Below are 107581 nucleotides of genomic sequence, written 5' to 3'. Positions count from 1 at the left end.
AAAACAAGCCAAATCACCTAGAGAGTACATGTTTGGGCCTGCAGTGCAGCTTATGTTGATCCTGCAGCTTCATTCAGAGGCGGATTCAGCGCAGGCGCCCACTGGCATATCCATAATTCCCCTCACTGACTGGAACTCCTCTTCCCACAGACAGAAAAGCCATTTAAGAATGGCGGCACCAGGCCAGCCATGTCCGGTAGAGGAGAGAGGCTTTCAATTTTGGGGTGGCCAAAAATAATTTCAGCTGGGTCTTTTAATTACAGAAGTTAATACTGTTGGCCTTACTTTGACGGTTTCCAAGTGGAAGTTTTGCTAAAACAGAAATGACCGATTTCATGCTGTGGAGTGTCTGATTGATTGTGACACTTTTAAATACAAGCAACACTTTGTATTGTATTATAAGTGGCACATGCGGATATAGGCCTATTGCTCAAATTGTGCAAAGTTGAAACGTGATATCCTGTGTATCATGTTTATTTATTGCTGTGGATTTTGCATTAATTTAGAACACCGACCTTTATTTATAATTCTATTTTAGGAAATACCATCTTGTTTGGAAGATTCGGTTGGATTATTATTTATTTCATTTCATTTCAGGGAGAGTGAGAGATCAACTGCTGTGTGCGCTGACGCAAAATATATTGTGAGAGAAGGCAAAACATATAGCAAGGCAACTCAAAAGGTATTCCTCAAAACAATGATCGCCATCCTGCCGTCATAGTTTAGGTTCTTCTAGTCTCAATAGCAAATGCATTTTTCACATCTGGAAACGGATGTGCAACAATCCAACAAAGAATGCTGTGTGAAAGCCTGAATACAAATGCACTTAAAGCCAAACCCTTTAGTTCTAGTGACATATTTATTAATAGTTCTCATAGACACATAAACATAATTCTTTGGCTTTTGGTATGTTGTTTTATGAGATATATTATCAAGAATAAAATCAGTACCAGGCTCTGTGTAGCCTAGCTAACCACACCCACATGCTCAAAAAACCCAACCCTGCATAATAAAAGTTGTCTTTTACTTTTTTAGACATAACTTTTTTAGTCTTTATTGTGCATCAAAATGTTATTTTTAATGATAACAAATGAAAATAAAAGTCATTTAGGATGTGCCAGTCGTACAAGTGGGCAGGCCAACTCGCAATGCAGCGCAATCGGGCAAAGTGACGCACATTTCCTCATACGGCGGTTCATGATATCTCATGAGAAGCTATTTTTTGTGCGTTCTCCTACGAATGTCTAGCAACACAACCGGTCAACGTGCCTGTGAAAGCCCCTGCAGTGCAAAACTTCTTGAGACAACAATACTGTTCTGGTTCAGGAAAAGATTGTGGTTTGGTTTAAAATAGGTATGCTTGCTACGTAACTTACCGCCGTTGTGTTAGTTAAACTTTGTTTGACAGTCCACCCCGACCTCATCTCTACGCAGACATTGTCGTCCTCTGTACTACATTACTTGACTTCCGTAGAGGCAGACCTGCACATGGCTCACGATTACGTGGGATAGATATACCTACGAAATGTAATGCACTAAGTACAAATGACGAATGAGGACAGCCTGAGTGACGCAAAGTAGAGCAGTAATGGCAGACATTTGTCAGCATTTCAGACTCCCAAAAGATCCTTCTTGTGATGCAGACATTTTGTAAATGCATCACCTAACAACATTACCTAGTTCAAGTGCCGAGCTTTAATGACATGTCTGTTCAGGGGATTGTGAAATGACCACATTTGTCTTCCCTGTTTCTCCCAAACAGAAAGGGAAAGCTTTTTCCTCCCTCTATCCCCTTCAGTCTGCAGCTCTCTCTGGCTCCATGCTTATAATCCTGGAGCCGCTCAATGGGCTCCCAGTATGGGCCATTATTCACTCCAATACTTTCTCTCTGTGCTGGTCAATAGCCAAGCATGTAGTCAGAAATGAAAAGGTTTATTTGTTCCATGGGGCAGATGGATCTAACCGCAGGGGCAGCACCACCTTATGGAATCTATAGCGTCCTTTTCAGAGGAATGACGATGGAAATATCCTTGTATTTTTTTCACATATTGCTTTGTTTATTTATTTGTTGTCATCCAGGCAATTTGGCGGTAGCTATTTGTTTTGAAATATGGTAAATCTTCAGAAGTAATAACTTCTGGTAGGTAGCCTGACATGGAATTGCAGTCTTTTTCTCCCTTTTTATCTGCGACAATTCAATCAGGCAGCTCGACTGCGAACCTGGGCTCATCTCTGTACTGCGTCGACCCTTTTCTCTTTGCTTATCTGAGGATGAGAGTTGGGCTAATGACGAAGCAATAGGGTGAGCTATTCACATACAAAATGACTCGCATGATTCTAGTTTCAGTTACCATTCAGGGACTATAAGCACTTGAATAAACAATAAGTTTTAGGCTTAAATTTGCAACTTTAAATCTTGGAAAGAGAAACTTATGAGCAGATGAAGGCAGCAAGACTTCTGCCAGACTGCTGTAGGGGGACGCATAGTGAATGAGAGAAATCTAGGACTTAATGAGAGAAAGATTGGACTCTTGAATCCGCAGTGCAATCATTTGGCTTCAGAACACTTGGATTAGATTATGCCGCTGAACTGTTTGGAGAAATATGCAGGTCTCAGAAAGAGCTTGTTCAGGTACTTCAGCTAATTGAGACTCGTACCTGCTGAGTTAACACTGGAATTAGCTTTTTAGATTTACTTGAGGGTGAGTAGAAAACGACAACATGTTTATTTCTGGATGATTTTTTGTATATATATATATATATATATATATATATACAGTATATATATAACCAGAACCTGAGAGACCTTAGCCTAGCAGGGGGCAATCATTCAACATTTTCAGTGACAAAAGATCCATGTGACGTATTGGAGTTTGAACACTGCAGCTCCCGGATTCTGAAAGTGGTCTGACCTTCAGAGTTTCATCCTGTTGAGAGGGCTTTAGGTAGCCTGTTTTTTTGCGGAAACAAAAGGTGCCACATGTCACCCGAGGATACAAAGTTGCTGGTGCCCTTTTGCGTCCAGCCAGCGGTTGTTGGACACTGCTGACTGTCACACTGACACCGTTGAGCATTAGGAAATGCCAGCCAACACAGTGGATGGTTTTATGTGTGGAGAATGTTGCAACTCAGTAAAGGTGTTTCAAGTTTAAGTTTCAAGTTTATTTCAAAGGTTATATAACCAATTTAGACATTGCAGCTTATAGCTAATCAGGTTCCTCCCCATGACAGAGGTTTACAAACCAATTTCCTGCAGTAGGCACCGACCTAAAGCTGCTTTCACACCCCCGCATGGCAACCGCCCTGACTACCGCCTACCTGCAAGAGCGTCCCCCCCCAAATTTATTTTTAAATATTTCCCCAAGAAAATATGCTTCTGGTTGTCCTTACAAGTCGCTAGCACCGTGTTGTACAACTCCGGTTGTTCAGACACAGGATTACCAGCTCCTCCACAAGGCGCTGTCTTCTTCCACCCTCTTCTATTTCCACAATAACCGCCCCCTTCTAATTCATTGGCAGAAGCCAGGGTGGCAAACGCTTCATATGCCTACTGCCGTCTTCAAAACCGCTTCTCCTCTTTGAAATTACTGGAGGCGGTTAGTTACTGCTCGGCAGTGTGAAAGATCCTTTTACCTGGATGCTTCTAAAACCTTTCTTATAGACAGCTTGGTTGTATTTTTGGGATGTCAACCTTGTTCAAGTGTGAAGAGAATGGAGAGATCCTCTTATCCCAAATGTAGCTACAGTTAAGGGAAAACAAACACAGGACTTTCACCCAGGTGTTGCACAATTTTAAGTTTCACTCAGAGTTTCACTTTACAGTTATTTTAACCCAAACCACATTCTTTTTCCAAAACTTAACTGAGTGGTTTTCTTGCCGAAACCTAAGGAAAAGGTTTTGTTTGAATTTGCAACGTTAATCACGTGTTTACTACCACCGTAGTGAAGCGTGAAAGTCTGACGTGCTACCCAGTGTGTGCCTCGGTTATGCTTTCCGCATGGACGGTTGCACTGACATGAGTTGAACCAGAATTGTGACGAGGAAACATTTCTCCTCGGGGCAAACCAGTATTTCTCACTTCTACCACCAGCAGCTCCTCAAAGTTCTTTATCTTCGCCACCTGTCTGCGTAGTAGACAGACAAAACCTGCAGCATGGACCCCCACACGCAGGGTCGTGTCTGATGGTGTGGTTCACCATAAATTGGGCAGAAAGTAACGTGAAGGGGTCTTGACCAAGCGTCAATATGTGGCCAGTTGGGAATGAGAACAAGTTGCATATTATCACCTAGTAAGTGAGCAAACTTGTTGGGAAAGTGGCTTATTTTCACAAGCAGCAGTAACAAAACAACAGTACCGTTCATTTGGAGTCGTGTTTGTGGCCACATACAAACATTCCCTCTAATGGCTGTTTTTGGTCTGTGACAACTCTTGAGGGAAATAACAGGCCTTTTGGCTGCACAATGTTCTATTGTGTTCACCAACTAGAACTTAACTGTGCCCGCTGTTTGGTTATGAGCAGGTAGTGTCCTATGGGTTTCTAGAGTGTTTTCACTGAAAACAGCTGCCAGCTGCGGCTGAAAACAAAGCTGTGAGAGCAGTCAGAGTGAACCAAAAACAAAAAAACTGCGAGTTGGACAGCTAAACATTGAGCTGTAAATGCCGGTGATAATAATAAATCCCTTTTACTGCTACGTTCCTCAAAAAACAGATCCATAGACCCGTCAAATAACATGTTATGGCAAGATACCGTCAAGACACTGTTGTTTTTCTCCATAAGAACACTGTAGAAATCATGAAAGATACTTAGTGGATTGCCCCAAAAGCAAAATCCCACCGCAGGTCCCCCAATAGCCATGGCTGGCCCTGAAACCGGAATGAAAGACAGAGAAAAAGAAAGATCTTTTTGAAACCAGCCTGACATCCAAAAGAGAGATTTCAGGGGGTTACGAAAAAGACAGCTATCAAAAATTCAAGTGGCTCCATTCAACGTCGGCCTATTACATCTCACCCCTAACTGGTCAGCCAACCATGTCACTTGCAATGTACAACAGTTCATTTCAAAAGGTCGCTCTGCACAGACAGTGGTGCAGCAAAGCACAACTGGAGATGATGTGTGACAGGAAGACAGATTTAATTTTTAACTCTGTTCTCCCTTTTATTCTTTTTTTCTCTTACAATATGAGACACCTCATTCTAGCCAACTAAATCAGCAGTAGATGCAGTTTTTCGTCACAGCAAAACTTAATTCGTCTGTAGCTTTATGGATTAAAGCAAGTGGCGTTCAATTGAGTTTTATTATAGCCTCCGCGCAGTAGGCGGAAATCAACCGTATACACCTACAACACATGATCATCAAACACACTTTATGCTTTCAGTCTAGCGTCGGTGACTCGAATGTGCACGAGGAGAGTATTTGAACAGAAAAAGAAAGAAAGAGAAACAGGAGGGGAGGTTTTGACTGAGGGGGTGTGCGTTTGTGCGTTATGCGGGAGGGTTTGCCTACACCCATATGTGCGGACGTATGCATGAGAGAGACAGAGTGACGGGAGAGAAAGAGGAGACTGTCTAAATATCACAGCTCCCTTTCACGAAAAGCACTCCTTCATTCCCGCAACTGAGGATGGAACAACTGGATCGCAACGCGCCCCCGTACCCATCAGCAATTAAGAGCGAGCGAGCAATTGTTGTCTTTTAAGGTAACGAACGCGCGCGTACCTGACATATCTTTAACGCTTAAGAGTGCACGTTTAGATACATTTGAGGCTTTTCCCCTCATCTATCTTTTCAAGCGTGGCGCACCGTTTCTGTGGATTATGTGAAGGTGGCTGCTCGAAGCTGAGAACGGAGTGCGTCAAGTGAGCGCACGTATCCAACAAGTGGATGCATGGAATTGCTCGCAGCAAACAAACGCCGGGACTAAAAACACAAACAACCAGTGCATTGATGAGCTACAAATCTGAGTACCGATTGATCGGTATCTAACCTGCAGATGTGGAGCTTGTCTTGGTTGGTGGTGATGTATATATGTGCGCATTGTCTCGGCCTGAGGTAGTTTTGTGTGACTTTGTGTATCAATCGGGACATTTTGTAAGACAAATAAAACTGCAATGAGGTAAGACATCCAACATTTTATTTCCTCAGTCATTGACCAAAAGCAAGATTTCAGCGGACACGCTGCGGTATCCACCGCCTCCCACCTCACCCCTCTCCCCCATCCATGGACTTGCTTCTTCGTTCCCTCGGTGACCGTGGGGGGAAGTTGGGCACCTCTCTGTAGACATTTCTGTATGACGAGGGCGCAGGTGGCCACCAAAGGTCGCAGCCATGCCGATGCATCCAGTCACCTCCACGTTGATGTACCGGGGCATCTGCACCATCCCCGACATGCTCTACACCACCCCGGTGAACCTGCCCGAAGACGAAGTTGAAGGTGAGTTGTTTCCTGCTCGCGCATAACCCGGGGCTGTTCAGAGGTGTTTATTCATGACAGGCATATGTAGGCAGATGTAGTGTCGGTGTATGTGGCTGTGGTCAGCTCCCATCGGTGGAGCTCATTTATTCAGCACCTTGGACAGCGCTTGGAGAGAGATTATGTGAAAAGTAAGATTTACAGCTTAAATACAGGCCTGTTTTACGGTTTTAGATTTATTTTGAAAACCCCTGTTCTTTCTGTTGTTGTAATATGAACGAGAGAGAGAGAGAGAGAGAGAGAGAGAGCAAAACTAATCACCCACTTTGTTATCAGTGTTACACTCAGATCAGCTGTATTGTTTCAATTTTGATTGATTGGGAATATAGATTTGCAGCTTATTTAGAAGGTTGCTCACATGGTTGTGTGCTCCAGTGTGGAACTGATTTGGTTGGTGAAACAAGGCATCCCTGCACCCTTTCTGTCATTAAGTGTTGCTTATTCAGGACAGCGGTGATGCATTGGCTCTAATTAGCAGAAGCTGTTGGTGGACATTTGGTTCACGTAAGCCCAGTTTCACTGGCTCATTAAGTCTTTCCACACATACTTTCTGATATTACACATTTTTTATTTAATTAAATTGTTGGTGGCGGGGGGATGCTAAATGATTCAACCAACATCTCTTGATTTACTTAAATCCTTAAAAAAACAATATAGAAAAATTCCACTTCTATAGCACGGTAGTGGCACCTGTGTGCCAAAGGAGCATCCTCCAACAAGCCTGCTGACACATGACAACCATTCTGAGCGATTCAATTATTTTTTTAAGGATCCAGAGAATATTCATGCCTGTAGCACTTGTGATGTGAACCTGCAACATCTGTACATTATCATCCCCGCAGCCACATTGTTCGAGTCCCAGAGCGAGTAAGTTCTTGCATTGTTGCCGTGTCTTCAGTGCTGTGACACCGTGCGGCAGCAGATGTATCCCTGCTGAGTGATTTGATCACTGCGACTCTCATCCTTGTTACCTTAATAATGCAAACCTCGTTAGGGAAACGATGCTGAGACACGTGGATCTGAATGGTCTGCGGTAAAGATTCAGAGAGCTGCTCTTTTTTTAAAGTGCATATGTGTGAATTACAGACAAGCTGGGCCTTGTGGGAAACTGTGTCAGTGGATGCTGGTGCAGAACTCCCCAGGGAGGAATCAGAAATTAACTGTAAAATGAACCAGGAATATACACACTCCTTTTTTTCCAGACACACATGTATGGCAGAGGTTTACATCTGCAATACAGTTGGCAGGGAAATTCAGTGCAGTGATTAGACTCGTTGAGCCTGAAAAGGTGTTCAATGAACGGCCTCGGTATTTGTTACATGACACCTGTTTCAGAATGCACACAGCACCAGAAACAAGAATGGGTGCAAGATAGATCAAGCTGCTTTAAGGTGCCATTGTGCCTTCTGTATTTTGCCATTTTTTTTCTTTTCTTTGACAGCCATCAAACTGAGCCTGTGATAAAAAGGGAAGTGTCAACATGTCAGCGCCAAAAGCGATCTTTCCAAGATGTCATGCCCACCATTATAGCATACCATCACTCAGCGCTTTGTCAAACGTGATTTCCAGTGTACAGAGACCTTGCATGGCAGAAATATATTAGATGCACAGCAAAAACAAAGATGGATGTCTCACATTTCAATCTTTTTTTTTATTGACTTGAAAAGATGCTTTTGGTTGTTGAGATTGAGGAATCTCAGTTTCCTCTTCACCCTCCCACTATAATCTACAGTCAGCTTCAGGTACAATAAACAGACAGTGCTTCATTTTGACTTCAGTTAGTGGAATCCACTTGTGTTGCCTTGCTGCAGTCACATTGTCGCAAGACAAAGTGATCCGTGTGGGCTTTATAGCTCAACTTATAGTGGCAGTTTGACTGGAGAAGCAATGGAGGCTTTGTGGGGTGAATAGGAAAGCCCAAGGTAATGCACGGTTAACAGCAGTGACAGTGCCTTCTTCAGTTGTTGTCGAGCATTAGTGATCCCGCGTGAGGGATGTCTTACAGGTTGTGAGAGAGGCAGACTTTTTAAAGCAGTGTCACCGAGGAGATAGTTACACAACAACAACCTTCTGAGGATCACAGCTTTTGCTGCCAGATAGCAAACAATGGGAACAAAACAAATGAGAAAGTGACGATGAATATTTACATTGTGCCAAGATTTATGCTTTCTGGAACAATCCTGCCTTTACCTTTCTCGTATTTGTAGGTGCTTAAAGATGGACAGTGCTACAAGCAGGCAGCTGGCATCATAATGCATTTTTCTCCAAAGAAATTTCATGTTGCAGGATACATTCACCTCCTTATTGTACGTCTTTTATTTCTGCTATGATTTAAAAACTTCCTAAAGTGGCCGAGGCCCCCTTTAAGAGTTCAAAACATACGAAACATTTTAGGCTTGATTCTTAATGTTTCTAACTAACTTCATGATTTATAACATATTCCTCATGAATATGATTTTGAACTGAGAAGTCCGCTATTACTTCTGCTTTGGGTCAGCCGCAAACATGTTTAAATACACTAGATATTATATGCTCCATGATGTTGACAGTACTTTTTATGCACCACTTTTGGTTTAACACAGCGGCCTCCTGGGTGAAAGTCCTGTGTCTGTGTGACCTGGTAACTATAGTGGACTTTCTCCTTCTTTATAATTGTTATGGTTTGTAGAAACGTGCCATGCAAGCATTTCTTTTCTTGCCAACTGATCTGCGTAATAACAATGCTTTCTTTTGCTGCATACAAGGCCTGCGCATTTAATGAAGGTAACAAAATGTGGAAGGGTTACCACTTCAAATCTTTTGATATAATGGTATTTAATAAGGTCAGAAGAACAGAAGTAAACATTTAAAATGAGAACAATTTTGCAATTATTATTATTATTTTTACACATGCAGCAGCAGGATCTCTAAGAGACAAAACCACGAGGAAGTAAAGCCAATTTCAACAGAACATACAATGTCCTTGTGCTTCCCGGATTGCAGATACAGTAAAGGTTGATAATTTTTAAATCATAATATCAATTGATCAATCTTGAGCGCAAGTCTGTGTCTCGTCACCGCTCGCATCTCTTGAGAGACAGACGGGAATTGCCTGGAAGTGTCACATACATCAGCTCGGCCGTCAAGGAGACAGGGCTTTGTCACGAAACGAAATAGCACATTAGTGAATATGTGGGTGCGAGTGCATGTATAGGGACTGGAGGCTCAAACCCTATTGGCACGCATAGACAGGGACGCAATTTTCAATTACTGGCTTGGACACCCAAGGGATTGGACCAGTGGCACCATACTTTGCGGCAGTAAAGGCTGTCAAAGCTATAATTGGAACAAAATGCTAGTTTTCTGATGCTCTTTAAGCCTGTGTGTATAAATTGAACACTCCATATTGGGCTCCACATTCTCCATTCCCCTCCTACACAAGAGGGACGAATAGAATAACTGTTGGTCACATTACCGCAGCTTGATATAGTTTAGACCTCCTCCACCACTAAAACACACGCACACACAGCTCAGTGTCAACATCACTGCAGGTGAAATTAAGTGGGTTGCCATTTCCACACTGCCTAACAGCAGCCCTATTGGAAGCCGCCTCAAAATAGTCCCAGGGCTGAGCTTAAAGCATTTGTTGCAGGTCCCAGAGTGAGGCTCATGTAAGTACACGCCAGACGCCAGAGGTTTCCTGTAGAAACAAAGCAAAAAATAAGGCAGGATCAGAATGTTTACATCTTTGCGAGAAGGCCATGATCAGGGCATTTTATTTATCGATCCAGTTTTAATCTGCTCGCTTTCCTTTTATCCTTTCTAACGTTTGTTATTGGTAAAGTTGTAGAATCAAAGAAAAATAGAATGATACATATACCAATGTCTGCCTCTTGTTCAATCACTATGCCTTGTGTCCATGGGAATAAACTTCTTCAACAATTTATTTAAAGAGTTAGTTCCCATAGATTCCCAAGAGAGTTGTCTCGAAAACCTCAAAACACCTTTTTTCTTTTGTGACCAAGTGTGGAAACAGAATATATTCATAAATAGTCTATAAATGCAGATATTAAGGTAAATTAATAAATTCGACATACATGAGCGAACTGCTAGAAAAAGATGAACAAAAGGGGAATTTGCCTTTTGTCTAATAATACAAATGTTATGCTTTAAAACAGGAACATCATTTATTAGGGAAGTAGCAGAAGTCGCAAATGTGAATTCATAGTAAAAAGCTTAATATTATAACCAGCCCAATCTAAATGCTAGTTATTCTTGTTCACATTACACAAATGCAGCAGAAATAAAAACAGAAAAAGGGAAGCCAACAGTGGAATTGACTATATTTATATATGACGTGTGTCATATTTAACACATACCCTTTTTTCTGCAGAAGGAAACAGAATATCAACCATTCATCAAAATACAATGTCAATGTATGCCAAAATGATGGTTTTATATCCATAAATATGGTTAATGACACTTGTTTTTTCCCCACAGTCAGTTCCAGTTACATTGTGTTTGGTTGGGCATGAATGCCTTCTTTTAAATCACTGTCAGGGAAACATAAAAGTGATTCCCGCGGCAAACCTGTAACAGAACCCCAGCAGGGACAAATCTCTCAAGGAGCATTTCAAGCTCGAGTTGTAACTGTCTGTGGAAATCGAAATCAATGCCGCCTGCAAAGTTATCTCCATTTGTTCACGCTCGTGGCAAGATAAGGGGCTTTCCTCATCTCCAGATCGAACACAGATTGGGTTGTCACTTCACCCCGGAGACAGGAAGCTAAGATGTTGGAAACAGGAAGTGATTGGATTAATGTAACCAAAGCAACTGAACCCCTAAAGATGGTGTTTACATTCTTTAATCTACTTTGTGATACAAGCAATGGTGGGAAGGTCTGCCTCATCTTATTACTGAATAGGAGACTATCAGCAAGTTTACGTTATTTCATTCATTTTGATATGGAGTGAAAAGATGGTTTGCAGTGGAGATGAAGTTCAAATGAATGGGGGAGTGGCAGTTTCGCCGCAACACCTAATTAAGAGTGAGTGCAGCCCATTACACAATTCGCTTTACAACTTCAGAGGAGAATGGGGCATAGGTGATTGAAATCTGTCCACCAAAGGGGACATTGAGTATATTTGTTTAGATCAATTTATCACAACAACATGGAGACCTCCTCAACAAATGTATTTGGATCACAGCTGATGGTGAATTTAAAGTGTGTTAGAAAAAGAAAAAGCTCAGGGGTGTCAGTAATGTAAGGTTGAATGTGAAACCTTCCAAAATATCAACCAGTTACACTACGATACTGTAGGAAAAGCCTGTATGCCTAAAGTCAGTGCCCTTGGTAAATGTACTGTACACTCAAAGAACTTTAACACTACATGTCATTCATACACTGATGTCAGGGGCTACCATGCAAGGTGTTACGACCATACCCATTCATACACCGCAGGAACAGCCTGTGGGAGCAATTTGGGATTAAGTGAGCCACAGTCGCCCGAATACAGAAATATAATTTACCTAATGTCCTTGAGTTGTAAATATGCCTTTAAGAATATTTCCTCAAGACATTCTGACTTTTTCATTTTTAAAAAATAAATAGTTGAAAAATGTAACATGGCTCTTTTTCATCATTTTGAGTTCTTCCCTTGGCAGAGTTTTGGAGACATTGCAAATCGCTTTGACTGACAGCCGCTCCAAACAAAATACTGACACCACTGTGTTCCTAATGGCGTAAACTGCCTGTGAGGCGATCTTGATGTTTCTGCTCGACTCCTACTGTAGCTGCAGCAGAAAACATTGACTCATCCCTTTCGCCCCGAGGTGGAGGATTGACTTCCATTCCTTTTGGAACTACTTACATGAATACAAATGAAGATATTTAAAGACACCGGCATCTGCTTGGCAAGACAGAAATTATGCACATAACGTATTGCTGGTGCAGAATCAGTGGGCGTTGTGGGGGTGGGCTTCCAAGGGGTCAACTGCGACGTTTTAAAACATGTGCTGCTAAGATGATTTTTGATACGCCGGCTCATTTTCACGAGTGGGGAGTGTGCAAAGGATCCAGATGTTTGTTTACCAAAACCAAACACTTTCTTCCCTCCCCTGTTCATTTCAGCTATTGACTGGTATTAGCAAGGCTCTCTCCCTGGGAGCCAGAATTAGTTTAATTATTGTTCTCTTACAGAAACAAAAACACCTTGTTCTACCCTTAAATTGGATCCCCGAAACAAACTGCTTCCTCTTGCATAGACGAGAGCTTTTGATACCTTCATACGGGACAAAACAGCAGCTTCTCATCAAAGCATTCTCTCTCTGAAATAATGTTGAAACAAAAAAGCGAATCAGGCAAATAAATGAAGTGTTTTTTGACTGCCAAACCCCATTACATTTCCACTTTCTGCCTTTCAAATCCATTTGATAATGTAATAAGTCTCGTAAACATCAGTTCATAACTCTTTTGTTAAATGATTAACAAAGAAGAAAGACCTGCGGCAACAACAGCAACTGCCTGCTGTAATTGTTCAATTACGCCAATGCCTATAAAGCCTGCAACATATTCAGAGGTCGTTGTCAGAATTTGACTTGGTGGTGTTGGATTTATGGATTTGTATTCTACAAAACACTGAAGCATTATGGTGAAATAATGCTACGTGTGTGGAGGGAAGGTGATGGATCTGTAGTGAAATATCAGTTTGTTCTGTTAAAGTCCCTGAAAAGCCTCTGAGGCTTTCCTGATTATCATTAGATAAAAACACCAAAAGGCATAAAAAAAGGGACTCAAGCAAGACAGGAAGATTAACTTCATCCATTCGCTGTTCGTGCTACCCATTAAAGCACCCTGGCTCGTATATATTCAGGATGAGAATGATAAATCTCACTTTGTACGTCTTCCCGTCACTCAGCTCAATCCTCAACTGTTCCCGCTCTACCTGCATGATGGAGAGTCGTTTTATACAATCTGCCAAACAGATGGACCGGCAGGAATGGATTTCAAAATGGCTCTCTCGGCTGCATCACCTGCCTGGATGAGACGGGTGGCATTTGAAGAAGCTCTACTTGACATAGATGGTGATGAAAATGTGAGAGCAGAGATGGCTGGTTTCTAAAGGGGTGAAGGGACCCAGCACCACAGCCGGTGAGCCAAAGGTTTTTATCCGTCTTGTGAAACCGTTCCTTAAGGGTTTCAAAAATAAAAAAGTGTGATTTTGTGGAAATGTTGTGCAGTTTGTTATGATATTATTAGCTAAACCTATAAATGAATGGCATTCTGGAAATAACCAGTGAAATATATGTTTCTCCATTTAGTTTAAATAACTTAAAAAGGTGCAATGTGTAAGATATGGCCAGAATGTTGGCAGAAAACATAAAATGAACATTAAGAGTTGTTTTAGTGTCTTATCCAACTCTCCGCCAAAAAGAAAACAATTGTACTATCCCAAATGTCAAAAATGTTCCTCTAATATAAAAACTGGTTATATATATTTTTTTTTATTTGAAACAGATGCAGACTATAAAACAGAAAATCTGCTAAAAGGTTGAAGAGGGCATTTGATATTTTCCAGTGTGATTTTAATAGTGACCACCTTTTGTAGTTTCTCTGACATCCAGATCCTCAGTTAATCAGTTACTGTAATGTGGCATGAGATCCTACCTTGCAAAGCTGGGAGTTGATGGAAAACATGTGGTGTAGATTAGCGGAGAATATCATGAAGTGCTGTGATCACGGCTGTCGAGTAGGTTAAAGTTGAGTCATTTATTCCCATTTTGATCGATTGCCATGAAGGAGTGGATCCAGCAGACTTTATTACCTGTGAAATTACCTGTGATGAGTTATGGAAGGTGAAGTGCTCTTTCCCCTGGCTAATATTTCCTCCCTTTGATGAACAATACTGCGAAGTCTACACCAGACAATAACAAAATCCAGCGGTAGAAGAGCGAGATCCATAAGCGAGTGCGTATACGGTTAACGTGGTGGAACTGATGAGGGAGTGTTGGAGAAGCTGAGCGGAGGCTTTTGATTGTTCACTTCTGACCTTTGTTTGAGGTGCTTTTCATGGCTTTTCTCACTGTGGATATTGGCCTCGCCTCAGCATGGTATCGGCTGTGAGGATGAGAACTTCCAGCTTTGAAAACATAAGAGCGAGGGAGGAAACAAAAAAAAAATCAAAGACAGATCAATGATTCCCCCTCCGCGCTGAAAAAAAGAAGGAAAGCCTGAAATGAGCAACAGAGACCGGCTAAAATTTGACGGCCTTTCACTCACTTCAATCATTCAAGGTCAAGTAGGGTTTATGAGGTCGTCTCTGAGATCTTTTCACATTGAGAATAAAGCACCTCGACCTTTCCAACTTTTTGTCTCTTGCAGTTTGTCCCTGTGGTCGTGGCAGTGTTGCATTGGCGAGGTTTAAGCGCTTCACATTTCATAATGGGAGGAGGTTCTATCCAAACCCAGATATGGTTTTTTTCCCTAAAGGCACAGATGACTTACACTCTGCCATATACCCCTTATGAATACTCCAGAGCCTTATTAGAAGCCTGTTATGGTCAAATTCAAATCTTCCGGGTGCCCAAGTCAGCCAATATCCAGCTAAAGATGGATTAAGCTTGCTATGGGTGTTTAAAAATAGTTGCCTAAGGTTCACACATACACCGACACACACAAACAGTATTTTTCTCACACTGATAAGGTCTTACATAAAGAGTGGTGAGCTGCAATTACCGATCCAAAGCAGATGCAGGTCTGACTGAGGCTAAGAGGATTTCTAGTCCTGAGAAACAGGCCTTGGATTACATTCACGGACACTTCACCACAACAAAATCCCCGGCATTACCCCGTTCTGCTCAAAGTGCAACGCGTGTAATTAGCAAAAGTTTTCACTGGTGCTAAATTTTGCCTGAAAAAGGGGTAAAGCTTTGCTCCAAGTGAACATTTCCCATGTGATGCGTAGCTGTTCTGTGAAGACGAGGAGAGTTCATTTCACCCATTTTCTAAAGATTACTCTCTTCTTTATTAAAAAACACCCAGAGATGATGACATTCTTAAAATCTTCTTCACTCCATCTCTGCATCCTCGAGTGTCTAGTGGAAACTGTTGCAAAGAAAGTGGATGTCATGCCCTTTGTCATTGATGCTTCACCCTCGGCATGAATCCAAGCACCTTTCCATTTGTCTGCATGAATCGGCTCCATTTCCAAGTGATTCCTGGCTTTGTCTAGTGCTGCGTACAGTTCACACACAGTGCTGCGTCTCTGCGCTGCAGCAAGCATCCAATGCAGTTCAATGATGTATACAACAGTGTACGGGGAGAGCAGTGCGATTGGAGTACACGATGCACCTTTCTCTTGTGGGAGTTCAGCTTCAGATGCTTGCTCTCGCAGTACACAATCTTAACTTGGGCTTTTCATTCTCTGTCAGATCACACCACAGGGGATCGCGTGGCATCGCATCTTTGAAGGCCAACAAGCACCTCTCTACATCAAAGCAAATACCACATGCTTTCAACAAATATATTCACATTTCCCCAGTGGAGCCGCGGTCTCAGAGACTCAGTTTAAGATGCAACAACAGCATCTTCTAAAAATAATTTCATAAATTGTTATTGAAGCCGGAAGTGAGATTATTTTAGTAGGAAGACTGAAGCAATTATAAAATTTGCAGGAATTTAGTAGAAAAATAAAATGATGATTTAAATAGTTTAAAAATAGGTCAAATTTGATTTTAACAGACATGACGAATTACTCGTTGCCGTTACTGTTTTGGTTGATTCTCACAGCTCTCATCAACCCATTTTCCAGCAGCAGCTGTTTTAAGCAAAAAAGCAAAAAAAAAAACTCGACAGACAGACGAAATTAGCAACTAGCTGGAGCATTCAGCAACTAAATGAGTTGCTAATCCACCAAAAGAGAGAACAAAACAGAGCTCAGAGGAGATTGAATATAATGCCGTGTCCACACCAAAGTTTCGCCATGCGTTACTTTCCAAAGTTTGACCGCATGATAATTTCAACTTTACTTTCCGCCATTCCATTCTGTCATCAACCACTATTGCTGCTTTGATGTTGTGGAAGTCAGATATGTTGAAACCAACAGCTCGTGTCTTGGTTCATGACATCATCCGAAAGCGTTTCACCGAGCTCGCGACGGCTGAATTAATCTGGTTTACTTATAAAGCACAATGAATTTGAAAAACAACAAAACTAAAGAAAAAACACATTAATAAATGGATTACGCCGAGGAAATAAATGAATCAAGAACAATTTATCATTTAAATCATAGATCAAATGAAAAACGACAACTTTTCTTCGGTTTCAGCTTCTCAAATGTGAGGATGGATGATTGTAGCAAAATAACCAGACTTGGAGCATGTCATCTTTTAAACTATGGTATAACCAAGAGGATTACTTTAACAGGTGTAATGGGAAAACGTTGTATACGACACAGTATGGGGACTCGGCCAACAGTGTGTCATTGTGGCCAGCCTGAAAGATCTCTATCCACCGCTTTATTAGTTGCTATTTAATTATGTGTGCCGAGTATTCAGATCCATTTATTTCAAGGCTGCATGACTAACTGGTGGTGAAATTTTGCCAACTGCCTCTCTTTGATTGGACAGAATAATTCAGGCCTACACCAATATCAGAGCTATTCAGTTGTTTTTCACCAGAGCATTTATTCACAGTCAGGGCGTGAGAACATTTTTGATTCTGACAGGGGAAGTTTTAAATTACAAAAGAGTCACTGTGGGGGCATTAGCGTGGATGTGGCCCATTTTTGGGCTCATCGAGTAAATTGAAAATGGAAGAATATCCTTGTCTCTCTGAGGACAATTAAGGCGGATAACGTCTGAAAGAGATAGCAGCACTCTGTCTGGATGGCGTGTGGTCAAAAGGAAGATGATTAGTCAGCCTTTTTGATTAATTGGAGTTGAGGTTATGTATAGTCTGCTTTACTTTAGAGACTTGTCAGTACATTCTAGTAGTACTCTGTTTGTCCTGATAAAGTGTTTTTGATTAAAGTGTTTTTGATAACATAATTGTCATGGCTATATTCCAGCTTTACGGTTGTATATCTCTCTGGACTTGATAAGCCATTCATAATCATTTCCGGCCCATGCTGCACTAAAGCGTTTGTATTCTGTAAATGGTTCTCGACAAAGTACGCAATCCCCCTTCAACAAATTCTGCCCGTATTTCATGACAACCCAATACTAACTTTTAATATCAAATATACTATAAACCACTCACAAGTCGGGATGCTTTTGCTTCACCTTGGCCCTTGATCAATAAATAAAGCTTTCAGGGGAGACGGAGTACTTACTAAAACTGTGTTGGCACATTATTTAAGAGTGTGTTTGCCTCCTGTGTGACAGCAGCATGTTTTTCTTTTTTTTTAGTAATGGAAAGCCCCCCTTCCTAAAGTAAACAGATGGAGCGGGGACCTCAGATGGATACTGAGGTATTGCTATTCTATAAACAATAGGATCACATCCAGGGAAGGGAGGAAAAAAAACACAGCTGGAGGCTCTCAATGATTCAAACTAAGATATTTTGTTGGGAAAAAATGTGAAGAATAGCTGCTGCAATGTCATCTTGCTGGGTTTTATAAATTGCATGTCCAGATGTAATCCATTGTAATCCATGATTGCAAACTACCCCTCGTGTCCCTGTGGCACGGTTTCTATCCTGCGCTTGATTAAAACAAACCCGTTCCTGAAGCCCGGCAACCACATTATCCTTCGAATGACACGCCGTTCCCTGCCATCACTGAACGGCAGATATGTTTGTCTCGGACTGTCATGCTGCTGATTTTGGCCCCCGAGGCTCGGCCGCTCGTCGCCGTTCTGACACTCCGGTAAATCACCGGAGCAGCAATTCCCAGTTTCCACAAGGCGTTGGATTGATAAAGTTTGTTTAGTGTTGCACTTCCGTGACTTAACAACAGCTAATTAGCTGTCAACTAAGAAGGGAAAGTGATTTCAATTCAAATTTGAATTCCTATGTCGCCTAGAAGGTTGTTATTTTGATTGTCAGTCAATTGTAAAGCAGAGACGTTGTGCATTGTTTAGCAACAACATTTAGCTCATTTGTTTTCATTATTCATTCAAAACCCACTACATTTTTTCTTCATTTAAAAACTTGTCTTTAATTTGATCTATTCTGTCTAACCTCTGGAAAATACCGTATTTCCCTGAACCATATCACACAGGCCAAACGTGACTCTTACATGACTAATGATACAATTCAAGGCTTCTGATTCCAACAGATTAGAGAGATTACAGATTTAACATGTGATTTACACCGTGCATCATCCCCATCTTAAGATTCATCTCCTGCTCTGCTCTTTTGTGTGCTAATCAGGCGTTTGACACGAAGATGTGGCAAGTCTAAAATTATAGCCGACTCGGTTGTGGATGTTACTGCATATAAATGAAGGGATTCAGTCCCTCATGAAGAGTAAACAAGCAGAGGACGAGGGGAAATACGCAGTGTGGCTGAACTGAGGAATTAACTGCTCAAAGATTTCCTGTTGTGATCGTGGCTATGTGTTAGCAGGGGGGGGGGCATCTTCTGCTCTCGGAGTTAGAACCATGCGTCTAATACTCGTTTGTATTACATTTTATTTTGCTGAGGTTTAAGTTTCTTTGGTTACTCGGGTGTTGTAGCCCTCTTGTTTTTCTTCTGTTTATCTCAAACTATTCTGCTGTTACTGCTGCAAGTAACGCGACGCACATTCCTCTAGTTTTTCATCGTCATGTTTTGTTAAAGAGTTACTTCAGTTGTTTAGCGTTGCACTTCCATGAAGTCACAAGAGACATGGTCAAATGGTCCATATCAGGGCAGCAGAGGGGGATATTTTTTAGTGCATTCGTCAGTCGAGGTAGCTCGTGTAAAGGCTGAGAAGCTTGGAAGGAGTATGGGAGTGTGACTAACGCGTGAACTGGACAGTGGAGGTGAGATTCAACATGGCAGTGTGTTAGGAGACAGAGCAGCTAGCAGCTACAAAACACATGAATAAAAACTAAATCACTGATCAGCCCACACCCAGAATTCATCTGCTGCTCTAAACCCAGAACAGAATAATCTCACACTTGGATGCTTTTGTTAACCACTGTTATTACCGGCTACACAATTAACCATAATTGCCAAATTTGAACATGATGTTGATGATGTCATCAGGGTTAGTTTGTTAGACTTTAAAAAGTTCCCTCAAGAACCTCGGCAGACATTAGACAACTGTCCTCACAGGTACTGTGTACTCTTCATGACTACAAAGCTGATCTGTGGAAAACACAAGTGGAGTACACCTTCAACTGACAATGTACAGCCATGGGCATTTTTGAGACAATGGGCCCCTGCAAAGACATGCAAAAGGGCCCACCACGTCCCCTGCATCCCAGCAAGACAGACTTAAATGTTGTTTTACAGCTCTTCGTAATTTTGTGTCTTTTAGCAGTTGCTCTGTATCTATTTGCAGCTGTTTTGCATTCTTTATAGTCTTTTTGTGTCCCTTTGTTGTTATTTTGTGAGTCTCCTCCTGGTTGGTACGTGTCTCTTTGAGTTGACATGTTCTAGGTGAAGGATAGGTGCGTCTCTGACACTTTGGGCCTAGTGGGCCTGTGCCCGGTAGCCTCGTTCAGTGATCCATCCATGTATACAGCAGCAAAGCTGACACATTAACATATTAAAAAACACAGATCATTTACTTAAGATACTCATTTTTTGTCCGACAGATTAGATATTCTAGAACACTTTGTTACGTTCATTAAATATTATTCACCATCCACATTCTGTTATTTATTTTGGTCCATCTTAAAATCATCTGTTCAGTGGATGGTAGTATGAGTGATCCATTCACATTTGATTTGCAGTGTCAACTCTTGGTTTCAGCAATCATTTTGAATTGACAGTAATTGTTTCAAATATTTGGCATCATCTAACCTTTTTGTCGTTCATTTGTCTTCCTTTCTAAGACGTTATAGTACAGATGGGAATATAGGAAATGCAACCACCAGAATATTACACTTCCCACACCTTGTTTGAAGGCATTACATATTCTTGTAAGGTTATTTTTGGCACTGAATCTTTTTAGATTTTGGCAGTATAGAAAATAAGACTTTATAGGTTTGATCCATTCCCACAATACAGGAACATTAGAGAGCATTACTTTATATGTATAAAACGTGTCCTGATCTCAGCTCTTTGTTCAAGAGTATTTATCTTATTTTGGCTCTTTCTTTTGTCATTTTACTGGTGGAATGTGTTCTTCTGAGCTGCCAACCCTCATATAACTATGACTCAAGCACTGATGCGGCATAACAAATGTATCTTTGGTGCGTGGAACATTTCCCACTTTCATATCCTGCTCAGCCGTAAGACTTCAGCTCGTGTGTGTGTGTGTGTGTGTGTGTGTGTGTGTGTCTGTGTGTCTTCTCTGCAGAGATCCGCGAGGCTTTTAAAGTGTTTGACCGTGATGGGAATGGGTTCATCTCGAAGCAGGAGCTGGGAATGGCCATGCGCTCCCTGGGCTACATGCCAAACGAGGTGGAGCTTGAAGTCATCATTCAGAGACTGGACATGGACGGTGAGGCAAACAAACAGCTTGGATTTTATTTGCTTTGCTCTCTATTTGCCCACAAAACGGGACTGTAGTAGGCAGTTAAAAAACCAGCGGCAATAAACACCAAATGTTCCTCTTTTCGCAGGCGATGGCCAGGTGGACTTTGAGGAGTTTGTCACTCTTCTGGGCCCAAAGCTGACGGCAGCTGGGTTGCCAGATAAGTTCAACGGCACTGACTTTGACTCCGTTTTTTGGAAGGTGCTCATTATTCAGTCACTCATTTTCTGCCTATTAGTAAGAAGATAGACAGCAGCTGTAGCAAACCTCCAAGCGCAGTAACATTTAGCCTCTGCCACAGTGTGACTTTAAAGGAAAACCAGTTTTAATTGCTGCATGCACTGGGTTGTTAATGGCATGATTTATATCGTGGAGAAGTGTGGATTCCCTCATCAAGACTTTGAGTTGGTATCTCCGCCTCTTTGTGTGTGGCGACAGTCTTATTACTTAGAACATTAAAGTCAATTTTTATGTAAAACAGATATTAATTTATTTACAGACACCTCATTAGATAATCAACTGCTCACTTTGACAGCGGGATGAAATTAATGGGATGAAGCTCGTGTCTAAGTCTCCTTTGTTGTAGTTACGTGATAACGGCGCCAGAGTGGCTGTCAGAAAGTGAGGCTCCAAATCGCATGTGAAAGAGAGGGGATTTGTGGGAATTCTTGGTGCAGTCAGTGAACGGAAAAAGAATCATAACCACAGACACCTGCTGGGAGAGTCAAGAAGACCCGAGGGACTGTTGCAAAGGCTGCATTGCCTCACATCACATTATATAACAGAATGGTAGTTTCAAGCATGTGCTGCTGGATTGATCGCACAGAGCCTCCGGTCAGACTGGTGAGCGGGGCTCAAGCGGAGCAGAAAATGAGAAACATAGATGAGCTTTCCAAACAGGCACAGACCCTGGATTGGCAATTTTATTGTTAGTTTTGGAGTTAGTCATTCACTGATTCTCTATTTTATTTAATTCTAGTTTTACATAATGCCAGTGGTGGAATATACTTCAGTATGATTAGTTAGAAACTGAACTTCCATATTTTAATTCAGATACTTTAAACTTTGAGGCATTTTTTTTTTACTCCACTGAATTTATGTAACAGCTGTAGTACCTTTGCAGAAACTGATTTTATATACAAAACACAAGACAATGTATTAAATACAATGTATTGCTATTAATGTAGGTTAAACTACCTAACATATATCATACACTAATGCATTGGTAATTACGGAGTAATCCAATTGTATAATATATCGTATGATAATATGACACCAAAAGGAGCAATACAAAATCCAATTGTGCCCCTTTACTTTGGTTGTCTTACGTACACTTTGTTGATAATACTGCTGTCTTTATTCATGGTGAAATTTTGAATGCAGGACTGTTACTTGTAATGGAATATTTTTGTTGTGTGGTATTTCCACTTTTACCTCTACTTTACTTCAATATTTCTTCCACCACTGCATAATGCATTTGTAAAAATGTAGTAAAAAGTAGTTTGATAATTAAATCCATCATATTCATGATCCAATATTTGCATTTTTAACATTACAAGTGAAAAAAACAAGCGAGTTAGATTTTCTACCATGTTGCAGGTTTGAATCAGAATGTGGAGTTGGAACTCAGTCGTCCAGCATGAAAACCACGCCGCTTACTAGACTAATGGGAAATTCAACTGGGGGGGCCTTGTACTTCGATTGGATGTCTAGTTGGTCAAAAGCTTCTTTTCCTTAATTTGTCTAAAAAATACATTTCGGATAAAGTAATATTTTCATAATCTGATTAAATGTACTGTATACACTGCTATTTAAGCTGTTATTGTTCACACCCTTTTTATGTATTGTGTGTGTGTGCCGACATACTGTATGCGTTTGTAGATGTCGTGTCCACCAGCCTGTGTCTAAGTTAATGTTCAGTTATGTGTGTCCATCTCCAGTGTGACATGCAGAAGTTAACGGTGGAAGAGCTGAAGAGGCTCCTCTATGACACCTTCTGTGATCACCTTTCCATGAAAGACATCGAGAACATCATCATGACTGAGGAGAACCACATAGCGAACCCTGACGACTGCCAGGTGGATATAGACAGTAAGGAGCTCATATACTTTCAGAGGCTTCTGCTGTTCATGTGCTGCTGATGATGCTACAAACGTCAAGTTGGAATTAAACCGGGGACATTGCAGCTATGTTGCATGCATCTTAAGATACGAGCAGCATCGCTCCGTGAAATTTGCATCAACCATGATATAGGTTTTATTGGTGTGTTTGAAAGATTATATGACCATCACAAGCCACCATATGTTACAAATATTATTTATGGAAGTGATGAAGGCCCGGTAAACCTGATCAACACTCAGTTGCACTGTGTTGAGCAGAGCACGTCTAATCCTAGTGAACAGACAGTGTGTAGTCTGTCACCACACAACATATTAATAATAATAATAATGTCTTTTCGATTGACACATTACAGATTTCCCCTTTTGAAAATTCCTCACATTGAGAACTTGATAGAGCCCTGATACCAATTTCTCCCATCAGCAGCTCATTAGCTCATAATGTATTCCAGCCGCTCATCAGCAGCTTATGAAAAACTGGACCCTCTTGGTCATGTTATGTGGTCATTTAATGTGCACGTTTAAGGAGTGTTGGAACCATAACCAACCCAGTTCCATGGTTTACATAGAGAAATATATTTTCTGTTGGAAAAACACTTTAAGACATAAGCTGTTTTTCTCAGACTGGAAATGACCTCTGGAGGAAACAAAGATAAATCAAAAGCTAAATCAATTTTACAGGTTTTTTTTTCAGTATCTTGGACAAAAATACAAGGTATATACAAACAAGGTACACTGGATATGAATGTTTCTATTTATAAATGTTGTTTTGTCTTGGTTCCTATGGTGCATCAGACTTTAATCTGCAGGTATACTTCACCTTTTCTCAGAGTGCTAGTGTTTTGAGCATCTTTTAATATGCCAGTCAGGTGCCAATCCATCTGTTTGTTGTTCCAAACCTGCAATCAACATTTCAATCTAGATACAGTAACGCAGCATACAGGTGTGAAAACAGATTTTCTTGGCAGTATTCCCCCTTTGTAATTGTACGTGTGTAATTGTCAAGGCTTTGTGATGAGTTCTTTCATTCGAATCGAGATATCTTTCGAGCATTAAATAACACCTGATTGAACAGACCTTCAGGTAATGTTTTTCCTCTTTTCCTCCCTCCTCTTCTTTTTTCCCCCTCCCAGCTTCCTGCCCGGCGCAGCATGTCAAGCAAACTTGTGTGCGCAAGAGCCTGATATGCGCCTTCGCTATTGCTTTCATCATCAGCGTCATGCTCATTGCAGCCAATCAGGTGCTGCGGAGCGGCATGAAATAGGAGCAGCGGTATCTTCAGCCTTGACCACCACCTAAAGGCTGCCTTACAAATAAATGACTGAAGAGATCATGCTTAAAAAAAACAACAACAATCACACAGCTGTAAAACAGGCCGGCATACGACTGCAAAATAACTGGAGTTACAGGACACTACATGTGGAGGAATTTGTCTTAGTCTGAGACACCGGTGGACAGATGACTATACATATCACTCTTCGTAATACAACATTTAGTATCCATTAGCTATGTGCATTTGAGCAGTGTTGCATTCAGTGTGGTGGCAGCTATAAAGAGAAGTGTAGTGACTGTCCAGTTCTGTATTTGTCTATTGTACCATGCGGTATATTATAAACGAGTAGAAAGAAATATGTGAAACATTGTGGGGACATTGGAGAACATGTATTCCTGAGGCTGGAATGTGTTGTTATGTGCGAGGTCTGGAGTGCACGGCGCTGTGGAGATATTGTGTGCGGTGCAACTTTGTTCAAAAACCACTTGGGAATGACAACAGCTTGGTAAAAAGCAAATAATAGGGTTTGCGGGGAGGTGCATGCGATTGTGTGTGGATGGTTTTGTTCATTCACAGGCTGCAGGGCTTTAGTTTGAGCAGGGTGAAGCAGGTTAACAGCTCACAGGAAGGAAGGTGTTGAGGTCTGAAAGGATAGGTAGGCCGGCTGGTAAGTGGCTGGACATGATGCAGCAAACACTCGACTCTCTCTCTCAACTGCAGGGCTTTTGGGGGCCTCAGAGGATGACCATCATCTATGCATGAAATGCATGGATTTAGTCGTCTTGACACATTTGTAAAAGTTCTTATCAATGTATTAATCATTATGACTGTGTAACAGCTGTTGTATTACTTAATGACAACTGTGAGCAATTGTGTGTGCGGAGCGGGGTATCGGCAATCACAAAAGCAAAGCATACGACTGCATGAAAAAGAAGGGCTGCTTTAGAGTATGATCTTAAAAATAGAAAAAGATTTTCAGGATTGCTAAACTGTGGACCTTTTGCCTCGCCGGCCGCCTGACGACCATCCACTGCCACCCAAGAGCAAACTACTTCAAGATGTGTGTCACTCAACCATTTAAAGAATATGCATCAAAACTGATCTGGTTGGTAGTGCGGATGCAAAATGTGCAGGAATGTATTGTGTTCCTTTTCTTTTGTTGTTTTTTTTGTGTGGATGCATTGCTATAGAGCAATACATGTGTGCAAAATAGACATCTCTCAATGCTTTGGACGGACACGAATCTTGAAAAACGTTAGCACCGATGGACCTATTAACTGTTGAGGTCAGAAAAGTTTCTATAGCACTTTTCAAATTGAGGATTTGGCAATACAACAGAGACATTGAGGGAACCGCCCTCTTGTTCAGTGAGATGCCGACAGATGAGTGGGGGACGCGTGTGCCAGAAGCTGCCCAGTGCATTGAAATCTGACAGTGGCCAAATGGTGTAAACTCTTGCAATAAAACATACCTATCTGTGAAGCACCACATGAATTTCATTGAGTGTAGTTTAGGTTGTGCATGCATCTGTGTTAGGTCTGTCATTATCAATGTGTATTGTATATAGAAACCAACTTCAACCAAAGCTTCGGAGGGTGGGGGTGGGGCGGGGGAGGGGGTGATGGCAGAACTGGGCCACATAACGAGAGCAAGCTCAGTAAACAACTGATGAAATTAACATTGGAATTATTGAGAAGGAAACCAGAAATCCTGCACAAGTCCGACAGTCACTTGTCACTCGTGTTCTGATCAGTAGACCTTCATCAGGAAAGATTTAATCTTACCTAAAACCAGGTAAAAAAATGTAAAACCAAATTTGAATTTTTGACCAAGATGTGTGGCCAAGACATCTTTGGAAAGCCAAAAGAGAAAGAAAGGCCCTTGAAAATGCCCTCAAAAACGACATACTGCAATATAGGGATGTAAATAATTCACAGCTTATGAATATCCCTTTTTATCATCTCTATTGGCAGCTCCCCAAACTTGGATCTCACAAGAGCCAGAACCTCAGAGACAACACAATTAGACGACTCTATCGCCCAGAGCCAGGGTGGGACAACGATTATCTGATGTACCCGGGCAATTTATCAAAAGTGTCAACTCTGTGGGGAACACACTCAAAACAAAACAAAAAACGTTTATTAAAAGATACCTGTTTCCATTTTTGCACTTTAACATGTGCTGCAGCGCACAACGGCAACTCACCGCCATGATTGATCATACAGTTCCTGATATAGTTTGAAAAATTAATTTACCATAGATGTATCTATTTTTGTGATAAGAATATGATGGAATAGAATATTAACTGGCTGACAAATTATACTGTCTCATTCGTTTTCTATTATATGAGGGAGCATTTCATTTCAAGTTATAATCATAATTTGATTTGTTGCCTTATTCTTTGGAATTGTGCATAAGCATTAAATACACCAATCATAGATGTATTATTTATCAACAGAGCAAAATGTGCAAACCAATTTATTTTTATTTTTACCGATGAAAAAAAAATGTATGAACATATTGATAGTCTACTGAATGTTCTATTTCCATTGTACTGTACTTTGATACTTGTCTTTGAATCTTGCAAAAATGTTTATTGACGATGTGATATCTGTTCATCGACTCCACCCGACGTTCTTCTTCTATGTCTGTGGAATGGTAATTCACACAAATAAAATAACGACCATCATGTGTCCGTGAAATAGTTCTCCATTTGTCAAATCCTCAATCAGGGAGCTTGAGATGACTTTATGAAAAGCTGAGGGTGAGTTTGACTGTATCGATTGTCATGCTGACATTTCAGATTGAAATCCATGATGGGTTTTTTTCAAGGTTAGCTGAATCCATGGATTGCTATATTCCATTTTCAGATACCCCTTTGGCTTAGTAAAGGGCTTTGGGCCCCATCTGTTGCATTTATCCCAACAAAATTGTCTCATATATCTCCTTTGTCCACTAGCGCTGGTCTATGGCAGTCTAAAAGTCTTTTGGCAGCCATCATTTAATCAAAATAAATGCTGCTTTATAAATACCGCATACAATTTTCCATTTAAGTACTGACTTTTTTCATCATGTTATTGCAAAAGGTACATTAAGTAAACAGCCACAACTCTACAGTTGTGCCTTTCCCATGAGCTACGGTGGCCTGTAAAGGCCAGTAAATCCAAAAGATACATCTTGTGAGGCAGTTCTCCATAAACATACACATGTTGGAAACATAACACTGCATGTTCTGTACATTTGGAAGTAAACATCTCTGCCTTTTTAGTGGGTAAATGTTGTGACACCTGTCTCTTGCTCACAGCATCATGTTCCATCTTTGAGCTGCTGAAAATACACGTAGGTGGGTGAGAGGAGATTAGGAGAGTGTTAAATTGCCAGGAGGCAGAGAGTTTGTGTCCCCAAAATGAGTTTAAACCAAATCCAAACTCCCTTTGCATAAACGATTTCACAATTACATCAGCGTTTTGATACTTCCTACTTCGTATTTTGGGGAGATACAACACTGGGCAAAAAAATGTGGGTGGTCTCAACAGGTTTAAACAATTAAACCCTTCAAGCTCTAATTGTCACTCCAGTAAAAAGATGAGCTTCTCTCAATGTGTTGACATTTAGCTATTAATAGTAAGTACAAGGCTACCTTCAGACTGCAGGCACAATTTTGACCACTTTCAGATGTTTTATATTATTGACAGAGCATATTTTAAAAAAGGTATTTCAAAGTTGTCGGATATTTTATTTTTTGGTACACAGTTAGATCATATGTAATACATCCTGAAATAAACTAATCTAGAAAATATATTAAAACTCCATTATTAACATGTCACATGTCATTTTAACCGCTACTAACGTACCAGACGTAAGCCGTTCAAAAGGATCTTTAAAACCAGTTGAAAAGCTGGTACAATACATCAAAACTCAAAATGGGCTCAGCCAAATGCAAAATCATGTAAATTTCTATCTCAAGCCATTTCTAAATAATTATCTATTCCTATCGGCTATAATGCACACCTTCAGCATATTTGCATTCCAATGTAACTTTTCCATCTTCACCACAGACGCCGTTCAAATCTCCCAAGTGTCAATCCTGCATAGTAGATTAAAAAAGCAACTCCCATTGTTGAGAGTCAGCAACTGCAACATTCCCGCAAAATCAGACAACAGAATGACAATTGATGTTGCATGTTATTGATGCCTAAAATAGAAAAGGCTAACAAAGATACAACTGCAGCATCCTGTCCCTCTAGGGAAGTTATACATAAATGAATATATTAGGATGAAAACCTTATGTAAGAAATACATTTGTGAAGAAAATATTTGCAGTTGCGAAGACAACTGAAACACCTGGAGTGACATTTCTATAGCCGCTTCTAGAGAGCACTTTCATGCATTTTACCATTATGAAGAAGGTCACCATCAGAAAACAGATGACTGACAATGATTATTTTGTGTCCTTTACTCGATTTTTTTCCCGCCAGACATGCTCCACAAGGTTCCAAATGGCAGCACAAGCCGTTACCAGAATGATTAACGGTTTTGTCATTCCTAGAGGGAGAGGAAATAGGAAAAGTATTTCATTTATTTTGTCTCAACATTAATCAGTCACTGAATGCCTCAAGGTGAACACTGGTAATCAAAAGGAAACAACTGACATTCATCTTTTTTTTGTGTGCTGCGTAGAAACATTGGAGACACAAAAATAGAAAACCACAAAAAAAATACTCGGCAAGCTGCCGCCATTGACCAGCAAACCATTACGTTGACCCGATGATCAATGGAGGTCAGAAAATGAAGTTCCACACAAACACATAAATCATAGCAGAAGAAGAGGAGGCACTTGTTAGTTTCTACATGGTGGCAGAGAGCCAAAGCCAGGAGCCAGTTTTATCCCAGATTCCTCTGTGGGATCAGTGACTCATGGCAACTTTATTACTCAACTGCAGGGTTCAGAGAGAGCTCCATTGCATCAGTCCGTAAAGGGCTCTCACTGAAGTTCTGCATATTGCCAGTGCCTCCGTGCACCCAGGGACCATCTTCCTCCTTGGCAAGAGCTTAATGGCTTTTCAATTCAAACTAGAAATACTACCTCACAGTTGTATGACTCTGCCAACCAGTCAAGTTGCAGTTTACGTCATGTCAGTCCAAAATGTCATCATTTCATTATTTTATCTCATCAGACATCTATTAAATTGTCATAAAAACATGTTTTGTGACGTCAACCTGGTATAACCAAAATCATACCAGGTCATCCTTGAGTCCAAGTGGACGTCTGTGCCAAATTTGAAGAAATTTCCTGATGGCACACAGAGAATGGACCAGATCGATGGACGGACGACCCAAACACATAACGCCTCCGGCCCCTGCTTTTCGCCGGCGTGGACGCATACAATTTTCTTGATGTTGCTTCAAAAGAACAAGCCAAAGTTTGACATGGTTCTTAATACGACTTGAAACACAGATATGGCATGAGCCCAATGGGGTCAGAGAGAGGACATGATAATGTTTCCAAACGTTTATACCCATGAGCTATGCAACCCCTTCGAGGAAGTTTGTTAATCTCATCACGGTGGCACAAACAAAATGGGCAATTGAGCACGTTTTCCTCTCTACCATACCTAAATAAGCACTAGAGCTTAGCCGATATGCTGCAGTACAAGTGATGATCAAATGTATTTCTGGAATGGAACGAATTAGAGAGCAAATAAAAGTTTGTTCTGGGGATCTCCGAATCTATAAAAAAAAAACATAATACGATGCATGGATAAGCAAATGTTCACATGGGAGGACAGCAATGTTCATGCTGGAAAACACTGAATGTTAAATAGCTGATTATTTGCCAGTCAGGTGCATAATGTGCATTTGTGTGCAGATAGTGAATGTGCATGCAAAGTAAATCTGAGATTCAGCGTCGCTGTGAACCATTAAAAGGCTGCAAGTTGTTGTTTCAGCCAGTTCTTTCAATCCTCCTCGCTCTCCTGGGCGTCTGAGCACAACAGATGATTATCATTTCCCAATAAAAGGTGCTAAACGCATTTGCACTATCCATCTGAGTAAATTGTCAAGAGACCGTCTGCGTTGTTTGTCAATCACTATCAATTTGCTGCCCAGGCTGCATAAAGAACACTGGTTTTTGATGGACACATGGAGCAAGCCCTCCATATCCGCAGTACTGAAATGTGTATCAGAACATATTGCAGCGGCAGATTTCAATGGAGACATTAACGGTGACATCAGGCCACACGATGATTTCCCACGAAGCGCGAGTGATTAAAAGGACTGATTCTCACAGAAGCAGCAGAAAAATTGAGATATTTCTCATCTATTACTGATGAGCTCGTTTAGCCTCCATAGCTGAAACCAGGGATCTGAGCACATGAATGATTTATTGTTTCAATCTCAGATTTCAGTGAGGGCAGAGTTAGAACTGTTTAAATCTGCTCTTTAAAGACATTGTATCACCCACGGTAATTAATAGTAAACACAAGGTGCAGAAAACTAAAACCATTTAGGGAAGTTCAGAGTGATCAATATTATCGACCCAAGTTATTGTGGGCCACAAATGAATACACAGCTCTGTAAATTAGATCCACTTGTCTTGCTCTATACTACAGACACAAGGCTTTTTGTGTGCTTGCTCTACAAATCTAAAATGTACAGTGGCTATTGCTCAATCGCCCTCAAATAATTTTAGCCTACTGTTACACCAAGTTTTGTCTCTCGGCGTCTTGGAAAAAGAGCTGTTGGACTGAGAGACAAATGAGAGAATTCTACAAAGAAAACAACCAGTGGCGGTTGGTCAATAGAGGGCACTAGAGCGCCGCCCCACCTTGAGCCACAACAAATAAAATAAAATAAATAATAATAAACTATACAAATTGTCAATATTTGTGTTTTTGAAATATGGAATCACCCAGTAATATATGTGTAAAATATGATATCTGTGGTAAATATATGCTTTTCCTGCACGTCCTCTCCGCGTGTGCACGTCTCAGCAGCTCTGGGGCGCTGGAGAAACTTTTCTCTGATTATTTTTTGAACATTTGCACAAATGAAAGCCAAGGAGATTATAAGAAACACAGGAACATCAGCCTTATAACAATTCAACTAAAACTGTATGCTAACAAACAAGTTCCAATAGGCTTCCACTCAGCCAGACATAAAAGCAGCTCATCTCCAGACACTTTCCACTTAGAAATCATCAATCATGTCTGTCCAGTTCAGGCTGCCACTCCCTCCCACCCTGTGCCCCCTTCCAGCACGGTCACACCTCGGGAGATGAAGAGTAATCAACAGACTTCCAGGAAATCAAACAATGCTATATTTCCTGCCCGGACAAGATGTCATTGAAGTTGACCTGTAGGTCAAGGCCAGTTTGCTTATGTGAGTGAGGATCCGTGAACCTATGTGATGCCATCAGTGCTGGGCTTGATGGAGTACTCGCTGCTGATGTCGGGCCAGCTGCAGATGTCAGGACTTTCAACTCTTTTTTTCCCCTCTTATTATTGGTTATTTATTTATGTTTTTATCTATTTTATGTTCGCTATTTTGTGACAAGAGGAAGAGCGTTGGTATTTGTGGTTGCCATTCAGTAAACAAGCAACGACATATTGATGAAACAACCAAAGAGACCTTCTTGGCAAGAGAAAATTAAGACCTGATACACGGTATTTTACGTAGTGTGTCTCTCAAATTAACATGCCAGTGAGGGAGAGTGTCAATCAAGAACAGCCTGTACACGCCCACACAGACCATGAGAAGAGGTCTAATCAGCCTAAATAAGTGAAAACACCTGTGTGGTGTACCTCGTGTAGGGGCCTTAACAAACTGGAAATATGTAAATATCTACAAAAATTATGCAAGTGGCTGTTAAAAGGTCCATGACTCTAAAAGTCGTTGTCCATGACTTTACCAAAAGTCGTTGTAAACCCTATAGTGCTTGTTCAAGGGGTTCTGTAACGTTTCATTCCCAGTAAAGACTGAAAGGTGCTCTTGTACCGAATGAGATCCAGTAAAAAAAAATGCCTGATCATTTCACCTTTACAAAGCTCTTAATTGAAAGCTTAAGGTCACAGCAAGCGAAAGGCCACTGTTCGTCAGTTTCATGAGCAGTTGGTGATACCTTAAAAAACAGGGAGCCTGGATCTTAACATTTCGAGAGACGTGACCCTCTGCCTGCCTGCGACCATCAACTCAGTCAGGTTCCTCTGCAGGGATGTATAACATCCCACAACTGCAGATTCAGAGGCTCTGTGCTGCAGGAGGCGGTCACACAAGGTACAAGATTAGAGAGCGACTAGAAATACAAGGCTTTGTACCGTGTGCTTCCTCCACAAATTCTAAATGTACTAGAGTTACTGCACAACCTCAGGTATTTATCTCATTCATATTTGAACAGAAAGCTCCTCTCTCTCAAACAGTGACACCACACCACTCCTTATAACATCCAGCAGCAAAGGAAGATTTTCTGCCGCAACAGTTTATCAAGATGCAGTGAAGAGAATTCCACTTTTTTGCAATATGGCTGGAACTGCTTTGTTGATCAGACAACTCCATGTGAGGAAGCAAAGTGATTGTGTTGGAAGTGAGTCGAGAGTGGTTAGCCAACCCCATATACATATGTCAGGGTCGACTGTAATTCATTTAATGTTTTTTACACCTCTGCGCACCACTATAAACGCCAGGTGATGTGTGAGTGAATCATTTTATGGCTGGTATAGACACCTATATTGATTAAATGTGAATAATGGACTCCACAGATGCAGAGGATCCGGGTAATGTGATACTTGCAGCTCAAACTTTTTTGTTCTAATGCCACTAAGCAACTTTCATATAGGAATGAACGGGGCTCCGCCTCCAACGCTGTATCCAGTTCTCTTTATATGTACATGGTATACATACTGTAAAGGTTAGACCCATCTAGGCTTATCTCATAACACACCCAAATCACTTTCTAGGATTGTTTATTTATGAAAATGTGTTCAAGATAACAAGTTACATAAACCATTTTCTTCTTCCACCAAATGTGGTGTGTTCAGAATGTAAGTTATGATGATTTTCTTCAACATCGTCCGACGATGATTTAGAGTTTTAATGGTTTAAAATCAGCAAGTTCAGTGGCTGCTTGTGACAATCCGGTCTTAGACGTCGTCTCTGAAACTGAGTTTCACTCTGCTAATCGGACCGTAAACAATGTCTTGATCAGGATATTCGCTGGACTCACTTGAACCCCAGAGATAAAGTACCTCAAATTTGATTGAGGTATTGTTGCGGTTCTCTTGGGGGTGGCTTTCTTTCCTCCCAAATATTTAATTCTATTCAAACTGAAACATCATCATTGCAGTCTCTAGACATCTTGCAATCATGCCGTAATGACCTATAGATATGAGTGGTTTCACTGTTTTCATAATCCATCTCAAGTTCTTTAAAATGTCCATCACTGCCTGCCAGATACCAGCGTCTCATGTTTCTGTCCGTCTCTGCAATTGTCTTTAGTGGCATTATCATTGATGTCATGGTCATGGACCCCAGCCAAGAGCTCGATTGGATCAGGAGTCACCGAACTTCCAGTTTTAATTGAATTGAAGACGCTCTCTCCCCAGGAGTCTACCAGTGGCCCCCGGCTATAAAATACTAGGCAGAGCATTAAGAATATGCATGAGATGGTTAGGGTGCATTAACTGGAGGCTTTAACGCCGTTAATAGCCAGTGAATATCAATACATTATTTCTCAGACATTTTCTGTGGTCAGAATACAAGTGTCTTGGTTTCAGACTGAGGAAGAGCATATAAACAAACCATAAATATTTGGAATCTATACAGCTTGAATCAATATTTTATAAAACATCTTCTGCCCATGAATTTTAATCTGTGATTGAATGAAAACAACCCACAACTGGGTAACCCCCCATCTAGACACTATAGTGGCCTGTAAGGCGTCTAAACTCACAAACATGAAGGAGTTGTATAAGACGTCATACAGTCTTGCCAAAAACAAGACTGAAGCTGTCTGCCTGCAAAGCAACGCCTGAGTTGCAGCGACGTACAGCAGTGTGTGTACTTTTTTGTTTCGTTAGCTGCTTGCCGAACATACTGCAAACTGTTTTCTTCCCATTGCCTCTCCAGGCACAGCGTAGTGGATGAGGGAAGTCGGAAACGCACGGAGCTGTGCTATCACTAGTGGACCCTACCGGCCGGGAGCTGGTTAAGAGTGGTGAATGAGTTGTCAGCAAGGAGTCAATGCCAGTATGGAACAGGCAAAAAAGTCTTCTTGAGAAAGTGTTAGTCACCGCAACCACGAGAAGTCCGTGAGCATGCAGCTTGCTGAGAACGCACATACACGCGGCCGATTGCATGATCCTCCTGGCGGAGATAATTATCTGGCTGCAAAATACTTATTTGGGTTTTTTTTGTCTTCAAAAGCCTGGCATCACTACTCTGCCATGTTTTCCCTCAACTGTTTGTCAGCTTGGAGGCAGTTCGATCAACCGACGAGCTATCACAGTTAAAACATGTTTTCCATTAGCGCCTGTGGAGAATTCTCAGAAGCTCAGCGGCTATCGCTCCTGCTGTTCCTGCCCCCGACACAAACACCAACACAGCAGAACATTTAGGTTCATATGAGAGTACTTCTTGGTGAGTTAGGGATTGTGAATCATATCATTATTCCAAAATGTATCAGAGTCCCATCTGAATCAAAGGCTTGGCAGGCCTGCGACTGCTTCCTCCCAGCTTGGATGTGGAACTCTGACATTAAATATAAGGGCCCAAATGAGCCTTCATAGTTATATTCATAGTAATTTCATCAATTTATTTTGAGAACAAAGAAAGTAAAAATCAAAAGACACAAATGGCAGGAGATTTGGACTTCCAAGTTCATACAGCATAAGCAATATGAGGTTTCAGAACTTGCTTCACAAAGAGAGGAAGAATACATTTTTGATCGTTCAAACAAGTTGTCCATATCATACAGTAACAATTGATGCCACAAATACTGACAGATGTGATGCCACATCAGTGTACCTGTACTTCATAACTGACATATTTCTTATGACAAATTTAAGATTTTTGACCCTCCTTTTAACCAAACAAAAGCATCAGGCCGCTTTTTGTCATCCTTGATAGTTTTTCTTCTTTTTCAGCACCCTCTCTTCTCCGAATGTCCCAGCCTTTGCCATTAACGGCAAATTGATGATGTGAAATTGGTGAAGACATTTCTTCATTTGCAGTGCGTTGACCTCTCGGGGCACCGTAGAGAAAACTGCATCGGAAAAACACGTCACCATGGTCATGTCTCTCCAACGCAGGCCTTACCGTCTTTGCCAAGGGCCTGCCTGAATCAGGCCAATGGATATATTGAGGTGATGAAAGATGGATCATGTGCTCAGTCCTTGCAACAGAAGGTTACTGTATAGATCCATCAAGTGTCAGACTGGAGTGTCCTTGAGAGAGATGGTCAACCCCCACCTGCTCACTCAATGCAAGACCCTTTGATCATCAGATACTATAAAAGGGCTAAACCAATTCACACCTGCTCAAGTCCAATGTTCCGGTCATCCGTTTGTGATAGTTTACTGCAGGGTCACATGCCTTATATCCATTATAGCTAAAACATCTATTATATTGTTTTAATGTAGTTCAGATAGGAATGTTTCCCACTCTCACTCAGTAAGTGTTAATAACTCCTACTTGTAGAATTCACCAAGGAGAGAGGGAGACAGGGAGATGGATGGCTTGTATCGTGTAGTTAAATTTGATCTATAATAGTTTACAACTTCTTTAGTGCTGGATGACTGGCCAGACTTCGAAAGAGCATATCACAATTTCATCCTGGTCTCAATCTCAGGGAGCCATATGTCGACGTTTGGGCTGTGGCCCTCAGCGTTTTGATACTGAAGCAAAAGGCACCCTTTAGCTTCTGTATGACACGCACTGGGATTTCAATTAACATTAATTTAAGCCCATCCGTGTCATTATGAGATGTTCAGAGCAACGGATGTAATGTAGTGAGAAAGTCCGATAAGGGCGACGTGGTGGTGGATGGGTCAGATCAACAAGGGACCTTTTACTCAGGGGACGACTGCTGTGTCCCATGTGAGACGGCTGCATGACGGCATCCTGCTCGTCCACTAAAATGATATTCGGTTTGCCAGAGATATGCAAAAGGCTGCTTCAGCCCAAGCGGAAAAGTTGAAGAATGGGGATGAGATAAAGTTGCAAAATTGACACGACTGAAGAAAACTGTACTGTGATAACAAGTCTTTTCTCTCCGTATTGTAAATGTACTATGGTTATGTCCGTCTGACTCTTGAGATATGGTATGTATTGTCTCCTTTTTTCCTTTCATTAAAGAGTTTGTTTTGTCTGTGTTCTTCCTTAGTTTTTCCTCATTCAAACTGTCTATTGTTAGACGATGTCATATGCTGTACAGATTGTGAAGCCCTCTGAGGCCAATTTGTTAGTTTCGAGATATATCATTAAGTTGGCCTTGAACAAACTTATAAAAAAACGTGGCGAAGATAGTTAAGTGGAGAGCAGGGCCGCCCTTCAATCAGAGGATCGATGGTTCGATCCCCGGCTCTGCTACTCGCATGTCGATGTGTCCTTGAGCAAGACCAGCTGTGCCTACGGTGTGATAGGATCTGAATTGTAAGTTGCTTTGGATAAAAGTGTCTGCTAAATGACTGTAATGTAAACTTAACTGACCTTTGGGAAGAAAGTATGTGTCACAAAGGAAATGGAGCTCAGATCAGTTTTTTTTCCAATGCATGTTTGGCTTAAGGCGGATGTTGATGTATCGCAATCCTATATTCTATAATGCATATTTCAGATAAATACAAAAAATGCAGGAAATATTAACATGTGCTTTCAGGTCAACATTTACATAGTGTCTCGAGTTTGCCAGACAGAACATAACAAACCTCCCTCTCATATAGAGAGCAAACTCATGTAACATGCAAATGGTTCTATTCAAAACCCTCTCAAATTATAGAAGAAAAAACAACAACCATAAACTGAATATAACAGCCTTAATGTGGTTTGCTCTGAAGCCAGTACATTCTCCTGTGTCACCAAGGTCTTCAGATTCAATACAGTCACTCCTTGATAAAATATTAATCTGAACTGTATGGTGAGTGGTCATTTAAACCATCGGGAGAAGTGGATTGCCATGCCATTCCCCCTCACCCAGGTAATCAGACCCAAATTGAAAATATCCAGACATCAAATTGAAAATATTCCCTGCCTGCCAGTATGATGTCACATTTTCTACAGAGCCTGCTGGATGTGAAATGTGGAGAAAATATAAGTGCTTTATGAATGGGATTTAAATTTCATCGCCCAATATCATTTTGAGGCAGTAATTGGCCATTATATATTATGTACCTCTAAAAAGGCGCTTCGATTGGATCATAGGAATGGCGTCAAATAATTGAACCATACAAATGTTCCCATCAACTATCATATTGCCATTCCCTTCAGCCATATATGGGGAAATGAGTAAGAACTGGGAGGCTCACAGCTTGACACTCCCTGGAGGTCTGCGGAACGGAGGCTCACAGGAGGTTCTCGGAGGTATTTTCCTTCAGTTGCCAATGGAAACGTTTGGGCAGTTGTAAATTGTGTGACTGGTTTAATGAGTTTCGTTACTTAAAAAGGACCGGTTCACCCACAAATGCAATAACCATATTTTTCACCCGTAGTTTGTCTGCTCAATTAAAACACGAGAAATTGTACACAACGATAAAATGAAATAGATGAGTTGAAATAGTATCGAGTATCCCTAGGAACTATTGCCAATGTTCTGACATGCAGTGTATGAGAATGGCCATAGAGATGTATGAACTGGCCTCAATTAAATTAAATCGCTCCCACGTTCTGGTTAATTGGTATGCAATACGTGTATAAACTGAAAGCCATCAATGAAGATCAGCATTTCTCCAAGCATGAAGTTCAGTGCACAAGCTTCAATTAGGCTACCGCTACCATCCACCGTTAACCTTGAGGTTTTCCAGGGCCTTCCCATTGACCGACTATAAAGGCAAAAATTAAGAGACTAGCTCTAAAGAACTTTATGCTCCTGTAAACACAATTGTGCTGTAGTAAAGAAAAGAAAAGATAAGATAAAACACAACTGTAGGCCTGTAGATATGAATGGGGATGACACAGCAAACAAGTCAAACCCACAAAGCATGGTAGGCGAAACAGGATGGGATCAGTGTTTCAAGACAGGTCGGGTAGGTTGCCGTCATCGCCGTAGACCCCTGAAGTAATGAGGACAGTCGCTCTGGGGGCAGGGGGGCCCTTCTCCATTACTGCAGAGAAAGAGGGACCAGCAGGCCCTGGGAACCGATGAAGTCCGGGCTAGCCACCTTCACTCAGGGTCATTCCGAGCCAACCTATAGAGCCAGTCGCAACGCACGCCGCCTCGGAGGAAACCCGCCTAATGAGGGCCAGCCAGCACCAAGAAGGGGACCCAAGAGGCAAGACTGTGCGGACCCTGTCCGCTTAGGAGTGTATGGATATTTCTGGTTCATTATGAAACTGTGGCGGACCTACCTAGACTGCGCGGCGACGTCACAGTCACACTGCCTCAATAATCGCCTTTTACCTACAATAACCTTTCAAAGCAAGTCTTATCAATTTGATAACTCAATTCCCAAGCTAAAGTAAAGCTTAAATAAATAGTCTATCCACAGCTATACAACCAAGGATCTGTGCCTCAGGCAGGTGGAACGTTGAATTAATGACTTGGCCTTGTGCAACAAAATTATTTAATTAGTGCCCACGAATTAATACATGGGAATGATTTAAGCAGTTTGAGGGGATTTTATGTTGCGTGGTGCAAATTAGTAAATTGTGGCCTTGATATGTATTTTTTCCTCTATGGCCACTCCCTGGCTCCATACCAATAGACCTGGGCTACAACACAGCAACTTCTGTTCTTTGACCAACAAGTAACGTTAGCACGTGCACATTAGCTACATTACAACCGTCATCGTGTTCCAGCTTTTGGGCAATCTCAAGCCATATAATCTCCTTCATCTGTTTATGGTATTTCTTATGCGTTTCTTGTACAATATTGGGTGCTGAGAAACTAACTTTATAACACTTTTCCCCTTTCTGACAGCAAGCTACCTTGAGCTATACAGTGACTTATGACATCGCTTGGAAAAAAGGATATCATTGGTCAAACACATATTTCCACAAGCGGAAATCCACTGAAATCAAGGTCCGTCCAAATATTTTTGCTCTGCTTGAATGTTCTGCAGGCGTGTTTAAGTTTTAAGAACTCAAAAAAATCCCATATACCAGAAGAAAAACGTATTGATTGATTTCGGTTACACAAAACACTTTCCTGGGAGATGATTCGGTGGGTTTGAGCATTTGGCGGCACCGTTCTTATTCTGTTTAAGTAAGAAAGTGTTATCATGAGTGAACTAGTCCGTTAAACAATCGTGGTGTGTAGCAACTTGTCATCCCATTTTATGAATGAAGCTGAACAATAGTTTTTGAGGGTTACAGCTCTTCACCACATGGGATTAAGGGGACGGGAACATTTCCAGGCTCTTGGCAGGGCCGGCGAGCTCTCCACCATGAGGGATTACCGAAATGAGCGATGAGGATGTCGCTGTGATGTCTTTGATATTTCCTCCTGCTGGCGCCAAGCACAGCCTCATCAGTCGCATTCTATGATTACGTCTGAGCTGCCTGCACCCAATCATAATTAAGGTGATGAAGCCCAGCTGACGAGATGCTGCATTGCTGTATTGTAGAAAAGACGTGAAGAAGAATCAGAAGTTGCACATTTTCAAAAGGATGCTAAAGAAAGCGTTGAGGGAAACAATATGTTTTGCAAGATAGAGAACATTATTTCCCCAGACTATAGGAGACTATTATTCACCACACTCCACCAAAGAAAGGCAATTTGATGAGGCGAAAAGTGCGAGGCCCTTCAGATGTGACCACTGTGCCTTCAGTTGGGAATTCCTATTCCATTTTCCACCACCAGCTGGTTAATCTTCTTCCTCTCCAACAGCTAATAGGAGTCCATACTTAATTAAAACCGGACACATGAGAAGCTGCATGGGTCACAGCATCCTCTTGAACACACAGCGCTCTCTAGGGAGCGGCGAGCGTGAAGGCCATGCTGGAACACAGAACAGACTTGTCACTTTGAGATAGAAGCTCGACATCGGGACCGTTATTTCTCTTCTCATACATGCTCAACGTATTTTAGTTGACCATGAATAACGTAAGTCTGAGGAGGGAAGAGACAAAATATCGAGCAATGTTCTGAGTGGCATTTAAAGCAAATCAGTAGATGACAATAAGATTAATTAGGATTCCTTGGTATAATTACTGCCAACTAATGAGAAGAAGAGGATCACTGCTCTGATTCCTGCAGCTTTCTAACAATTGCCTCCTTTTTGCTCGCGTCCGTCTGCATACGTTTGTTTTCTCTTTGGCTTTGCTGAAGAGGATAAACATGTTGAAAGTGACTTCTCCCTGAGCTCCTTGCTTGTCTCAACGTCTGGCATGATGGGAAAGCTATAGGCTCTGTTTGCAGTGAAAGACTAGTCAAAACAAATGGTCAATTGACACTCTTTCCTATTGTGTGCTGTGAATCACATTTTGTGGAGTGTAAAGTAATCTTTAAAATCTGATCGGATTTAAAAAACGGCAGCATTTTCTCAACGTTAAAGAAACCTCTGCGATGGTTGCACCAAACCCAGCATCATTCTTTGATGTTGGTGATTATTAGAGTCGACACATGATAAGTGACCTGAGCAGACAACACAGGACCTGAGCAGACAACAAACAAACTGCAGTGGCTGAGCACCGCTCTCTCTATATAAACTGGGAAGAGCTAATGAGGGACAGGGTGCAGCTGGTCAGGCAGGTGAACAGAATCAGGTGATTAACGATGAGGGAGGAATATCAAAGAGCAGGAAAAATGACAGGGCCTAATGCTAAATGAATATATGTCAACTTTTAGATATACCTGAACAATATTCATGAATACCATTTATCTTAACTGCAAACAAAGGTTATAGTAGAAGTAGACTTCTCTCGAAGTCCTTTATACATATTGTTAAATTCCCAGTTGAACAACATGTATGTGATGTGTAGGCTGTATAGATAAATGTGTGTCTACATGGATATGGAATTATGTGTGTATATATATATATATATATATATATATATATATATATGTAGGGGCACAAATTTATATGTGTATATACATGTTAGGTGTGTATCTGCATGATTTATTTTTAAGACTCAAACGTGTGCAGTCCGAGGAGATTAATGTCCTCCTTCATGGGACAACAAGACGTGCCTGACACTAATGAACACTGAGTAGACTGCTCATTGTCTCTTTCATTTCATATTTGTGCTAAAACACCAAACCGAGTTGCTTCATCATCAACACCCCACAAAAGGTAAATGGGTAAAATTTGGAGCAGGACATTTGGAGCATTAATAATTGGGGTTAAAGGGTAATGTGTTCATCAAGACCACTCATGTGTTTGGTGCCACTTTACTTATGAAGTCATGGTACACTTGTTTCAGCCACAGACAAGACAAGGACATAGTCACCGTGACATCGCCCATTGGGTCCATTTGGTGGACTCAAGTTTGGTGTTTTGGCCATTGCCATCTTAGTTTTTTGGAACCAGAAGTGACACGAGAGGGTGAAGCGGAGTACAACCCAAAGCTGAATGAGACATTTTTAGGTGACCAATATGTTACAATTATCATGAAAACTGAAAACACAATGTGAAAGGGTTAATGTTCTAAGATGAAAACATGGAGAACTCCCAGACCGTTGAATCTGTCAATCACAAAGTAGCCACGCCCTAAAACATACCATGCTCTATCTTCCATTTTACTCTAAAAGACACTGTAATTTATTAGATGAACATCATGCTGTACTGAAGAAGACTTGATACTAGCGATTGTGACCATAAACTCATGTTTACAATATTTACTGAGGTAATAAATCAAGTGAGAAGTAGGATAATGTTCTCATAGACTTCTATACAATCAAACTTCTTTTTGCAACCAGATGAGTCATCCCCTGATGGCCATTAGAGAGAATGGAAGTTTCAGGCAGTTCTGCATTGGCTTCATTTTTCAGACACGGAGGTTGCCGCCACCTAGTTTCAACCCTTTCATTGTTCAGGTTTTAACTGTAAGGACAACCAATACACAGATATAAGGAAAGTAAATAGGTTTTCCATGTTTCCTCATGTGCAGCAATATGTAAACTCACATTCAGGTTATCTTTTAAGTAGCCACTTCCAAAAAGTGTCCAGCATGTTACATCCTCCACTGAGTGTTTTTCTGTTCTCAATGAACAGTGCAGCAGCCACTGCAGCTTGTTGTATCCTGAATGTAAAGTAGAGAGGGTAACTGTGACTCTTCCATAACCAGCTTGTTGACTATACTTAGTGCACCTCTCTGTAAATAATGTCTCACCAGCAAAGAAACAATAGAGCACCAAACAGTAGCTGTTAGCTTGCTGTGAAAACAAGTGTGACATCTGCAGTGTTTCCATCCAAAACAGGCGAAAGAGAGGTGCAGACAACGAGATATGAAATCGAGTTACAGATTATCAAATGAAACATCATATTCATGTGTGGACAGGCGTAACCTTTATTCTACAGCCAGAGGGTTTCCATGGATCAGCACATGTGGAGCATGATAATCTGTTCTTGTTGGACTTTGCAGCACTGCCAAACACTCCCCCCATCCCTCCTCTGGTCGCTGACTGCCACTGTGTGGTCATAAATATTTAACACAATTCTGCTGCAGTCAGGTTTTAAAACTGTGTCAGAAATAAATTTGATTCTTGCATCCCACTCATCAGACTGTAATGATAATACTACATACTAAAGGGACGCCTTAAAAATAGGTAGGGAGAGTTTAAAGTAAGTCTCACATTGTTCCTTCCAGAAACAAAAGAACAAGTTGTTCTATGTACCTGCTAATCTTGTCTCAGGGGTAAAAGTATTGAATCTAGCTTTGAAAAATGCAATTCTGTTCTACCAACACTTCAGAATCCATCATCCATCATCATTAAAGAAAAGAGAAAAATCTAAAAACACTTTTTTGATGACAGCAGCTACAGGCGATGTGCTACCTTGTATTTCTGAGGCCCTTTTGTTGTTTGATGGTGTATTTTGCTCCATGACAGCTTGGCTGACATGGCGACAGGTTTTGACATTTAGAGTGCGACTGAAATGGTGTTTTTCATCTTTTTTAAAATATCAACAGTAAATGTCCCATTCCAATTGTACAAGCTTTTTTCCAGAGATATCGTTTAACACCAGCGATCAGAAGTCATACAGAAGATATGGCATATCAGTGGCCCAGAATGCAATGCTGTTACATATAGATTGACACAACCAAGTTTTTTTACAAAATACTTGGATAGTTGCATTTAAGTGTTCACAATGCCAAGTAACAATCTTGCATTACTTCTGTGACAGTTGCAGAGAGGTATTTTGGGAAACTTAAAGCACAAATTGCAGAATGCTTGTTTCCATCCACTACTGTACTTTTTAGGAGTTGGTTGATCGAGGTAAGCAGCAGGAGGCGCCAATTCTCCAAGCAGAAAACCAATAAATAATAGAGTGCATCAGGGCAATCCTGGAATGTTAGCATCACACTGGTTTCCCTCAACAAAATACAGATGGGAGTTTTCCATTGGAATTTAGATTATTCCAGAAGCCCGTGTTGCGTTTTGTTTAGCAAGATAACATTTTTTGAAGCCTGAATGCAATCGGCAGAAGTAAGACGCTAACGTTAGGCTGTAAGCAAACTACACTATGGTCGCATAAGCGTGAGTATGCTCAACGAGGCTGTGAGGCGGACTAGGAAGATTTTGAGGAAGATATATAGATATAGATATATAAGATATAGATTCAAATTTTTTAAATTATCGTCATTTCTGTTTAGGATTTTTTTATGTGCAAATTGAAAATCAAAACAAGTAGATGGAAACACACCCAGGGAGTAAACAAAAAAATGACAATACCTAAAAGTGTGTCAGTAAATAAAAACAGCTTTTAACTTTAATGGTACATATCATGGGTGAGTGACATGGGCAGCACACTGCCGTGGTAGGGCAACCCGTAGGCGGGGCTCATCCCTGCGCGGTGGAAGCTCTCCACCTTGCCAAACTGGCGCAGGTGGAAGAGCAAGGTGAGCTTTCGGGTCATTGTCCTGAGCGCCAGGAAGGAGGCCAGGATCTGGGCGAGCAGGAAGAGGAGGTAGAAGGAGTGGACGGCTCTCTCTAGAGGCAAGATGATAATTCCCTCATCGGTCAGGAAGAACAGCAGCACTGGCAGCTGGAACATGAAAGACAGGAGCCAGAAGGCTGCCAGCTCTGGCACCTGATGACAGGGAGCGAGGAAAGGAGGGAGAATTTTGGATTGGTGCACGGAGGCGATGCAAAGATACAGTAGAGCAGTCAGGCATCGAGTGCTTCGGTTATATCCACATGAAAGCACAGACACACACACACAAACACCTGCACGCACGCACACAAACTCAATGGACAGTTGTTGCCAAGGGCTGATTGTTTACACACGCAGGCAGAATACTTAAGCAGCCACACTTCCTCCGCTGCGTTATTCAGGAGACAAGTCCACAAAAGAGCTTTGAGTTGTGGTTCACGGAGGATGTTGGTTTGAATTACCTTTTCTTCAAGGTTGCCAATGTAGCCCAGATAGAGTCGGACCAGCTCAATGACTGTGAGGAGGATCATCCCGGTTATGAGCAGAGCCTGGTAGTACCCGGGAAGATAATAAAACTGGAAATAAAGCACAGCAGGTATAGGTATGAACACATCTTTTTTACTTGCAGTTCACAGGACTTCACTGTGCAGACAAACATACCTAAAAATACTTTACCCTGGTTTGATCCAAGGAGGGTTAAAAGAGGAGTTGTCACGCCTCTACAACACACGAGCAGCCGAAAAAGGCTCAATAGCTGGTGCGCGATCACAGAACATGAGGACGATCGATTCGCTTCACTGACGCATCCTCGGGGAGGGTGTCATAGTAGTCTACTTCATAGGTGATCAATTATTGAAAATACAGTATATTGAATTAGAAAACATTCTATTGTATATCGGCTGCCATCCATTTGAGTGCTACCGAGAAAGTTCTGTCGTTTAAGTGCTGCATGAATTGCTCTCCACCAGAATAAACCGTCTTTTGATTTGACTATGTTTGTCCATACGACACTAATGATGCAACATGACTGTCCTATAAATGAGCTACCGATCAATCCTTGAGATCAGATTTTGTACACCTCCTGGTTGTTGTATAACAAGTCAATGTGAACCCAGAACCAATAGGAAACAATTCATGTTTTTCTATCCCTTGGACCAAGACAACTGAACTGAGAACAACTAAAAATGAACACTCCTTTCCTGGCTCTAAAGTTGTCTTAGCATGTTAGCTCAATGCTGTTCCAACTGGCTGAGCATGCTGTAGTGCACCAACATGCTGCACCTCCTGCTTGTAGCACACAGTATGCCTCGTGTGTTATAGACACCGAAATGTCTTGTAAATTGGATGCATCGTTTTGTGCTGTTGTTTTTGTGTTTTTTGCTCTATTTATTTATTTTTCTTTTGTCATCATTGCATCATTAATACCTTCTTGTCTTATTTATTACCTCAGGCAATGTCTACCTCATTCTACAGAATGCTTTCTTTTATCTCATCTATTCATCACTCACCTGGATTTGGTGAGTGAAATTGAAGGATCTAAAAGATGTGAAAATGTTTGCATATATTGCCAGCAAGTTCAATGACTCCCTCTTTTAAAAGGATTCATCAGGGGTTTGTTTTATGATTGATATTGCTTCCCTACCACCCAACTAACCTTTACTTCCAACATGAAAACAGCCGAAAACCACCAGCAGGGAAAATAAAACATGTTGAAGTACAGAAGCATCTGGAGGGGAAGGTGAGAAACCAGCTCGTTCGCCACTGCAACACAAATAACAACATCAGGCTGTATAAACACTTGTATTCATTATATCTGTGATTCACTATTAATGTTTTCTTCAACTCATCAGACAGTTGCTTGGAATACAAGTTTCCACAATTTAGATTTCAGGGTTTCTGTATTGCAGACATTGTTTGCAGAGGGTAAACAAAGTAAAGTACACCGCTGATGAAAAGGGACCTCTATTATAAATAATCCACAATTACCGGCACTGCAAAGGTTGTTCATAGTAAGCAGTTAGGAGCCAGTAAGCAGCATTTTTCAGCTGTTGAGGTCAGGAAAATAAAACTTTGTCATATGACTTTTTAAAGTGACATACGACCAGTAATACATCTTCTTAATGTATTCTACAATGGTATTTATTGTACAGCAGTGTACTATCCTAATATTGTAAAACATTGTGTGGAAGCATTGACCAACCAGAGGCGTCCTCCTGCTCCCTGGTGAAGTCGCTGTCTGCTGTCCTGTTGTTGGTGAACACAGAGCCTCCCATATAGGCCAGACCGATCTGCAGGTTCTCGGGAACAGGTGGGTAAAACACAGGCATTGTGGGTAAAGCCGTCGACCATGACCGAGCCGAGGAGTCAGGAAACGGTAACGGTCCAAAACTGTGCTTGTGTTCCAGTGTCTGCTGCCAATCCTGCTCGTCTTAAGTCACACAAGAACACAAATGCACGGAGGATACAAATGGACACACAGAGACGCATGCTGGCAGACTCCGCTGCTAATCAGATTATAGCGAGGGAGGCGGGCTGAGGATTAGGGTGAGACAGCAGCATGCCAGTTTGTTAGGAAGTAAGTGGCCGTTCATAATGCACAGTAAATGTATTTATCTCGAGAATTTTGTTTAAAGGGACAGTTCACCCCAAAATCAAAAATATACATATCTGTGGTGGTATTTACCATATCAATCTCAATAGTTTAGGTGTGAGCTGTCTAATTGTTTGTCTGTGGAATGTCTTGAGTAACTGGGACAAGATTTCTGGAAAAAGTCATTTTTCAAATGTATTTTTTTGGCACTTTGAGCACCACAAGCCGAGTGCCATATATATAGTCCCATTATTAAAGATGAGAAGGAGGAAATCTCTACTGCCGATATCTCCAAAAGGCAACTCACAACAAAGCAATCGACATTGATAAATATTAGTACAGATAGGAGGAACATTTTCAAATGTTGGGCTGGACTGTCCCAATTAAGCTTTACAGAAATATAATATAAAAAAAATAGAATAATACAGTTTATTAAAAAAGGAAAGGAAAACTCTAATTTTACACAACAAATATCATCTTCTTATCCCTAACCTCATATTTATGTTTTCAGTGTGTTAAATACTCTGTGCTGTTTTAATACCATTCAAGGTTGATAGTATGGAAACACCAGGCTCATTAAAAGCATCAATCCACTCATCGAGGTCTTTTACAGCCTTCTTTTTAATTTGTAAAGCATATAAAAAGAGTGACATTGAATAACACACTGCACGCTGCACCCAGCCAGCAAGTCCTCAGAATGGTGCCTGGCCTATCGTTTTGGCCTTGGGGCCCCACTCGTCATTAATGTGACCGCGGGTGCAGCGGCAGAGTTCGGCCACAAGGTGTCATCACAACTCGTCCCTGGGGGGGCGCAGGGGGAAGTGCTGGAACTCCTCTGGCACCTCTTCCCCTTTCTGGGACCTCTTGTAGAAACCCAATGAGTCCAACAGGCTGCTGATCTCCTCTGCCTTCATTTTCTCCACGGGAACAGTCTGACGTGTAGGGAGGGAAACACACACACACACACACACACACACACACACACACACACACACACACACACACACACACATTTGGACGCATGGTTTGAGGCTTAAAGGCAGCAATGCAGCGTAAGTTACATGTTTGCAGAGCAGTAGGTGTTTGCAAACATACAGTATCTTCGGATTCACTTCAGTTTATTCTAATACATTAATTTGGTTTATAAAAATTGGATTTTTGTTAAAACTTGTTCAGTCTCTGCTGATATATATAGTTCCCTCCTGCACATTTATTTTCATTTATTTGTTTTCAATCATTTTGTCTCTGGAATAAATTTTCATATAAAGTCAAATTACAGTCTCAAAGGGCGCCCACATCATGAAACAATAAATGAAAACAAGAAACATTAGACCCTTAATGTGACAAAAGAAAATCCTTAAGGCTTTATGAGGGAAGATAAAAGGTGGAAACCGCAAGAAAGCAGTAAAGTATGAGAATAGCTGACTTTAACACCACAGCAGGGGCTCTTTGTGCATGTAGAAGAGGCTGACGCCAAATCAATTAATCAGTATTAGTTTCAGTAGAGAGTTTTATTGTCTCATACTGGCCTTAATGCAGATTCATGGGCTTTTTTTTTCCCAACACTGACGAAGATTGAAAGTCAGTTGGAAACACTGAACAATTGTGATTTCAGGACATAAAAGTGTTGTAATGCATATCAGCATTCATACCAACTATGCTGTTTCAGTACAAAAATATTGCTCATCTGTCAGAAACTTCAATTTATATACTTTCTTACTCTCTTCATCTGTTTGTTTTTTATTATTATTATATCTTTTTTGTAATTCTGTCTCGCTCTTTCAAACACACTCGGGTCTGTGTGACTTGGCATCTGACGGAGGATCTGAGATCAGATGCAGCAGTCCTATTACTGAATGCGTCTCGACATCCTGGAGCTCCCTAGATAAGCCCCATCACAAGGCGGATGTGCCCCAAAGACCCCCAAACACACATCTCACCTTTACCACCTCGTCCTTTTCATTATAGAATATCAGACGGGGATTCTTCTCCTCCGATGAATCGTATTCCAAGTTGTGGCTACACAGGAAGGAGGGGATCAAGGGAAACAACAGGTATAGGCAGTGTGGTGAAGAATAAAGCGCATGCATCTGTTTTTGCTGGACTTTAAGGCTCACTCAACATTTTGGGGATTTTGAGCGTTTTGGGGAAAGCTCACAGAGCTAGCAACAGACTTGGCAACTTGCTTGAAACATTGTTTTGCTCATGAAAGGTCATGAGAAAATCTGTGTTTTTTTTTGGGAAGATCAGGTTAACAAACAGCCTGAGGAACAGAAGGATACTATAAAGCCCAGCGCTCCATTAGAAAATGATGGAGCTCGGGCATTTTCTTTATGCCTCATCCGACCACACTGGGAGCCTGCAGGGACGACAGGAACGACGGTTGTTAAAACAAATAGCATTGTGCACGCTTCCTTCAATGTAAACAGGTTTCGTATCTCAGTAGGAAGCATACTGACATGACAGCACATGGTTGATCCCTCATCTTACTCATGCCCCCCTTCGTCCACTGTCCTCCTGTGTATAATTTATGAGACATGGCAAGATATGCAGATGTAAGTTTGGATTTCTATCTGTACTCACCAGCAGTTTTCCTCTGGCAATATCAAGCTTCTCTTCAACCTCCGTGTCGTTGTTGCCGTCTGATGCGCTAACAGCGAGAGCAAAAGTGAGCACCAAGAAGGCCCACATTTTTTTTTTACAAGTATCCTTAAGTGCTTTTGCCGAAGTTATTACCAACAATATGTAACCCGTTAATCCACATGGACAGTTTCTCAGGGTGGACTAGACCATGACACATTCCTGTAGGGGAGCAGTGCCCTCCTGTGTTAGATTCTTTAGTTTCTTTGTTGGCTTTCTATCACAGTCTTTATAATCTGAGAAGAAGGTCGCTGGTTAGCCGTATTGTTATTTTGGCTTTTTGTCGTAGAGTTATTAGGCTGTTTTGATCTCGCAGTGGCCATGCAGAAGACCCCTGGCTTTATGGTTTATAGTTTCTTCCACATCAGATGTCATCGGGGGTCTAGAGAAACCACACAACATCTGTGCTCTTATCACTTTTTCCCATACAGTTAAGTTGCAGGTGGTTGATGGCCACTAAGAACCAGCCACGCTCTCATAGCTTCTGCACTGATCCTCATTCGTCCCTTCTGTTAGAAATATCATTTAGACTCATTCAACTCAAATCAGCACATCACTCCACACAACATGTATATTATATTCACAAATGTAGAACAAAAATGTTCTCAACTTAACTGTAACAGTTAAGTAACACAAACTGCCACTCATATGAAACTCTGACATTTGAACATTGTGTGTTTAGTAGATTATATTAAGTTAAATATATTTTAACTTTCGGTATAGTACGCTCATCAAGATTATATGAAACCATTTGTATACAGTTATTCTTAATTCTGGTCATCGGGTACGATTCCCCCGCGAAATAAGACCAAACTATTTACGGCACGCAGGTTCAGCAGGAACTCCAGCGGGGCCTCCAGCGGGGCCTCCAGCGGGGCCTCCAGCGGGGCCTCCAGCGGGGCCTCCGGCAGCGATCAGTTTCATTTCGCTGCTCTGCCGGTCCCCGCTGAGAGCAAACTCTGACACCACATTGCTGGAGAACCAGGCCATATTTCTGGGCCCACTGGAGGGAAGGGAGGCACAGGAGAGCCAGAACCAGGACTGGGTAGACTGTTAGACCCTGTTGCAGTAAAACAAGAAGTTTTCCAAAAGAACTCTAGCTCTACTCAGAAACACTACCACTTTTGTCGACAGGGACCGCCAAAATCAACGCAAAATGAATGTTCCTCGGCTAACATAAAGAAGGAAGGAAACAAGGGGAAAAGATCAAGCAAGTCTCAGTTCGAGCAGATACAGTACCAACACCTCTTAATCTCAGTAATCAACTTGTCTCATTGTTAAATTCATGCATTTTACGGGTTACACGTCGTAACTCTGTCTTGCCAAACAGAAACGCTACAGAAAAATGCAGCGAGAAAGCAAATAAATGTATTTCCCCGAATATGAAATAATTTATTTAACTCAAAATTCTATGCAGATTAAATCAATGATATCATCATGTCCTGCATAATTTAAGTTTCTGCCAAACTGTCTTCAAACACATTTGTTTGCACCAATGCATTCTGTGTCCTGAAGCAGTTTTGCAGACCAAAACATCAGCAACGGAAACGATGAAATAACATGACAGACCTCCAGTGCATTTCTTTCTCACTGTGTTGCATGAGAAGAAATGTATAATTCCTTTGTGCACTTGTGTATGAAATCAGACCTCATGACAGCACAGCACATTTGCACTGCGTTAACACCCTGAAGGGGGAAAACATCTCTGCCCTCCCAAGTTTACACAACTTCTGGGCTCCTACAAAAAAAGCAACTACATCAGGTCACCACAAGAGAGCAGCAACACCCACATGTACACTTTAAGGCAGTTTGGCGGGTAAAGTGTACTTGTGAAGACGTAGCCACAGACAATTATGTTTCCAACAAAAATAAATCATTCCTGCCTGGAATGCTGAAGCAAAACCATCACTCTGTCTCTATCTTTTCCAGACACAGAGCTCTGCAGCCCAGAGTCCTGCGCTCTGCATGTACTATTTGAGATTATGTGTCAAATGGCAGTAAAACAGTCCCCCTTTTCAACAGGGTTTCCTCCCCTTGGCAGCCATCGTAAATCCGTGGGCCTGTATGCTTCCCGAACTCTAGTTATTGTTTCTTTACGTTTGCAGCTTTGTGTTTTAAAAGTTCCACTCCCGTTTCTCACAATGCATGGATCGGCCTGAAGGATTTTAAATGGTTGATTTAGAGAAAGAAAGGAAGAGTCGATGAGAGAGGGGAGAAAGCACAATGAGCAGTGGGGGTGGGGTTGACTCCTCGGTCTATATGTGTGGATGCATACCATAGGTGCTCACATTCAGCATGTTTCACCTTACATCATGTGGTGTATGCCAAAAAGGGGATGTTGTTACGATAGATTTGCTGACAAAGGGGAAAACGCAGTCATTTATAACTAGAGGGTTATGGAGCAGAGACGTATAGACGACGAAGACATTTGCAAAATTCTTACTGAGCAACTATTTTTCAACACTTGCAGCTGACAAAAGATCAAACGCTAAAACATGCACCTCACTGTAATCCTGCCTCCCTCGGAGAGCTTGTTACAAAGACGCACACACTTCCTGTTTCTCCAAAGCACCAGATGCTGCCTCCCAGCCAGCGGGACAGTAGTAGTAGTTTGTGTGTCTGCTGTCTAATGATGTGCTCGGCCATTTGTGAGAAATATTCGGCTCTGGTGTCTATTTCTCTGTGCTTTAAAGGGAGACATGCATTTATATATATTTAAGGATGACCAAGGGAGAGGAATAAAAATATAACTGAGTATAAACAGTTATCTGTGTGTGTGTGTGTGTCTGTGTGTGTGTGCTTTTCTGTCTGGAGCCTCGGGGCAACATGGGGGGGGAAGCCTGCTGTTTGTCTGCCTGCTGCGCTCCAGTCTGCTTATAAAGAAGAGAGGCAGTGTTGAAAGAAGTAAAGGCCATGTGGAGGGTTTCATTCACTAAAGATACAACGTGAGTGTGCTGCGCTGTATACTGTACAGGGTTCAAGGAGCAGAACATTATTTGCTTTACTTCGAAACTTAGTTTGTCCAGCACAATACATAAAATAGCATCACATCTGGTTAAGAAAACTAAAACGTTACTGTGTGGTCATTGTATTATTGCTTCGAGAGGATGATACTATCCCACATCAAGGACGTCCTCCCAGCAGACCTGGACAGCCACCAGTTTGCGTACCGAGCAAACAGATCTACGGAGGACGCGGTCTCCACCACACTTCATACGGCCCTGTCTCACTTGGAGCACCCTAACACATACGTCAGGATGCTCTTCATTGACTTCAGCTCTGCCTTCAACACCATCATCCCCCATAAACTGGTGCATAAACTCAAAAACCTTGGACTTTCTACATCACTCTGTTCATGGATTCTGGACTTTCTCTCAAACAGACCACAGAATGTCAGGATAGGGAACCTGACATCAACAACCACCATCCTGAACACTGGTGCACCGCAGGGCTATGTGCTCAGCCCGGCCCTCTTCACCCTCTTCACCCAGGACTGCTCCGCCACATATTCCTCCAACACAATAGTGAAGTTTACTGATGACACCACTGTGGTGCGACTCGTCTCATGACGAGACACACTACGAGTGGTGCTCGGACAACAACCTGGTCCTGAACACCACCAAGACCAAAGAAGTCATAGTGGACTTCAGGAGATCCAGGAAGACCACACCCTCTCCACTCTACATAAGTGGGGAGGAGGTGGAGAGGGTGGACAGTATCAAAATCCTGGGGCTCCACATTACTAAAGACCTCACTTGGTCCCTGAACACATCACACCTGGTGAAGAAAGCCCAGCAGAGGCTCTTCTTCCTGAGGAAGATAAAACAAGCTGGCCTGCCCCCTGCACTTCTGGTTAACTTCTACAGAAGCGTGATCGAAAGCATCCTGTGTATGTGCTTTACTGTGTGGCACGCCAGCTGGACAGCAGAGAACAGGAGGGACCTGGCCCGGGTGGTTAGAACAGCACAGAGGATTGTGGGAGTTACCCTGCCTGACCTGGACACTGTGTATGCTGGCCATCTCCAGAAGAAGGCCAGAAACATCTGCACAGACATCACTCACCCGGGTCACTCTCTGTTTGTTCCACTACCATCAGGAAGGAGATACAGGACCATCAAAACCCAGACTAACAGGCTGAGGAACAGCTTCTTCCCCAGAGCGGTTTCCTCCATCACCCCCCCACCGCCACCCACCACCCGACCCAGCTCACACCGGACAGTGCTGAAACAAATATAGTCAATAACACGACACTGTAACCAAGCACATTTTTCACTTTGAAGCCATTGATGCCTGTGCTTTATCTTGTTTTATCTTGTATATATTTATTTAATGTCTTGTTTTTAAATTGTCTTGTCTTAATGTTTTTATACACTTTGTAACTGTTGCTGCTGTACTGATGAGTCGCCAACTCAATTTCGTTGTATGTTCGTACAATGACAATAAACATCCTTATCCTTGTTCTCTTAGGGGGGAGAGTATACATGGAAAGACTATAACTTGTGTCATTCTGTATATTGTTAATCTGCAGTATTTGATTGTCATGATATTTCTTCATGGCTGTGACTCTCTTACAAAAGATACAGATTGAATTAAAACAACGAAGCAATAAAAAGGGGAATTGAGTTAAATGTCTATGCGTGACACCAACCGTAAGCAAAATCACAGCTCATGGAGTAAACGAGATCGTCGCTGAGTTTGATTTAGCTTGCGTGCGGTTGGCTTGAACCTACGACCTAAAATAAGTGGCTCCAATTCTCCCCACACAGGGAGGCCGCAGAAGGCTGTGAGGCGCTGCTGGCCTTGGCAGAGGATCTGTGTTGTACAGGCACGGATGACAAGGATGGTTCGCTGCCAGTGGCCTTGTTTACAGGGTCTTTGTTATGTTGTTGGTGAAGGTGAGAAAAGGCTGAAGCCTTTTACTAATGTTACAGCCTACAAGTAATTACAATAAGCTCCTCCTCAATCAGATACAACAATTATGGTTAGATTCTTTAAATACATGTTGGCCATAATCGGTATGTACTTAAGTTTTGAGAGACTTCTTAGATTGTGATATTACTTTGCTTACAATAGAATGGTGTGGCATTTTGGGAAATATTAGCTTTCTGCCAAGATGATTGATATAAAAAGGAATAAGGAATTCTCTGCACCCAGCCAAAAGAAAGCACATGATCCCACGTATAACTGTGAATTGCCATATTTACCTGTGGAGAGAGCCAGGCTAGCTGTTTCTCCTATGTGTTATGCTAAGCTAACCAGCTGCTAGCTCCAGGGTGAAATCAGTCTTCTCATCTGACCCTCAGCAAGAAAGCGAATAAGCTTATTTACCAAAACTATTTATTCCGGTAAAATATCTGAATACTCCTTCCACCACTCCATACAGTGGTGAATATTCCGCCACTGTCCAACAGTTGGCACCACTTGCAGATATGAATATGATGATTGTATTTTTTATAAGCAATAAACTGCTTTCGACTTTTGATTGAAACACTAGAGTGCTGCAAGGATGAGTCCTAAAACCCGGAAATGCGGTTCCATCGTCTCAAAGTCAATGGGTGTGTGAGGCAATCCCTCCATCACTTATGCTCTGAATGTTTTAATTCAACACCTTAAAGGATTCACTTCACTCATTGTATGTATCACTTCTGAAGTTTGGGATGTAATATTTATATATGTATACACTGATACTGATGTGAAGAAATGACCTGTGATTTTGAAAGCTAGTGACCTGTTAGTGTAACAATCTGGGTCCAGGTGCTTTGCTAACATACAGTCACCATGCTAAAGTGTCCTGCAAATCATTAATGCCTAACCGTCTCTGTGACGCTGCTCTGTAGCTGACCCTGACCTGCCTCCCCGGGGGGGGGGAGCAACTCAAAAAAGTTTCCCTATCACATTGCTGAAGCAACAAAAAACACAATCCATGTCTTCTGCGATCACATGCGAGAGCTACAACAGTGTTTACAATTGAGCAACGAGAGCTCATTTTCAAGAATACAGCAGTGACAGTTTGCTGCTTTTTGTACAATATGTAGGTCAAGTGGGAATCATTTCACTGACAAAGATTCAAGTGTTTCCATAATTAAATTAGGGATCAGGATAAGGCGATAGTTGCGCCTCGTATGTGACATCATAGCAGACGTGAAGGTTTGGCGTATGAGGTGGGAAGGGGGTGAAGAGATTTGCACTGATGGATGCCCAGTTGCTGGCCACATCAGTGGAGCCGGGGGGCCAGCAGACAGCAACCGCTGTTCCCCTCCCTCTAATCTGTGTCTGGGTAATCAGAAACACATGGCTCCCCATAATGGCTCCAGTGTTGTCCTGTGAAGTAGAACAGGGCTGTAAGGGTCGGGTACACACCAGCACACAGCGACGGTAAATATACAGCTAACACTTTCCTTCACATGCCAGTGCATACCAACTGCATGCACAAAAATGTATCCCGGCATCCATATAAAAGCAAACGCAGCCTCTGTTAGGCTGCTATCAAATTGAGTCCAACCACACAGGCCGTGGATAAGAAGGGTGTGAATAAACCTGACCTGCATGGCCTCACAAAGGGAAATGTTCTTGCAGGAGAAAACTCCGCATCGACATGTGTTTCTGAGACTGGTTTTGGCAAAAAAAGTATTTGGAGTGTAAATTTGCGTCTCGAACAACAAAGCTGTTGTAAGCTACAGTTCGTCGGTCGCAGACAGGCCTGATTGTCAGGACATTTGGGGTTCAGTGCATGAAAACATAAGCCATCTGCTTATTTTCCTTGGGTTTGGGCAGACACATTTGGTCTTGTGATCATTTTCCGTCTCAATATCTGGAATAAGGCAGCAGCATTCTCCCTCTCTCCCCGCTGCTCCGGATTGGGGTGAGTGAGAAGCAATGAGGGGAAAAAAAAAAACGTTGGATCAGCCTGTGGAATTATGTGAAAGCTGAAACCTCAAGCCACATTATGAAGTCTGAAGTCCCACTTTACTGCACAGATAGCGGATGGATGGGTGTGTGAGGGAATAAAGGAAGGGGGGAGGGAGGAAGGAGTGAATGAGGAAGGAGGAAAATAAGCTAAAACATGAAAAAAACATGAGTTTAAAAGAGAGAAAGGAAAGGAAAAAAAAAAGCATCTGACTGATCTGCTTTCTATTAGCTATCCAAATCTTCCCCACTAATACTCATTCCATAGAATTATGCTGACAAAGGGGGAAAAATACAGGGCAATTTGAAGCCCCAGACAACTTTTTGCACACCCCTTCATGTGAAAGAAAAGCGAAAAAAGAGAGAGAAAAATCTTCACCTGGATAGAAAACGCAACGGTTGCTTAATTACATTTCTGGATATTTCTATTCATTTCTATTTCCACATTTACAGAACTTGTCAAGATGAAAACTATGTGTCTTCCAGAAGCTCTACGTCTGAACACTGCTGGAATGATGCATGGGTCCATCTCAAAGTAGTTTTACATGTCACGGATGACGCAAAGTAAGTGGACCTCAAATAAATAGCAGTTTACGGTATCATACATTGACCTGAAGCACAACACTGACAAGTGTGTCCATCCCAAACTGGGTTTCAGCTCTTTTGACCTTGTTTAAAAACGTTGTTTGTCTGAGCATCTATGTGGGAGGTCGGGTTGTTGTGTGGTTGCTCTTAATTTGCGCATTAAGAGCTGCTTTTCTTGGTCGGTGGCCCTCTGCAAGGGAGTTTTGGGTCTATTATAATGGCAGTCTTAAATCGCAGAGTGAGCAGATGTCAATGGAAATCTATAAACACACATTTGATGCTGCCTCTCTTCCCCATTCTGGTTGTGCGCTGACCTCAGTTCTCAGTGGTTTTGGCTCAAGAAAAGCACCAGCTCCATTTCCAGTAAATGTCATTTCATAGTTGCTTCATTTCCACAGTGCTGAGAAACAACATTTAACGTGTGAGGAGGACTGCAATTAGACGGTGTTTCTCGCAGACAGCGCGTCGACAGGGATAAGAGAAAAAAAAACAGCTTTTTCAAATCTCCTCCGCTCGTTTCAGATGCAGAGAATTCGCCAGGGACATGAGCGCTTTTAGAGGGGGAAAAAAAACGTGTTGCAGCAGACACACATCTATGTCAGACAGTGAGTCGGTGGTTTGAACACTAGAAGAAAAAGCTACTCTTCAATTGTAAGCGTCAAAACCTCAGACTCTGTTACATTGTGGTTTTTCAAGAAATATCGTATCTTGGAGAGACTGCAAACATTTCAGCAATAGGTTTTCAAAACAAATAAGGGGATTTGCGCGGAAAAAAATGGCTTTCTGTCACCGCATGAAATCCTGGCTTTGTTTCTCGAACATATCTATCCATGCACGCCAATACACGTTACTTTCCACTGAATGCCTCTTACAAGATTTCAAGCTTTACCCATTATCCATAACTTACATGGGCACCGAAAAGCCGCTCTCGACCGACTCCACGGTAGAATTAATGTTTTCAACCCCTTTCAAGTGTAACTCGACTCAACCTTTTTCTTTCTGCTTTGCATTGCAGAAAATATTTGTCTTTTCCCCCCTCACTCATAAATTTCTTTCTTCCTCTTCTTGCAGGGACTGAAATGGCTTCCAGATGTGGCTCCAATCTGTTCCCGTTGCCATGGAAACACAGGGACTGGAATAGGTTTTCTGAGTCCAGGGCTTTTGGTTGACTCATCGGGCCCGAGTGTTAAAGCCTCGCTGTTTCTATAGACTTGGCACACCGAGAGCGCCCCTGCTCCAAGTCATGTTTAGACTGGCAGCCCACATGTCATCGAACCCTGATCCCATACTCCTAACACTGACTTTTTGACCAGGTTTTGCATTATCCTATATAGTCGACCCCTTTGTGTTCCTTTGTGTTGCAGCGTCACAGCGAATTTATGTTCCACACGTGAACCTTCAATACAACAAGGGAAATATTACTCTCAGCTAACTGCAGAGGGGGATATGAAAAGGCCAAGTTTCATAATCATACACAGGCCTCTCCCGTTTAAACCCATTCAAAAGCAGCAGGCACAGAAATCCATCACAAGTCATACACATGCTAAATCAACACGGTTTATCCTGAAACGCTGCACAGGGGCGACATGCAATGCACATTTCCCAAGCTGTGACTTTCTCACAACATGTGAAGGATCAAAAAGCCAGAGAGCATGTGTTGGTATGCTCAGCTGAGTATCTTCTCCATCTGCGAGTTGAGGACGGGCAGATGGAGGCAGTTGTGTCAACATTCCTCGTCATCCTGGCATTGGATCAGACTTCGAGCCACGGTCACATGAAAAATGGAATGATTTAGGGTGGGTGGGGGGGGTAAGTTTTGTCTGACAGTCTGTATGTGAAATTGTAAAATCCAAAGGAAGATTGATTTGGAGACATCAAGGTTGTGGTGGGTGAGTCAGACTCAACACAGGATACAAAACACCATTCTGTGGTTATTTGAGCTAAATGGAGCATGTTTATTATAAACTTTAGCACCGTGTTCCCCATCTTACTTTTGGGTGTTTGCATGCTGACATTTGCTTATTAGCACTAAACATAAAATGCAGCGGATGCTTATGGGAATGTTATTAGTTTCAAAAGGACTATATTAATAAACGAACAAACAATGGGTTTTGGGGCCCAACGATATTGTTGGAAAAAACGATATTGCCACCCCTTCAGCTATGCCTTTAGCATGGTGCCGTCTTTCAAGATGCTGATGGAAATTATTAAATAGTTTAACCTGCCCTAAAAACATTATCTTCTTAGAATGGTCCGTAAAAGGTCTTATCTGCATCCATTTGGCGTTATCATCAATCAAAATATGCAAGTCCCTGACAAGTCCAAAAGTGGATAACAGCTCTGAAAAATCTTAATACAACTCAACATGTGTGTACAATCTCCATGCATATACACAGCAAGTAGATCACCATGTCAAAAGAGCAAAACCTAAAGCAAAGCTGCTTCGCCTTCTGCTTCCAATTACCCATCACATGACCTATCCATCCATCCATCCATTCATGCTCCTGCATTGCCTTGTGGCCCAGTCCTGCTATACCCCTCTTCTCCCTTCCAAAAGAGGACATATATGCAGCGCGTGATTAACTCCTTAGCACAGAGTTTCCACTGTTTTTCCCCTCATGAAAGGAGCCTTTTGTCACCCCCATCCTGAAGGAGCCAAATGAAGAGTTCCCTGGTTCCCTCAGGCTCTTTGAAGAGCCGCTGTGACCGAATGACTCCTCGTCCCTGAGACTCGGCAGCCCAGAGTCACAGGAAAGGGTCAAATATCAACCAGCATTCGTATGAACATGATAAAATACAGTATGTATGTGTATTACCCAATACCTGCCTTTTCACCATAGTATTGTTCTAGTTGATTGTATGCTGGAATAAGACATTTATAGAAATAATGACGGATTTTTTAATTTTTGGTTTGACTAGAGCTACATGTATTGCTTTTTTTATTCCAAAGAAGTAAATAAGGGAAACACAAATTGAATGACTATACACAAAATGGAAATCAAAGTTGCCAAAAACAAACCACAAAAAACAAAATATACCTTACAGTTGGTAACGTTTTTGCAGCTTTTCAGGCCCTTCTTTACAAAAATGCACTGTACGCCAATAAAAACAGGCATGGGCCAGTCAGATAAAAATTGCCACTTCATAATTACACAATGTTATGGTTTGAGTATATGCAATTGTTTCAACAGTGGTATCATAGTAGTATTGTACAATCCTTTCTGTATTGTTTTATGGGAGGCAATAATAACAACTGGAGGGAACAAGGTTACAGATTTCCGGTGGAGCTATTAATGCCATATAACTACACTCTGCGTCATGCAGTTAAGTGTTACACAAACAATAACATCAACAGAGAACAAAGCCAATGTCAACTTTACAAGATGGAAAGTACTCATACTGTAGGTTTGCTTCAGAGCTCAAAATAAGCAACATATCAAAAAAAGCAAAAACAACATGAAAGCCAGTTCATTGACACCAAGAAAAACAGAAGAACTAAAAAAGTCATATAAGCACAGCTTACAAAGATAATAAAAAAGTACACAATGTATACAAGTTGAAAAAATAACCAAAACGAGTTGTACCTTGATAAAACACAAAAAAAAAACAAGACCATTTTTCAAATTAGCTGTGTTAATGTAATATATTCTTCAGCCCAAAACATACCAATGGCATGTTGACACACTACCTGTCATCCATTGTTCATAGCTCATGTTTTAAATGCTACTTTCCAAATAGCTATCCACCAACAACTGAAATAAAAGGCTTTTTTCCTCAAATTTTGGTTTACATATTTTAGGATCAACATTTAGGAAAACATGGCTTCTTTTGCTTTAACTGATCCACAGTTGAGGCACATTTTAATACTCGAGGCACGGTACCATTTAGCCTAAAGAAAATGAAATTAAGCACCCTGTTACTTCAGCACGAGTCTACTAGTTTAAGATAACACCATCCTTAAGACAAACCATCCTTGGCAAGATTTTTTTCCTACACAACGCCCGATGGCATAAACAAATACATGTGAAATGGGAGTAGCTCAGTTGGCAATATTGTTTCCCTAGTTTCTCGACAAAACTAAAAGAACAGATAAAGACACACGGCAGTCTCCTTCTGTGGCCAGATTTGTAGAGAATACTTCTAAAAGTCATTACTTCAACAAAACCATCTATTGTATCTGATTTGTTGGGATATGCAGTACGTTTTTCTTAAATACAGCATACAAAAACTGCAGATGTTGCTCTATTACAGAGAAAGTGAGTGAGTTTAAAGTGATTTACAAGCATGACATAAAGTGAGGATATAGAATACCTTGAGATTTCATTTTTGGTTTAGTGGTTTAACTGACTGAATAAAACGTACAGCAAGAGCACATTCTGGTGATTTGGTGTTAGCAGAAGTATGAAAGAGGTTTGAAACAGCCCTTTCTGAAGATCAAAGAGCTTGAATGGGTTCTGAAAAACCATGTCTGACAGAGTTGGACAAAAGAGGGCTAAGACTTTAAATAAAAAAATGTAACATTTCTGTAGGTAAAAGCCTTGAGACCAACGCTAAAGCTCTTCAAAGTGACTCACAAGCACAAAGGACAATTGTCCTAAATGCATGACTTGCATACTTTGGAGTGCCAGATTTTGTTTATTAGAGAGAAGCATTCTTTATAATGTGGTATGTCAACCTGAAACTGCTAGAGTAGAAAAATAGAGACCAACAAAAAGTGTTGCTCTTACTTGACATAATTAAGTTGACCTTCTTCTGCAAAGAATAGCCTTGACATAAGGAATGAGGAGGGTAGCTTAAAGGTATAAAACTGTATTTATGCATGTTGGCCCACAAACAAAACAAAAAACAAAACAAAATAGCTTGCAATACCCAGAGGATCTAATTTTCTTGTTGTTTTTAGTACCCTTAGTACCTTTGGAGAGCGTGCATAAAATAATAGCTATTTTTCTGACACCTTAGTAAATTACAGTTATGGAACCCCAAAAAGCAATCCATATATAAAAATAGTGGTGGACATACTGCAGAGGGATAGAGATGAATGAACTATGGATTATGTCTGTGAACCACTGTTCTGTTGTGTCCGGCATAGCCACAGGTTGTGGTGTGAGCTTGATACATAGTTGTTACACAAAAAGGGATTCTTGAAATGAAATACAATGGTGTATAGAGGTCATTATAATACAACTCACCAATACGACTCAACTGCACCCTTGATTTAGAAGCATTTCTCACTCTTGACCGGTCCTGGAGTCGCAGCACACTCAGAAAATGTTTAAATTCCTTGATTGAAAAACTACGAGGTTCACCTTCCAACAAATCCATTTTAGTCTCTTTGGTATCCATCACAAAATTTGTCTTTGAGAACATTTATTTCACTACCTGTGGTGGCATTATGGCTGTCTTTTGCTGGGGTGTTTTACTTTCCGATGTATCCAAAGTACCCTCCTTGCCTTTCTTCCTGGGTGGCTTTTTCATGGGAGTCTTCTTTGGTGTAGGATCAAACATCGGGTCCCCTGCCCTTGAGCCGTTCAAGTCCTGCTTCTCCGGGCTCTTGGCTTCAGGGGTCCCGAGGTCAGTGGCGACGGGTGCCACCATCTTCTGGAGGCTGCTCGAGGTGGGCAGCAGGGGCTTGGTGGAGCCCTGCTGGCTCAATCCACTGGAGGGATTCCTCTTGGCTTTCTGTGGAGGTGTTGGCTTCTCCCGGTTTCCCTTAGGCGTGGAGAGCCCATTGGTCTTCGTCAGACCCGTCCCCTCGTTCCTGTTGATGCTTTGGGTTTTCTCCTTGAGCTGAGCAGCCAGGAGTGTGGCCGCCTCAGAGTTCATATGAGGGTGGATCACCTTGGGGCTCTTGGGTGGCTCCTTGGGGGTCTCCTTTGGACTTTCAGCACCCTTCTTCTCAGATGAGGAGCTGTGGAAGTTACTTATCTTCTTGAGGGCATTATGAACCACACCATTGATGTGCTCCATGTGATTGGGACTGCTGTGCTCATCCCCAGACTTCTTACCTCGCAGAGGTTTGTGTTTGCTGGGGGAGCCATTGACGTCTGCTTCCTTCACCTCTTGTTTCTTTTGTTGCTCACGACTTCTCTCCTTCATTTTCTGCCGCTCCTCGCTCTTGGCCGAACCATCGCTGGAGCTCCTATTTTTCTCCTTTGGCACAGCAAGTGCCTTCAATCCCCCATGCCCCTGTTGCTCTGGCTGGGGAGACCCTGTAGTATTGCCGTGTATCCACGATACTTTGGGCTTAGTGGACGGGTCTGGTGGGCGTGGTTTGGGCTTGCCAGGTGAAGGTGGAGGCTTTCCGTTGCGCTTTGCCTCTGGTGTAGGAGTGCCATCCCCATCGTCCTCCTTAGACTGCTTGGAGAGGCGAGCGATGCGAGCGTAGAGAGCCACAGTGGTGGATTCAGAGCCACTGGTGGAGCCTTCGCTGTCAGAGGACTTGAGCAGGGGCTGCTCGCTGCCTTCTGGTTTTGTGAAACTGGTGTCTTTCAGGGAGGTGTATTCCCCTGCATCATCCTCATTAGCTTCTGGCTTCTCCGTTGGTGGGCCGGGGCTGCCCTTCTCTTTGCTTTCGTTTATAGATTCTGTGGATCATTAGAAGACCAACAGGTATTAGTCCAAGATTAGATAATCAAATAATTTAAATATCCTCTCAAGTGATCAATTAAAGTGAGATCATGCAATTGACAGAAGAAGTAACGCATTCTCTCTTTATAAAATTAAAAGTTAAATTCATAAGCAATAACATGAAACCATGGCAAAATGACACTTAGGCTTTTGCTTAGCAATACTGTACAGCTATTATTGGCCTGGTTAGTTACTGGCTTATAGAGGCTAATGCTTGTAATGTTAGTCAAGTTTCGATATACTAGATATTGTTTGTGTCACTGACATTACCCATTCTCTACTTGTGCACCTGTTAAACTGAATTCTAGATTTGTCATTACCCTGCTATTAGCACACCGTATGAGACTGCTTTATATCGATAAAAAGATTGTTTAATTTCCGGGGGTTTTTTTTGGTTCAGAAACGATGAGATTCAACATATCCGTGATTTGCAGAAACATACAATGCCAACATTTTACTCTGGCGACTGGGTTGCAGCCTTTAAATCTAAACAATGTGATTTATCTGTTACCTTCACAAATAGCAGCAACACACATGATTGAAAGACTGATACATGTACCACTTCATTTGCTAATTTATTTACACATACTTGGAACTGGAGTGGCTCCAATGCGACAGATCCTATCAGTGCCGTTCTAACTCAAAACCCTTTTGTGATGTTTACAGCAATTATTTTGTGCCCGAGGCTTTTTACTTAAAATCAATTGTTTCTAAGGCCGTGGACCATTCATGAGAAGAATGACAACTAAACCAAACTAGAAAGAGAGCACTAAAATAAACATCAATCACTCAGCACGCACAAAAATCCCCCAAAACTAAACCTGACTTGCACTGTCAGACATCCAGAATAGAAACTGACGGAACGGGTGTTTTCCATCAAACTTCAAGGAGTTAGTCACTGTTTGGATTTGGGCCATGTGCTGACTTGCCCAATCCATTTCCTGTTTATACTCGCCTTGTTCTCGAAGCAAAACCTGGGTCTAGATGGCATATGATAAAGAAACTATCTCCATAATGAGATTTACAGAAGCGGGTGAGTCACTCAACGGTCACACTGGGAACTTGACTTCTTCACTGTGTCTATCAGTGTGTGTGTGTGTGTGTAAAGACCCCATGCCAAAGACAAATTAGGGATTTATGTGCGTCATCCTAGATAACTGTTTATTTATTCTAACAATGACTCACCTTCGTGGGGCAAACAGTAAACTGGCCCCTCATCTCTGCTCTCAAAGGAAGAGAAAGACTCCTGGGACGACCAGGAGGAGGGGGAAGGCTGCTCTGCCACTGAGGGGGGCTCGATGAAGCTGCAGTTGAAGGTGTTCTCTGGGTCGTGGTGTGCTACTGAGAACAGAAAACAAACGCAGAAGCCAAAAGGTCAGCCAGAGGGTATTGTACCATGTTACAAGAACAACAGTCTGTTCTCACTCACTCTCACAACTGCTGCAGAGATGTAGAAAGTGTTGGTTTAATTGAGTCTGTGGAAAAACTGTGCTTTTTAATTGGTTTTGAATTTGAGTTCACAAAGGCTCCGGCATTGTGGGTTTTATAAGCAAATGTAGATATATTCTTTGTGTAAGCTTTTTTTATTTATTTCATTTTACAGTTTTTTTCTTAGCAGGTTAAAAGACAAACAAGAAACAGCATTCTGACAATCGTACGAGAAATACATTCTAAGCCATAGCTATCGGGTCTGCAGCTACTTGTTGACCCAAACAACAAAAAAATGCATTCATTTATGAATGCATTCCCATAACAATATGTAGGTCATGTTATGTTTCTCTCCGACTGTCTGCCTCGCTCTCTCAGTCTTCCTCCCTTTCTGCTGACCCTTCTGTCTCAGGACAGCTGTGGTTTCCGAGGAAAACTTGAAGGTGATCTGGCGTGAGTTTTGACTGAAATCCTTTTGGGCGTTACCTTGACATGACCGACCACATCAGATGCTCCTGTTTACATGCCCACTGAGACATGGGTCGATCCAATTGTTTAGACCTCCAATAAAACCTAGGTGGAAGAAGTTCCCTAAAACTGTGCCAGAACCCTGGCCAGGAACAAATCCTGGCTCCTTTGCCGTTGTTGTTTGACTATAACTAAAAAGATGAGCTATTAAGAAGCTCTCTACGGCCGGATTTTTGCAAACTTGGTGACTTGTAGAAGCATTAAAGCTGTAAAAACTGCATTTACTTTGTATTTTATCAGAGTGTAGGGACCTTATTTTCCATAGCTTTGTTTACATTCTCAATCCATCTCCCTTTTTTAGTGTTTGACATGCATGGACTTTTAAAATGCTAACAAACTAGACAATGTTGATCTTAATTTCACTCAAATACACATTACTTTAGCAGATGGTCTGTTTAGAGGTTCCATTTGTGTGTTTATTGTTATGTACCAATCACCAAGCCAAAATCCTTGCAAGTGTTCCTGGCAATAAACAAATTCTAATTCTGACCATAACATGTAAACTACAGATATCTGCATTATTTTTCAACATAAATCGGTCTGTGTATTAATGTTCATTCTCTTGCATCCTGTGTCCATCCACCTGCCCCACAAACACGGGGATCAGACCTATGTTCCCTCAGCATCATCCCTGGCCCATGCTAAAATCGGTTTATAACTTTTTTTAGATATCTAGCTAATAATATCCAATGACCGACAGACAGTCTGGCAAGTACTTTTACGTTGGTTAGGTTTAGACGTGGGGAATGATATTGGTTAGGGTAAGAATATCAGGGTAAGCCAATCAGAGGCAGAGTAGGGAGGGTCATGCCTTCCCACAGTAGGAAAGAAATATCTCAACCAGGGAGGTCTGATGACTTTTATTTTTAAAAGGTTGTCAGACAAATGGGACTTTGGACATTTAAAGAGTAATCAAACTATTGATCATATTTGGAATAAAGGGATGTTGGAACAATGGCATGGCACTACTGATCTGAGGGAACTAGGGCTTAGGGAACATATGGCTGAGGAAATATATGTCTGGGAAAACATAGGCTTCAGGAAACATGGAGCTGAGGGAATAGGGTTGAGGAAACAGGGCGGAGGAAACATTGGGCTGAGGGAGCATAGGACTCAAGGAACATAGACTTGAGGAAACATAGGGCTGGGGGAACATACTCCCACTATTAAGTCATGGTCAAATCAGAACTGGTTCATAGGTGTGTGTGTGTGTGTGTGTGTGCTACATTTTTTTAGTTGTACTGACATGATTGTACAAAGCAATTTTCAAGGACCCTGATTTGTTTGTTTTCCTTGAGGCTGCTTTTATCTACATTTACAAATGATAGATTTGAACTGTATAAGTTACTACCACAGAAAATCTGTTTCAATGTCTTGCTGAGATGAGAAATAAGACACAGAAGGTAAATCTATATTGCTACACTGATCGATGTTCTCACATTTATTCAAAAGAAGTCACCAAAACCTCTAAACAACATATGTTTCAGTTTGACAGTCTACAGTATTTGTGTTGCTCATAGGGTGGATAATGTCAACACAGGTGCAACATTTCTACAATAAGCAAGTACAGATGTGTGTAAAAGTGGGAAAAAAACAAGCGTTTCAATATGAATGCAGAGGGGACTTCCCTCCAAGGGCACCCATTTATGTGATTATTTAAGGATATCCTGTTTACAACAATAACGGCACCCTGTTCTCTCTACATGTGTAGATAATGTTGGACTTTTGTGGCTACAAGAGCGACCCCAAAGTCTTCCATCGCACTACTATTCTGATTGGATTAACTTCAAAAAAGAAATCAGCTGTATGTGGATGTGGTAGATTAATAACAATATACAGAACCCAGCAAAATGTTTACCCAGAGGTGTGGATGACAAAATAATATTTTGCTCGAATTGGTGCATTCTCTGTCTTCACTCCTGTGTGCAGGGTCAGCAGCAGGCAGATAGGCAGAGAATCTGAAGGACTAAGGAATGTAGAGCAGCTAACCTATGCAAAGAATTCAGTTGAGTTAGTCAATAAGCTAACACATGGGCATTTTTTGCGACATTACTTGTATGTCGTGATGAACAACTGCTGCCCTTGAAAGTTGCTCCCTCCAGACTGTGGGTCTAGAGGGGCAGATTGTTCTGCAGACTGGACGCCACTGTGATCCCTCCCTACATGGAGGCCAACACACAACAGGGCATTATTGACACGTCCCAGCTGCAGAGCTCTGCCACCACAGTTGCTCAGTGGGGGGGGATCCGTTAACAGGCAGAGGTAGTCCAAAGGCTAGAGGGCTGGGCTGGGACAAGAAGGTTGCTAGTTAAAAAGCCTGGTCCAGCTGTGGAAATCTGGACATAGAAGGATCATATTAAATGCCAATAAGAAGAAGAAACAACATGTTTCTGCCTGAAATAGTCTCTAAAACCAATGCAGTACACTAAGTGACATCTAACATGTCCAACTCAGAGCCTATTATTAACCAATCAGTGACACAACCAACTGCATTCATTTTCAAATATTCCTAAAACTCAAGCTGACTTTTTTTCTTTGTTCCATCTTAATTACTTCAGGGTGTGAGAAAGTTTTCTTGAGGCAGCTCACATCTGCATGAAAGAGGAGTTGAGTGTTGCTGCAAACACATTTGCAATAACAGCCAACTTTGCCGGGATAAATAAAGATAGAAAAACGCAGGTGGCGCTTCTTCTCAGCCCAAATCCGTGGGTAAGCATTTGGACACAGAGGATGCAAGGAATGCAGGACAGACGTGAAACTGCTGGGCGTGGAGTAAATATGCTTAGAATGGAATGCCAAACTACAAGCAAACAGCCTCAGTTATGCCAAGGGGCGTATAGGTGACAGTGTGTTACTGTAGCTTTTCCTCTGAGGCCAAGTATGCTAACAGAGGTTGTTGTCTTCCTTCCTTACTTCCCCCTTGTTCCTTTTTATATTTTGTCTTGCCACATCTGTTGCGACTGACCCTGATGTGGATGAATCACAGTTCTGACACGGGCTGGGGTAAATTTGACCACTTCCTGTTTCCAGCCCCATTGGGCCCCCTCTGGAATGCGTGTGTGCAGGACTGTGTAGCCCCAGTCAGAGTTTGAGTTTCTAAATGTTGGCAGACCACACTTCTGTGGGCAGCCCAACAGAAAGCAGAGTAGCAAACATTTGGATAGGACAAACCAGGAAGGACAAGAGAGACAAACACTAGCGGTGATAGATTTGACTTTGACTGGTATTGAGGTCTGTTTGACAGGTAGATGGTGGTCTTATTTGTTTTTTTAAGATGCAGAAAATAAAGCATAAAAATGTATTTTTTATCTGTTTGCTAACAGTGAAAACACATCCCAGTATTTTTACGTAAAGGCATTTGGCTAACATGACGTTGCTTTGTTACGCCTCTGGCACATTGGTTCACATAGTCAAGCTCTCCACAAACAAGCGTATTAATATGCCACAGTGTGACGACAAAGGCAACTCTGTCCCAGTGTTGTATTTTGACCGAGGCATAATAGAGACAGATTCTATCTTAAAGAATCAGCTGGATAACCGAGGAGGCACATGCTGCTCAGACATGAAAAAGAAACCAGGTCATGAACTTCTTCCACAGCACACTGACTTCAGTAGAGCCCTTTTAAAGAATCAAATAACAGTGCTTCACAATGAGGCTTAAGCTGAAGCTAAGATCAGAAAGCAGCGCAACACTGCTGTGAATATATCTGCCTTTTAGTGCATGTTAGTGTATGTGAGCGTGTGCCAATGGCTAGCTCGTGGCCTGCACTGCGCTCATACAGCAGTTATAGCCGATAACGCTGTCCCAACCGATAGCGTCATCATGGAAGCGTAAAGCTTGCTCCTCAGGTAACACCGTCAACTCTGGCAGCGCTGTTGCCGTTGTTTGCACTCTTTGCACCGCTAGCTGCAAGGCATCGCCATGTTGAGATCTGTGTGGTTGCAATAGATATGCTCTGAATTGCATTTTGAGAACCTTTAAACAATCAATCATTTGTAACTATATGTCAGAAAATCGAGAGCACACTCACACGTTTTATCTGACCAACAGTCCAAGGATTTCATTTACAATGACAAACGGGCAAAGGCAGCCACTTCGACAAGCTGGAGCCCAAGAAATGTTTCACTTTTTTCTCTTGATGAATTACTTTTACAAAAAAATTGATCATGAAAATTGCTGTACATTAACTTTCTGTCAGTGGACTAATTCATTAGTTGACTAATTGCTTTACCACTACTGCAAATGTCACCCCTATATTCTGTCAATGTTAGCTACACATTATTAATCTCCTACTTCAAATAGTAAATACAAACATTTGCATCATCAATACGGATGGACTCAGTTTACAGTTAGAAACACATTTCCATGTCTTGAAAATATTGGAAATTCGAAAGTACAGACAAATATTGTTGTTCCGACAATACAATTACCCTGGAGCTGCAAACTTGTCAGAATGAAGAACAATCATTTGTATAGTTGCATAACACAGCTACTAGGGGCAAGACAACTTTCTGCTTCTAAAAACAGTTGAATTTTTTTAAGAAATCCAGATAATTGTGTATTTATAAACTGTGAGAATTGTTTTTGAACGATGAACAAAAGCAGCCATGTTAAACTGCATCTGGTGGGGTTTAAAAGATCATCATATCTCCTCTGTCTATTATGAAAAAAGACCGGGTCCGCAGACAGATCTGACACAGACCACGAGACCTCCGCATGGAGCGGCAGTGCCGCAGCGTTCACCCAAACAGTGCGGCCTTTGATAGCGCGTCACTCACCACCACCCGGGGCCCCCCGACAACCACGGGCCTTCTTTTAATAACACAGCCTGCTCCTCGGCCCAAGAACAATTTTCTTGGGGGAGAGGACGATGGAAACGAGTAAAAAAGAAATGGGGGAGAGAAAAAAGCCCCAGTTTAGGGTTGTAATAATATGAACACATGGCATTTGAGGGTGCCAAGAATAATAAGGGGCTCCAAAACCAGTGCATTCCTTTCAAATGAAACCCCATACTCGCCTGGCAGCCACCATACACTTTTCAACCCTATTCATCATCTAAGAGGAGGACTAAGGTAGCGCTGAAGGAAAATGCACACTCTGACTGCCAGTCATTGGTGTCATTGTCTCCGCTGTGTTAAACTGAAGAAAAAAGCGTAGATTACCAGTGAAACCACCGTTTTCATATCATCCGACACCTCCATGTCAAAATATAAATATCATTCGCCAAATAATTAAAGCTAAGAGTGATGCGGCTTCAGCAGACTGTGCTGTACAATGCAAGATGATTACATGAAACACAGCAGCTTCTGGCAGCACTGCGGTGGGATATGAGAAAGAGTTTTGGGGCTTACCGACTACTTTGGGAAGTTTCTGTCGCCTCAGTGGAATACGGGGGAGTTTAGTGCTGATGCGGCTGAATCGTCCACACAGGATCCGCTTGGCTTTTTTGCTGTTGGTAGAGTTGTCTTGGTTAGGACTGAAAAGGGATGACGCCATGGAAACCCAAATGAATCATTCAAAGGAGGCATATTAAACCTGGCCCTGTGCCTCTTTTTGAGGGCCCACATTGCTACTCGCACAGTAATGTCAATATTTAAAAGTGCTTTAAAATATTTTTAAATGCATTTATCCATTGAACAAACTGGTTCCTGCGAGAGAGAGAGAGAGAGAGAGAGAGAGAGAGAGAGAGAAAAAACATTTTCTTCTGTTTTTATAACCAGGGCAAGCTACTCGAGCCCTCCTATCACGGCGCGTAGAGGTGAAGACACCGATCCGTCACTCACTTGTGGTCGTCTTTGTGTCGACACAGGCAGCAGCAGCACAGCAGGGACAGGAGGACAATCAGTAAAAAGGAGACCAGGGTTCCAGCCGCGATCACGCCCATCCGCTGGTTGGGCTCTGAAAGATGAGATGCAGTGAGTTCTGGGTGTGCCACATTGGCGCAGCAAAACTCTTCATGCCAGTTTCAACAAATCTCTCTCTCTCTCTCTCTGTCATCACCAACACTAGAGACCGTGGCACATAGCAAATTAGTATGATTTACCAAACAAGTGAGTTCAAATGACTCGAGGAGAGGGTTATGCTAACTGTATAATCTATAATGTGCCAGTTAGCTTTGATAATAAAGGCAGAGCGCTGTGTTGACATTAACAACTGATTTTCAATAGCTGCTTGGCATGAAGCATCTCTGAGGAATGTTGCAACAGGCTGAAATGCACTGCAAATAATTCACTATTAATCTCATCTCCCTGCAGACATTGGACCACTTATGCTTTAACTGCTGATTTCCTGCGAGCAGCTTCCTCCCCTCACCCCCTTCTTTACTACGCGCCCCTCACCATAACTCATCGATGATTTATCAGCGCCCCTCCCTCTTCAAGTGGGATACACCCCAAAGATAATAGGTGCTGTGTGTGCCGGAGCATGGATGCTCGCAAGGACAGATGACACCCGGAGAGAAGCAAGCCATCAGTTAAGGGGTGAGTAGCGGCGGCCCGCGGGACTTTACGCTGTCGCATAAGGCTGAGATGGATTGTTGGGCAGTCTGGGCGTGGCATGTTGTCACTGCTCTGTGCTCACAGCTGGATAAAGAATGGGAAACGGTTTGGGGAAAGGTGACGAGGTTTGATGATATCACTGACCAACCTGCCACCGCCCATCATGTCCACTTGCCAAAATCCCTGCTACCTCTGTGTTCTAATCTTCTCCTTGCATGCCTCCAAAGATCTCCTCTTTCCAAACAGTGCACTTTTTTTTCTCTGTCTCCCTTCCAAGTTCTCTTTTTCTCTCTTTTTATTCTCTCTCTCTCTCTCGACAGGAACAGAGCCAACAAACACAGCCATAAAAAGGACACCGGTCTGGGTCTGGAAACGTTATCAAGGCCTCGCAAAGTTAACTCTCCCACTACACATGCTGACCTGAATAGATGTTTGTTGGTACTCTGTGCGTACAGCCAACTATTAGACATTTTAATACACAGGCAGCACAAGCAGCATCTGGCTCTTTGGACAAACAGTTCAGAGGGTTATAATTCTTTTGGTATGTGTAGTCCGACTAGGAAATAACTATCTGTCTCTGGAAAAGTACATTATTTGGAAAAAGAACACTAGTTACTGACTACTGCTGATCAAAGAAACCTCTTTAAAAACACCATAACTACAAAGCATGTGGTTGCTCTTTAAAAAAAAAAGGGGATTTTCTTACGGAGATAGCAAGCACCAGACACAGGATCACAGTTCTTGTCATTGCAAGAGCAGGTTTGGTTGCAGTTCACTCCATACTGGCCAGGTTGACAGGTCATATTGCAGCTTGAGCACAGACAAAAACAACATCTGTTTAATGTTCAATCCAAGTGACAGATGCATGAAATAGGACACAGAAAAAGAGAAAAAGGCATAAATGTGATCAGTTATTTGTTCCAGGCAAAATATGTCCTTTGATGGAAGTTTGTAGGAATTTCACTTTTGTATTTCAAAAGTGTTTTTTATCAGTATCTGAAAAATACGCCTCAAAGCACATGCTCACCTATTCAATTCCCAAGATATACAAGTGTGTGACAAAAGTAATAAGAAAGCCATCAGCCATTTTCACTATGTATTGTAATGCATAAACGTGAGGTTTTTTTTTGGGTACGAGGTGTCTCATGACTTACTAGGTGCCATAAAATCCCGGGTCACACAAGCACTCTCCGGTGACAACATGACAGATGCCGTTAAAACAGTGACTGCAGTTGTTCTCACAGTTCTCGCCATATGTGCCGTTGGGGCAGCGCACCTCACACCTATCAAACACAAGAGGAATGTGGTGATTACAGTCATTTTCAAGCTCATTATTGCAGTATGGAAAACGGTATCACAGTAGCTACTTGTTAAAGGCACTGCCATTATGCTTTTTATGTTGATGCTGAAGGTCTGACTGAACAACAAAAATGCATAGTTTTGCAGGTTTCTTTTCATCACATGTCTCATGGCAGTTCGTAAAGTACGATATCAAGTCACGATATGCAATCTTTTGGGGCGTGAATTGTCCGTTTACTTTGTGTTGCTCGCCACGACCTTTTTTTTCTGGACGACATTACGCTGCAAAACTAAATTTAGCTTCCGTCCACCAAAAAGAAATAACATCCTAATTGGCCAATTGGCATTGTTTACGTGCTGAACGAAATTCGTGTCCACGCAAACAAAACCAACCGATTGCACTTTGTGACTATTTCACGACCTGCCATGATACAGTGCTGTTCATTTACACATTTCTAAAATTGTACTCTTGGTGTTTCCTTACCTGTCCCCAATCCAGCCAGGGTTACAGTGAGAACACTTGCCATGAATGGGGTCGCAGTGGTGACCGTCTTTACAGGAGGGACACACTTCTTGGCAATTTTCGCCAAAGAAGCCTTTGGAGCAGAGCTGGTCACACCGTGTCCCATTCCAGCCCCTGTCGCAGGTGACGCAGCGCCCCTCTGTTATCTTACAGGGCTGCTGGCCTTTACAGTGCCCACACCTGTGGTCAACCAAGGAGAACAGGAAAAGAACAAAGCAATTGTCATTTATCTTGTTTACATGTCTTCTTACTAAAACTGTTTAAGGATCTGAAACCAGATGGACAGAATCTGTTTGTATGCTTTGAATTGTTGCTTTAATGATCGTTTAAAGAGGGAGATAAACAACACTGAACTCTAACCAAGCTCATTTTAGTTTATAGCAACTGTTTCGTGTGAGAATGTCACAGTCCATGGAAGGTAAAGCACTTAACCTGAATTGCTTCTACATGTTTGCCGATGATGACGGGATAATGTGAATACCAACTCCCAAATATCACTATATTATTGCTCAATTAAGTAACATAGTTAGATCTTTTTATGGATTATCAACTGCAGCATATATCAAATCTTATTTCTGACTAAAACTACAGAGCTACACCATTCGGACAAGGGAATTGAACATTAGGCATCTGTAAAACTGCATGTTTCCTGTGTTTTTTTATGTGCTGCATTTGCTCTCTGCTAAGATTTTTTGCCCCACCTGTTCCTGCAGTTTTGACCGTAGAACCCGGCAGGACACGGTTCCCTGCAAAACCTCCCACGGTACCCTGGCGTGCAGGTACACGAGCCGTCCGCTTGGTTGCACTTGCCTTTGAAGCAATGGCAGTAACTTTCACACCGTGGGCCCCACAGTGCCTCTTGGCACTGGCAGCGTCCCGTGAACTGGTCGCACGGTGAATTGTTGCAGTTACACTGGATGGCACAGTTCCTCCCCGTCCAACCAGGATTGCACATACATCGCCCCGTCTTCGCATTGCAGATGGAGTTGATGCTGCAGTAGCAGTTGTTGTTGCACAGGGGACCCCAGATGCCGGGGTGACATGTGCATTTGCCCGTCTCTCGGTCACACTTGCCCTTTTGGCACATGCAAGGATACTCGCAGTTAAGTCCCCAACGATTGTGGTTGCAGGTACACTCGCCGGTCAAGTCGTCGCACTGGCCGTTGGGGTAACAATTACATTTCCCCTTGCAGTCAGGGCCCCAGTACTGGGCCGGACACTCTGTTAAAAGACAGTGCACTTGTCAGGAAATGGGAAACAGCATTCTGACTCGTCATATAACCTTGAGCAATGGCAAGAGCCTGCAGCTGGCGTGGCCAAACTACGGCTTGTGGTCAAATTGCGGCCTGCTGCCTGTTTTTAAATGGCCCGTGGTGAATTTTTTAAATAAACTGGAACATGGCTTGAACCTATTTTGAATATATTTTACTGTATGTACTTTGCACATCCTAGTTTAAACACTTGAATATATTTTTGTGGAATTATCTCTGTCAAGATATTACAATTTCTACCTCTCCTGTTTGTTAAATCTTAATATTAGACTTACAAATTTATATCTTATGTTTACATCTGCATCGTCTTTCAAGTGGGCGCTATGCCCATGAACAGAACTTTAAAAATATTCTGAGGTTATGTGTATATATGTAATTACTTAGTGAGCACTCAGGCCATGCACTGTATTAGAGCTTAAATTTGTTAAATAAATTTAAATTTAATTTAAGAGCAGCAGATACAGTTATAATTCATGTAATATACAGCGTTGGCACACCAATAAATGACTCTAATGCCAAACGTTAGACTGTTTACTATAGAGCTGCATAGTTATGTTGATAGAAAGTTGTTTTGCCATGGCACATGCGGTTTTCTGGTCTAGAAACAAGTATTTTCTTGTAGTGTAACTGTTTGCACTCACACATGTTCTCTTGTTTGGCCCTTGCGATTCTCTTTATATCAAAAAAGGTTTGGCCACCCCTGGTCTACAGCCAAGCTAGTGGCTCTGTGAGGCTTGTCCGAGGCAGATCGGAGCTTTGTGCTAAACGGCAGCATGGCAACGCAATCACGACGGCCACGCTAACATGCTGATGTTTTTGCAGGTACAACATTTACCACTGCCACCATCTTTGTTTAGCATGTTAGCAAACACACGTTCATTTCTTGGCAATCTATCTAATAATTGTTGAGATATTTCAGTGACCTTTAGAGACAGAACAATGTTGCCTGCAACAGAGCAATACCTCTAGCATGGCTAAAAAAAGACCCCAAGTGTGCTATAGTTTTAGTTCTAATACTTGTATATTTCACAGGCGAAAACATTCTATTTAACACCACAGATGAGAGGCAAAAGAAATGCTGATCAGGAAAATGTAGGAAACCCCTTACTAGTGTCACAGCTAGCTCCAAAGTATCCATGACGACAGCGACATTCGTTCGGCCTGACACACACCTCATTTTCATTGCAGGTGAAGTTGCCTTCGCAGAGAGCTTGGGTGAACAAGAATAGGCCGTGTTATTCAACTGGCTTGCACAATGAGCTGCTGTACTGATGAATGTCGTCTGTATGGTACATACGTGTCGGGCACTCATCCCCTAGCTGCCCCCATCCGCTGCAGCACACAAATCCTGGTGATCTGGAAAAGAAGTTGTGACATTGAGAATGAGAGGGCGATGATGAGGAACCTGGCTACAGTGAAACAAACACATGTCAAAGCAGCAGTATCCACACCCAGCTCATGCCTCTTTGATCTCAGTTCTTATTCATGTGGCTGCAAATGTATGCAGGGGATTATACATGACGCATAAACTTTGGACATGGTTGTATAACTGACTGAATTTGGATCATGTGTACACTTAGAAGCCCTTAACCCCTGCATCTGTGTAGTTTATCAGTTTCTTTAAGTTCCCTCAGCCTTTGGGGAAATGTGAATATTCAGAGACAATATTTTGCAGCCGAGTTTTCAGGCCTGTCAGGAAAGGACAGATGCGTCTCCTCTTCCTCCCACGCCTGCGACCTCTGCGGGGCCCCTGCAACACGTCAGCTTCCCCTAAAGTGTTTGAAGATGGCAGTTTGCTTTCAGTCAATGAGCAGGGATCAACGCCGTTATTTATGCTGCCAAAATAAGCGCGTGGGAGAGATCACAGGTCTATGCTCTGTGTGCTTTCACTTGTTATTGAAGGTAGCTGATTTCTAAATAAGCCTTTTACCATTTAATGTACATAACATGGCAATGGGTTCAGCTTTTTGCAGCAGTGCTGTATGGACAAACTCCAGTCAACATGTATGGAGCTGACTCTTGTTGCCCTTTTTTAAAAACACACAGCCAACCCGTGTCAGCGCCAGAAAGAAAGGTTGCAGAATTCATTAGTTGTGTGGAAGCATAGCTGCACTTGCGCTGCTGTTTACCTTTCATCATAAAGAATTGTTCAACTCCCTTTGCCAAGAAATTCAATAGCTGCTCTTTAACTGATTCAAAAATCCATTTTTCTGAATCAGTGCTGAAAGCATCGCATTCAAGTCATAAAAAGAAACATAATGGAAAAAACAGGTGAGTGGAAAGTTCACTGCAATGAATGTTGAATGCTGGAAGGAGGGCAAAATGTCAGTGCTTTATTTATGTTTCACTGGAAACTTCACAAAGCACTAAAGGCGATATGTTTCTGGTGAATGACGATTTGTTGCTCAGCGAAGCAACGAACAATCTACGAGAGATGACAGCGCAACGGGAACTTTTGAAGAACAGCCCTTGATTACATTTCATTGTGACCGCACGAAAAGATGCAGCCTGTGGCTTTTCAGATCCAAACACTGTGACTGCTTGTGTTTCAAGAAACAAAAAGGCATATAGCCTAGTAAGCACATGGTTCCTTATCACACATCTTTTATGGCATATTGGAGAATGAGCCCTCGAATACATTTAATGTTTCTCGTCTAACACAATTTCAAAATACATAGACATCAGTCCAACAAGTGTGGATGCTGCAATCAGCAATAATGGGCCTGGGTTTGTTTTTTTTCTTTTGCACTAGTCACTCCAAAGGTTCAGATATAATCCTGGAGGTCATCCAGAGATGCTTTTTGGATACCTTAACTTTTGAGAGAGAGAGAGAGAGAGAGAGAGAGAGAGAGAGAGAGCTGTCTAAATATGTGGATTCCTGGAATACAATACTCTGACTTTATTTTGAAATATCAACTGTCAACTAACATGTGCTCCTTTTAAACATGTCATAAACTTCACACAAACAAAAGGTAACTTCTAAAAGTGCATTATCAACCACATATGCGTTATCAAACTGTGCCACGAATGCTGTGACTTTGAATGAGAGCGCCCCCTACACACTCCTGTTCCAGATGTACACATCTGTATAGCTGCTTTCTGTAACAGACTCCTCCTCCTGCTGTACGGTGGACCGGGAACACGTTAAGTGTAGAAAAGAAAGAGCTCACCGTGAATATATGCAATGTGGTAACAACAATGCTTGTTATGAACGTGAAATACAAGTTTAGGCAATTAATTCAGTGGTTGATTTCAACTAGTCTAATCATTTAGTGAAAACCGCTATTCAGGCATTAGGCAAACACTGCAAAAAATGTCAATATTTTTTGTGTTTTTAGTGTGCTCAGTTCTAAAAAAACATTATTTTTCAAGGAACTCAAATATACGTGAGGAATGAGATGACAGAGGTTTTTGGTTTATAGTGCAATATAAACCCTTAACTTCAAAAAAAAGTAAAGAAGAATGAGGCAAAGATGTCACGAGAGAAACTTCCAAACAAGCTGATTTGCATTAACAACTGCTGCTTCAAGTCCTACTTTTCTGCACTGATGCTTACCCAGGTGCTTTGCATACATTCCTGCCTTTGGGATTGAGTTCTTGGCTGAAAGTGGTGCAAAAGAAGAGACAAACCACCGCAACAACAGCAAAAGAGTTCTTCACTTCCATTGTACAAGCAGCAGCATCCTTCTAGACGCCGTTTCCACTCCGCATTTCCCTTCTCCGAAAAGTGACGACGCTGGCTTTTCCCTGGTCTTTAAACACCCCGATTTGTTTTCACGCACATAATCCAGATGTGTCTGCTTGGTAAATATCAAACCCTTTCCGTTCCAAAAAGATGATTGAACAAACCCTTGCAACCATCTACGCCATTGAAAAACTCAGCAACTTCAAAAAAAGTGACTAGCGACAACAGACCCAAGGAAAAAGCTGGAAATAAGTCAGGAAACCAAAACTTGAAAATCACAGTATTCTTGATACACGCTGTTCTCCTACAGTGCGCCGTTTATTCCACCAAAGTTTCTAAAAGAGGCAATCGTGCAAAGCCCGTTGGTCCAGACTCATAATGAAATAACAAAAAAAAAAACGTTTTTTCCAAAACAATGCCCGCAACGCGCGTGGAAACGTGTCGATATCATGATATTCTTGGAAAAAAAATATGCAGGCGAATCAGCTGCCTTTCCGTTTGTTCCTCTCTGAGGAGAAGCGCTTAATCCTTAACTTCTGTCCTCTCTTGCGCTCTCAGGAGTGGCAGGAGGGAAATTCCTGATTTGTTACTCTATCTTTGGCTTTGTGCGCCATGCGTGCGCCACCAAATTTACATAGGCCTGTGTGCAACAGGGTCTGTTTCAGTGGCCTTGGTTAAAACAATGACTTGTGGCATAATTTGGTATTTTAATAAACAAAAAGTTCACGTGGGCGATAAAGGAAGAGCACAGCGTTTTTTCATAATGAAAATGACCACTACTGTCTTTATCATCATTATTGATAATTGCGTACTTTAAGCATCTGTGAATCGTCAAATTTAAAATGACAAATTTGTACATGTGGATTGTATTTGCAGTAAACTACTTTAATAATTTAAGGAAGTGTTTAATTGATGCACGAGGAGAGTGTGTGTGCCTTTGTTTGTGTGTGTGGGGGGGTTGGAGGGGCAGCAGTGTACTAACTATGTTAGACAATAGCTCCCCCATCTGTTAACACCAACGAAGTTATTTTGGCATATGGCACCTCCTGCAAAAAGTGCAAGGTCTCCTGACCAGTGGAAGCTAATGAGAGGGGGAGGGGGGAATGCATTTATTAAATCAGATGTAACATTATAACATCCAGTCCAATGCCTTGTTCTGGCACAGTGCATCTTCTCTTCTTACAGAGACAATCCACAATATGATTGTCAGGGGCGTTAAGGGGGTTTACGACCAAAATATAGTTATTAATCACCCCTCACAAAATGTTATGACATTGGCATAATCCCTTATCCATAACAAAACCCACAAAAACGTATATACTGTATATATATATAAGTTATATAATGCATTTGTGCTGTTATGCATGTAAAAAGTTCCAGTGAAGAAATGTGACACTTAGTTAGCATGAGATATTTTGTCTTGCAAATTATGCTGAAAGGTACTCGGGTGCTGCTTATATGGCCACAAACTAAGGCCCCAAATTATGTGGCTGACTAATGCATCAGCCAATCACAAAGTGCATGAGGAATGACTGTGCCAAAACAATCAGTTTTACAAGACATGTAGGTCCTTTAATTAAGTGAAAGTAGCGATGCCATAATGGATACTCATTCCACTACAAGTAAAAGAACAGCGCTTCACAAAGTAAAAGTGGGTTTCATGGGTTTAATCAGCCAAATGTACTTCATAAGAGCATCTCTTCGAACATACTTCTGCACTAATATAGTCAGTGTGATGTTATGGGTGAACTGTACAGTGTAGCCTATATTCAGTCTAGTCTCTATTATGTTTTTCTAGTTCATTTATCATTTAATGATGCATCATCTCTTATGCTTTAGGGATTTATGCATCTTCACTTCTGTAACACTGCTATTTCCCATCGATCCATCCTTTTGTTGAAGCTAGTTGAGGTAGAGCTAACCGGTAACTTGCATATGGAGTAGCCTACCACTTTACTGATTAAAGTAAATAACTAACTTGTGTTTTAGTGCAACGAATATATACCATATTTCTACTTGCATCAAGGACTATAGAAATGCTGCTTCAAGGACTATATAAATGTTTAATACACACACACACACACACACACACACATACACACACACACACACACAAACATATATTAGGTTCCCTGGGTTGCAGTGTATGTGAATGACATCATTTGACAGGAAGTACACATGGACCAAAGTTGTGCCTAACAATGGAATTCAGTTGAGAAAGTACACCACCAACCTGTCTGTTGTCTATAACGAGGGGAAAAAAGTCTTACAGCAGTGCACCTATGACGTCAAAAAAAAAGAAGTTTGGGAGTGAAAAAACAACTCTTGCGTCACAGGCTGTATCCACCAACCGAGTGATGCTCATGTTTTGGCTTCCTATCGGTTTACACTGAAGCGTGCGCAGCTCGCACTGGCTGCGCAACTTGGCCGCACCGCTGATGTCTACCTCCTGCAGGCTGATGTTTCACGTCAAAGCCGGGCCAGCTCTCAAGCGGTTCGTCCTCAGCCGAAGACTCCGGTCCTCGACCTCCGCGACCCAGACGCGGGACGACGTGAGCAGCCGGGGAGAGGAGGGAGAGACGGAACCACCTCCTCCTCCGCTGCTAATGAGATCTCCGTAGACTTTGACCAGACACAGGGGGCATTTAAGAGCAAAGACTCATTAGAGCTGCTCAGAAGTTTGGTGGTTTTCAAACTCTGCTCCTATGACTTCCTGGTTGAAAAGAATACAGAGGTAACTCGGCCATTAACCACGTTTATGCGCGTTGTCCAGGTGACTTTATGCCCACAGCATCTTAAACAGGTAAAATAGGTTAGCATGCTTGTTTCCTCTTATGTGACATTTTCACATAACATAAGCGGGAAGAAATTAGTCTCCAAATGTGTCTCCAGACATAACGTATGCGTAATGTTTAGCAGTGGGCACAGATACATTGTATCCGTTTTATACAGATAAGCCTATTTGTGCAGAAAGGCCGCAAGTTGTGTTCAAGATAACCAAAACTTCAGTCTTCTAGCGTGTGTGCAACTTTTGACTTCAGGTAGACTTTAATGTATGCGCCTCGGGTTTGCTTATGGTAACGCCCACATTTCAAATTACGACTTGTTTTTCCAAGTATGCAACCTCTCTGCAGCCCATGTTACATCATTTAGGCTTGATCTCAGATCATTTTACAACGTTATAATGTCTTATCTAGTAATGTCAATACACTGTATATAAACGGATTGGCCATACGACACACGTGTGGTGCATATGGAGAGTCATTTCATAGACTTTTGCAGCACTGCAGGTTCTTTCCTTCCACACTTCTCATGCCTTCATGTAATCAATGGAGAGCTTGGCTGTGGTTTGTGAAAGCAAGTAGCTACACAGAATGTTAAGCAGTAGTAATATAATCTGGCGAAACGCAGATTTTTTTAGTGTAGCTGTTAAATTTCATATGTTGTCCCTGTTTTAGTCTTTAGCTTGAGGGTAAGAACATGACTTGAATTCCTTTGCTTACGAAGGATCAGCATGTGACTGTTCGTAGTCTCTCAGTGAAACCTGTTGCTTATAAAACCGGTCTTTTCTGGGACAGAATGACTCACTGAAAATACCCTGCAGTAAATGACATGTAGAATAAATTATGAGCATTTTAAACACCTGTCAAAAAAAAAACCATGAACTGGTTTTAACGTCCTCTCCCTTTCTGCTCAGATAATGGATCTAGGTAAGAAGATCCTGGGCGAGCGAGCCTTCAACCAATTCATGAAGATGACCTGTTACGGCCAGTTTGTCGCCGGTGAGGACCACGTGTCCATCAGGCCGCTGATCCAGAAGAATCAGGCCTTCGGCGTCGGCTCTGTCTTGGACTACAGCGTGGAGGAAGACAGCCAGGAGGAGGCCGGGCAAAAAGAGATGGAGTATGAGAATATTATTACACATTTCATGCAACTAAACAGGATTTCAGGATTTGAATAGATGTCAACAGTTGGTATTAAAGTGTGGAGGAATCATTGGTGTACAAACATACAGTCAGCTCAGTTATATAAAGATTAAAAGAACTTCGTGTCTCGTTTTAATTCTCGCATCACCTTGCAGAGTATTTTCCACGTGCTTCATGTCAGGTTTATTTTAATATGCCTCACAACCAGGAAGTAAACACTCTCCACAGCATGATTTGCTGGCTCAGTCGTGGCCCCTCGCTCTGGATTGGCTGGCTGGAGAGAAGTTCTCACCCGGTAGGAATCCTGTCACATGGGGTAGCACACAAGGCAGTGTGGCTATTTGATCTGTGAGCTGATGTTAACTTGGATGACAGTACCGACCTTATGCGAGCCGTCTCTCTATGGGCCGAGGCAGCAGCAATGCTACTTAAGTTGTAGCTCTGGGCGTTCATGCATTATGAGTAATTAGGACATCTCGTAGTCCAAAATACATTACGAACCTTTTTTTGGCCTATTTAGGAGTCGCTTCAACGTCGAATCAGTGAACAGAAAGAAAGTAAAGCGAATATTATTTGGAGCCTTTTTTCATTGATGTTAAAAAAGACAAATTCACTTGTCAGGTTTACTTTGCATGTGTATAAAAATCAGCCCAAAGGGCAGATCTTATTTTGTCTTTAAGACCGACTTTTTATCTATCTCGCACAGCATCTGTAGATTCATAAAGGTCAGACATAGTGAATAAACAAGGGTGTTAGGCAGTATGTTTATGTTTAAATCTGTTGACGTAAAGTGACTGCACTGTCGTAGTTGTTTTATCGTGTTGTATCACAAGCTGTAAGGAGATAAAGCTACCAGGCTCACCTTTCTTGTATTTCAACGGGTGTACGTGTTTCTTTTAATACCATACCACCAGTAAGAAGATATCACTGCTTTGCACGGCTTTGATATACTTTGTCTTGGGGATGTCTGCTCGGAAACATCAAAAGAAGAATCAAACCTCAGCCTCGAAAGCTTTTGTTTGGTGAACATACACCTTCAGACGGTAAAGCAGGAGGACAAGATACTTTAAGCCAGCTTGATCTCAGACAGCAGGGTTTGACAGGCACTCCCAATGATCTGCCAAGATAGCAACAACAGCATTAGCTCCTTCCAACAGAAAGAAGATTTAAGGATCAGAGGCCTCAGGCCTGGCTTGATGTTGAGAGCATGATACTTACTTATGCCAGGCTTCAGTTCTGTGGGCCATTTACACTGAAAATACATAGCCCTGATTTACACTTTGGTTTATATTTATGCATTCTTTTGAAGGGCCGTACAGAGTTTATTGTAAAAAATAAACTGACATAAAACAATACATTATATTAAAATATACCTTCACATGACAACATTTTATTAATAATCAGTGCTTCTAGAATTTAAGTCATGGCTCAGTTACAACCTCAACTGGAACCAGTACTGACAGGGTTTTATCACCCAGCTACTCGGTGCTATGTAAAGCTCTGAAATGTTTAGTTTTATCTTGAAGTCCGCATTATAAATAAATCGATCTTATTAGTATTTTTGAGTAATCAGTAAGTCTAAAATATGTTGGACACTAATGAAGAAATGGCCAGAGCCCAAGTTGATATTTTATAGTAATTAGTTTTATCCGACCAATGGTCCAAAACCCCAAAACATTTAATTTACAATGAAATAAAACAGAGAATTAGCGAATCATCACTTTTTGAGAGGCATTTTTCCTTAATAAATGAGTATTGAATTCAATAATGTGTTGATTATTCTCATTATTACTATTTTTGTATTCAAAATGAAGATAAAGAAAACAGTACTTAACAAGTGGCCTTAGCTAAACGTGTGTAAGACGATACAATTTATGTCAATGTCCAATAAACTCCACTGCAGTTAAATCCAGATTTTGTACAATAAAAGTGCCAGACAAATGGCACGTAATGTTAAAAGATAACCCCTCAGTTCCCTGGCTTTGAACCCTACTGACGTCCCTAATGTCAAGCATGCTGAGTGTTCAGTCATCCATTTGTTACATGAGCTCCCCAGTTCCCTGAGATGAGGGGGGGAATAGGTCAAGTGTGGTATGATGCTCCAAACTGCTGTCTCTGGAGGGTCAGCAGGCTGACAGCAGGACAGTTCAGCATATATAGGGTCACTCAGCACAATGTCCGCCTCTGACACGCCGTTGCCACAAGGCCAAAATGTTCCAAATTTAAAGACATTTGCTGTATTTGTGACGTAATTTATATTTCCAAAACTGCCCAAATACAGCGCAAATTACCTAATTTTATCCTTTTGTATTTCTTCTAATTCAGCTCATGTGTATCCGCTGCAGAGAAAGAGAGCATAGGTAAGACGCCTTGTTTTGTTCTCATTTGTGGATGCAGTGTATGATGTAATTAGAAGTAATAAGCATGCAAATGTGTTTTCACCCCCAGGGGAGGACCACAGAGAGAAAAAATACAAAGCACACAAGCAGTTGGGGAATCGTCGTGGGGGTGTGACGTATTTCTACGCCGATGAGGCCAAATGTGACCAGCGCATGGAGAACTTTATCAAATGTATCAAGGCTTCTGGTGGGTCAATAGAAGTAAAACCTCAACAGTTATACGACTTTACGATATGTCGGCTTTGACACATTGTGCTAAAGCTGTAAACTCTATTCTGGCTCATGAATATTTACGATCCAGTTTCTTTTCATCCCTCAACCAGCGGACATGTGGTCCAGATCTGCAATCCACTCCATTAATTACATACAGCAGAGTCTTTAAAGCCGAGATGACCCTTTTAGATCACATCGCTGTTCATATTGTGCACCTATTTAATTAACAATATATGCAAAAAAAGTAAAAAATTATAATTTTGATCAAAATCAAATCATGTTTTCTGGAATACAGACGTTGCCATCTTGGCTTTTTTGCATCCGATTAATGGAAGTTACCATATTTGGAATGCGGAGGAGTGACGTAGTGACGCCGGATACGGCTCTGGTAGCGGCAGCGACCTGTCAATCACAGGTAGCCCGCCCTGAAGCACACTCCGCTTTATGGTCTATTTGACTCTAAATGGACCATAATTTGGTAAATGAACATCATGCTGTATTGAAGAAGACTTGAAACTAGAGATTGAGACCATAAACTCATGTTTACAATATTTACTGAGTAGTAAATCAAGTGAGAAGAAGGGTCATTTTCTCATAGACTTCTATACAATCTGACTTATTTTTGCAACCAGAGGAGTCGCCCCCTGCTGGCCAGTAAAGAGAATACAAGTTTTAAGACACTTCCGCCTTGGCTTCACTCGCAGAACCGGAGGTTGCCGCCTGTACTCAGTGTAGCGCAATAAGCACGCCCACTTTTCAGAGGTCCAATCAAATGCAAAGCATTACATTTAAATCCCTCATGTAACTGTACAACGCTCAAATATTCAGTTTCCCTGAGGGATATGTCACAGTACAGAAGATAAAGACACTCTAACTTCCGTTTCACTGGGTCTTAAAGCATTCATTTACCATAATGTTAATCATTTTGTCTTTAACTCATTTGATTTAAAAAACTTCACGTGTGTTCAACCTCTAGGTGGGAGTTCAATGGACGATTTTTCTGCCATCAAAATGACTGCTCTAGGACGGCCTCACTTTCTGGTAGGCACTAGAGAATGATAAAAAAAGTCAGCACACTAGTTTAGCAGATACTCTTTTGGTAGTGGACTTTTTTTTTTTTTTATAGCTCCAGTTCTCAGAGGTCCTGGTGAAATGGCGACAATTTTTCACCTTCCTGGCATCACAGCAGGGGGAAGACAGCGCTGAGGCCTTAGAGCGGAGGCTGGAGCTGAAACAACTGCAGGTGGAGTTGTTTTTCTCATCTTTTACATCCGATGTCATCGATCATCTTCACGTTCCCATTTCATATTGCAACACTTATGTGATATACAGTACTTAAGCTCTTTATGCTCATCTAGGAGTTCCTGACCAAACTGGGTGCAAAGGGTGACTTGCATAGCTGGTTCATTGGCAAGAAAGAGGAATCTCCAGGGTAAGCATCTTACCGAAATACATAGAAAATATCTGTAAAACAATGTCAACGTTACACACAGAAAATACTTCATTATATTCAAGGCAATTTACAAGAAAATTAATTCTGTGAAAAAAGTATTATTGCATGGATTGAGTTGCTTTTTGCAGCTCTTACCATAATTTACTTACAACATTAAATCACAATTTCATCACCACTTTTTTTCCTCAACATGTAAAACAAAATACAATATAATATACTATTTTTTTCTTGATTCATGCATCTTCATAGTTCACTTCACAGTACGTGCACAGTATTGTTCAATATATTTGGCAATATCTTTTAATACAAATTCCGTTATAAAGTCACACTACCCCATGAAAAAACGGAGAAAAATGTATGACTTCAAAAAACAAAACAACAAAAACAAGATACTGGTCACATGTTTCACTCACTAATACACTGTTGCCATAACATACATGATACCTTTCCATCTTCTGCCTTGACAGAACCATAGACATGCTCGACTGGAACAGCCTAATAGACGACAGAACGAAGATATCGGACCTGCTGGTCGTCCCAAATGTAGAGGTCAGTAGCATAAAACACAGAGAGACAAATCGACTATAAATAAGGGGCAGTTTAAAGAATATCCCAGAGTCTTTAAATGTAATTCATTTTAAAACATTGTACTTATTTATTCCTTGTTGTCAAGTTGCCCTGAAAATAAGTGTTTGTCCATACAGTTTACTCTTTTTCAGTTTTTTTGTGATTAAATAGTTTGCTCCTTGGACCCAATACGAACAGCAGTGTACAAATTACAGCTATTTATTACTTTTATCAGCCCCCAAACTTGCCATTAAAAATGTATTTAGAGTTTCACCAAATTTGGAGTCAATTTATACTCAACCGTCTCCGTTTTAAAACTCGGATAGCGGCGATGTCAAGTGTGGAGCACTTGGCTCTGAGCTGCCTTGTTTAACTGCACATCTACAAAATTTGGCGAGTTACGACATATCTGTTGACCTCGGACTAAAGACAGCTGAAGAGCTCAACGGGGGGATAAACTAAGAAGCACCAATGGGTGCCATGCTTAGTGGTATTTGTCTCATTGGCATCTCATGGGGCACACTGACACTCCCGGGTTGTTTGCTCAGCTAGGTGAGCTGGAGCCTCTGCTGAAAACATTCACTTTAGAGGAGGAGAAACAAATGAAGAGGATGTTGCAGCGCATGGACGTCTTGGTCAAGGTAAACTCACAATAACCACAAAGACGGTGCAACGATCTAGCTGTGCTTTCTTGGTAGCATCCGACTATATATTTAGCTTTACATGCTCATACAGTTTCTGATATGAATATCTTTTTCAGTGTGTGCAAATGTGTGTATAACAGATAGCGGGTAAAAGCCGACCAGTATTGTACAGCGGTGCCGTTTTAATGCTAACCATTGTAAGCATAAGCACAATGACAAGTGTTCTGCATTATCTGTATCCAAAGTCGCAATGTGTTCGGAACTGGAGGAGAACCCACACACGGACAAAGGGACGCAGCGGGAGACATTTTAAACATGTAATTGTAATTTTCAGTAGAAAGGGAATCGGCACTGAGAGGGGGAAATCCGAAGGGCGATGCTGCGGTTGCGTTGAGGGAGTGAGGCAGGGAATACGGCGAAGAGTGGCTGGCATGAGCAGGCTGAGTGTATTTACAGGCTTGATAATGTGATTGATGATCTTGAGACACAGAACGAGTCATTAAGCGAGGCAAATAAACACGAACCAAATATCAGAAACGTCACCGCAAAGGTCAAGCGCGAGGATTTTGGCTACAGACCGACAGAGAGTTGGAGCAGAGATAAGCTTTATATACTGTGGTTGATGAGGTTGATGGAAGGCAGGTGTGCCGGCTGGGCGGAGCGCCGCGCTGACGAACCACAGGTGAGTGAAAGTGCAGCCGGGGGCGGAGTGAGGAAAGCCACGCCCACAAACACACTCCAAGGAAGCAAAGGAGAACACTGGGGAACAGTTCTAACACGATGTATCTGGAGACAGAAATTTAGCAATCACAATAAAATATGCTTTAGTTAATACAACTATTATATACATTTCAACTATTCATTTTTTTTCCCAGCATGCCATTGAGAATGGTGTTCGCCTGATGGTGGATGCAGAGCAAACCTACTTCCAGCCGGCTATCAGCAGACATTAGAGATGCAGAGGCTCTACAACAAAGAAAAGCCTGTCATCTTCAACACCTACCAATGCTATCTGAAGGTCAGGAACTTCCCAGTGATTGAAATGTGTAAAATCACGTATCTGCACACAATGCTTGCAGACACACCAGTTCTAAGTGTCATGGTGGAAGAGCGTGCCGCTGTGACGAACCGTGTAACTCCAAATGTCAACGTGTGAAGAGATTACAGTGAGTCAGCTGTGTTGGGGATGAAACAGGGACATGGCCAAGAAGAGGATAACGTTGAGGGGGATTTTGCGGCTTTATTTTGATTTTCTGTAAATACACCATTTCAAATGAGAAGCTGTTTAAGTCACAGAAAGAGTTTCATTCATGGGATTCATATCCTTTTTTTCAAACCGTATTATTCTATCAAACGTTCGTACAGGCTTACCGTATTGTCACCTACAACGTGCGGTATTGTGAGGTAAAGATAACACACACAACTTGTCGGATAAAATATAAGCGTATAGATTATCGTGGGTCCCACTTTGTCACAAGGTGCTTCACGTAATGATACACCACTGCTTTGTTGGCGATGTCACCAGAAAATGACGTGGTCACGGCTTGCGCCTCTACAGCGAAGGCTCCGCCGGTGGTCACGGCACTTTGTCACCCACCTCTGGATTCTTCCAGCAAGCATTAACATGAAACAAAGGTTGAATATCCTGTAAGCATTTACCTCGTTTCAAAATAATACATTTAATACTTGACTTCTCTCTTAACAGGGATTGCATAAGGGCGATAAAGAAGTAAATAAAATATATGAGTTTACTGTTGATATCAATTCCTCCTCTGCATTGAGGAGGTCCGTATAGGGTGTATTTGCTGGTAATACCTATTTTGTTCGTATGCCCTTTGGCATTTCAGAGACAGCAACAAGCAGCGCGTTGAGCATTAACGCCTCTGTGCCTGCTCGTAGCTCGCACGCCATCTATAATAATAATAATAATAATAACAACTTTATTTATAGAGCACCTTTAAAAACAGCATTTACCAAGTGCTTTGACAGGCAAAGCAGCAAAAAACAAGGCAGAAACAGAAAGCCCCCGAGACGAGCTAAGGTAAGAGTTATGGGGACCCGCGTCGCGTTGTCTCGCACTGATACAAACAAAGCTTCACTCCTTCTGAGAACACACTGTGCTCGAGTCGGCTCGTCTCTGTCCTGGTCTCAGACCTCAGTCTTGGCAACAGTGCTGCTGTATGCATAGAGTTGTCGGTTAGATATTTTTGTGTGGATTATTCGTGTGTGTGCGGGTAGTAAAAATGCTGACCCGTGCATTACTATTAGGTGAGCTAGGCTCTGTTAGGTAGAAGAAGTAGACCCACATAGGCTGTAAGAACAATAATCCAACTGTGTTGTGCTGTAATGCATAATTTGGCTCTGTAATAGTTGACTATTAGGTCTACAGTAGTTGGTAAATGTGTTACTCTGCTTAGCTCAACATTGAAAATCAATTTACATTTCATAAACTAAACTTGAAGGACTTGGTTTTGGTTCATCTTTGCTAAAAGTGTGAATCTTCTTTTGCTCTGCAGGAGGCCTACGACAACGTTACAATGGACGTAGAATTGTCTCGACGGGAGGGTTGGCACTTTGCTGCAAAGCTGGTGCGGGGGGGCCTATGTATCAGGAGCGGGAGAGGGCCAAAGACATTGTTTACGAGGACCCTATAAACCCTGATTATGAGTCCACCAATATAATGTAGGTAAGAGCCAAGGCTCGATTCGTTGTTTCTTCACAGCTGCCCAAATGTGCATCTGCAAAGTGTGATCTGTTTCAGCCAAGCCCAGCTCTCTGTCTGCCACTACAGCCTTTTGCCATTGGATAGCACTTTGGAATTAAATGTGTCTTGCACACTTTTAAAAATAAATCGTGCCACCCTGCTTTTCCCACAAGGTTCAAAGATTAAAACTGGTGACCTTCGAGGCACAAATCTGCTGCACTGGACAGCACAGTTCATTTCAAAGGAAGCGGTCCTTCAATCAGAGTCTCTCCGGGGTTAACTACTTGCGTCAGCAATCTTCCACCCTGTTGAGTAATCCTAGTGCAAGTTACAGAGGACCATCTAGCTGCAGGGCTGCTGTGGTTCAACAATTTTCTTACATTCCCCTCAGTAGGTTTAGGCAATCTCAAAGACATCACCCTGTGGTTATCAATATGTTTTTCACAAAAAGAGCAAAGGCCACCGTCAAACATTTGATTTAGAGGTAAACATGAAAATATGAGAGACACAAAGTTTAGCTGATTTTGCTGTACAGCACAGCAGGAGGTGGGAGTTCAAATATGCAGATGATGGTAAAGCGCATGCATATAAACACAGCCACACCAGCAGGAAAGCAGAACACGGAGTTCTTCCCTGAATGGATTTGTTCAGATTTTATGTAAATACATTCAGTGTTTTTGGAATACTTCACTGATTAGTAAAGATAACCCTGCAACACACATTAAATCAAACATGCTAATAAGTGATTCCTTTGGAAGCGCTATTCAGCAAGGCAAACCACAATGTGCAAACTTCAGACACGTTTAGTAGAAATCAAGTGTGGTGATTCACACTTCGCAGGTAACAGTTCACAATTCCGTCAAAGACAGTAGTGCCATTAAATTGCCGTCCTTGTGTGCATTTGGATGTCTGTGTTTGCGTAAAGGTGTCTGGACTATGTGCTGGACGAGATTGCCCTGACCAGAAATGCCAACGTTATGGTGGCTTCCCATATACACTTTCAATAGTTGTTTTTTCTTTTTCTCAATCCGTACACTCTCTCTCTCTCCCTTTTCTTCAGAATGAACGAGGTGGGTCTCTTAGCCAGAGAGAACAAGGTGTACTTCGGTCAACTCCTGGGCATGTGTGATCAGATCAGCTTCCCACTGGGTGAGGGAAAAACACACGCAAACACAACCAACAATGACTCGGCACGATCGCTGCTGCCCTACATAGGGGACAACTTGACGGTTTGAGGTCAGCCTTCGCGGGATCTGTATCCGCTGCCGTCCCCTATAACTCTCAGCTGTGTCCTGAGCTTCAACCCCTTCAGCTGCACATCTATATACCCTACAGGCCACTCGGACTGCATGAAGTGCACATGTAGAAGTCAGTCTGCAGCCCGCGAGGTGACATATGAACTGAGGCGCTTCGCTATTGATGAGCTGTCTTGAAGAAGTGCTGCTGCCGGCTCTCACCACTTTGTTTGTCAGTCAAAGACAGACACGGAGGTGGCAGGCAAGTTGTCTGTCAACGTGAGGCTCAAGGTGAAACGGCCTTGACCGGTACTGATGTACACAGACTCGCGTGTACCTTTGCGGTTTTTCTCGAAGGACAGAGCAGCCAGTGCTGTCTTTGAATCTTGAGTTGAGCTCTTTATTATTTGCCTATCATTTACAACACCTTTTCCTTTTGAAAGGTGCCATATTCAGTGTTCATGATATCGTTTTCAGATATTCTGTGGCCCACAATGTTGTTGTCATGACTTTGTTTTTATCTCATCGTGTTTTGCGAGTAATTGCGGATTAGTTGAAGGGACGTTTATTTCAATGAGTCAGCCCCGGAAAAACAGTCACATTATGAGAGCCTGACTGGCAGACGGCAGCAAGCTCCTCTAATTCGAATGCGGCAAACTGAGGGTGCCCGTGCAAACGCTGCAAACCTGCCTGATTAGAAGGATTGTAGCAATCAGTCGGCGAGGGGAGCCTGTTGAGATGGCCTCCAGTGGTGATGCGCTCTCTGGAGCTCGTCAGAAATAACTGAAAATGTAACTAGTCAATCAAAAATCACTTCTTAACAATCTTTCTGAAGTTATTTGTAAATAGATATCTTACCATCTTCATTCATATCATGCCTTCTTTTCTTTCCTCCCATCTCATCCACTGGGACCGCAGGCCAGGCTGGCTTCCCCGTCTATAAGTACGTCCCCTATGGGCCGGTGAGTGAGGTGATGCCCTACCTGTCTCGGAGAGCCCAGGAGAACCGAGGCTTCATGAAGGGTGCCTTAAAGGAGAGGGAGCTGCTGTGGAAGGAGCTGAAACGCAGACTCGCCTCTGGGGAGCTTCTCTACAGACCAGTGTATTGAGAAAACAGAAGAAGAGACAGAGAGGGTGTCAACGTGTCGAGTTCTTTTTTTTTTTATCTTCTCTAGTTGACAGCTGCTGCTGTGGCTGTCTGTTCTGTCTCTCGCTCTGTACAGCTCTCCCTGGATGTACATCTCTCCCGTTCTACCCTGTCCTGGAGTTTTTCACGCTGACGGACTCTCGTATTCTGTCTCTGCACAGTGGGGTTCCTCGCCGTTACACCTTCACCTCCATCTTTTCTTTTGTGTACTACCCATGTCCTGTCTATTTATTTTCCTTATCCGCCTCTGCATTCATAAGCATTCCTCATTTTGTCTTCCCATTGTCTATAGAGCTCTGGTATCCATCAAGTGGGCATCTTTACTGCTCCAAAAGGACTCCCTAAAATGTCAACGAGACCGGGGCGGGCCGCTCTGTTTATCACCCTATTCATCTCGGAGAGGGACAACAATAATAAAAATAACAGTCTTGATTTAAATGGTAGTAAAGGAAACATCAATATTCCCCTCCTATATTAATGTTTTTTGTCTCTTGGACAGCCACGCCGTCCCCGAGGAGGCTGCTCTGCACGATATTTGTGTGTGTGTGTGCTGCGTTTGTTTCATAAACAGGCATCGTTTTCAAACAGGCAACCTCAATGAGAGAAGTACAAACGGCTCCTCACAGCACATCCGTCTTCTTCTAAGAGTGCAATGCTTTTGTTATTGTATTTACTGGAGGAAGCTATATTCTTGGCCGCTGAGGCGTTACAAGAGAACGCACAGTGTTCAGTATTCAGCGGGTGAACCTCCCTTTTAATACAGACGCCTGCATATCTGGCAGGTTGTTTTGCACAAGGGAATAATAAGTCAGAGGTTTGCCTTTTGGTCTTATTCCACGTTGATGGATTAACACTGCAGTCGTTATCTTTGGCGATGTAAATACATTTGAAGCAAGTAATTACATTTGTTGGTTTTACACATCTCACTGTACGGACCTGTGATATTTCTCAATGAATAAATATGTGCTGTATGAATAGCAGAAGTCTACTTGCATTTTTTTGTGAAGAGGAGAACCGGGTGTTGTTGACTGCAGTATTGTAGCTGTGAGCTATTGGCACAGCTTGGGCTGTTTTGGGCGTAAATTCCCGTGACATCTTCCACTCGGTTATTGATACACAATTAGTATTTGAGACAGAGGGTAACCACGCTTCATGATAATTATGGCCTTGTCATTTTATGGGAGCAGTCAGTGCTCTGTAGACCATCATTTAATTACCCATGATGCTAGGCTCAATACAGATCACAGAAATTGGACGCATTAATCATTGCTCAGAAGAAACTTTAGTGGCTGTTAAGTTTTACTGAGGCGAAGCACCACAGAGCTGTCACCGCTGCTGTATTCTATCGGTTTAATTAAGAATCAGGTCTAGTTTTGATGGAAGATGTGCATTTGGGTACACATTTGCCAACAAATCCCTTCTTACAGGGCATTGGAGTTTTCCTCGTTAGCTTCAGCCGCAAAGCTGATTTAGAGGACACTTTAAAGTGGGAAAAATGACACACGAGTCCCAAGTCAATCAAAACAAGCCAGGGGCTCAGCATATTCGTTGGTACTTATCAACACGTACCTCCACTTTACAGCACACGTGCATGTAATCGAGTCAGCCGGGGTTAATTTATTTTACGTAATGAATGTTGACTTTGTATAATGGGAGATGTGAAGGATGGCGTGCGAAACCGATTTGTTCGGGCTCCTCGGCCACTGGTTCCATGCGGTCTGATGTCTTGGACGGTGTGTTTGGCTGTGCCCTTGGCTTTGTGTTTGCAATGGGACCTCAGAGCATTCTGATGCTTTCCAAAGCACAGCTACATTATGACGTGACAGGCCCTGATTTGAAAACACACCGATGATTGTTCTTCAGGTCTCGGAATTTGGCTTTTCTGTAGCACAATGGATTGAGTGGCTTGCTGCTGCTGCGTTCCAGCAGACACTTAATCTCCAATCAGCATTTGTGTGCCAATAGATGAACTGATAGGAAGGAGTGCGACGGCTTTGTGCCGCCCAGGAGTATTGTGTATTTTTATCGTTTGACAGCGAACGGAGAGATTACTGGCTCACAGTGCACAAAACGGAAAACTGGGCCTGTGCTCATTCAATTCAACAATCATGCCCTCAGTAGTTAGGTGATGTTAAAACTTTATTTCACTCCAGCAGGAAGGCTGAGAAAGGTAATTCATGAAAAAAAAACTCTGCTTACCCTGTAAAACCAAACTAAACATTTACATCAGGGATTCATCTTCTCACCGACATTTCAGTTCGAACCACAGACGAAGAATTGGTGAGAATCCATCAGTGTACTCCTACATATGTGACTGTAGCAGTGGCAGTAATGCTCACTAACTGCCTGCTTTTTAAGTCATCATTACTTGCAAGGAGTATTCTGCACTGCTGGTTACTGGATGTTTGAATCATCTGGTTCTTCTCTACAAATATAACGTCAATACAGTGGAGATGAAGGGACAATTCAGAGAGAGCAGCAATAGACAGTCGACTGTATTTCCCGACATTGCAGCATCATCGCAGCATCATTTCTACATGGCCAGTCAGAATGACAAGCACAGCATAACTGAGAATATTGGCATCAATGAAAATGCTGCAAGACACGTCAATATATTATTTTGAAATCTGGGGCAAAACTTGGCTCAAATGTCTTGACAAGGAGAAACAAGGAGAAAGGAGGTTGGCAACTTTCTGCAAGACAGTGACATTTCCCCAGTAACAGCTTATTTGCTTTCTTGTGGAGAGTGAGATCAGAAGATCGATACACCACTCTCACGTCTGAACAAAGAATATGAAGCTACAGCCAGCAGCCGGTTAGCTTAGCAAGACTCCAGGAAGTCACCGCTCTGGCCAAAACATCGTCCACACCCGGTAAAAAGAATAAATACATAAAACTAAAATTGCACAAAATATAGGTAAAACCGGTTGAACAGTGTACTTTAGAGATACTGGTATGTGTATTTTGTTACCAAAGGACAGCGCCAAGCTAGCCGTTTCCAATCTTTGTGCTGAGCTAAGCTAACTCCTTCTGGCAGAAGCCTCATATTTCGAGCGTCGAACTGTCCCTTTAATATAATGTTATGTTACATAAGAACAGACAGCTTTAGACCAACCAAATCACTTTGATACAAGGAAGGAAAGTCGTCAGTAGCAACATTATATTCAAAATATCGCAGCAATGGATGACTTTTAGCCTACATCGCAGACCGAGCGATGTGTTTCAGACAGAGGGGGAATACAGGTAAATTCAGACTGACAGAGAAAAAGAACGTGTTTATTCAACATTAAAGCATGTTAACATATTACAAGTACGAGCCAAAATGAGCATATTATTTCCCATTAAGCATTATTTGTTCCTGTAGACTTGTTTGCTTTGAATCTTCTTTTTGTGTGTGCAAGGAGTGTTGACTACCGTAGCCTGAAGCTGTGGAAGCTTTGACTGTTTTGCACATGAACAATGTGACCTCCGACCAAAGATTAAATCTCTATTAAAACGAATGATATTTCAGTCTGTAAAATGTGCAAAAAGTAATTGATGTGCGGAGATGATTTTATATAACAAAACGACCTAATATCATATAAGCTTCCGGTGATCCAGAATTAGTGCAGGGAATAAATCAAGAGCCTGTGGAAAACAGCTTCGACGAAAAGACAATTTCCCGTCTGGCATACATAAAAAATCTCATGGTGGACAACTTTGGGTTCCGGCAGTGTTTTATTTGACTGCGAATGACTCCAGCTGTGTCCGTTATGCTCATCTACATAATGTCAAACTATTGCTGGCTTGCTTCACATCACCACCTGTAGCCTACTGTCAAGTTCAGCTTCACAGCTATTTCACTGACGACAGCAACCACAAGCAAGCGGATTGACTTTTCAAATGGTGTCTGGTAAATTAGCGCGTGTCGGTCCTGGCTAAGCATGCCGCACATCCACATGTAATCAAATAGTCCTTTGATCTTACCAAACCACTGCAAAAGACTTCCATTTTGTCCGCAATTCTCCTTTTCGGCTCTGTCACGTGGCACATATTCACTGCTTTGCCATTAATTATGTTCAGAAAATAAGGGAATCTGTGTTGTTCATCACAGCTACTTAGTGGGAAATGTGACGAATCATTGAGCTAAGGTGACCTCAGAGCCTGGAACCCCGTCCTGCACTGAAGGAATCCCCCTGGCCGCAGCACGCTCTGATGTGAACCAGCGAGTAAACAAATGAGTCGTAAACACAACAGATGGGACAGGCCATGACTAATCTCATCGGCCCCAAATAGAGTAGCAGAACGTAGCACCAACGATCAAAAACCGAGGGAGAGCGGCAGAGAGGGGAGAGACGGAAAGTTTTGTTGTTTTCAGTCAAGTGTGCATGACGGAAAACACTTTTATTTCACACACCAAAGTGTCACATTGTGCCGCCTCCATCCGTGTCATCACTGCTATCAAAAACAAATCACCGAAATAATATGTCAAATCGGAAATAGGATGCGTGTGGCAGAGCGTTTTATCACAGGTTTTGTGACAGGGAGGGCTGAAAAAAAAGGCAAGCAACATATCACACGCCTCACACATCCCTGAAATAATTTTTTATAATTTTTCTTCCAGTCGGTGCGTCATCGCTGACTGGTTTGTGTTTTTAGTAATGTCATTCGGAGGCGAGTAAAGCTGTCCAGGAAGAATTAACAACACAATGGCCGTGACAGCGGTTTCTCAACCCTCATGCCCTGAAATCACCAGTAAAGGTGGATGACACAAAATAAGTCTTGTCTCAACTTCTTACAGTCTGCAAATACTCCCCCAACACCTAAAGCTTTTGGACTGTCCTCATGACTGGCCCCGAAGTATAATAGATCATTAAACTGCTTTCATCTCCTCTTTTTGAGATGCACTCTGGTTTCCCTTTGAAAGTGATAAGCGTGGTGCAGCACGGATGAGCCACGACTGGATGAGGAAAAAAGAAGAAGAGAGGTTGTCTCTCTGTGTGTGGGTGTTCAAGAGGAAGGTTCTTGGAGAATGCCACCAATGTAGAAAAGGAGCAGAGCAAGCAATCCGTCACAGCCAAACGACCTTGTTCCAATTCTTGAATATAACCGTGATGATTTCCAGCGTTTGCCCCGACACAAACCCACGAGAAAAAATGAAGGCACCCATGCACCAAGTCGCCAGGAACACATTGTTGGCATTGTATGTTTCTACCAAACCACCGATACAGTGAATGTTGCCAATTTTTCAGAGCAAGTAACATTGTATATCGAACGACTGCTATTCTAAGTGGTATAACAACGAGTGTGATCGTAAGTGAGAAAGTCCACTGAAGGTGGATGGTTCGGGCTAGTGGATGAGTCAAACAGGACTTTCACCCAGGAGACTGCTGTTCACGACTCACGTGAAATCAAAAGTCAATGTTGTCTTTACGCTGGTTATGTAACACTACATTATCATTTTTTTCGTTACGTTGGTAAGTATTTATTCCAACACTAATCGTGGTGTTTTCTCTAACCGTAATGGTCCTAATATGAGATTGAGAGCATTTCTATTGCCTCTCAACGGCTCTCGACAACATCTTTTTTCTGGCGACTGAAATGTATAACCACATGTGCCCACGCAAACATAAAGAAAACGTATAGATGTGAAAGAACATTCGTTCACAGTCAGACATTCATGCACTGTCAGTATAAGCTCACACAAACACATCCTCCTGCAGCCACACACAGTAGTCCTCCCATCAGTTCCCATATCTATCAGTCTGGGGTGAGAGATGATTTGGAGCGCCTCAATGTTTTGATCATTAGTTTGGACTCATGGAGTGCAGCAGCGGTGAAAAATGAGACTGCTATCTCATGGCCACCTGTTCTTTTAATAAGAAAAAGAACAATTACCCATCACAGGATGGATTGGCTACCTGATGCCTGGGGAAGAAAACCATGTTTGTGTGTGTGTGTGTGTGTGTGTGTGCTTGGTTGAGTGTTTATTTGCCCCTGCATGCGTGTACACCTGAATTCAATTCTGCCCATATACTGTATGTCTGTGGTTATGTTGTGTATACACAACAGAGCCGGGATAAAGGTGACACATACATCTTCGTGGGGTGCAAAGATCATAGATATGTGTGAATATATATCAGGTAGTGGAGAGTAAAAGCCTATTTCTTTGCCACATACCCTGCAGGTTGTCATTTTCTTCACAGTTTCAGCTGAGAAGACATTTTTGCCCCTTGGTGAGAAATTCTGGATAATTGAATTGGGTTTCTAACACAATGCTCCAACCTCATTATATTTTAGTGTAGCACTTTGACTCTGCAGGTAAGTCAGACATGCACCACTTTAGCATTATTGGTTAAAAAAGTTCAGAGTTAGCACAGGAACAAAAACATCAGTGTGGCTGGTTGTCTGTTGGTCTATGATGACAAAAGGTTTGCAGATTGGAACCTTTACAGCTAATACAAATTACAACATGGTGGAAGGTCATCATTTTAAAAGGAAAACTGCTGCCTCCTGATGATGATTAAAAACCGGATATAAATAAACCACAAATGAGAATGTGTGTCCATAAAATAACAGCCCAGTAGTATATTGGACAAATCAGCAAGAGACTGAAATTAGCATCTTTCCACAGACCTGCCCATTTAATTTGCTTTTATTGACAGTAACCACGATTTTTCCCTTTTTGTTGGTTAAACCGAACCGTAACCATAGTTTATTTACCATGACCACAACTGTTGACCGTAACCAATTGTAGCTGCCATGCACGGATAGTGTAGCATAGCAGAAAAGTATGGGTGGGCGGATCGATACGAAAATATGAATACTACAGACACACGTCTCATTCTGAAGATTTGTTCTTTCAGTACAGTCTTACAACATTCACTGTTCCAAAACAAATATATGTTTGCACTGTTGTAATAAAAAAAGCACAACTTTTCTTTGTTCACACAATGAATTTACAATAAGAAAACATTCTGTGTTGATTTACTATTTAACAGAGGAAAACAACATGGAAGTACAAATGCCGCTTTAAATAATAAGTAGCATCGGTAGCTGTGATTCCGGCCTTGTATTAACTGGTGAAGGTTCCAAACCAAATGCGGCAATTACATCCCCCAAAAAAAGGCATTGCATGTGAAATTTACAGTTATTGAATGTAATCCAGGATTTCACAGAATCATTGCTGTTTTGTTAAAATAGGATTGAAAAGTTACATTTTGTCAAAGAAAGCTCAAAATATTAGTTTTATTATTTTATGTTGATCATGCGAGTATGTTTTTTGACATAATCAGGAAGTAGCAAGAGCTGTCGTGCACAACACGATTAAAATCTCTGTAAAATAAACTTTATTTGGTCGGACACATTTGTTGAGATTGTCCTCACCATAAAAATAAAGAGAATGCTTAATACTTAGTGACCTGTGGTGGTCATTTAAAACAGAACCTCTCTCAGAAGCAAAGGCAGAAGCAGTGTGATGTTAATTAATTGCCTAAATTATATAGAAATGGCAGGTCAGAAAACGCTCATAGTCGTTATTCAGTTATGTCGTTATTCATTTCCATTACGGTCCTTTCTATAAATAGTATTAGAATGAAAAATGATATTTCCTAATACTATTTATACACACAGAAACACACACACACTGCTATGCATACGTGTGTGAGCATTTGCCTTCAGTCCGTTTCAGTGAATGTGTGTAATTGGATACATGTATGCCTATAGAAAGCAGCCTGCTACCAGGAGAAAGCGGCATGACGCTCCTTGGTTTGGGCTTCCAATTGTCATGCCAGAACAGTAGGAGGAACATTTACCGGACCAGTGATGCCGAGATGAAAGCAGAGAGAGTGGAACAGCCAGGCTGGTTTTCTTGCTGCAGACAAACAGCAATCGACCAGATTGGTGTTTGGGTTTGTTGGGCGATATTTCTGAGGTACATTTGTGAAGGCAGCAGAGCTTAAACCAAACTAAATCATGGCAAACTTAACCTATTGGGTCTAAACCACTTCCAAAATGTACCTTTTCCCCTCGCTCTCTTTCTCACCGACATGCTTTAGCTTCATATATTATTTTCAGTGTCTGCAAAGGCTTGGTTCACTCATATCACAAAACATGTATATACCTTTACCAACCATATCTGGCCATGCACATAGTTTGTGTTTTTATTTGTCCTGGTTTTGAGATTTCTTTAGTCTTTTGTTCTAAGAGGAGGGGAATTTCTGCTTTTCAAAAACATGGCCGCAGAAAGTCCCAATACTTCAAGATCTGGACTTAATCTCCATGTTTAGAGCAAAATCAGAAAATATGTATTTCAAGTTGGGTGAACTGAACCTTGAATTCAATAATTTGCACTTATTTACGTATGATACTAATTTAGTATCATGATGTTTTTAAAAATATCTCGAGATGTTTCTGAGTTTCAGCAAACAAAACCCTTTGCAGGTGTAAATCAAAAACTTAAATTACTATAAATTCTTAAAATCGGCAATGACTGATTTCTTCGCTAATGTGAAGAAACATTAGCATAATTTTGAGATTTTGTATCGCTCCACTTGACTGGATGATTGTGTAAGTACAGTTTTCTCTCTCTTGACCACCTAGTCGCTGACTTTGTCCGTCTTTTGATTGGCACTGGGCAGGTAACCAAAACAATTTGCTCAATGACGCTAGAACTACACAGAGCTGAGGGTACCGCACACTAAGGTGATGATTGACCCTTTGCAAGCTCTGCTCCCCGATGCTGTACTGTCAAGCTTTCAGAGATAACACGGAGACCCACACTGTCACTAACTGCACATTCTCACTCCCAACTTTAAAAAAAAGATGCTTGGTTAGTGACCTAAGCTTCAAATAATGATGTTTTAGGTACGCCACTGGCATTGGTTTTGTAAGTGTCAGGGATGGCGTGTCAGTTGCCTATCATTAGACTCATAGTGTCCTCTCTAAATAAACTTCCGTCATAACAGAAAGTTCGGTTTAGGTAACAAAACCTCTAGGTTTAGGGAAAGAGCGTGGTTGACGTTTACTTGACTGACTAGCAACTCACGTGTGACCATCGACACTTAAGACTGACGTGACACAATCTCAACGTTTACTTGTAGTCTCCTGGACCAAAGTTCTGCGTTTGCTTGACCCATCCACCACCACCTCTCCCACCCATGGACTCACTCTTTATACTACGTCTAACCGTCCGTTGTTGATGGGTTTGGCAGATGCTAAGATATGATTGGCCGGTCAGCTTTGGAGCGCAGGACTCTGTGGGTTCATCAGAAAGCGACACATTTACATACAATAGGTAATGTGATCCAATTACTTTACTATTGTGTATATTTACTTATACTTATATCTACTTTAATTTCAACTTAGTTTATGTTTGCTTTATAACAATAATATGTAATCTACCGCGTGATACAATTGCATTGGAAATTTGATTAGCATAAATTCATTTCTAGCATTTCCTCCTTCTCAAGTGAAATATGAATGCCTAACTGGACAGACTTTTTCAATCAAATAGCTTGAATGGAGATTAAATTATCCTGAGCCATTCTTTCAAGAACACAATGAATAACTAAATGAATTAAATGGGCGTCCTGAATGAAGTGATTTGACCCTTTAATCACAGGTCTGGTTTCCCATTGTGATGAGACTTTAGAATGAAGAAACATGCTATATACAGTAGATGCATTGAATAGAGTTAAAAGGGAGAGCAATTAGCTGAGAGTCGTGTCAGCAGCATTAACTTATTTGATTCTTCTCCAAACAGGATATGAATAATTGCTTGTTATATTTCAGGATGATGAGTCAGAGAGCGCCGCCCTATTCTTACACAACCTTAGGCAGAACGTGACGCAGCAGCCCATAAGAGCACCGATTTCTTTTTTTTCCCTGGATAAGAGAGCCAAGTCTGGCACATCCTCATTGATTTCTCCCTTGTTTGTGTAGGATCCGATTCTGGGAGCTGCAGAAAGAGGGCGTGTGAAGGGAAAACAAAATGGACATCTCATCCGTTCTCGCTCAGCGCTTCGGACACCCACAGCTTCATTGTAGCCGTGATCATGCTGGCCATGCGAGGATGCTGAACCCACACACGCTGCACTGTTAGCCCGAACTAGTTGACTTTACTAGAAAACCGCGTGGAAACCCGTTGCCTCAAACCATTTAAGTTTTTACAAATGGAGGAACAGATCAAGTTGTGTTAACATAGAACCTTAATGAATGCAGTAGACAAATTTAAGTCCACATTAGTAATCTTTACTAAAAACCATTAGTTCACTTGAATTATTTTTCTTTAGTGTAAGTTTAATGAAATAACTATTTTAAGTTCAACATACATAAGCATATATAAACAAATCACTAATATAACATTATTTATTGCTACTTAAGACCATTAGTTTATTTAAGTAATGTCTTTACTTTTAATTAAATTAATTATACCATTTGATTTTGAGATTTAATGTATTGTTTCAAGAAAATTGTACAGAAGGAAAGAAATTAAACAATACATTTTAATGTTCCAATGTGTTTTATTTTTTCAAAACATTGCATTGTAACTGTTAAAACTGAAAGAAATTCCAACTTGTCGAGAGAAGAAATGCAGCATTACACAGTAACTGTGCGTTGTGAATGACTATTCACATGCAGACATTACAACTTGACTGGATAAGGACAGCGGAACTGGGTTAAACATATCGAAACAACTGAACACCAATATGCAGTCCTGAGCATACACTGTAAAACACAAGTGGTGGAACATTCCTACTCCTCATTCAACAAACTTATAACATAATTCAAAATAAGTATCTTAGTAAAACATTTCCTGAGAGTCTTTGGTGACAAAGGGGGATTAAAACCATGTGAAGCTTGGTTTGGAGGGGCTAGCAGACCCCACAGTTGGTGTCTCTGCATATAAGACCTAAACAGATAGCAAACTCTGCAATGAATAGTATCAAAAACAGGATTTTAAAACATCACATGTATAACACATACATGTTTAGGCTTGTTCAGTAGGGATGCTGACTGTGGCACGCCTCCTGGAGCTTCCCCTGTCTGCTGCCAGGTTGAACCACCTCATTGCTGTTTCACACTCTCATCATCTGTGGCAGCACGTGAGACATGATTCTTTCGATGGCATCTGTAATCACAAGCAGATCATACAAAATCCCATGAACCCTCAGTGCAACATATAGCAGACATGCAGTCCAAAAGCTAGTGGCTGTCTGGCATGTAAAGGTTTGCTATGCTATATTCAGAGCTAATATATCATATAACTATTATGTAAAGATATAGTCGAGTAATATCTACCCGAGTAGAGAATGAAGTTGAAGTTGCAAAGAGAATTTGTAAGTTTGAACAAGACCTTTGGGTGACTTCAAATTGTTTTCATTAAATATTACAGTTACTTACGCAGGAGCAAAGTCTTCCACTCCATCTGGCTGAAGGACTTTTTCCCCATTTATCCCTTTCCAGTTTATTCTCTTCCCAACATCATCGTTGAACATGCGGGCAAGATGTTCCATGTAACCCGTTTTGTGTCATGTCCTCTGATGGTTGCCAGGGAGGAAATCTAAAATGGATCAAAAAAGTACTGTTAACACTTTACAGAATGTTTTTTCTACAATTTCACTCTTAAAATCATGCTTTTAAACAGGTTTAAAAAAGGAAAGATAACTTACCAAACAAAGGCTGGCCTCGAGGTAGATCAGCTGCTCTCTCAGGTTTGTCTGAGTTCAGGAGGAAAGGTGAACCCCATTGTATGGTATGGTATGCCCCCTGTTGCCTGGGTCCTAATGGTAGGCTGCCTGTTACCTGCCTGCAGTATTTGAACGGGGGAAAAAGGCGCGTTTGATGTGCGGATACCCCGGTGCGCGATCCGGGGGCGACCTGAGTCGACTTATGAACTCACAATATGTACACTGCATCTTCACAAGAACCTGTGAAAACAAGAAGAAAACTATTGGCTCAACTTTCAGTTCAACAACCCAGTTCCAGTAACATTAACTCCACTGCAAAACGTTACCCAGCCTCTGCTAATAACCAACTAATGACCTCGTGCCTTGACAAGCTAGCTAAGTTACTGCTATAAATGCAATAAATAACTCCTGCGCAACCTAACCAAACACCATTATGAAAAGCTAACGTAACTTTATCGTCAGCTAGCTTAAAACACAGCACACGCAAACACGTGTTACAGTTATAAACTGGACCCACACAAAATCGTTAGCATGCTAACACTCAGCTAACGTTAGCGTTTAGCTTACTTGTTGAAATAAATGCTCCCAGAATGATATCTAACGTTACAGTCAATATGGTGAGAGTACACGCTCACCATTCCACTTGGTTCAAAGTTGTTTGAACCCCCCTTACAGAAACGTTACCAAGTTATCTCTGCTAAACATGATCATTGCACTCAATATTTCAGTTGATTAGTGCAAACTACTAAATAGATTTTGTAATGACACAGTTGTTTTACAAAACACGCAAGTATAAGTAATGACTACTCAAAAGTTTAATTTGAAATAAATTCGGGTTTACAGTGTGTTTTTTTTTTTGCCTCGCCGGATGCGCTCAGTAGAGGTGAGCCTCTGGATGAAAGCCCAAGCGTGGAAAAGCAAAGTTGTCCCGGTGGCAAACACTAGGGGGCAGAAGCATTCTTCACGGCCCTCACACAAACCTCGACTCGGCTGTGTGTGTGTGTGTGTGTGTGTGTGTGTGTGTGAGTGTGTGTGTGGGTCTGAGAGAAAGAGATGCTCAGCAGCATCTTCTCCTCCACAATCCTCAGTCCTAAAAAGCCCCTTTTAAAAGGCTGTATGAAATTCGTGCTTTCAAACTGACCTATTTTGGGAGATTGGTTGCTTGGCTTCTCTGAATCTTTCCGCCCTTATATTCTCTCTTTGCCCCATGAGGATTTTGAGAAGACAAGAGGCAATATTGGCAAGTTGCTGGGGCATGTTTAAACACATGGAAGCGCCAGCAATAGTTTGAGACCGTGGGTGCTAAAAATAGAGCCTCTTACTTTCCATGAATTAAAGAACATATGGCAGCTACGCACATACACACACACACAGCCAGGGTGCATGCACAGAGAAACACTTTCTTCTTTTCTCTTTCCCTCTCTTCTCTGCCATTTCATAAAGCTCCTTGGAAGTCCAAACATGCCAACATTACTGGGTGCGAGCACTCCGTTTCCACAGGCATGCATCATAGTAAACACAGTAATCCCCTCCTCCATGTTTTATGGATTAATATCATCTTTATTCATAGGCATAGCGGGAAGACTGCTGTCGTGCTTGCGAAGGGTTCACGCACACAAACACACACACGCATACGCATACGCAGACTGGCAATGGCACATTACCATTAAGTGTCGTGTGGGCCGGTTCGAACACACGTGTCCTTTTCTTACCTCCATGATGGCGTGACCTGTGGGTGGCAGATTGATTTGGTTGGGCGAGGGAGAGAGAAACAATCAGATCAAAATGGATCAAGAGAGAGAGAATAAGCAAGGGAGGAGAGAGAGAGAGAGAGCTCTTCCATTTTCATTTGATGGATTTAAGTCTCATTCAAAAGGACAGACTTATGACACATGGGAGAGGGGTCCGCGTTTCCTTGCTTTTATCTGCGGAAGTACTACAGTGTCTCTTCTACACGCACAACACACACACACAGGGTTGTAAAAACACTCCCGCACTCTACTGTCCTCTCCCTCTCTGCTCTACACACACACACACACACACACACACACAAACACCCCTCCAGCACTCGTCTTTCCTCTCTCTTTCTCTCCCCAGTCCTCTTCCATCTCCCCTTCTTTTCTCTCAGATGTGGCTCCGGCTAACAAGCCCGGGCTCGGGGGTTGCATTAGCGAGGTCCTTGGTCTCTGGTCCCCATCACTGAGCTGGAGGAAGGGTTTTTCAGAGCACCGCTATCTGACTGATTGCCTGTGTGATAAAAGAATGAAGCTGTTAGGAGAGGAAGAGGAGTAACATCATAACAGCCTTTTTTTGGGGGGTGGGGGGGGGGGGGGGGGG

The 107581-nt window shown here is 41.9% G+C and overlaps 5 protein-coding genes across 7 annotated transcripts; 2 read left to right on the top strand and 3 right to left on the bottom strand.

Annotated features, from left to right (window-relative positions):
• Window positions 1-5481: 5481 nt before the first annotated feature.
• On the top strand, window positions 5482-27169 carry cabp7a (calcium binding protein 7a). 3 transcript variants are annotated; one of them, XM_031849417.1, is made up of 6 exons: window positions 5482-5698; window positions 6144-6432; window positions 20901-21044; window positions 21166-21278; window positions 23018-23168; window positions 24328-27169. In XM_031849417.1, exons 2-6 carry the CDS (start codon window positions 6327-6329, stop codon window positions 24456-24458), a joined length of 645 nt encoding a protein of 214 aa, XP_031705277.1. In that variant the 5' UTR covers window positions 5482-5698; window positions 6144-6326; the 3' UTR covers window positions 24459-27169. The 3 variants fall into 3 exon arrangements, with proteins under 3 accessions (XP_031705277.1, XP_031705276.1, XP_031705275.1); XM_031849416.1 differs by having other exon boundaries at window positions 5482-6008; XM_031849415.1 differs by having other exon boundaries at window positions 5482-6050.
• Window positions 27170-44542: 17373 nt separating this feature from the next.
• LOC116384580 (transmembrane protein 17A) lies at window positions 44543-47098 on the bottom strand. Its single transcript, XM_031849385.1, has 4 exons — window positions 46908-47098; window positions 46362-46468; window positions 45169-45282; window positions 44543-44863 (listed from the first exon to the last, which is right to left on the bottom strand). The coding sequence occupies exons 1-4, from the start codon at window positions 47032-47034 to the stop codon at window positions 44543-44545; spliced, it is 669 nt and encodes a 222-aa protein (XP_031705245.1). The 5' UTR covers window positions 47035-47098.
• A 549-nt stretch (window positions 47099-47647) lies between these two features.
• Window positions 47648-50413, bottom strand: selenoe (selenoprotein e). Its single transcript, XM_031849649.1, has 4 exons — window positions 49881-50413; window positions 49580-49656; window positions 49238-49316; window positions 47648-48229 (listed from the first exon to the last, which is right to left on the bottom strand). Exons 1-4 carry the CDS (start codon window positions 49986-49988, stop codon window positions 48086-48088), a joined length of 408 nt encoding a protein of 135 aa, XP_031705509.1. The 5' UTR covers window positions 49989-50413; the 3' UTR covers window positions 47648-48085.
• Window positions 50414-59252: 8839 nt separating this feature from the next.
• scarf2 (scavenger receptor class F, member 2) lies at window positions 59253-79898 on the bottom strand. The gene is made up of 11 exons (XM_031849475.1): window positions 79159-79898; window positions 76900-76958; window positions 76711-76812; window positions 75033-75552; window positions 74293-74511; window positions 73664-73792; window positions 73216-73319; window positions 71796-71910; window positions 71364-71461; window positions 65241-65396; window positions 59253-64012 (listed from the first exon to the last, which is right to left on the bottom strand). The coding sequence occupies exons 1-11, from the start codon at window positions 79266-79268 to the stop codon at window positions 62796-62798; spliced, it is 2829 nt and encodes a 942-aa protein (XP_031705335.1). The 5' UTR covers window positions 79269-79898; the 3' UTR covers window positions 59253-62795.
• Window positions 79899-81937: 2039 nt separating this feature from the next.
• Window positions 81938-93537, top strand: LOC116384759 (proline dehydrogenase 1, mitochondrial). Its single transcript, XM_075447367.1, is given in 15 exon segments — window positions 81938-82021; window positions 82985-83190; window positions 85539-85573; window positions 85662-85799; window positions 86802-86866; window positions 86952-87068; window positions 87184-87257; window positions 87746-87827; window positions 88394-88486; window positions 89365-89431; window positions 89434-89507; window positions 91006-91087; window positions 91090-91171; window positions 92119-92342; window positions 93347-93537. Coding segments are annotated over 14 exon segments (1527 nt in total). The 5' UTR covers window positions 81938-82021; window positions 82985-82987.
• The last annotated feature ends 14044 nt before the right edge of the window (window positions 93538-107581 follow it).

Source organism: Anarrhichthys ocellatus, unplaced genomic scaffold, assembly GCF_004355925.1.
Source record: "Anarrhichthys ocellatus isolate YVR2014 unplaced genomic scaffold, GSC_Weel_1.0 scaffold9, whole genome shotgun sequence".
Classification (NCBI taxonomy): domain Eukaryota; kingdom Metazoa; phylum Chordata; class Actinopteri; order Perciformes; family Anarhichadidae; genus Anarrhichthys; species Anarrhichthys ocellatus.
Note: the sequence above shows the minus strand (reverse complement) of the source record. Positions and strands in the feature narration are given on the sequence as shown.

Coding starts and splice junctions, on each gene's coding strand:
- cabp7a (XM_031849417.1), top strand. CDS start 6,327: ATGCCGATGCATCCAGTCACCTCCACGTTGATGTACCGGGGCATCTGC. Junction 6,433..20,900: donor GCCCGAAGACGAAGTTGAAG/GTGAGTTGTTTC, acceptor TCTTCTCTGCAG/AGATCCGCGAGGCTTTTAAA. Junction 21,045..21,165: donor TCAGAGACTGGACATGGACG/GTGAGGCAAACA, acceptor CTCTTTTCGCAG/GCGATGGCCAGGTGGACTTT.
- LOC116384580 (XM_031849385.1), bottom strand. CDS start 47,034: ATGCCTGTGTTTTACCCACCTGTTCCCGAGAACCTGCAGATCGGTCTG. Junction 45,283..46,361: donor TTTTCATGTTGGAAGTAAAG/GTTAGTTGGGTG, acceptor CTTTATTTCCAG/TTTTATTATCTTCCCGGGTA. Junction 44,864..45,168: donor TTGGCAACCTTGAAGAAAAG/GTAATTCAAACC, acceptor CCCTGTCATCAG/GTGCCAGAGCTGGCAGCCTT.
- scarf2 (XM_031849475.1), bottom strand. CDS start 79,268: ATGGAAGTGAAGAACTCTTTTGCTGTTGTTGCGGTGGTTTGTCTCTTC. Junction 76,959..79,158: donor AATGTATGCAAAGCACCTGG/GTAAGCATCAGT, acceptor CTTCTTTTCCAG/ATCACCAGGATTTGTGTGCT. Junction 64,013..65,240: donor TTACTGTTTGCCCCACGAAG/GTGAGTCATTGT, acceptor AATGATCCACAG/AATCTATAAACGAAAGCAAA.